Source organism: Lissotriton vulgaris, chromosome 1_1, assembly GCF_964263255.1.
Source record: "Lissotriton vulgaris chromosome 1_1, aLisVul1.2, whole genome shotgun sequence".
Taxonomy (NCBI): domain Eukaryota; kingdom Metazoa; phylum Chordata; class Amphibia; order Caudata; family Salamandridae; genus Lissotriton; species Lissotriton vulgaris.
Genome location: NC_141685.1, coordinates 98,729,363 through 98,873,541, shown reverse-complemented (window position 1 = coordinate 98,873,541; position 144,179 = coordinate 98,729,363). Strand labels below are relative to the sequence as shown.

The 144,179-nt window shown below is 48.1% G+C and overlaps 1 protein-coding gene across 1 annotated transcript; it reads left to right on the top strand.

The window, feature by feature from the left end:
* The first annotated feature begins 42,461 nt into the window (after window positions 1–42,461).
* LOC147737566 (uncharacterized) lies at window positions 42,462–120,345 on the top strand. The gene is made up of 2 exons (XM_086936472.1): window positions 42,462–42,679; window positions 117,449–120,345. The coding sequence occupies exon 2, from the start codon at window positions 118,260–118,262 to the stop codon at window positions 119,775–119,777; it is 1,518 nt and encodes a 505-aa protein (XP_086792598.1). The 5' UTR covers window positions 42,462–42,679; window positions 117,449–118,259; the 3' UTR covers window positions 119,778–120,345.
* The last annotated feature ends 23,834 nt before the right edge of the window (window positions 120,346–144,179 follow it).

Below are 144,179 nucleotides of genomic sequence, written 5' to 3'. Positions count from 1 at the left end.
AATGGCCTCAGGCGAACCCTCAGCCGCGAGATACATACCGTTCACGAGGTTATTTCGTGCGCGGTCTACTTGCTCTGTTTTTACTCGGATCCCCTCGGTAACTAACTCGTTTTCTTGGGCCTTTTCTGATTCTTTAAGTCTGTCTTCTCTACGTAGTGCTTTTTCAGCACGCTTATGCGATTCCTTACGCCAAAACTCTATGGCGTCTTTCTGAGATTGTCTGGCTTTCTTTTTCCATAGTACTTCCTCCACCTTCATGATGCACTCAGCATCCCATGTTCCGGTAACAGGCCATCTGTGTCTTTCGTCTAGGTGCTTAGTATAGTCGGCCCATAACTCTAGATATAATATGGCATCTATGCCATGCTTGTGGTACATGAAGTTTCCTGGAGTGTCCCTAGGGGGGATAGGAATTGCTTCCTCTAGTATCCCTTTCCTAGTTCCTATCTGCTTTAATTTGTCGAAAAACGGCATCTTGTTTACTTAATACTGAATGCTCATCCTTACTACTTAATACTGAATACAGCTAGCTATACAAGAACACAATAAGGCACATTTAAAAACGGTCACATTCATACCACGACATTAATCACACGAAAATACATTTTTGAAACATATATGACTATCCCCTATACTGGATGTACTGCTAAACAGTACAGATACACTGGTAAACAGTGCAGAACTTCAGAATACTAGATATACTGCTAAACAGTACAGATACACTGTCTAAAAACAGTGCAGACCGGACTTGTGTACCCAAACCCGTCTAGATACGTCCCAGCAATGGTACTCACCGGGAAGCACGGAAACAGAAGGCCTCGGAAAACTCGACTGGACTGGACTCGACTCGGCTCGACTTCGGAAAACTTCGGAAAACTTCGGAAAACTGGTGGGCCTCTTGACACCTCGGACCTTGCTTCTTTCGGCTAGGCTCTGGTCGGGATCCTCCGCACTCCTCACCGCCTCGTCTGGGTACTGATCGCAGTCTTCGTCACCTCCGTGGGCCAGAGGGAGATGCAGGAAATCCTGCCGGTACGCGTAGTTTCCGTCTAACTGATGGCAGGGGACAGAGCTTGCAACGCACCAACCGGCGCGTGAGATGGGGGAGGGGTCCCTATTCGGGCGCCAAAATGATGTAAATATATAATTTACCGTCTTAATTTCTATGCAGGTAAGTACTTAATCAATAATAACTCAAATCGGAAAGAAAAAACCAGAGTCCGTGGTGTTAGAGTTCTTAGGGGTTTTATTCCTCAAAAAGGAATGGTCAAGACCAGAATATCATGTTCTTCCCACCACAGGGGTGGAAGAAGGGATAGAGCGCTATATTTTATTGACAATACATAGCTTATATACTTAATTCATGTCATAGAAAACAGTACAGTAGGCGTAACAGCTGAGAGAAGACAAGATAACAGTATCCACGTGTTACTAGTACGTAATCAGAAGGCGTGGACTAGGCGTGAACTGGAGGTGTGTGCTAGAAACGTCACAGGTAGGTGTCACTAGGGGGTGGCACTAAACAGAAATGTTGCAATGTCAGCAGAAATCGGAAGCTTGGATGCGCGCGCAGCTGCATGACGTGTGATTGACGTGAAACTGGAGGGTGCAGGGGACTTGACATTTACACTGACGGAAAGAGACAGAAGTCTGGCATGTCAGATCAACTTGTACTTCTATCATATCTGATATCTGATGTTTGGGAACCATATTATCTGGACGGAAAGGTCTCTGGGGCAGAAGCTATTCTATACTGACTGTGAGTGCGTGTATAAGCGCCTAAGTGTCTGCATGAGAAGCGTGGGGGCATGGGGCCTTCCATGGGAGCACGGTAACAGAGGCTGTGAATTACTTGCACGGAGACAGGTCGGCCCTTTGGCCCTGTAGCTGAGGGGGATGTTTACTGAAGCTAGTAGGCAGGAATGTATTTTCGAGGAGCGGAACAGATAACTCGAAGGTTATAGTCAGTCTTGGCAGGCAGCAGGCTGAGCTGAGCGCGGTGGGCCGCGCTGGAAGTAAGTCAGAGTTCACGGGTACAGAGGCAGCCTGGGCTGAGGCTTTCAGAGTCAGAAGCCAGAAAAGAGGCTCGATGGCAGAAATTCAGGGCCTACCTTGCCAGAGCTGAAAAACATGTAAGGTACACTACAAAAAGACGTTGGCATAGCATACTTAGGAACGGACTATTTAATCCATTCAGGGTGGATCTGAAAGAGGACATGTTAACGTTGGACGCAAATGTATTTGCGTCTTCATAGCTGACACAGGAGGGAAGTTACATGCACTTTAAGCTGGTACATGGAGACGGTGGGGTACGCGCTAGGGAACACAACTTGACCAATAATTTATATTTCCTCATGATGGGTCTGTAAAACGTACCTTTTGTCCAGAAGGTTTGTTCTGAATTTTAACCCTTTGTCCTGAAGTTTTACACTCTCCATCCTGAATTTGCACCCATGCCAGTTGGTCACCCTAGTCCTGACACTCCCATACAGAACTACAGAGTGTTCACCCTGCCTTTTCTATTTGGTTACTTTTGTAACCAGATGCACCACACTGCCAAGCTTTTTTAGCATGTTCAGGTTAGAATTCCTTTTTGCGGATTTTATATCATTTTCATGGTTAATTGAGTAATCCTCAGTCTCCTCATGGCCCAGACTTGAAGGCAGCAACAGATGTGAATAAAACTGTGTTTTTTGTATATAGACATCACTTGCTGGCTGTGAAATAAATTTATGACTAGATTGAACAGATACATTTTTTCAGCATTCTTTACACCCCAGACTGCCTTTTCCTCATTTGTGAATTCTTACTTTTGTTATTACATGTTCTGTTCCCAGAGATTCCAGTCTTACCCTTTCTCCTTGACTTTGTACTAGATTTCTGATTTATGTGATGATTAGCTGGTTGGGAAAGAGTATCTAACGACCTTGTGCAGGGCGTTAAGACTGCATGTAAGTATTCAGTTATCAGACCTGCAGTGCTCCTAGTCTTTACCAATGTTACTTGCTCTGTAAGCTTTAAAAGGCTTAATTTAATAAATATTTCTCTACGAATTAGACCTCAAAGAGTAACCAAATAGTGTTTCATGAAAGGACACGCCCCTTGAATGCGGGCCACGCCCCTTAACTGTAGGCCACGCCCCTTAAATGTATGCCACGCCCCTTGAAGGTGGGCCACTTTTTTCGTCAGTGCCCGGGCCAAATTGTGATCCCAATCCGACCCTGCCGGTGGGTGTGCAGCATGCTGGTAGGGTGCCAATTAAGCGCCAAAAACACAAACACTTGAGGGAAGTGCTCTGTTAAAAAGAAGCCTGGTGACTGTGAGCCGGGTGTCTGACTGAGAGGGAAAAAATCAGCCAGAATATTTAAAAAAAGAACCTCCATGCGCCTCATGGGTAGCGGGCGACGAGGTAAAGGTATGATCTGAACTCCCTTTCTGGCGGTGGGGAGTGTGAAAGGAAGGTACCCGATGCGAGAGAGGAAAGTGAACGCACAGGGACCTATGGTTGGCAAAGGCCTAGATTTCACTGCTCACAGAGCATTGCCGTCCGTATTAATCCTTCCACACAATCGGATCGCATTTTTGTCAACTCACAGCCACTAAATAAATCTTTTACTAGATGCATTTTATAACTTCGGAAACATGAACACGCAGGACAAAGCCGAACCTGAAAAAAGGAGACGGTCGACGCCTGACCAGGAAATTCCACACAACTAACGGTTTAAAGCAAGGCTGTGTTCTGGCCCCAAGCCTCTTTAATATCTACACTGCGGACCTAGAAAGTGTCATAAGCACCATCCCTGGAGATCCACCAAAATTGGCCCACTCGCCTATAACAAGTCTCCAATACGCTGATGACATTGTTCTCCTTTCAAAAACCCCCATCGGTTTATAACGTTTGATCTCAAAACTGTCGCAGTACCTTGTGAACGCACAACTAACTATAAACCTAAAAAAAACCAACATCATATGCTTCTGCGGCCAGAGAAAAAAAAATAATAATAATTTTGTCTGGAGGATTAATTCTACCCCTCTAATCCAGGTAAATCATTATAAATACCTGGGAATCTTACTAGACCACCGATTAAAGTTTAAACTGCACCAAGACCAGGGGGAAACCAAAGCAAAGCAGCTCCAATTTGCCTTCAAAACAGTCCAAAAGCAATTAAAAGGTCATTCTACCGGCCACATTCTCAACATCGTAACTGCCAAATTTTTGCCATCATTGACATACGGTTCCGAACTACTGGCAACCCGGGACGCTACAGCGTTAAATCTCGCCCAATCTAGGCTGTTCAAAACTCTTTTTTCAATTCCGAGACACATCTCGCATGCCCAAATTCGTTTGGAGTACGGTCTCACTAACCAGCTCCCAGCAAGACAAGGAGCACTCGTTAAATATTATTGGCGCATGAGGGAGGCAGAAGAGGAATCCCTGGCCCACCTTTGCTGGTTAGAAGTTGAAAAACAGGCCGGGCAGCCAGACTCAATATACAAGATCTTGAGGCAAGTGCTGGAGGCACTAAAACTAGATGAATCTTGGCGTCTGCCCATGACATATTCTGCCTTCAAACTGCTAACCAAGAAAGCAGTCAAACAATCATCACTATTCATGGACAAAGCAGCAGTGGCTGGCAAAAGCCATGCCTGGATCGTCTTGCCGTCATATACCCACCTAAAACCACAGGATTATTTGAAAGAATGCTTTAGGGACCACTATAAAAGGAAACTAAGCCTTCTAAGGGTGGCTGCTTCTCGTCCAAAGACCTCACTCCCAAATGGCAACGGCAGTGGGCAACTCCCGATTGCCGCCTATGCGGCAACGGTGCAGAGTCTTTACTGCACCTCATATGTATATGCCCGGCACTCCAAAATCTAAGAAAATCGCTCCTTCGATCTCCCTTAAGAGAAGCCCAGGTGAGAACTTGCAGGGCGGCGGTGATAAGATGCCTAAGCGGTTCTTGGATAGAACTATCATGCAAAACCTTAAAATTTTTGAACCTTGCCGCCATAGAGCTGGAAAAAAAGGGCACCATCTGAAGAGGTTCCTGGACAATAGGTCAGGCTTTGGCAGACCACAGACTCTTCCTCCCTTCTTTCCAATGGTTGCTTTTATGCAGCACGAGTTAATGATAACGAGCCTCTTGTTTGAATAACCATTATTCTTTTATACTTTTTTTTCTCTTCTTAGACCTTTTTTTTTTTCTGCTACTTTTTCAGAGCATGTTATTAATTTTCAACTCGACTCAAAATTTATTCTGTGTTGTTTTTATGATGTAAATATCTCTTGCATGGTGGTAAGTCCACCCTTTTATGATTTGTTTTAAATCAAATAAAGAATTATTATTATTCAGTTATCAGACCTGCAGTGCTCCTAGTCTTTACCAATGTTACTTGCTCTGTAAGCTTTAAAAGGCTTAATTTACTAAATATTTCTCTACGAATTAGACCTCAAAGAGTAACCAAATAGTGTTTCATGAAAGAACACGCCCCTTGAATGTGGGCCACGCCCCTTAACTGTAGGCCACGCCCCTTAAATGTATGCCACGCCCCTTGAAGGTGGGCCACTTTTTTCGTCAGTGCCCGGGCCAAATTGTGATCCCAATCCGACCCTGCCGGTGGGTGTGCAGCATGCTGGTAGGGTGCCAATTAAGCGCCAAAAACACAAACACTTGAGGGAAGTGCTCTGTTAAAAAGAAGCCTGGTGACTGTGAGCCGGGTGTCTGACTGAGAGGGAAAAAATCAGCCAGAATATTTAAAACAAGAACCTCCATGCGCCTCATGGGTAGCGGGCGACGAGGTAAAGGTATGATCTGAACTCCCTTTCTGGCGGTGGGGAGTGTGAAAGGAAGGTACCCGATGCGAGAGAGGAAAGTGAACTCACAGGGACCTATGGTTGGCAAAGGCCTAGATTTCACTGCTCACAGAGCGTTGCCGTCCGTATTAATCCTTCCACACAATCGGATCGCATTTTTGTCAACTCACAGCCACTAAATAAATCTTTTACTAGATGCATTTTATAACTTCGGAAACATGAACACGCAGGACAAAGCCGGCCAGATAGTAACAGCGCGGGAAATAGATCAGAAATAAGAAATGGAAACAAAGGAATTACCATGCCAAATAATAATCAAATATTCCAATTTCAGAAGAGTCTTCGAGCCCGCCACCCCTCCCCTGACAAACTTCAATTGCAACAAACAGCCTACACGTCTGTATGTCTTGTTTTCTCCTGTCAGATCCCTTCTGACAGTGATGAGTTTTTGGATACCGAGGTAGTCACCTCATTACTCCACATTCATTTAGAATTTTTTAGTCGCTGTTTCGGTTGTCTTATCGAAGTGTGACTCTTTGTCACAGTTGGGGTTTTATCACATGGTCAGCTCAGTGATGGGCCGCGGGTAGCGGTCAATATAGTTTGCAGAATTGTCAGCATGTTTCCTCAGAGAGTGTCGTCTTTGTCTATCTAGTACCTTCTGATATTGTCGAGATTTGGGTGCCTGCCGCGGCGATTATGCCATCTGGCAGCGGTGAGTTTTGTACCTGCCCGCGTTTGCCTTCAAGCAGTGATGAGTTTTTGGATGCTGCGTTGCTGTTTCAGTTTCGCAAGGTTAGCGCTTCAATGGGACGCGGGTAGCGGTCAAATGGGTTTGTAGAGATGTCTGCGAGTTTCCTGATCAGTGGGTTTTCTTTTTGTTCCAGTCCTTCGTAGAATTTTCTGTTGAGTTTGAGGAGATGGTCGTCCAACATCTCAACGCCTAATTCTCTGTGGAGGTCTGCTGTCCGTGTGAACATAGGTGCACCTGCTGCAATCCGTAAGGCCTTGTTCTGTAGTTTCTGTAGGTCTTCCCGAAGCTGCGGGCGGCAGCCGGTCCAAACTGGTGAAGCGTATGTCATAGTTGGTCGAATTATTGCGGTGATTGCTCGCACCTTGCTCTTCATGGGCATCGACTTGGTCTTCAGGAGTGGGTATAATGCAGCCAGTTTGGATGCTGCTTTCTGGCAGGTCTTCTCTATGTGGTTTCTCCAGCTGAGTTTAGAGTCCAGAGTCACCCCTAGGTAGGAGCTGCTGTTTTCCCATATGATCTCATCCCCATTGAGGAGGTTCTGTGGATGTTTCCTGTTCAGCTTCCTCGTGAATAATGTTGCTGTGGTTTTGCTTGTGTTGAGGGTGATCTGCCAGTCGCTGTACCATTCAGAGAGGCTGTTAAGTGAAGCCTCCAGGTTCTTAGCCACTTCTATTTCGCTGAAGGATTGGGAGATGACTGCAACATCATCAGTGTAAAGAGCCAGATCAGTCTTCTTTAAGTCTGTGGGGATATCATTGGTGAATATGTTAAAGAGAAAAGGTCCGAGGATTGATCCCTGGGGCACTCCAGCGAGGATAGGGCGTGTTGATGAGCATTCCTCCCGTACCGTCATGTGGAAGGTCCGTCCTAACAGGTAGTTGGAGAGCAGTTTAACCAGGTAGCTTGGGAACTTAAGTTTGATGAGTTTGTAAATCAGTCCCTTGTGCCATACTCGGTCGAAGGCTTTGGCTACGTCCAGGAAGACTACTCCTGTAGACTTGTGGATGTTGAATCCATGGCTGATGATGTCCACAACTCTGAGTAGTTGGTGATTTGTTGAGTGGTCTTTCCGGAACCCAAACTGTTCTTTGGAGAGGAGGTTTTCACTTGAGGCAAAGTCCGTGAGGCGAGCGAGGATAACTTTCTCAAAGAGCTTTGATAGGCCCGATAGCAGACTTATGGGTCGATAGTTTGCAGGGTCTCGCAGTGGTTTTCCAGCTTTAGGGAAAACAATGACTCTTGCCTCTTTCCAGGCTCTGGGGAAGTACTGCTGCTGCATACACGCGTTGAATATCTCCGTAAGTTGATCAACTGCGGCATCTGGGAGCATCTTGATGGCTTGGTTTGTTATTCCATCCTTTCCTGGAGCCTTGCCATTTTTTAGTTTCTTTATTAGGGCTAAGACTTCGCCTGTTGAGCATTCCTCGATGGTTGAAGCTTCAGTTTCTGGCGTGTGCTCCAGGTGGTGCTTTGTGACCTCTTGGTCCACTTCTGCTGCCATTTTGCCTGCCTGGTTGGGCCTGAAGGATGCCTCCAGTGTCTCGGCGAGGACCTCGGCCTTGTCCCTGTTGCTGCATGCCAGGTGTGTTTTTCCTTGTATGGGTGGGTTTTGTTCTTTCTTTCCAGTCAAGCGTCGGGTCATTCTCCATAGCGAGTTGTCCGAGTCCTTCAGGTTGGCTGTTGCAGCTTCCCATTTCTCACCTCTGTGCTGGCTTATTTGCATCTTCAGCTGTCTTGTCAGTTCGTTGTATTTTTTCAGCAGGTCGGGGGTGCGGTACTTTTGCCACTCTCTCCGGGCTTTGTTTTTGACAGCTATTGACTTCTTGATGCCGTTCGGTATGTCGTAGATGGAGCAGCGTTTGGGCTCTTACTGGGGAATGCTGTGTTCGATAGCAGTATGGACTGCAGATGTGAAGTTGTGGACCGCTAGATCTATTTCTTCAATGCAGCGTATGGGACCAGGGACCAGTGTCTCCTCCAGGCTTCTCTTGTAGAGGTTCCAGTCCGCCTTCTTGTAGTTGTGCCTGGTGCCCCGTTGCTCCTCTTCAAGCACATCTCCAACTGTGATCAATACTGGGTTGTGATCAGATATCAGCGCTGTCAAAGTCTCAAGCTCCATGGATTGTGATAGGTTCTTCATGACTACTATGTCCAGGACGTCGGGATTGCACCACGCAGCACCCGGGTAGTGTGTTGGGCAAGTCGGGCCTGCCACTACAAAGTCCTTCTTCCTGGAGTGGGCAAGTAGAGCGTGTCCTTTTGTGTTTGCAGTGCGAGAGTTCCCGCACTGGTGCTTGGCATTAAGGTCTCCTCCAATTAGTGTTGGTATGTTGGGATCTAGTAAGTCATCCAGGTCTTTTGGTTGTAGCTTGTCTGGGGGTGAGTAGGCAGCAATCAACCGTAGAGGGCCTGCTGGGGTCTGGATCTGTATGCCAGTTGCTTCAATGCTCCCCACTGATGGTAGTACAATCTCGTGGTGTTTCACTTTTGTGTTGACAATGACGGCTGTTCCTCCGCCCCTGGCTCAATTGGGGCGATCTGTGCGGTACACCCTGTGGTTAGCTAGGTTAAGCTTCTGGCTTCCTTGGAGATGAGTCTCAGAGATAAGCGCAACACTCACATCCTTAGTTTCCATCAGGTGTAGGAGTTCATCTGTTTTCTTCTGAATGCTGTTAGCATTCAACATCACGAAGAGAGAGTTTCTTTTAGTCTTTGCTGCCATGGGAGTTGCTTTCTTCACCTGGGAAAAGTCCGGCGATGATATTCGCCACCATTGTCACCACGGGGTGGATGTCCATGTCTGCGACGACTTTCGCAACCTTCACAATGAGTGCCTGCCAGTCGATGGTTGAGCCTATTCCACAGGATGGTGCCGGTGTGGCTGTTAGAGGTGGGCTGACTTGTTTAGGTACCGTGACGTCCGCTGTAAAAGCCAGGGCCCTTAAAAGGCCGGGAATGTCACAGCACTTCCGGCCAAATGCCAGGCTTCGCCCACCACGTGACTGTTAGTGACTTCCCAGTTAAATGGAAGCGAGGTAACTCAGTAGCTCGGGTCAAAGGTGTCGAGCTTATGTGCAACACGAACAAACCTACACACACCCTAAGATAAACAGAGGCCAATACCTTTATGTCTGCTTAGGACTACATTTCAAAAGACATAAGTTTGAAGGAAAATGCAGACACAGAATACGACCATATATACTAACAGACATTGCAAATAGTAGTGCAAATTGTGCATAGACAGGTTTGCGCAGTGGTATCGTGGTGCCCCTGGCAGATTCAGATCTGCTCCAAAGCCGGCTGTTGTAAACAGCTGGTGTGAAAGAGAGAGACCCATGGGCGTCTCCTCACTGGCTCTAGAGAGAACCTTTTGGGAACTTGACGCAAAGTTCACAAACTCAGAATCATTTCCAGCCATCAACCAGTTTCAGCTCCAAACAGATTTCACAGTTACAAACACAAATTACCATCATGAAATTGTGAAAACAAGAGCAGTTTCAAAATCAAAAGGGAAGCAGAGTAAAATGTATCGCTGCACAGGCCGGAATATTGCAGGGTCCTCAACAGTGCACTCTTTATACTGGGAGGAAATGAATGCCAAAAGACAAACGTGAGATTCTATGAAGGCTCGCGATAGCTGGCCTAGAGGGACCCGGAGATTCAATGAAGGCTCGCGAGAGCTGGCCTAGAGGGACCCGGAGATTCAATGAAGGCTCGCGAGAGCTGGCCTAGAGGGACCCGGAGATTCAACGAAGGCTCGCGATACCTGGCCTAGAGGGACCCGGGCACTGGTTGCAAATGCGCGCGTGCGAGGAAGGACAAGGGAGAAACTGAGGGAAGGAAAGAAACAAGACGTGAATGAAGGACGTGATTAAAGAAGAAAGAAAGGGCGGGAGGCCTAAAGAAGGAGGAGTGGGGGTGGGGTTCGAAAATGTGCGAAGGATGCAAAATAATGAATGGAGGAGGGAGTTAAGGTAGGGGAGCACAAAAACAGGATAGGGGGAGGAAGTGAGAGGTTAAACAAAGGAGGAAGAAGGAAAGAAGAGGAAGGAATGGAGATGGTAAAGAAAACAAGGCACTCTCCAGTGACTGTTTTTCAGACATCACACCTGGAGCGTGAGGAAGAGACAGGAGAGCGTCAGACACAGACCTCAACTAGAAATCTTGAGAGCTCTGTGAAAATTGTTAGATCTGTAATGCCACTGGTTTCTGCACTGGAAGAACAGTGAGCAAGGGTCACTCTGCGCCTCATAGGTAAAAGACATGATGAAAGGAGGAGTGGTCTGCTGGGCTAGCAGGAGAGCCGCGGGCCTGCTGCCCAGGTGTGCCTCACAAGGCCTCATAGGAGAGACCTGCTGACAGAAAGGGCTATTTGGCTGGGGAGGGCCACCAGGAGATTAGCCTTGTGCTTGCTTGCGCCACAGGCCAAGTGTCACTGTACACTGGGGCCTCTCAGAAGAGAGCCCAGGGGCCACCTGCCAGAATGTGTCTAGAACCGCCTATGGCTAAATGGCGCGACGGCTGGTGCCTGATGCTACCAGGAAGAGGCGTTGTGTCCAGAGGGCCTCTTCGCCATGGGGGCTGCTGGCACGCCGTCAAGTCAAGTCAAGTCAAAAATTTGTATAGCGCACTACATACCCAGAGGGTTTCAAGGCGCTTAGGAAGGGGAGGAGGATTATTTATCAAATATCCACGTTTTAAGCTGCTTTCTGAACGCTAGGTGGTTCTGGGTGAGGCGAAGGTAAGCGGGGAGTGAGTTCCATGTTTTAGCAGCCAGGTATGAAAAGGATCTGCCTCCCATGGTGGTCTTGTTGATGCGAGGTACAGTGGCGAGGGCTTGGCTGGAAGAACGTAGTTGGCGGGAGGGGGTGTAGAAGGACAGTCGAGAGTTGAGGCAATCTGGGCCGATGTCGTAGAGTGATTTGTGTGCGTGGGTAAGCAGTCGGAAAGTGATCCTCTTATTGACGGGTAGCCAGTGGAGGTCTTTAAGGTGACCAGAGATGTGTTCGTTGCGTGGGATGTCTAGTATGAGCCTGGCTGAGGCGTTTTGGATTCGTTGGAGTTTCTTCTGGAGTTTAGCGGTGGTACCTGCGTAGAGGGTGTTTCCGTAGTCCAGTCGGCTCGTGACCAGAGCGTGGGTGACTGTTTTCCTTGTTTCGGAGGGGATCCAGCGAAATGTTTTTCTGAGCATGCGAAGAATGTTGAAGCAGGAAGAGGATACGGCGTTGACTTGTCTGTTCATTGAGAGTGAAGAATCCAGGATGACGCCAAGGTTCCGTGCGTGGTCTGTCGGGATGGGTGCTTTTCTGAGGGCTTCCGGCCACCAGGAGTCGTCCCAAGCAGAGGGGGATGTACCTAAGATGAGGACTTCTGTTTTGTCTGAGTTCAGTTTCAGACGGCTTTGTTTCATCCATTCGGCAACTTCTTTCATTCCTTCGTGTAGGTTAGTTTTGGCGGTGTTGGGGTCTTTGGTGAGTGATAGGATCAGTTGGGTGTCATCCGCGTAGGAGATGATGTTGAGGTTGTGTTGGCGTGCGATGGCCGCGAGGGGGCTCATGTATACGTTGAAGAGGGTGGGACTGAGTGAGGATCCTTGTGGTACGCCACAGATGACTTCAGTGGCCTCGGACTTGAATGGTGGGAGGCGGACTCTCTGTGTTCTTCCGGAGAGGAAGGAGGTGATCCATTCAAGTGCTTTTCCTTGTATTCCGATGTTTCTGAGGCGCTGTAGAAGGGTGCTGTGGCAGACTGTATCGAATGCTGCAGAGAGGTCGAGGAGGATGAGGGCGACTGTGTCTCCATTGTCCAGTAGAGTTCGAATGTCGTCTGTTGCTGCGATGAGGGCGGTCTCAGTGCTGTGTTTTGCTCGGAAGCCAGATTGTGAGGGGTCGAGGGATTTGTTGGCTTCGAGGAAAGCGGCGAGCTGGTTGTTGACGGCTTTCTCGATGACTTTGGCCGGGAATGGAAGAAGCGAGATGGGGCGGTAATTTTTTAGTTCGGTGGGGTCCGCTGTTGGTTTTTTCAGAAGGGCGGTGAGTTCAGCGTGTTTCCAGACTTCTGGGAAGGTAGCGGAGTTGAAGGAGCAGTTGATGACGTCTCGGAGGTGCGGTGCTATGACGGAGTCTGCTTTGTTGAAGATGTGGTGAGGGCATGGGTCTGTGGGGGATCCTGAGTGGATGGAATTCATCAGGCGGATGGTGTCCTCAGTGGAGATTGGGTTCCAGGCGTTAAGGGTGTTCACGGGGGGAGGATGGTCAGTAGATGGTAGGGTGGGTTGGTTTCCGGGTTGGTTGTCAAAGCTGTTGTGGATGTCTGCAATCTTGTTGTGGAAAAAAGAGGCTAGGGAGTCGCAGAGGGTTTGAGAGGGGGTGATGTCGTTGGAGTTGGCCGAGGGATTGGAAAATTCCTTGACGATGTTGAAAAGTTCCTTGCTGTTGTGGGCGTTGTTGTCAAGTCGATCCTTGAATGCTGTTTTCTTGGCTTTTCGGATCAGTTGGTGGTGAGTGCGGGTGGCGCTTTTGAAGGCGTCCTTGGTGCTGGTGGTTGGGTCTTTTTTCCAGGCCTTTTCAAGGGAGCGGCAGAGTTTCTTGGACTTCTTGAGATCATCGTTGAACCATGAGGCTTTCTTGCTGCCAGGTTTGCTTTGACGTTTTTTCAGTGGAGCTAAGGTGTCGGCGGTGTTGGATAACCATAGGGTGAGGTTGGCGGCGGCTTCGTTGGCGTTAGAAGAGAGGGCTGGGGAGTTTCGAAGGAGCGATGCGGAGATTTGGTCCGTGGTGATTTTGTTCCAGTTTCTTTGCAGGGTAGGTTGGGAGTGGTTGATGGGTTTCGGCTTGTTGTAGGTGAAGTGAACGCAGCTGTGGTCGGTCCATAGGAGATCCGTAGTGTGGCTGAAGGAGACATGTTTGCTGGAGGTGAAGATAGGGTCGAGTGTGTGACCTGCGATGTGGGTGGGGGAAGTGACTAGTTGTTTAAGTCCGAGGTTGGCGAGGTTGTCCACGAGGGTGGCGGTGTTGTGGTCGTTTATCTTTTCAAGGTGAAAGTTGAGGTCTCCCAGAAGAATATAGTCTTTGGAGGGGAGCGCGTGTGGAGAGATGAAGTCCGTGATGTCTTCTCTGAATTTTGCGCGGGGTCCTGGTGGTCTGTAGAGGAGAGTGCCTCTGAGTGTTGTTTTGGGGTCGATGTGGATCTGGAAGTGAAGGTGTTCGGAGTTGGCGAGGTTGGCGTCAGAGCTGGTTGAGATGCGGATAGATTTCTTATGGACGATAGCGATTCCTCCTCCTGTGTGGCTGGTACGGTCTTTGCGGGTGATCTTATAGTCTTCAGGGATGGCAATGGTGATGTCTGGTGCGGAGGTAGCATTCCTCCAAGTTTCCGTAAGGAAGGCGACGTCTGGAGAGAAGGTGTCTAGTAGGTTCCATAGGTCAATGGCGTGCCTGTGCACCGATCGGGTGTTGAGAAGGATGCATTGTAGGTGGTTGGGGTCGGGGATCTGTGGTGTGGTCGTAGCAGAGATGTTGTCGGTGCCGCTGAATTTGCAGGAGTAGCAGGAGAAAGGTCCATGGGTGTGTCCAGGAGCGGCTTGGACGCAGTTGGGGGCGCGGCCGGGGTTAAGGGCTAGGAGGGAGGCGGCATCGTAGGTAATGCGGGAGGGCTGGGGAGCGCGAGGGGCAGGGGGTCTGGCGCTGGGCGCGGTCCAGGCGCATACGGGCGTAGAAGGGTCCCTGTGTTCAGGGGCCTCACAGGAGAGCGACCAGGAGGGCAGTGCCTATGAGTGTTAACAAGCCCCTCAAGGCCTCACAGACAAGAAGCCTGGGGCCAAATGCTGCCAGGAAGAGGCGTTGTGTCCCATGAACCCACAGGAAATAAGCCTGGGATATGCTAGGACTGGGTGTCAAGGTCCTTTGTGTCTCGCTGCTTTCTGACAGAGATGTCTGAAGCCTGCACCACAGTGTATTCGGGGTCTCACAGGAGAGAAGCCAGGGGCATGCTGGTACCGGAAACGTTCTGTGTCTTGGGCCTCACTGGCGGTAGGCTCGAGGCTTGATTTTAAGCCTGCTCAGATGTAATCTGTAGTAAAAGCAGCTCCAGGCTGAACAGCCAAAGAATTTCCGTGACTTCTTTAAAACGAGTCTTCGTTCTGAAATGTACGCCTTGCAGCGGCTGTTGGACTTACTAACTGGCATCACTGCACCGCTCAGGCGTGGATTCTCTCGAAGAGAAGCGCTTGCAGGGTTGAAACTGACAATGTGCCCAAAAATTAACCTTCCGTGCCAAAACTCATTTTTCATGATGCCATGTTGGTGAGAAGCCATATGGAATTATTCTCTGATCCAAGTTCCAGAGCATGAAATCTGATCACATCATCAGGCCAAAGGTTGTGAGATTTAATTTTCACTCAATCCTGAATGATTTTAAAATGTGGTACATCCTCTCTCTTTCTGCTCACAATGTTAGCAAGCAAGAAATTATATGGAATCTGGTGGCAGATTTTGTGGTGGTATTACTTCGTTATTTTACACTTTTCACACTTGTTAACACTGTCTGGACATGGGCTGCACCGCATTATTACCAATTTGATACCCTAAAATAGCAATAGGAAAAGGAAAGGTGACCAGTTAACCTTTGCGAAGGGCCTTCCACTACACAACAGCAGGTATGGCTGCATTTTTAGTAACTTTTGATCCGTGTGAACTATAAACTTTTTTTGTTAACATCTGCAGATTATGAAGAAGATGATAGATTATGTGGCACAAGCTGCAAATGAATAATTATGCAGAAACCGCTGCTGCCCTATAATCGCATAAATCCTGGTGCCCTGGATACAAGTCCCAAGAAGCCAAAGAGAAAGGTTATTTGTTGAGCTAACTTTTTGTTCTACATTGGATACCTTAACACGCAGGTTAGAGGTGACACAGCTACAATGGGCTCCTCCGAGAGCCAACCCTGTTCGTTTTGTCACCCATGTGATCTGTTGACACTGGGTCACCAAGCTGCACCAACACAGCCCCCACTACAGGTTAAAGAGCAGAACCTGTCCTAATGAGTGAGACTCTGCGGCGCGAGCTGCGACACACCGTCGCCCGTCTCTGTACATGGCTTTACGCTTCTTTGTGGCATAGAAAACGATAACATATACACTCGGAGCAGTCGCAATAGGAGTTTAACAATTAATGACTGAGAGTCACAACAAAAAAGCACTTAGAAATGCAAATAGTTAAATGTAAGTACACTACTGAGGTCTTCAGAGATGGGATGTTTTATAACACATTTCATCAGTCACTTGCTCTTTGACGGACAAGGGGTCGGATGCTTTTACTGATCCCCACTCGATAAGATGTTTAGTTAGGCTTGCACAAAGCACTGCGTTGGGAGAATCTGGCTTACTTACACTGTATAATTTGACTGTGCCAAAGTACAGTTACAGGGTGTCTGCTGACCTCTATGGACGATATGTGGGACGGCACTGAATTTTTCGTACGGTTTAAAAGAACATTACAAATTACTTGTCGGTGATCTTCAATAATGCTAAAAACAAGCAAAAGTGCTTTATGTGGGGAAAGAGAGAGAGAGCCGTAAACTGCACAAACTTGAAGACATATGCTGCCCTGTGCCACGAGCACTGTGAGGGGGCTAGGCAAGCATGCCAGCATTCACGACTCAACCTAAAAAAAGAGGAAGAAAGAATGTGAAGTTAGAGTGGGGCGGGGGGGGAGCTCTTTGAAATCTGAAACTCTCGCGAGGGGGGAGGAGAAGTGAGCGGATCCCTTTGAAGCACGCACAGCCTTGCAGCCGTGAAACAAGTGTGAACAAGCAACAAATGGCTTTCATGTGGTGATGCGAGGCAGGCGGATAGAAGCGCATTCACAAGAGCACATGCACTTCTGGAAATCCGCTTTTTTCGGAGCTTAGTTTAGCTCTTAGTTTAGCCCTAATAGTCTTGTCCTATTCATTCCTTGCGGAATGGAATAGGACGAGACCTAAAAAAACAAGCAGCTGCGTATTTGGCCCAATGACGTCATGTTGTGTTGCTGCTGACGCGATAATAACCCACTACAAGTGGGTTTAAGTATCACCAGACACTGGAAAGGGCATTATTGAACCATCACAATACATGCATTGGGTGCGTTTTATTTTTATAATCGGCCATTTTAGTTCCTTTTGAATAGCTCATTCCCACCATTTGTACTGTCTCAAAGCGCTTTATGACTCTATATGTTTTTACGATGCTGGGTCTTTCGCTGCCCAGAGTGCTTAAAAAAACATTTATGTGTGTTTTCTTTTTCGAAACAGTCTAGTTTGTGCAGAAATTAATAACATAAAATACTGCAATACTATTATAGTTTCTGGGCTTCCAAATGGGGGAGCGTTGTAATGGAAAGTAATTGACAAGTCGGAAATGGATCCACAAAAGTGTTTTTGCTGTTTGTTCCATGGTAACACCAATCAGTCGTCTCGCATTCCGGCATGCACAGAGGGCGGCTTTAAAGCAGCAGATTTCCCTGCTGCTAGGACAGCTGGGGAGGTTAATGCACGTGTTGCCCAGACACGCGTAAAAGCAGCAGGTTGCAGATTTCATTCCTGCTAGAAAGTTCAGTGGGCTGCTGTTTTTGCGGCAGACATAGTGTCCAATTTGTACTCTGAACGCTTACATCTTAGTAATATAGCACAGGGGGTTGAGTGATTAGTACAGAGATCTTTTGCCCACTTGCTGATCACTGATCAGTATTTAACACAAGCCTGGGAACTGTCTTACTGGCTGTATGAAACGGATTGGGAACCAAACGCATCCAAACTCTGTGGAAAACAAGCCACAGAGAGAAAACACGACATGCACAGGATCAAACAAATAGAGGGTGGAGCCGATACTCGAAGAAGCTCGTAGCTCGGAATTTTCTGCTGTCTGCCCCCTGTCTGATCCTGGGAGGCAGCAGAGCTCGGGTGGGCGGGGGAGGAGGAGCGGCAGGCGGTGACCTCACCGCAGCAGCTCGGAGGAAAGCGAGTCTGCGTGTGTTATCTCTCCTGATAAACAGAGGTGCGTGATCTGAGCTTCAGCTTGCTGAACTCCCCCTGATCCTTCCCTGGACAGCCTCATCAGACAAGCTGATAACAAAAGTATTCACAACAGCCAGCCGCAAAGCAGGACACGGTGTCCGGAGGGGCTGTCCGAAAAACAAACAGGGTGGCACCCAAAAACACTCCTTTCCATTGGGAAGCCAGCGCTTATCATAAACGCTGACACTACCCAATGGAAAGGAGGGGTGGGGCTTACAGTCCCTTTTAGAAATCTTGTATCTTGTATCTTCGCTGCCACGCCCAGCCGAGACCTAAAAACCTGTGCCTGGCAAAGCCACTGGATGGCACAAGCCAGGTGCACCGCACTGGCACCCTAGCAGTCACTGACGCAGTCCCATGGCACACACCTCTACAACACTGCGTGTCACGCACGCGACAAGCTGCGCAGCTGGAACATTTAACGTTGGCTCATACTCCCCCCCCCGCCCCCAGTTGGTAACTCAAGCTGCTTTTTAGCAGGGGGTCCGCGAGCCACCTGCAAAATTGCCCTCCCCTCCTGAAGGCGCACTGTCCTCTAGCCAACCGGAAGCAGGCCGGAGATCAAAACCGAGGTGAACAAACACTAACCCCCACCAAGAATGATCTGGGGCCTCCCAGGCTCTAAACTGTGCCCCTCAGCACCGGAGCAGTTCAGTCTCCCTGTCCATGCAGCCAAAATCTCAGTTGCCACAACGGCGACCCCGTGGCGTGCGACTAACTCCGGGCTTCTTGCATCTCATTAACCTTGGGGGCGCACTTGCTGCTGCAAGACCCTAGGAAATTGTAACTGCTCCCCGAGCTAAGCCCCACAATGAATCTCCCCCACACGCACAAACGTAATCGGGCAGCAGGGTCTGCCCCCACTGCCCTAATGTTCCCCTCCCAGACCCGTAAGGAACCAGAAAGCTTAGAATATGGGTCCATGCTCCGCTGTGCCTGTGCAGACAAAGAACCCACTTGGTCCGACAAGGCAGCACATGCCACAAAAAACCCAACACCACAGCACAGGGGGCCTCTGGTCACCCACTATGCCGCACAACTGTCCCCCTGCACACAGAACCATACTAAAGAAAGACTTGAGGGAGGGGACTGACAATATCCCTGCACTCACCGGGACTAAGCTCACAACAGCGGGGGACCGAGGCCAGACCAGGGACATGACATCGGCACACCCAAACGGCATCAGAGTAGTGAGCAAAGAGGATGCCAGTGGGCGGGAGAGGTATTTGTACCTCACTCCAGCCCGGGTCAGACGCAGGTGAGCAGACCCCTAGGGGGTCGACCAACATTAGGCTGCTGCCTCTTGTGCCCTCATGTGACACTAATAGTGTACACAACAAAGTGCCTGGTATCCTTGTCACTTACACTGCTTTTAATTCTGCAAAAACCACGCTATATTCCTCTCGTGATTAGGTATATTTAATTACCCTATTTTTTCAGATTATCGTCATTTTTTTATATAAGGATTCTGACCTTCACATAGTTACACAAACTATTTCAAACCATATATTACAAACATTTATACATAGCACATTGACATTTAGACATACAACTTAGACATGTCAACCAATAAAGAAAACTTTTACAATTTTTGACAATATATGCAGGCAGGCTTAGCGGGTCACACGCCGAGGAATCGAGGCAGGCGAGCAGGATAGAATGGACGGAGTTTACAGATAAATAAAAAAGGTCGAGGAAAACAGGCTGAGGCGGACATTAGTAATTAAAACGCCAAAGAATTAGAATGCCTTTCGCATTGCAAAGAACAAGCAAAAAACGGACAAGTAAAAGTCCAGGTTCACGAACAAAATGGATCGTGTTCCCTGCTCGTGATTGCAAAGAAATTGTCCCAATACAGAGACACGTTTTTAGTTCTCGGTACTATCCGGTTCGTCAGAACCGGAAGTATTGAGATCTTATGTCTCTTAGAGGGGCTCTTCATCCCGCCTCTAATTTTGGCTCTCTCCCATTGGCTGGCTTCCTAAATGGAGGCCACCCATTGGAGGAGAGAGCCTTCACTCCAAATAGGCTCCGTCCTTTTCGGATTTGGAGGTGTGTTCGGTGTTCTTCTTTCCACTTTTTAGCCACGCCCACCGAACACGCCCCCAAATCCGAAAACACGGAGCTTGCCGGCCGCCATTTCGTTTTGTTCGCAAGGAAGGTGAGCCTCGCTGTCCCTGCTCTCCTCCCTTCCCTTCTGCTTTTAGGAGCTGCTCGGCTCTGCTCGACACCCCTCTGCCCTCCTCCGTCGCGCTCTCACCCCTCCCCCCTCCCTCCCTCTGCTGCAGCTCTCCTCCGTCGTGTCCTTTAATTTGTGTATTCGGTCAGCTGATTGCTGGCCTCTGCGCCTGGAGCCCTCGCCGGGCGGCGGTGTTGTGTCTGGGGAAAGGGCCCGAGTACGCTGCCCTGTGGTTTATTCTCAGCGTGGACAGGGAAGCCCCCTCCTGCGCTTGTTTTTGCTGTGGGAAAGCGAGTCTTCATTACCCCCAAGCCCAGGCGCCAATGCTTATTGTGTCCAGCCAGCCTCTTTCCGTGTTTTACTTCTTCACAGAACAGCAGTTTGTGGCCGCTTGATGCCACATTCGGGACCGTGCATCAGAATCCAGAGCTAGGCTTTAGGGCACCCGAGGCAGGCACGGCACTGGAATCCCCAACACTTTACATCCTAAAGCTGCCAAGGTTCTATTCAGTGACGTTCAACTACCAAATGCGGGACACTTTTCTGTGAGTAAAACCGAGTGACCATTAGCATGGAAAGAGATATATAACAGAAAATGTACCCTTTTGAGCAATGAAAAGCTCCACCTTCCAGTTTTAGTAACTAATAGACACTGTTCTGCTTAAACAGGATCAAAGCAGTCTTCCCTCACGGCATGTTACTGACATACCATATGTGAGAAGTTGGCCTGGTATATAATGCTCACTAATTCTAGTGATCACTTTGTACCATGCCAAGCAACCCTTATGATGATTGGTTGTAAGTCAACCTTATAGACCAGTTATCCTTGTGGTAACGTGGACAAAGCAGTCTTAGGCTAAACTCTGAAAGGCATGTGAAGCCAGCTGTATTACCATACACAATCCCCTTGAATACCAAATGAAAGGACACCACACAGATATATATTGAAAATATATATTGATTTATTAACTAAAAGTATCCCCTGGACTCTTTATGAGCACAGAAGCACAAGCGTTAAACACAAGACAGTTTAAAATACACAAAAGTTGCACAATATGGATGAGCCCTAGTGGCCACCTAAACCATATACTAAGAAAGTGGTATAAGAGATACCAATCGGAAAGGAAACAGGCCTAGGGCCTTGGGAATTGCTGGAGCTATTCGAGACTAGCAGTGACTAAGTCGGGAAAGGCCCGCGGGACTCGGGTGCAGTGTTTAAAGTGCATGCACTCACCAATGCAAAGTCTATGGTGCGTAAAAAGTACAAAGTTAGTTAGTTCGGAACCTTCCGAGTGACCTAGAAAGCTGAAACTTGAGACACAGGCCCTAGAGGTGTGTACCAGTGTAGGAACACCGGCGGAGCTGAGTTACCTCACCCACAGGAAGCGGGTGCATAGGGTCGAAGTAGTGTCGGGTTTCGTCACGCTGGTCGATGGTGCTTGGAGCTGAAGATGCTGCAGGCGGCTCGATGTGAAGAGTTCCGGTGGATCCAAGGGTGGATCTGAAGATGTGAAGACCTGAAAGCAGAGGGGACAATGTTCAAAGTCACTAGCCAGTGACTACCCTGGAACCAGATTGGAACCAGGCGATGTCGGGTGCAAACAGGCGTTGAGGTGTAGCTTCTCTCTGCAGCCACGTGGACACCGGGGGTCGAGGACGTCCAGGAGTCGGTCACGAGCTGTCCCACGCAGGCTTCTCGCTGTTGGCGGTGTCGGCAACTTGATTGAAGCAAACAGGCCTTGGCTAATGCAAGCCACGCAGGAATCAAGAAAGGCTTGTTACTCGTACCAGCAAGGGCTGCTTTTTACAGGAGCGAGGGCAAGTCTGGAGCAACCAGACCCGCAGTGTAGTTTGTAGTTGTAGTCGCCAAGATGGCCGCTGACCACGTGGCTAGTGGCCGGGATGGCGCGTCGAGTGGCACAATGCAAAAGGGCTCCACGCAGATCGTGGAGATGCTGGGGGGCTGATCTTCGGTGCAAGGGCTGCTCGGTGGTGGGGGTTCTCAGTCCCCAAAGCACAACGTCGAGGATGCCTTGGGTGCTGCGCTATCAGCTCTTCGGGTGTCTTCCAAGAAGTCCGGTCCCACGTCTCTCGGTACCTCCACGGGTCCCTTCCTTGCAGGGACTGTGGATCGGGCTGTGAGAAGTCTGGGAGTCTGGGTCTTGTCAGGCTCTGGGCTCCGGCTCCGGTGGGAGGCGGCGGCAAAGCAGACGTCGATTCGCTGGTTGGTGCCTGTGTTCACAGGGTGGCCACTCCTAGGCCACAAGGGAGATTCTCTTCAGTCTTCTGTGCAGCAGAATGTCGAAGTCCAGTCTTCTTCTTCGTGTAAAGTTGATTCAGGATGATCTGCTGTGCAATGGCACTGCTCCCACTCTTATTCCCAATCTGAGGAGTGGATCACCTACTAGGTCCCTCCTCTGGATGGGACCAGGAAGGGGGGCGGTTACACCCCCTTTCCTTTGTCCAGCTCCTCGCCAGGCCTGGGTCTGGAAAGTCCCAGGACCGGTTTGGACTGGCTTATGCACGGGGACACCTTGTGTGCCCCGGGCATGTCTCAATCTATTCAGCCTTGTCCTACCCAATACACAAAACCCTGTCTGGGGTGGTGCTCGCACCTCCCAAGGCAGGAAACCCTTTGTCCAAGCCTCCCTCGCTGGAAGGACTCCCAGCAGCAGGAGGTCAGACTTGTGTCTGTGGTGGCAGCATCCATTTTGTGATGCTGAAGCTCTGGTTAACTTTAACCGGGGTTAAGGCTACACACATGTCGTGTCCCTCTAGAAGGGTGGGATGCTATCCCCGTCGACAGAACTGTCGAGGGGATAGTATTCCAATTCGTATGACACCTTACTCGACATGTTTTGATAAAGCCAAACCAAAGATAGCATATAACCGCGAGGATTATAATGCACTTAAGAGTATATGGTATGGCAATATCCCGGAACAGCTTAGGGAGTGGTTCCCGACAGCTGCAGACAGGCTCAGCTCATGCTAGAGCACCATCTCACATATTTCCAAGCACTCTGCCTCCAGGATTGTTGAGGCCTTCCATAGGAGTGGCTGATAGGAACATATGTGTCCAGTTTAAGGTCAGGTATAGGGATACTTTACCTAAGTAAGAGGTGATTAAACCAACTTACCCCAGCTGAGTGATCAGCCAGTTGTGTCAAATATGGAGGCCAGGCCAGGGGTGGCACAATACATGCTGCAGCCCCTGGTAGGCCTTGGATGCACCTATGCCCTGGGTACCTAGGGTACACTGTTACAGGGGCCAACAAGGTGAACCAATTCCAATTGTGTTATGCACCTAAGGTACATGGAGTCCATTTTAAGGAGAGAGCAATCAGCCTGGGGCCCTGAATAGCAGGATCCCAGGCCACCTAAGTCAAAAACCAGCTAAACACCAAGCAAAAAGTTTGGGGGTAACCATAGTCAGATATCTACCTTCCTACACCATACATGCGTCATTTGTGAGCACAGCATACACATACACGCACCGTTCCACTCAAAAATCCCCAAACTCGCCTCCCTTCCCTTCTGCTTTTAAGAGCTGCTCGGCTCCGCTCGACTCCCCTCTTCCCTCTGCCCTCCTCCGTCGCGCTCTCGCCCCTCCCCCCTCCCTCCCTCTGCTGCAGCTCTCCTCCGTCGTGTCCATTAACTTGTGTATTCGGTCAGCTGGTTGCTGGCCTCTGCGCCTGGAGCCCTCGCCGGGCGGCGGTGTTGTGTCTGGGGAAAGGGCCCGAGTACGCTGCCCTGTGGTTTATTCTCAGCGTGGACAGGGAAGCCCCCTCCTGCGCTTGTTTTTGCTGTGGGAAAGCGAGTCTTCATTACCCCCAAGCCCAGGCGCCAATGCTTATTGTGTCCAGCCAGCCTCTTTCCGTGTTTTACTTCTTCACAGAACAGCAGTTTGTGGCCGCTTGATGCCACATCCGGGACCTTGCATCAGAATCCAGAGCTAGGCTTTAGGGCACCCTAGGCAGGCACTGGAATCCCCGACACTTTACATCCTAAAGCTGCCAAGGTTTTATTCAGTGACGTTCAACTACCAAATGCGGGACACTTTTCTGTGAGTAAAAACGAGCGACCATTAGCATGGAAAGAGATATATATCAGAAAATGTACCCTTTTGAGCAATGAAAAGCTCCACCTTCCAGTTTTAGTAACTAATAGACACTGTTCTGCTTAAACAGGAGGGAAACATCATTTACCACGAAGGCATTACCACTACTCACGTTTACCACGTGACACTTACCACGCAGGGTGCCTTCCACGCAGGGTACCTTCCACGACGTCTTTACCACGGGCTAGGGGGGAGACGTGGTATTCCTTGAAGTCGATCAGCGTGGGCATGAGGGGGCAGAGGGAGGGGGGGGCTCGGAGGGGAGCTTGGGGGGGCTGAGGGGGGGTCTCCCCCCCCAAAAAAAACAAGCAGATTAGATTAACAAAAAAAACGGAAAAAAAAGAAAGAGGAAAGAGCCTCCCCCAAAGACGTGCCGTATACGTCAAAAAAAGTCCTTTTTTTATTTCGGTGTACGTGTTTTGACGTTTGTTTCAAAGGAGGATGGAAGTAAGGGCTCGAGAAGAAAGACGTGCAGGTAAGACGTTTCTACTCGTAGAAAAATGCAACGTTGTAAATACCAGCGTGGTAAAGCCACTTGCGAGGTAAAATTCGCGTGGTAAAGCCATGCGTGGTAACTGAAGTCGTGGTATAATCATATAACCAAACAGGATCAAAGCAAGCTTCCCTCACGGCATGTTACTGACATACCATACATGCGTCATTGGTGAGCACAGCATACACATACACGCACCGTTCCACTCAAAAATCCCCAAACTTTTCACCGTGTGATTCCTTCGCAGTACCAGTGCATACTTTACTCACACGCTGCACAGATCGTAGCTGTGAAAGCTTCCCTGGCATGCGTCCTTCCAACACGTCACATGTGGTATGGGAAGAGAGACGGACGTGAAGGGTGGAGGGGGTGGTAAACAAACTGCACCCATGTCCTGCGGCTCATTGTTCTAGTTTTGCGTTGCCATCAGTTTCGCTTTTCATTCATCCTGGCACGCGGGAGAGTGACATTGTGGTTTCACTCTAGCCTGTTTTTGCCAAAAAGGGCACTCTGAGATCTTTTATAAGTTAGATGTCTTAGTCAGCAGATCTTGGGTTATCTAGACGAAAGCATGCATTTCCAAAGGCCCCTCATACCAGTGTCCAGACTTGAAGGTAAATAACTATCTGAATATTAGAAACCATGTTACATGTAAATAATGCATTAATTCTAAACATACTCAGTGTGTGTGTGCCACTTCCCGCATTCTACCCAAGAGGCGCACTGAGTGTGTGTGGACATGTTGTAATGAGGCTGGTGCCGAATGCAGCGCACTGCTCCGAGCTCTGCCACAGGAGCCTTCACCTGTGTCAAAAATAGGAACACAAGTGATTCCTGTGTCTTTTACCCTGTGCATGGTTATGTCTGACTGGGGTAGAAAATACACCACCCCATTTGCTGATCGCTGCAGTTTTTAACTTGTGAAGGGCAGCTGTGTGCTGTGGATGTTTTGCAATAGATGGGAGACTGCATGCATGTGTACTCGCTGCGGGCAATGTTTGTGAAAAAAGTTGTCAAATTAACAGTAAAGCCAGGCTCGCCAGGCCATAAAAAAGGCCCCCAAACAGCCAAACAACCAGCTCACACACTGACTTGTCGGACCAGTTCTTCTGGCACTGCCAGTTTGCCCTGTAGGTCAGCTGGACCCAGGCCCCAAGGATGCAAGCAAGTCTAACAGGAATGATTTGGCGACACCAATTCCTAGAACTTGCGCTACAGTCTACACATTTTTAGAAGCGGAGCAATCTCTCCCTCATCCAGTGGTGGGTGTAATCAAGGTATTCAGCAGAACCCGCCTCTCTGTTCTTCAAGTAGATGTGCTTGGGTGTCATCAGACATTTGCAAGTGCATCTGATGTTGTTCTGATATTTGAGCCTGAGGTGGGTGTAGCCATTGAAGGGCAGAGGTGAGAGGGAAGGCACCTGTTGTACTCCCTGTGAAACTCTGAGAACATATTTCTGTTGATCTAATTCAAGATTTCTGGCTGCAGTTGAGGAGGAAGTGTTGAATCTACTCATAGGCCATACGTAGCTCCCCTCCCCAGACCTAAAGCCTCTTTAGCAGAATGGCGTGGCCTACTGCATAGGTTGCTGAGAATCCTTGAGATGGTGGCCTGGCATTAATGGCGGGTGGTTAGATGATAATGTACTTGCTAAAAAAGATTCAGTGCCTCTGTCTTGTCGGAAGCCCAACTGGAGGATTTGCAAAATTTGATTTCTTTTCACTCATTTTAGCAGCTGTGTGTTTTCTCTTCATGTACCCCTGTTAAGAATTGTGTCTGCCTATGCAGGCTGGAGATTGGTTGGTACTTCAACAGAGCCTATGGGGCTGCTGCTGTATTGCTTCATACATACCTTGTTTTTTCTCCGTCCTTGCTTTCAAACTGCTTTCTTACTGCAGTGGTGTTTAACTCTCTCGTCAGGATATGGTGATGAAGTGTCTTTGGGGCTTAATGCAGTGGCGGGGCTCCGCGTGTTAGTAGTGTTGGCGTGTCCTTCGTCTGTAGAACAAGCCTCGCGTTGTGCAAATTGTGGTCCTTCAAACACAAGAACCGCACACGTGCCAGTTTTTGACGTATGTAATTTATCGTGTACGTTTAAAGAAACATTTTTTTTTAATTGTCAAACTAGTCCTCTGACTAGAATGGGGAGATCCAGTTAAGCGCAGCTGTTTTGAGAGCAAGGGCACCTATCAGCACCCTTGCCTGTGCGTCTGGAGGAGAATTTCAGGCAATTGGGAAGCCTCCTCTAATACATTTTTTTATTTGTTTTTCGTGATTTAAATATGCCCTCTAATTCCACCGTATAAATGTAATCTGTGGTGCAACGTAGTGTTTCATGCAAATGGGAATGTGTTATCGCCCGACACCTGCTTATTACGGAATGTATCCAATGTTTAATGATTTTGTTATTCTTACTGATGAAATGCAATTGACCCTCAATGCACTGTCATATTAAAATGGCGTTTTGGAGTGTTGATGAACCTTAATTAAAGAGTGGGCAGCATCGGCACAAATTAATTCCAATGGTATACGGCGTTGTAATATGCGTGTGTGTGTTCCACAGCGTAGCTTTTACTCGTTATGTTTGATAAATATGAAAACAAAATGTGGCTCGTGGCATGTCGCATTACTGGATTGGTCTCAACATAGGGCCGCCCGCCCCTTATGACGTGTAAATGTGGAGGTTCCTCCACCCTCAACCGCCGGAAGTTGATTTAATTTCCATACACATTTGGCTTTCAAAATCTCATTCATATGACATTCGGCACTTTGGCTAGACAGGGTCTGTTTCTTAATGGACCGGACCACTCCAGCCCATTTGAAGCCCCTCTCGACCCCGACACCTGTTTCTCTTCACAGGAGGGCGCCGTCGCCTCAAAGCGGGTGTTCCTGTTGGCAGTGGTTGGGATGCTGGGTACAACTGGCAGCGTCCGGACAGGCTGTGTCGCGGGGGGCTCTGCCCATCGTCGTATTTAGGATGCAAATCAGAGGCCCCCTCACCTCTAAACCCCTGAATTGTGAGGAGGGGTGAGGGATGCTCGGGTGGAATCCCATCCTCGTTACGTCACGGACGGGCCACTCCACCCGGGCCAGGCGGGGGTCCTCACTGGCACGCGCGGGGGAATTCCCCCATCTGTTGCTTGTCAGCTTCCCAGGGTCGGAGCGCTGCAGGGGAGGAGGGTCGCAGACCCGCGGAGCGGACCACTGTGTGTCCCGCGGCGGGTGAGGAATGCCCTGAGTCTGCCCTTCACCTCGGTGGCACACATCCCTCTGCCACCAGGTCCACCAGCTGCCTCTGTCCGCTTTCCCGGGGCCAATGTGAGTACAGAAAAGTTATGGAGCAGAAGTGATGGGAACTAAGGGTGGTGGGGAGGAGGGGAGGAAGAGGGGAGGGGGAGAGCGAGCTGAGCATACTCTGAATGCTTCCTGTGCAAGAGTGAGGGTTATAGCTTAGCTGGGTCGTGAACACTGCTGCTGCACACTGCATACCCCAGGTGGATATCCATTAGTGCAGCCAGTGCAGTGGCACCAGGGGCTAGAAGCCTGATTATTGGAAGGAGGCTGAGGAGGTTTGGCAATGGAACAAGTGTGTACCGAAGTGGAATACTTTGTATGCAGTGTCAGGTGAACAGTACCGTGCGCATACATGCGTGCACTATGGAAAACGTATGCGCCTCTGAAAGGCAGGTGGGGGTCAGCGCATCACATGTCAAGGACAGACTAACCCTGCCCCAGCTCCGCCGCAGTGTCTCAGAGGCACCGCTCTCTTGTACAATCTCCCCGTTAGCTCGCTTCTCCACCTCTGCTCTCTCTGTTCTTTTTTCGTGTACCCCCCATGACGTCCTGCTCACTTGACTATAGAAATCCCCCTCCCACCTGTAAAGGGCTGCACAACTTTTCTTTCATTCTGAGACGTGCTGAAGCGGGAACTTGTGACCTCACAAAGAATACTAAACAATGCCACCTGAAAGGGGGATCGGACCACTGCCCAGGACGCCAACGCCTCCTACGTGCAGCATTGACATCTGTGGTCCAATTGACCTCACCATTCCACTCTTTAACCACACGTCCCCAGGCCTATTGGAAGCGGCCTTAACAAATGTGTGAGATATGATGAAGACCGAGGCTTGTGTGTGTGGGGCTCTGTGTGTGTGGGGGGGGCTCTGTGTGTGGGGGGGGGGCTCTGTGTGTGGGGGGGGGGCTCTGTGTGTGTGTGTGGGGCTCTGTGTGTGTGTGTGGCTCTATGTGTGTGGGGGGGCTCTGTGTGTGTGGGGGGCTCTGTGTGTGGGGGGGCTCTGTGTGTGTGTGGGGGGCTCTGTGTGGGGAGGCTCTGTGTGTGGGGGGGGCTCTGTGTGTGTGTGTGGGGCTGTGTGTGTGTGTAGGGCTCTGTGTGTGGGGGTGCTCTGTGTGTGTGAGGGGCTCTGTGTGTGTGTGTTGGGGGGTCTGTGTGTGTGGGGGGGCTCTGTGTGTGGGGGGCTCTGTGTGTGTGTGTGGGGGGCTCTGTGTGTGTGGGTGCAAATGCAATAGGTCTCGCATATGCAAGCGATTAAGCTATTGGCAATATAAATGGCAATGGCATTTATTTATGATTTTAAAAAAAAGAAAGGAAAAAAAAAGAAATGTCATGAGCAATGCCAATAGCTCTACCTTTAATAATGCCGAGACCATTGCATTGTAAATGCTTGTTTACCATAGTGGCAGATCAGTCCAATTTTGGAAAATAAAATACCCTGATGAGAGCCCACAGAGACAACAGTGAGGCTCGAAACGCGTCGGTGCAGCGATTAATTTAGCTGGTTCCTTCCAAAATCGAGTGAAAGGAATATGAATTGATATTTTATAAATATTTAATAGTGTTCAAGACTTTTAAAAAAACATCATTGATTGGTGCAGCTATAAAGAAAAGAGTTTTGATTTCTGTACAACATTGGTATTGTTTTACATATATTGTCAAAAATGGTAAAAGTTTTCTTTACTGGTTAACATGTCTAAGTTGTATGTCTAAATGTCAATGTGCTATGTATAAATGTTTGTAATATATGGTTTGAAATAGTTTGTGTAAATATGTGAAGGTCAGAAACCTTATATAAAAAAAATGATGATAATCTGAAAAAATAGGGTAATTAAATATACCTAATCACGAGAGGAATATAGCGGGGTTTTTGCAGAGTTAAAAGCAGTGTAAGTGACGAGGATACCAGGCACTTTGCAGGCCGACCGACACGTCCCCGCAGGGGACACAAGTAAGAGGGCGGCCACCACAGTGCCACAAGATGGCACACGGGGCAGCCCAGCTCTTTAGCTCTTTGAGACCCTGGAGGGTCCTCCCACGCGTCACTCCATCTGGGGGTGGGCGGGGGAGAGTATATATTCCTCCCCGCCCACCGAGCGGCCTCTTTTGTCCGCTGTCCCCTCACCCTGACGCCGTTTGGTGCCCTCTGGACAAGCGGGCCAGTGGCCTGGTCGGGCGTCTGAGTGCCGTTTATCGCCGTTTTCCGCCGTTTCCTTCCATTGCGGTGAGTCGACAGTTGTAGTTTAGTATTGTGGTTTCTTGCCGTTCAGGTGAGGGGACAGCGGGGGTGCAGGGGCGGTGCCGCTGGTCTAGCGTGGGTGTTCGCGCCCTGCACCCCGGTGCACGGCCTCGGTATTGGGGGTCGTTGTGTAGGCTCGCGTTGCATTGGATCGTGCACCGGTGCTAGTTTGCACAGAGAGGCCATGAATTGAACGAGCACGTTATGTTTCCGTGTCGTGTGAAGGTGCAGACAGTATTTCCAGGACTTTGGGTGCAGAGGTTTCCGCCACGCTTTGCCACGGGTTTAGACGAGTCATTGTCCTTTTTTCTTGCTTCGAGACGGGTGTGCTGAGGAAGCATCAGGAGCGGACCTTAGTGTTTTTCATGTTGCGAGCGGCTTCCATCTCACGGAGTGTCTCCTCGTGGGGGGGAGGTGCTGTCCGGTCATGGCTTAGTGCGATGCCTACGAAGGGGGGAGGGGGATTTATATGTTCCCCCCGAGCTTGGGCAGGCTCGCTAGTTTCCGTGTTCCGAGAGAACTTCCTTGAGGCCCGATGGTGTTCGCGCTAGGCTTTCGATTAGCATTTATAGGATCTCTCGCCAGGGAGGTCTTAGAATTTTGAGCTCAAGGACATGGTGGTCTTTGGGCACCCATGCATCATGTGTGTGTCTGCCCGCGTTTGTTTGATTAGCTTGTGTGTCAGATGTTTTCATGGCGGCGAGTCTGCCGGGCTCCAGTGCCGGGGTGCTGGTATCAGGGGGCATGTGCGCTCATGTATGCGGGCCCGAGTTTGTTGTGTGGGCGCTGGTGTGGTACCCCACGGAGAGGCCCCGGAAGGCGAGTATTAGCTTGCCGCCATACTGGAGCGACAGATGTTGTTCATTCTTTGTGTAGGGTTTGGCGCGAGGGTGTTTTCCGGCCACCATGAGGGCAGACTTTCTGGGTTGTGTGCGCGTTGACCCCCCCACACACCTCCCCCTTGAGGTCGGCAGCCCCGGGAGGTTGCTGGCTTGCTAATCTAGTCTCAACACGCTTTCACCGGAATCGCTGTCCTTTCTCTTGGACAGTGAGCATGAAGTCTAACGCAGGGTGTTCTCTGGACTTCGTTTACTTGGGCAGGCAAGCTGGTGGGAGTGAGGTCAGCGGGATTTCACTCTTGCCTGCCTGGTAATTGTGTCATGCTACCGGACATACATTGATCACTGAGCAGCGCATTGGAAGTGTAGGGCGAGGTAGGATTCCTATTTCAGGGATTGTTTCTGGAGCGCCAAGGCTTCATTGGAGTGGGAGTGCAGACTTTGAGGCTTCGGCCACAGTACCAGGCAGACCTTTGGGTGGCCAAATGTTTCACTGCTTGTTCGTGCATGTACAATCTCCGGGTGCGGTAAGGCGTTTTCACCACGGGGTAGCGCTGGCGGCCTGGCGTTAGGAGTGCGGGGGTTTTCAGGGTCCTCCTCAGGTGCGTGTGTTTTCTTGGGAAATCTCCCGCGTTGCTTCACCCTGTTGCAGCTCCTGCCCCTTTGCTGCCCGGGGGAACTAGGGTTCCATTTTCCTGAGCACCCCCCCCCCCCAACTGGAGGAGCAGAGGTGGGTTGAGTTCCTTTACTTCGTTGTGACTTCTAGCGCAGATCTCCTTCTCCTGCGAGTAGGCTATTGGCATGGTTAGTGGCAACATCCGATTTTACACGCAGTCGGGCTGTGTCGGGTTGGCAGGCACAGTTTGTTCTTTTGTTTATGCGTGTTTTCATAGCGTGGACTTGACCCGATGGTGTCAGAGCGTTTCACAGTAGGAACTAAACTGTTAATGTGAACATTACAGGTGAGCAAGTTCTAAGCATACGTCACATTGTGAGGCATCATTGACTTTCGTGAGCTACATTTTCTGAGGTAACTAACGGTGCATTACTTAAGGGGACATCCGTGAGCCAACAGTCTCCCAGTGTTCTACGGGTGTGCTGGACAGGAGTTAGTGGGGGCAAATTTATTGGTACACTCCAGGGGTACGATAGGTTAGTCCAGCGAGGCACCGGATTATGGGAGATGTAGAAGTTTTCTGGGGTTGACGACAGGCGCCTCGAACCTTGCTTTCGGTGCTATGCGCTAGGCTCTGGATTTTGTTTTGGGGTTTTTGTTGGCTGCGTTTACACATTTGCCTATGCTCGGCGTAAGTGGGTAATAGCGTACGTGTGCTGCCATGTTTAGGGCTCTACCGGCGTGATGTCCGGCGCAGGGGGGTAATGGCGCCCAGGGCGGCCATTTTCTAGGGCAGCTTCTTTCCCTATGTCCGACGCACGTGGTCAATGGCGCTGGTAGTCGGCCATTTTAGGGGCACTACTGAGTGATGTCCTGCGCATGCGGGTAAGGGTGCGGCCAATTTTATGGGCAGCTGCCCGCGAGATGTCCGGCGCATGTGGGATATGGGGCCGTTGCATGGCCTGTTTTGATTTGCTTCATTTGTCGGGACCATGCATGTCTGTGCTATTGTTGAAATTCGGGTGCAATTGTTGCTGGCAACCGAATTGTAGAGTTGCCTCTTTAGTCTCCTACTGAGTGGTTAGGTGTGTCTGTTTTACCTTTGTTTACATGCAGGGGCATGGTACAGTATTCTTGGTAGGCGCGGTCTACAGCAGGAGCGGTAGAGAGCTGCGTTTGCTCTCGCGAGTAGTGCCGGCCTTTTATCACTAGGACTGCTATTTCAGTGCCGCTTGCTGCTTATGAGCGTCACTAGTATATATTCCCTTCGGAATCACTCTAGGTTCTGGTAGCGAAGCCAAGCCCTCGCACTCCAGGGTTCGCCTCCCCTGGCCTTCTCGTGGGGCGCGGGGTTTTGTCGTACGGTTTACCTTTTGACCGGGGCAGGCTCACCTTTGGTCCATCAGGATTCAAGCAAACCGGGCCGAAGACGGCTGTAATGCCAGAAACCGGTCCCCGGGAGCTTGTTTCCTTCCCAGTGTAAGAATTGGCTTTTGTAGTTTGGTTTGCCCTGTTCCCATCATGCACTGGGACAGGAACAGACTAATTTGCATACAGCCAGGTTCTGAAACTGGGATGGTGCAGTGAGCTAAAAAACGGTGTTGGATCTAGCCCTGATCTCTTCACTGGGTGAGAGCTTTCTGCTTAATTCAGAGACTCTGTCCCTCACCACCCCTTGTTGTAAATATTTTTGTCCACCCTAAGCGTGGAAGGGTATTCTCAGATGTGAGACCCTTGCTCATTGCACCATCAGGATTCAAGCAAACCGAGCCGAAGACGGCTGTAATCCCAGAAACCGGTCCCCGGGAGCTTGTTTCCTTCCCAGTGTAAGAATTGGCTTTTGTAGTTTGGTTTGCCCTGTTCCCATCATGCACTGGGACAGGAACAGACTAATTTGCATACAGCCAGGTTCTGAAACTGGGATGGTGCAGTGAGCTAAAAAACGGTGTTGGATCTAGCCCTGATCTCTTGACTGGGTGAGAGCTTTCTGCTTAATTCAGAGACTCTGTCCCTCACCACCCCTTGTAAATATTTTTGTCCACCCTAAGCGTGGAAGGGTATTCTCAGATGTGAGACCCTTGCTCATTGCACCATCAGGATTCAAGCAAACCGGGCCGAAGACGGCTGTAATGCCAGAAACCGGTCCCCGGGAGCTTGTTTCCTTCCCAGTGTAAGAATTGGCTTTTGTAGTTTGGTTTGCCCTGTTCCCATCATGCACTGGGACAGGAACAGACTAATTTGCATACAGCCAGGTTCTGAAACTGGGATGGTGCAGTGAGCTAAAAAACGGTGTTGGATCTAGCCCTGATCTCTTGACTGGGTGAGAGCTTTCTGCTTAATTCAGAGACTCTGTCCCTCGCCACCCCTTGTTGTAAACACCTTTGGTAAGCGTCAGATTCTCTGCCGGCCCGCTTTCTCAGGGACTCGTCTTTCCTCTGCGTTATGATCCGACTTGTTTCAGGGTGGGGGAACTAGTCGGATGCAGGGGGTGGGGCGCACTGGCTTGGCTGTAAGAGCCCGTTGGCTCTTACAGCTGTAGTCCCCTCTGGAGCTCAGAGCTCCTAGCGTCTCAGGCTCGTTGGTGTCCGGTATGGGGGCCTTTGATTGTGTGCAGTGGGGCTCGGTTAGTCGGGCATGGGGGGCACTGCAGGCACATGCGGCTTCAAATGTTTGCGTTCTCTAGTGCTGTAGGCACTGCCGTTGCTGGACAGCCAGGTTGTCTTTCCCCTCGTAGGTTGGGGGCTACATTTACTTCACTCCGTGGTGCGTGCTTTAGTGTGCCGCGGTTGCTTGTCCAGGTTGACAGTAATCCTGCCCGATCATGAAGTTAGCAGCTCCCTACCTCCCATGCAAAGTTTTTTCTCAGGAGCTAACAGATGCCTGTTAGTGATGTATGCTGTCTCCCAACAGACCCCGTGTCCTTGGGATGTTTGTCTTTGTTTCATTGGGGATCCCATCTAGCATGCTGCTCGGGTTGTTGGGGGTGCGTCTGTGCACCTATGCAGCAGTGGCTTCGGGTCCCAGGGAAATCGTGGCCCTTTTATGCGCTAGGCATATTGCGGGGTGGCTCAACCAGCACCGGTCATTCCGCTGCCATAATACAAGGGCCCCGGCCCCACGCTACTTGTTTTGTTTTATTTGCCGGAGGTGATGCGGGAGACCGGGGTTCGAGCCTCGGGCGCGCGCCCAGGCAAATCCCTTTGTCTCCCCGTGCCTCATTGTGTTATTTCAATACGGTGCTCGGTAAAGCGCTACAATTCTTTTGGTCGAGCACAAAAAGGCTCTACATATGCTTTGGCCGTAAGGTGTGAGGTCTAGCTCGTACTGGCTTAATTTTCATTTTCCTTTTATTGCAGATATTCACCGCCTTCAGATTGCTTTTAAGATGTTTCGATTAACTTCCCATATTAGAGCGGGTGCACAAAAAATGAAGGGTCTTACATGTCCTTAATTACTCCACCGATTGTTTGCTTCCTGCTGGCAAGACATCTCGGAGGGTGCATCTCCCTCAGGGTATTGTCCTGCGTTACGTGGTGGTCCAATCCCAGCACGGTCGAGCGGGTATTTAAGTAAAAATTGTGTTCCTGTGAGTATTGCTTGTTAAGGGCAGTGCATGCCAATACAGCGCTTACGGACTTCAGGTGCTTAGACCTTATAAGTACAAGACATTAGTATTGTGATCCAACTCATGACCAAGTTGATCTTTCTCTTCAGTGAGCAGACATTCATAGTCTTTCACTAATACACTTGCATAACAGTTCCCACATTGGTCATCGGGTTCCGGGACAAATCCTTATCTCCCATGGTTTTAAGGGTGATGCAAGCTGCCGCACCATTACTGTCCCGTGCTCGTGTCGGCGAGGACAGTGCTGGGGTGACACTTTGGGGAGCAGCTTATATGGAGAATGCAATTTTACAATTACACATATCACATCATTTAAACTGTTCTTGGTCCACACGTAGCGTGCTAACCGCGACCGCGGTTCAAGTAGAGGTAACGTACTGCAACCCAGGGCAGACTCTCAAACTCAAGAACATACGTTATGTAGGCAATGCTGGAGCTTGTGCACATAATGAAAGGAAAAACCATGTGAGAGGTAGCAAACTGTTACAAGAAAAAGGTGACGTGTGCATGTTACAGTGCCAAACACAGAGAAAGGGGTTATACTGCACCATAGAGGGTTCGTGCAGACAGCAGGGCTCTTCTACCTGTAACTTGGGGATGCCAGCAGGGAGCCAGTCTCTAGGTTGCACTAGGGCAGATTAACTCCAGGCCTTATATGTACTGTCTGGTTCATACCTCTAGGCGGTTAAGTTGCCCAGGATAATGAATATAGGGCTTAATGTCCCACTACTGCTTTCCAGCAGACACTTTGGCTCAGTGGGCTGGTTGGTGTTCTGGTGCACCGCTAGGAACAGCATAACCAGCCGGTGTACTTCTTCAGGCGGTCACGATATACCCCCCCCCCCAGCTTGGTTAGCTCCTGGTGTGGCCTTCTTTAGGTATTCGTGAATGTTTACAAATAGGCCAAAGGGTGACGTGTCGATGGCCAACCAATCGGGGTTTTTTCAATTTGCTGAGATTCTTTTCAGCTGTTGTCCGTGCTAAACTTGGGTAGTGAAGTAACAAGGATTTATTTACAGTATATTATGAGCTGCTGCTGTGCTACAAAGTGGAAACACAAGTCTCTATCCTTGCATCCTGTTACTTTAATCAGACTTTTTAGTTACAGCCACCGGATAGCACACATTTTTAGCCCAAGGGCACCAGGGAGCCGCACAACGTTGGTGGTATAGTACCTTTTGACGGGTACTAAGTGTTAATTACATGTATACTAGTGGCAATTTATATCAAGAAGGTTGCTAGCAGGCTGTGTGTTTGTATCCATGTATCCTCGTCCATTGGTCATTTGGGACTTTCGTTGAGTAACTGCCTCCAGAATATCATTATACAGCGGATTATGCGTATGCACTTTTTAAGGAACAAGCGACAGCTCTCCTTACCACTTGTACAGTGGGGGAAGAGTGTCCGGGTGCCTGCCAGAACAGTGATGCATGTTTTACTCGATCTGGAGTCTCTGCAAGGCTGATGGAAATGCTAACTGCTGTGTCTGGCAGGCAAGGGCATCTAGGGGCTCCATTCACCAGGGTCAGGAAGGGGGAACGGCATCTTTACCCACATCGCATAGGGTGCGGTGGCGCCTCAGTGGACGCATTTCTTTTATTTCCCTATCCAAGTCAGGAGTGCAAACGCTACACAACACACACGCTGTTGTATGATCGGTGTCCTGGTGAGAATACAAGTTGGGGGCCCCTGTTTGGATATGGTTTGTATTTGATTCAGTCCAGCGCTGCACGCCCTCTAGGGGAAGAGTTACTGACAGTGCCCGGGCTTACTCATTCTTCTCAGAATGTGTTTCCGTACATTATCCGGGGATGGTTACATGTTTGCTACACATTTCGCAGCAACTCGCTATAGAGTCATGGATATTTTCGGTGACTCTTCCAAACTCTTCCAAGAGACTTAGGCTTGGTCGGCGTCTTTCTGATATTAGACTGGGTGGGCGTGCTCAAGTTGAGGCGTCTCTTCATACCTATACCTGATTTGGGGCTTACTCAGCTCCATTGCTCGATTGCTGGCACGACAGTGTTATTCTGGTCCCTTTTTGTCACTCATAGTGCACTGGATTGATGGTAATGTCACACTTAGCAGTTGACACCTTGGTAGATATGGATGGGGCTATGCAAGATAGCTATTACTGTGGCTTAGTTTTCTCATGCACTTTGAAGCATAGACTATACACATACACATACATGCATCATTGTGACATTTTGCACTTCCTAATTTGCGAAAAATAAGGAATCGCAAATTAAGAAGTGCAAAATGCTATGCATCATTATTTTCGGTATTCATTTGTGATTCGGTAAAAATCGCAATTTTTACCGAATCCCTCATGAATACCGAATTCTTAAGTTAATTATCGCAATTCCCATTGATTCCTATGGGCCAAAAGGCCCATAGGAGTCAATGGGAATTGCGAGTGGCACTTTGAAAATTTCATGGGTGCAGGGGGGGGTCCAAAGGACCCCCCCATGCACCCCTGAAATGTATTTTTCGCATCATGTTTCACACACACATGTCCTAAGGACGTGTGTGTGAAACATGAATGTTGAAAAAAAAAACATTTTAAGCATTTTAAACACTTTTTCCAAATTTACCGAGTGGTTCAACCACTCGGTAAATTTGGCACCCTAATTGCGAATTTACACTTTGAAAAGTAATGATGCATTGCTTTTAAGAAATCGCACATCTGCCACTTCTTAAAAGCACCCGCAATTTTAGAACTCGCAACAATGTTATGAATTCTAAAATTGCTTCATGCATCCCAAAAAGCACTTTTGCATTCGCAAACGGCCGATTTTAAGTAATCGCACCGTTTGCGACTACAAAAATGCTTGATGCATGTGGGCCTGTGTATCTAAGTAAGAATAGGGAGGCTTTGTCTTAGTGGCCTATCACCAAGCACTTCTCAGCACCTTTGGATGTGCAAGCTGGGTAGCCCATGTAGGCGATCGCTTTAGCTGTCTTTTGGTGTAGGGTCCGCAAGGGACAGGAATTTCCTCAGTATACGTCCCTCATCGGGGGTTGACTCGCAGTGGAGGGCCCTTGGCTAGGTGCTTGGGTAAGCTTTTCACCCAGACAGTATCTATTTAGTTGTTTCAAGGAAGAAAGTCTGGTTTCCTGTAGCAGTGTTCACTTACCAGGTAGTAAGATGAGGTTTTAGTTCCATAGTGCCACAGGATGCACAGACAGTTGTATAGGCTGCTTGTTTAAGCTTCCTAGGGTACAACGCAGGCCAGGCACAGGGGAGCGACTTGCACAAGTGTCTAACACGAGGAGATCCCTACACAGTGTTATAAGGGAGGTTGCCTGTGCGAATCTCTCACTGGCCACATACGCTTGATGGAGAAGCTTGCGACCAGGCAGTGGGCTGCCCAACTAATGTATTATGTGATGGGGGCAGGCATGGACAAGGAGTTGATCCTCGAGATCTGCCAAGTCAGTCAGTTTGACTCGTTGGCGTTCCCACTGCCGAAGATGGGTCAAGTTGCATTCTGGTAGTTAACCCTCCTACCGGGCCGGTACTCTGGGACACCTGTGCTCATGTCTCTCTTCCCATGGCACGTCAGTCACTACTAGGTGGGAACGGCCAGTTACAAGCCTCAACAGGACAGGACCAGCCACTCACATTTTCTGGTCACTTTCTAGTAATGCAGGTCACACACACTGACTGGGGGTGCGGGGCCCTAGGCCATTAACCTAAGATGCGAAGGGGCATCAGGCTCTCAGATGTCCTGGTAGGACGGAGCAGCAAGCAGGGCAGACTGCACCAGTCGGCCCTTCATGGTGGTTTTCAGTACCTATCCACAGGCAACACACTCTCTTTCACTCCACCTTGCTGTGACACCATGCTGTGTCGCCGGGAGCTATGGAGAAGTATTGTCAATTTGTCTGGGCTCTGGGGCTAGCACGCACCCTAGAGGTAGAACACAAGGGGATGTGGCCACACGTTGGTAACAGGTGAGCTCTGTGGTCTGATTTCTTATCCCGAGCTCCCGTGGCATGATGCCCTGTCTGGGACAGTGCGGCAGCGGGCTCGCATGCGGTGTGCTGCGCCATGCGTAAATATTTGGAGCAGAGTTTTGGCCTTTTTACATGTGTGCTACAAGCCAAACTTCCTTGGTGTTGCTGGACTCTTGGGTCAGCGGTCCACGTTGGCATGGACCTGTTTTTTCCAAATAAGGAAGAGACCCTAGTTATAACAAGTAAGGAACAGCTAGGAGGAATGCCGGCCTTGGTGGGGGGCCCTGGCTGCGACGGTCGCCACACCCAGGGCTGTGGCGGAGTAACAGGGCGATCCAGAGGCGGAAAGGTACCCGGGAGTACCCTCTTCAGGAGCACAAAGGATGCTGAGGCCTATTATCCCCAGGAAGTCTGTGCGGTGGACCCTGGGGGTACGACGGCGCCCCGCTATCCTACGGGCGGTTGGAAACCTGTACAACCGGGGGTTGCTTGAACGCTCCGCCCCTCGTAGGGGGGGGGGGGGGCGTGAGCAAGAGGGTGGACAAATGGTTCACCGGAATTGGGAGGGGCTATCTCCTCCCATTACCGCTAAGCAACGATTGGCTAAGGCCATGTTGCAAATTGGCCCATCAGGTGGTAGGTCGCGAGGGGCGGCTTGCCTTTTGGATCGCCTGTAAGATAACCCACCATGTTGGCATGTGTATATGCTAATAAACCTGCAGCTACTTTTCTCCAACAAAAAAGTTGTCTTGTCTGGTTATTTCTGCGACATGCATGTTACGGGGAGCGGGCTGGTGAGTGGGCCGATATTGGCACTATGTTGTGTACACTATATACGAAGGCCCTGCCTGGATCCGGTCTGTCGGGCCTATCCCCCTTTATTGGAACTCATGTGACACTAAGGCGGCCGCCCTCTTAGGAGGATCCCCTTTGTGAACCCCGGGCAGCCTGCAGTAAATGGAGGCAGGTAAGGGCTACACCAGCAGATAACAGCGCTGGGTCAGACTCCGGACGGGACTGGGAGGGGACAAGGGAATGGAGGCAGGGAAGGGCTGCACCAGCAGATAACAGCGCTGGGTCAGACCCCGGACAGGATTGGGAGGGGACAAGGGAATGGAGGCTGGGAAGGGCTGGGTCAGACCCCCGACAGGACAGGGTGGGGACAAGGGAATAGAGACAAGAGGGGCTGGGGCAGAACCCGGACAGGACTGGGTGGGGACAAGAGAAGGGAGGCAGGAAAGGACTGCACCAGCAGAACACAGCGCTGGGTCAGACCTCGGACAGGACTGGGTGGGGACAAGAGAAGGGAGGCAGGGAAGGGCTGGGGCAGCAGATAACAGCGCTGGATCAGACCTCGGACAGGACAGGGTGGGGACAAGGGAAGGGAGGCAGGGCTGGGGTCAGGCCCCGGACATGACTGGGTGAGGACAAGAGAAGGGAGGCAGGGAAGGGCTGGAGCAGCAGAACACAGCGCTGGGTCAGACCCCGGACAGGACGGGGAGGGGACAAGAGAAGGGAGGCAGGGAAGGGCTGGGGTCAGGCCCCGGACAGGACTGGGTGAGGACAAGAGAAGGGAGGCAGGGAAGGGCTGGAGCAGCAGATAACCGCGGGGTCAGACCCTTGACGGGACAGGGTGGGGACAAGAGAAGGGAGGCAGGGAAGGGCTGGGGTCAGACCCCGGATAGGACTGGGTAAGGACAAGAGAAGGGAGGCAGGGCTGGGGTCAGGCCCCGGACAGGACGGGGAGGGGACAAGAGAAGGGAGGCAGGGAAGGGTTGGAGCAGCAGAACACAGCGCTGGGTCAGACCCCGGACAGGACTGGGTGGGGACAAGGGAATAGAGCCAGGGAAGGGCTGCAAAGGCAGATAACAGCGCTGGGTCAGACCCCGGAAAGGACAGGGTGGGGGCAAGGGAAGGGGGGCATGGAAGGGCTGCACCAGCAGATAACAGCGCTGGGTCAGACCCCGGACAGGACGGGGATGGGACAAGGGAGGCAGGGAAAGGCTGGGGTCAGACCCCAGACAGGACTGGGTGGGGACAAGGGAATGGAGGCAGGGAAGGGCTGGGTCAGTTCAGTCATAAATTTAATCTCAGGAATTCGGTAGGGAGGTGAGGGGATATGGTATCTGGCACAGGGCCCTCTTTCTACGGGGAATTTTCATAAGAGAAGAGGTGCTGCTGCTCCAGAGTTTGAGGTGAGCGGGGAGCCGTGGGAGGGGCGAGTACCGTCAAACAGAAGGCGGAGTGAGATGCTGCTGCAGCCTGCAGGGGGTTTGTGACTGGGCAGTCACTATTAAGGACACGTAGACAGCAGCCTAGTTTATTTAGGTTTGTGAGATTGCTTATGTTGTGATAGAGGGGAAAGGTAATGTGTTAACAGGAAGGCAGGTAAAACAAAAGACAAAACGTGAAGGCAAGGAACTTCAACCCATAGAGACTGTAGCAAACATAAGAAGTAAGTCGCAGACAGCAGGGCGCACGGAGCTGAGTTTAATGGTCACTTGTAGGGACTCGAAGCATTGACAGCCGCACAAAGACACGAGTGGGCTGGAAGCTTCCCCGGGCGGGCACAGCGGAGCCCGAGACCGTCAGTGCAGGGGATCCGATCTGGGGGTGCGTGTCAGGGGGGAGGGAGGGGATACCGCAGAGGTTCATGGGCGAGGGGGGGGGGTCGGGGCTTTGGCACCAACAGAGGGGGGCAGAGGAGGACAATGCAGGCATAGCAACGGGGGCACCCGTGTGGAGGGGGGGGTGGGGGTCAGGGCATGGCTGGTGAGGGGGTAGGGGCATGGCTCGTTAGGGGGGCTGGCTCTCGGTGCTGAGGCTCAGTGCAGGGCTGCGGGGAGTCCATGGCAGAGACCAGATGGGGGGGGGGGGCGGTGAATGGAGAGCGGCACGGACAGGCGGTGATCCTCGGCAGACAGGACAGTGCCCTCAACACCCCCCCCCCCCCGCTCCTCGGTCGGGGGGGGGGGGGGGGAATTGGGGGTTCTGCTCGGAGCCTCGGGGAGGAGGGGAGCCGAGGCTCGGACCGGTCCACTCTGGCTCAAGGTTTGAATCTCGGCGCCTCGGCCTCCGGTGACCCTCGGCGGGCGGGCGGTGTCTGTGTCTCCCAGGGAGGGGGTCGCTCCAGGCCAGGCTACCCCGGGGGAGGGTTTACAAGGTAAGAAGAATGGAGTGAGGCGGTCAGAGTCCACGTGGACCCCCCACACCTGGAGGAGGCGGGGGAGCAGGCATCTAAAGCATTGTATACAAGGCGGGGGGGGGAGCCTTTCATCCTTCCGAGGCCGAGTGGGAACGTGACGGAGCAGCAGGGGGGGAGGGGGGGAGCGGCGGCCCCCGACGGTGAGGAGAGCGCGCGGGCTGACCCTGGCACGGAGCGCGTGACCCCGCGACCTCACCCTCACAGGTGCGTGGCCTGGATTTCACGTCATGACCCAGGGACCTATGAAAGGGGAAAAAACGCCCACGTCACTGGAAGGGGGAAGAGAAGAACCCGGAAGGAGCGGAGCACGAGGAAACGCCGAAGGTCGGCTGCCCACCGCTGACCCCAGAGACGAGAGGCCACGAGCCCAGCGTGCTGACGACCCCGGAGACGAGGGGCGCGCGAGGCCCACGCCGCCAGCTGACCCCAGAGGCGCGCGAGGCCGACGCAACGCTCCGCCACGTTCCTGCAGGCGCGCGGCCAACGCAGGTACGTGCCACCCTTTCAGAGGGGCCCGGGAGGGGTCACCCTCCATCACCCCCGGGGGTGCACCCCTGAACCCCCTCCTCTGTCGCGGGGCTCCCAGTGACTCTCTGAGGAGGAGTGACCTCCTCCAGGGATCCAGCTCGGGTCTGTCCCTCCCTCCGTCGTGTTTAAGGTCTCTCAAAAGTGCCCAGGTGTGTGCGCCTCTTAGTCGTCCGAGACTGTAACCCCGCCCGGATCCCCTCCACTTTCCCCTTTGTATTCCTTCTCCCTCTAGCCCTCAACTGCCACGCACTTTTTCCCCCGAAAGTGAACATTTAATGGTAAGGTTGGAGGTTTTTAAAATTGGGTTTTATTGCTAAAAGACATAACAATATTGTTGACTATCATATCAATTTGTCTTTTCTGTTCCTATTGCATCCTTCTTATTTTTTTTTCTAGTGTCCGAGTATTTATCTCATATATTTAAAAATTGTTATTGGCATTTGAAACAATACTTCCAATTTCACTGCCACGCTAGGCAGTGCAATATGAACAATCATACAACCATTTGTGACTGAGTTTTACCCCTCCTGCCTGTCACCTCCCCTGGTCCTCTGGGGGTTTCACGTGTCCCTTAGCAACTGGATAATTCTCCCGCTGCGTCACCCTTGTGTGGAGCACTCTCCTCTCATCTCACGCACCATATACATTGTTGTTTATCTCATTATCACTATCACTGAAGTCCAGGTTGAATATCACCAGACAGGACACTCACCAACACGTATGCCAGGTTCTCACCTTAAGGCATGGCGTGAATTCGGTTATGTTATGCATTTAAGGTATAAGTGAGAGTTTAAACAAATGTCCCTTGTGTCGTCTCTCTGTTTCCCTAATTTTGATTACAGGCTTGCACTTTCAAGCATTACATTGGTTGTCCTGATGATGATCCTTCATTCCTACAGGATCGAAACGCCGCCGACAGTAGATGTAGTTTAAACACCAGTTCCCCATTGTGTGATATAATTATGTTTTTACTACATGAGAAAAGCTAAGTTATTAGGTTTCATATGTACTAGCTTCTCACAAAAGAAAGATTGCCTGGTGAACCTTTAACCCTTTTTGTTTGTTTAGCCCTGTTGTATGCTGTGGATACAGGACTGTGTCCCACTTCATAATTCTTGTGTTTGATATTGCCTTGAATTATTTTCATTGATTAAATCCTAGGGTCCGGCTGGACACCTTACTTATTATAGTGCACATTGTGGCCTATAATTATTCATTAGCTGTCACATCCTCCTTTGTCAAGGACCGTTGTTTCAAGATAATACGAGTACCCTTGGTCCTTGCCTACCTAGCGGGTTCCCTTGTCTCTCCAATTAATATATTGGCAGAGACTGGTAGTTTTTTTTGGCGAGTTATATCTAAAGAGTGTGGCAGTGTGTTTCAATTTTCTCTGCAATGAGCACTGTGTAAGTGCTCATTCGAGCTGAGACCCTAGCAGAATCAGTGATGACTGCGTCAAAGTTGAGGACACTATCCAGAGTGCACTTTGCAGTTTTCGTGCTCTAGAGTGGCCTCACTTCATGTGAGGTACCGGGTTTTTAGGGACCCGGCGGTGCCAGGGGAACACCCAGAGACCTCTTGAGTTCTTCCTGTTTTGGCCCACAGAACCACAGAGTCTTCTAGGTGATGTCAAGGATCGAGTTTATTGGCTGCAACCAGTAACAGGTGTCCTAGAAGTACAACAGCGTGAAGCGCATGTAGGTTCTTAGGAGACTGCTCGTTTTTACTGAACCAGTGTTCTCTTTTTATACAAAATATTACCCTTCAGGCAAGAATTCTTCGTTTTTACAGTTTGTCATATAAATACTTCTACTACAAAGAAAAAGCAGAGTCATGATGGCAAGCCCATATTTTTGTTTGTCCAGTTTGTGATAGATTACCCAGCAAGGCCCAGAACTTCCATCAGATATCGATGAACCCTCAATAAAATCGGGCACCTCCTCCTTGTAAAACTAGTCATACAGAAGAAACAGGGACAGGTGTGTGTGAGATTAGCCTAGCTTGCATTCGATGAACGGTTTATGACATGTTGTGCCTCAATGCTAATCTCGCTCGGCCATTGGGATGAGAACTGCCCGAACAGGTTTGGCTTGAGGCAGTGGAGTCAGCTCGCCCAGGTCACAGAGGAGTCAGCAAAGGTGTACGTGTCCTTTCAGATCGACTTCGGCCTTGGTCATTTTGACTATGTAAGGGCAATCACAAGATGGATGCCGCTCACAAAATGGAACCCGGGGGTTCAAGACAGAAACTACGAGTTAAGGGTGATTTCGTCACTCAATCATGACGCAAATACACAGGTATAATGTCTAGCTCATTACCGGTCTGCCGATACCAAACTCGTTATGGTACGATGATATTTTCTGACACGAGTGTAGTGCTTCGGTACCATACAACAGCAGGGTCCAGAATTTTCAGTACCACAGCCCCTCCTTTTGCCCTTATATAGGCAATAACCTATACTCACGCTAATCTGAGTCCAGGTCTGTGTGCATAAAGTCATTGCGATGCTGCTGTGGCATCATCCTGTTACTTAGTTCATCTCTTGATACAGGCTTCCTTACACATGATGTAGCACAGAGGCCACATATTGCAGGAGCGCACTGTACACACAAGCAGAACAGAACAGAATGGCTAAGACCATCCCAATGAATATCAGAATCTTCCATCCCCAGGCAGAGATCAGTTTCCAGAACCACCCCATTAAGGACCAGTCTCCTTCATCCACATGAATGGACTCGGAAATCTTATGCAGTTTGAAGATGGCCTGGTATACTGTCTGAGCGTTATATGGGATGAAGATGCAGCAACTGGATTGGATCACTTTACATACCCCACCACGGTCTGCAAGTATGACATCTAAGGCAACCCTGTTCTGAAGGGTCATAAGGCGGTCCGACTGGAGCTCCGCAGTCAAGTTACTAAGGGCACCAGCCGTTTCGATCACGGCCGATTCAACTACCCTCGTCAATTGGCGAAGGTCCCTTTTGTTCACCATAGGCACCCAAAACTACAGAAAACCTTTCGCGAAATCGCCAAATTCTTGTTCCGCATTGTCGTCTTTACTCACAACACCCCTAACTGTCCTTGTCCGGTGGTAATCTGTCTCGGCCGTGTAGGTGGGTGGCAGCAGGAACGAGATAAAACATGTGCCCGAAAAGTCAGGGGGCAACCATGTGTATGCTCTATCATGGCAGACGAAGTAGGTACCTTTAGCCGCTAAGAACGAAGGGGAGGTCTGAGACGAGAAGACATAGGTCTCAGTACAGACACTCTTCCCTAGCTGAGCTCTGGGGTTTTTGCCATTTCCTTGCAGACATAGGTGACCTAGGTGGGGTACTATCCACATTGGGGAGGATTTCTTTGCTCGCTGGCTCTCACTTAAGGAAAGTCAATATTTTGTTACATTCCATCTACTGTAAGGCTTCAGTTCATCTCTGGGAATCGTTCTATACGTGTTGATATCTCTACTCATATTTCTAATTCTTGCCACTAGTGCCTTGTTGCTCGAGTTTCTTCCTGGGAAATATGGTTCCATGGAAAACAGGAACATTGTTTGAAATGCCCACAGAGAACCATGGCAGGACAAAATATGGGATGCCCTTATCTGTCGTGTGTGGCATAAGTCCACATACCCAACAATTTGTCGTGTTCATTACAGACTGGTGCTGGTGTAGGAGCTGAACGAATGAGTTATTTATGAATTCTAATCTTGCAGACTCGTGTTCAGGTAGGGGGGAAAAGAATGCTGGGAAACAGTAGGAGGAGGTGTGGGCTGTGTGGTGTGGGCAAATGATACTCGAAAGGTGAATAAAGCATAGCCCACCAAAAACATCATTATACTACACAACATGAAAATGCATATTATTAAAAATCGCGTTTTTGCCATCACAGTGCATATTCTCGTTTCAAAGTTCGTTGATCTGGCAGGTCTCTCCATCTGGGGAAACTCCATCCTCTAAGTTGCTGCCCGCGGTGGGAGATTGTTTCTGCTAAAGAGTGCTTCTGTCAGTTTAGGGCAACTCCCTCAGACCAACGAGAACTGTCGACCTAACCGTCTCCAGCTGCACTCCAAAGACTGTGGCAACCGCGGCCCTAGCAGCAGAACCGGATGGCAGTTCAAAAATCAAAAATCAGCAAGTTTCCTGGATGAGAGAGCTGCACAATCAAAAAGAAAAGTATTTATTTGTCCATAGTCATAGGTCTTGGCCTCAAGTTATAACGGTTTCGACCAGGGGCTGTGTGGTCTAAAAACAGGAGTTCAGGCTCAGTAGTGTCCAACTGCATTGACGGTGGCACAGATCCTTGTAGAATGTTATCGCTTTCTTTTTCAGAAGTAGTTCCTTTCAGACGTGCATCACTGAAGGGTAAGAAACGAGGCACAGTCTCAGTCTCAAAGTCAGCAATTCCCTCCTGGACCCATCGGTCATAGGGCAGAGGTAACGGGACCCTCTTGCAATGGGTCCTGTGGATCCAGTTCTTCTTTCCTTCCACTCGAACTGACAATCTTGTGGATAGGAGAACTAGGTGAGGGCCGGTCCATCAGGTCATTCCTCGTTCGCTGGAAATTTTTCACGAGGACATATGTTCCAGGATCGATAGGGTGTCCCGGAGCTTCAGAGGCCTGTGGCAGACTGTCGTAGACCTGTTGATGTAAAACACGCAATGTAGCCGTCAATTCATACAGATAGTCAAGCAGTACAGGATGCTCTATTTCACTAAACCTGGTGGGCCTTGGCACTCCCCATATGTTCGCCGGGCGGCCGAACACAATTTCATGTGGACTAAGTCCCAATCTAGAGTGAATAGTCATTATTGTGGATAGGAGCGCCAAGGGCAGAGCATCAGGCCATTTAAGACCTGTGCTTGCTTGAATCTTAGCCAATTTCAATTTTAACGTGCCGTTGTAGCACTCTACTAGTCCAGCTGATTGGGGGTGATTTGCAGCGTGGAACTTCTGGTGCATGCCTAGCCCTTCACACACTTTCTTCATCACTCGTCCCACAAATTCACTCCCATTATCACTCCAGACCATTCTAGGCATTCCAAACCTGGGGAAGAACTCTTTGACAAGGGCTTTAGCTGTGGATAAGGCAGTATTGTCCTTAAGGGGATATGCTTTGACCCACCTGGAAAAGGCACAAACAACATCGAGTACGTATTTCAGATTGTTGCACCTTTCCATGTGGATGAAATCTAGCTGCAAGACCTCGAACGGATACGTTGGAGGTGCAAAATGACCAGTTGGAGTTGGGGTTCCCTTACCAGAATTGTACTTCAGACACACCATACAGTTCTTGACCACATTCTCTGCACATTTAGGGATTCCGCTATTCTGCCATACTGGAGCCAACAACTTACAGATCCCTTTCACACTGATGTGAGCCATCCCATGAGCCATCGTCACCACAGCAAGCACATACGCATCGGGTAACAGCCATCTCTGATGTTCCGACAATTCAACCCAACAACCATTCGCATCCAGTTTACCCCTGCTTTCTCTCCATTCATTCACCTCTTTTTCTGTGGCTTCGGATTGGATAGACTTCACACTCTCGATCGTATCTGCACACATATCAACATCACCAATCCATCTCGCAGGGCCTGCAACATACATTCGGCTCATGACATTCCTTGCAGTTTCTTTTGCGACTTCATCTGCAAACGCGTTTCCACGACCAACATCATCTGTCACCTTTTTGTGTGCACTGCATTTCACAATCGCAACTTGTAATGGCAAGGTCAGTGACTCGAGAAGCTCATTTACTAACTGACTGTGTTGGATTTTTGTACCATGCGAAGTCAGGAACCCACGTTCACGCCACAATCGTCCAAAACTGTGAGCCACGCCAAAGGCGTATTGGCTGTCCGTGTACACATTCACCCGTTTTCCTTTTGCCAACACACATGCTCTTGTAAGTGCAATCAATTCTGCTGCTTGCGCGGAATTGTGTTGGATACGTGCAGCTTCAACAATCGTGTGCAGTGTTGTCACAGCATATGCCGCAGTCGTTTCACTATTTGGCAACTTGAAACATGAACCATCAACCCATAAGGTATCATTACATTCAGGAAGAGGAGTGTCCTGTAAGTCTATTCTCCCTTTTGTTTCTTCTTCTGTCCTAAAACAGCAGTCATGTTGTTCGACCTCATCTGTCTCTACTGGAATGGGCAAAACGTGGCTGGGTTGAGAGTGTGTCACACCTCTTAATGTGTACGTGACTCGCTAGCAGTGTCAGTTCATAACTTGACAGTCGAGCACTAGTTAAATGCTGTGTCCTTGTTCTGTTTAGCAAAATGTCTACTGCATGTGGGACCATGACAATTAGGGTATTATTCATTACTAGCCCAGCAGACTGTCGAATACAGACAGCTGCTGCCGCAGTGGCCCTCAAGCAACTTGGCAATGCCTTAGCTACCGGGTCTAGAGTTGCTGAAAAGTACGCACATGGACGCTGTTTGCCACCAAAAGGCTGTGTCAGAACTGATAATGCACGACCTTCCTTCTTGTGGACATACAACGTAAAAGGCTTACTGTAGTCGGGGGTACCCAACACAGGAGCCGAACACAATGCATCACGCAACTCGGAAAAACTTGTCTAACACTCTTCAGACCACGGAATGGGTTTCGGTGAATCCTAGCAAGTTAATGCCGCCAAAGGTTTGGCCAACAAGGAGAAATTTGGTATCCATTGTCTGCAATATGATGTAATGCCCAAGAAAGCACGCACTTCTCTCTCTGTTCTTGGGACACTCAATTTTGCAATTGCCTGTATTCTTTCTGGGGTCAGCTTTCTTCCCTCCTTCGATAAGATGTGACCTAAGTAGGTCACTTCTTGTCGACAATATTGTAATTTTGAAAGAGAGACTTTGTGGCGCAGATCACATAAATGACGCAACAACGACAAAGTGGCTTGCTTGCAAATCTCCTCAGCTTCTACAGCGACTAGTAAATTATCTGCGTACTGAATAAGCGTCGCGCCATCAGGTAGAACAATCGCGTCAAGCTGCGATTTCAGAGCCTGACTGAATATCGATGGACTTTCACAGTAGCCCTGAGGAGCGCTTTTGAAGCGGAAACTTCGGCCTCCTAAATTGAAGCCAAAAATATCCCTGCTCTCCTCCGCAATCTGGATGCTGAAGAAAGCATTCTTCAAGTCAATCACCGAGAATCAAGTGGCTGACGCTGGAACCATAGTCAATAAGGCAGTGATATTGGGAACAACTGGAAACTGTGGCACAACAATCTTGTTCACTTCTCTAAGATCAATCACAAACCTATAAACCGGTGGCTGGGAAGGATCAGTGCGCTTCAAAACCGGCAGAACAGGACTATTTCAAATGTTGCCGGTTGTCTCTTCAATGACATCTTTCTCAATCAGACCATAAATTATTGCTAACAACGCCTTTTCTCCTTCACTAGAAATCTTGTATTGGGGAATACGTGGCAGTCTAACATTAGCTTTCAATGTTATAACATATGGCGCTATTTCCAAAAGACCCACATCATTGGATCCAGTAGCCCAAAGTATCTGGAAGAGAAGAAAATTCTGTTGGAAGCTTTTCCCTCGACAAATACATTGGAGAAACCGCTTTCTTGCCCACAGTAAGTTGTACTCCCGAAGGAGAACAGTACAAAGTCGCTTATAATCTCTTTAACAGATCCAATCCAAACAAGTTTTCACCACAACCTGTGGTAAGAATGAGAGGTGCTTCTAATTCACATGGTCCAACCGAAAGAGACAAAGGACTAGAGATCGGGTTCCTAACCGGGGCACCAGAAAAACCTACTGAAACATTCATTTCGCCAGACAAAGGTGTGCCAGGAAGTTTTGAGTGCATAATAGAACTCTTTGTAGCACCAGTATCCAACAGAAAAGGCTCTGACACACCTGATGAAATCACCTCAACATGAGGTCCATTCTGATCTACTGGAACAGAAACAACTCCCTCTCTTTGTCCATGGCTGTCCTAGCAATCATTACCCTCATTCTCGTTCTCTGCATAGTAGTCCTCAGCATAGTACTGAGCTGTCCTAGAAGACGCATTATTCTGTTGGTCAGAACTGTTCATAGAATTCTGAGGCGGAAAGGGACGAGCGTTTTGGGGGAAATTTCCACGGCCCCTACCTCTAGGAGCTTGTTGAACACCTCGACCTCTCACACCAGAAACACCATTCATGCGCTGTAACAAAACCGGGCAATTAACCTTGAAATGACCCTGCTATTTGCAGTACGCACATTGGTTCGGACCATACGGTAAACGCTGTTGAGAAGACTCGTTTCTTTGCGAGTTTCTCGAATACTGTTGGGGTTGCTGAAAATCGTGCTGACTAGTAGTACGATATTTAACAACAAGGGGTGGTGATGGACAGAGTTTCTGAATTAAGCAGAATACTCTCACCCAGTCAAGAGATCAGGGCTAGATCCAACACCGTTTTTTAGCTCACTGCACCATCCCAGCTCAGAACCTGGCTATATGCAAAGTTCCCATGATGCACTGGGCCAGGGACAGACTGATTTGCATATAGCCAGGTTCTGAGCTGGGATGGTGCAGTGAGATAAATAATGGTGATGGATCAAGCCCTGATCTTTGGACTGGGTAAGAGTGGTCTGCTTAATTCAGACACTCTGTTCATCACCACCCCTTTTTCTGAATCGTTTTTGGCCACTATAGGTGTGGCAGGGTATACTCAGACATGAGTCCCTTTCTCACTGCACCATCAGGATTCAAGCAAGCCGGGCCGAAGAAGGCTGAAATGCCAGAAACCGACCCTACTCTGCTCACGGCGCTCAGCTGATCACTAGCTGGCGCGCTCTCTCCTCGTCTCAAAAGCGGCCGCCATCAGAGCCGGCGTGCGCGCTGACCACGCCCCCTAGAGGCCACACCCCCTTACCACGCCCCCTAGAGGCCTGGCCACGCCCCCTTACCCCCGGGATAAATGTGCATCTGGAGGAAGCGCAGCGGACGAGCGCAGCGGGAGCGCCGTTTGCGCGCCGAAGGCGCGCCTAAGGCAAGCCCGTCTGCGCCCGTCATCGCCAAGACATCGCCTCTCGCCAGTCCCCCTGCACAAAATCCCACACCTCGAATCAGCTATGATAGAGACCGGCTCCTTGCTCTAAACGCCAAAACGAGATGCAACAAGCTCGACGGCTTACTCGGACGAACTACGCTTCAGTGTGAAGCCTGTAATTTTGTTACGCCCCTACCCAGCCTGGTAAGTGCTACAGCAGCGATACCTAAGCTGCCCTCCCTCCGGGTTCTGCAATTGAATGTGAGATCCCTTGCAAAGCACCATGCAGAAGTCAACACTCTCATTATGGAAGAAAATCCAGACATTCTATTTATATGTGAAACCTGGCTCCATAACGACCAAACCAACATTTTAAATCTCACGCTGCCCAACGGCTTCTCTATGAAACTGGTCAATAGAGACTCTAGAGGCGGCGGAATAGCCGCTATATACCGAACCGAATACAACTGTTCCTTCACCAAGGAGGAAATCTGGGGCTGCGAATGCGCACGCTTCAAGATTGCCACTTGCCCGCAATTCACTCTCTCTGGCCTCTACATCTACCGGCCTCCTGGTCCCTCCGCCAGATTTATTGAGGAACTCTTGGAACTCGCGCATACTTTGGCAGTCTCCTCCCCCAACTTCACCATCTTGGGTGATCTCAATCTTCACTTTGACTCCACCACCGACCCCACAATCAAAAACCTGCTAGCCGACATCACGGCCTTGCAGCTAACCCCTTTGGTTCACTCCCCCACTCACACTGCGGGGCACATACTGGATCCCGTGTTCTCTAATTTATCAGACATCACGGTTGACCCCCCTAAACCCATGGGCTGGACTGATCACTTTCTTGTTAAAATAAGTGTTCTGACAAAAAAACTGCCCCCAAAAGCCAAGACTAACTCCAGTCACAAACGACCATGGCACAAACTCATCTCCAGTGACCTCATCAACCACCTAGGAGAATTCCACCTCCCCGATGACAATAGGGACATTAATACAGTCTATGCCGCCTTCCACGAATGGATTGTCACAGGGCTTGATGCCTTAATTCCACATAAATGGACAAAAACCCGCAGTACCCCATCTAACCCATGGTACAATGACTCACTTAAAAAGTTACGGAAAGAGTGCAAAAAAGCCGAACGCGTGTGGAGGAAAGAATACTTAGACGCTAACAAAACCCTCTATCTATCTAAACTCCGCACCTACCACAAGGCGATTCGCACTACCCGAGCCTCCTTCTACGCTAAGGAAATCGAACGCAGCTCCAACCCCACCAAAACCATCTTCAGCTTAGTCCAAAATCTCCAAAAAACTCCCAATCCAGGCACCTGCATCACCTCCCTGAAACAATGCGAGGACCTAGCCACCTTTTTTACTGAAAAGGTCAGGAAGATCTACGCGTCCTTTCCACAAGACGATGCTACGCCCATTTACACCCCCCAATCGATGGCGGAGACTTCTAAACTGCTAAGAATACCCGACGTATCCATCGACGACCTCTCTAAACTATGCAGACAGGTCAAGTCTGGCTCCCCTGCAGACCCCATGCGTCCGTCCAAATTCTTGGAATCTCTTGACTTCTTTCTCCCCTCGCTTGCCAAACTACTCAATCTCTCCTTTTCCTCAGCGGTGGTCCCCTCCTGCTGGAAATCTGCGTGGGTCTCGCCCATCATCAAAAAACCCACACTGGACCCCACTAAACCAGAAAACTTCCGGCCCATTTCCCTGCTCCCCTGGACGTCAAAACTGGCTGAAGCTCATGTCAACAAAATACTATCCTACCACATGCAGCAAAACCATGTCCTGGACCCTTCCCAAAACGGCTTCAGGCCAGGTCACAGCACTGAGTCGGCTCTGCTGACCACTACGGAGCACCTTCGAGGCATCCTAGACGCCGGTCAAAGCGCCGCGCTGATCCTGCTGGATCTCAGCGCGGCCTTTGACACGGTCTCACACAACATCCTGCTGAAACGACTCGAAGCCGTTGGGATTGGCGAATCAGCCCATGAATGGTTCCAGTCCTTCTTAGAAGACAGGTCCTTTCAAGTTTCAGCCCCCCCCTACATCTCTCAACCCCAATCCATCCGGCAAGGGGTCCCCCAAGGATCGGCGTCAGCCCATCCCTTTTCAACTTATACGTTCAGCCTCTCGCATTGGTAGCAAAAGAGTGGGATCTCACGCTGGTATCCTACGCTGATGACACTCAGCTGGTCATCACACTCTCAGAAGGTCCCTCACCTTCAGCAACCAAATTCAGAGAGGGCCTCGCGGCAGTCGCACAGTGGATGACACTCAACTGCCTTCAGCTTAACGCCGGAAAAACGGAGGTCCTCCTCCTGGGAAAAAACCCCTCCCTCTGGAACCATCACTGGTGGCCCTCTGTGCTTGGCCCCACCCCCGTGCCAAAAGAAGTCGTCAAAAACCTTGGTGTCTGGCTCGACCCCTCACTTAGCTTTCAGTCCCACACCAAGAAAGTGGCATCCACGTGTGTGGGTCTCATGAGGAGCCTTTACCCCATACTCGGATTTTTTGACGCGAAGACCCGCCAACTCATTATGCAAGCCATGATTCTTGCCCGGCTGGACTACGCTAATGTCCTGCTCTTGGGGGCAAACAAAGCTGAACTAGCAAGACTGCAGCGAATCCAGAACTCGGCCGCCAGAGCAGTGGTAGGGCTCCCACGCAGGTGCTCTGCCAGAGTCACCATTCGAAATTTGCACTGGCTGCCAATCGAATCACGGATCCAATTCAAAACACTGACTATGGCATTTAAAATCCTCAAGTCGGACTGCCCTGAACTCCTGCGCCCACTCCTGGTACCATACACGCCCCAGCGCAACCTGCGCTCTCTGGGACAACACCTCGTGATGGTCCCCCGCACTAAGCTCTGCAGACAGGGTGGACGCTCCTTTAAGGTCCTAGGAGCTAAGCTTTGGAACTCCCTACCTCCGCACATCCGCGCCCTTTCCAATCTGATTGCTTTCCGAAAAGCACTCAAAACCCATCTTTTCACTGTCATCTAATCCTTAACAAATAAATAACATTAACATTAACATTAACATTGTCTCTTTTCTGGTGAAGAATTGGCTTGGTAGTTTAGTCTGCCCTGTTCCCATGATGCACTGGGCCAGGGACAGACTGATTTGCATATAGCCAGGTTCTGAGCTGGGATGGTGCAGTGAGATAAATAACGGTGATGGATCAAGCCCTGATCTTTGGACTGGGTAAGAGTGGTCTGCTTAATTCAGACACTCTGTTCATCACCACCCCTTTTTCTGAATCGTTTTTGGCCACTATAGGTGTGGCAGGGTATACTCAGACATGAGTCCCTTTCTCACTGCACCATCAGGATTCAAGCAAGCCGGGCCGAAGAAGGCTGAAATGCCAGAAACCGGTCCCCGGTAGCTTGTCTCCTTTCTGGTGAAGAATTGGCTTGGTAGTTTAGTCTGCCCTGTTCCCATGATGCACTGGGCCAGGGACAGACTGATTTGCATATAGCCAGGTTCTGAGCTGGGATGGTGCAGTGAGATAAATAACGGTGATGGATCAAGCCCTGATCTTTGGACTGGGTAAGAGTGGTCTGCTTAATTCAGACACTCTGTTCATCACCACCCCTTTTCTGAATCGTTTTTGGCCACTATAGGTGTGGCAGGGTATACTCAGACATGAGTCCCTTTCTCACTGCACCATCAGGATTCAAGCAAGCCGGGCCGAAGAAGGCTGAAATGCCAGAAACCGGTCCCCGGTAGCTTGTCTCCTTTCTGGTGAAGAATTGGCTTGGTAGTTTAGTCTGCCCTGTTCCCATGATGCACTGGGCCAGGGACAGACTGATTTGCATATAGCCAGGTTCTGAGCTGGGATGGTGCAGTGAGATAAATAACGGTGATGTATCAAGCCCTGATCTTTGGACTGGGTAAGAGTGGTCTGCTTAATTCAGACACTCTGTTCATCACCACCCCTTTTTCTGAATCGTTTTTGGCCACTATAGGTGTGGTAGGGTATACTCAGACATGAGTCCCTTTCTCACTGCACCATCAGGATTCAAGCAAGCCAGGCCGAAGAAGGCTGAAATGCCAGAAACCGGTCCCCGGTAGCTTGTCTCCTTTCTGGTGAAGAATTGGCTTGGTAGTTTTGTCTGCCCTGTTCCCATGATGCACTAGGCCAGGGACAGACTGATTTGCATTTAGCCAGGTTCAGAGCTGGGAGGGTGCAGTGAGATAAATAACGGTGATGGATCAAGCCCTGATCTTTGGACTGGGTGAGAGTGGTCTGCTTAATTCAGAAACTCTGTTCATCACCACCCCTTTTTCTGAATCGACTAGTAGTACGAGGCGGATAAGATTGCTGGAGAAGGACTTTATTTTTCAATTCTTTAGTCTTTTTATCTGCCTTCTCTAGCTCATCTTTGCGTCTATTCTCATAGTACTGGGCTGTGGCTAGTATCTGCTGACGTGGAAACAGCCCAAGCACTCTCAGAATCCTTCAACTTGTTGCATAATTCAGGAAGTAGATTATGTACAAATTTGTCGACAAACAATCTCTGGCCACCCTCAGTAGCCATATCCTGACCACTATGATCGACGTAAGTCTCTTCGAACCGCGTGAAAAAGTCAGACACATTCTCATCTTTCTTCTGTTTGCATGCAGACAACTTGTCCCAATTCACACGTAATTCGGGCATCAGAGTCTTCATATACGTTATAATTCTACCAGGAAGTTCCGCTACTAAAGGCTCGGGCTTAGAGCCACCAACTTGTCTCGCATCAGCAGTAGCAATATTAACCCATGTATCACCTAACTCTTGGTCATGATCTGCATGACAAATCTTTCCCCATAAAGGCTGTGGAACAACATTTCCAAATAACATGTCTATGTCGGCTAAATTCATGATACAGGAGCTTGCAGTCTGTGAGAATTCCTTATAATACCCTGCAGTATTTTTACGGGGATCAGGTAATGTCTGTTTGAGCGCTAAAACCTCAGATCTTTTCCAAGGAACATGTACCCATACACGCTGAAAATGCGGCGGAATGGCTGGATTCGCATTTGCATCACCTTCCCTCCAAACTGGGGGAACCTCTCTCATGGGATACTGTCGCGCCTTTTTCCTACCTGGCATGTCATGCTCAGACGGTGATCGAGAATTGCTTCCCTTACTCCTATAAGACAATAACATCTCAATCGCTTGTTCAACGTCGGCACTCACGATCATACCTTTTCCGAACTTGAACCGCATACGGAATAATTTAGACATGTCGTACTTTGGATCATTTCCCTCCAAATCTTCACAGAGGAAGATACACATTTGTTCAAAAACATATCTCTGTGTAGATGCTTCCCACTGACGGAAGACATCCATGACGGACTGAACGTCATACTTTACAGTGTTGGTAACTCAGTTACGCGCTAACTCATTCAGTACTTCTCTCTCTTGATAGTCAGGCAGTCGACTCCGCAACAGTCTACGTTCTGTTATAGGTGTCGTATTAGGCGACCCAAAGAAAGGTGAGAAAAGACCAGTGACAGTGTTTGCTACTCTCTGTCGAACAGAAGGAGAAGTTGACGGAAGGGTAGAAACGTCAGAAAAGACAGGCTGATGTAGAGCAGAAGTGGAGGCAGTAGCAGAGGCAGTATTAGGATAAGCAGTTGGAGCAGTAGGCGAAGTCGTAGAAAAAGTGGATGGAGTATGTAGCAAAGGCGGCGGACCTTGAGAGGGCTGCGCCGGAGGCGTAGAAACCAGCTGAAGAGGAGCTGGTCGTTGTGGAGGAACTGGTGTTTGTGTGGCGGGGCGTTGTATAACAAAGCGTTGCGGGGGTGCAGTAGCATTTTGTGCATAGGGGGGTGGCGAACTTAACAAATGCGACATTAGGGGATCTTTTTCAAGCTCTTTTGCTGCTTCCTGCTGAAGATGCGGCAAAACTGGGTAGCATTTATCTATTACCATTTTACGTTGCCTGTGCAACTGCTCACTCATCTGTTCTTCTTCATTGTCTTTATACTGCATAGCAGCTTGCATTATCGAGATACCCCTTTCTCTCTTATTTTTCTTCGCTAATTTAATTTCTTTTTGTTTGGCCTCCTTACGCCATAGGCGAAAGGAGTTCAACATCGCCGGCCGGGCTTTCTTCTTAAAAAGTTTAACTTCTAGATTATCCAGGATTTCCGTATCAAAGCTACCATATTGGGGCCATTTTAAAACACCATCTTTTCTGGTGTATTTGATCCACACTTCATTGTATGTGATAGGGCCTACTCCATGTTTCACATATAATTCATATGTCGGAGTTCCAATCGGAGGAACCGGACACGAGTCCTCCAATCGGGAGTCCTTACTACAACCAAGACAAAACAAATTTCCAAGTCTGCTAAGACCAGGCATCGTCGCTCTCTAGTCTAGCTTCAAACTTCAAAGGATTATCGATTATGATATTTCTCGTGAATACACGAGTCCTTCGGCTTTGGCGCTTGCAAGTTCCAAATCAAAGCGTATCCGAAGGATACCAAACTAAGAACCAAACTAAGGACTGGGAGACGCTCCACTTATACTTAACTGAAGTATCGATGATCGATGACGTCACTAGAAGACTCGTCTACGGTTTCGCTTTACCAATCGTCAATGGGTCCAAAACAGGGCGATAGTCAGGGCAGCAGTCCTTCGTAGCCATCCGGACGCGGGGAACCTCGCAGCAAAGACCTTCGGAACCACGTCCACATACAGGGGTCGCTAAAGTGGCTGGCCGTCCTCTGGAATTTTCACACGAATCTCCTCACGAACATTTGGCTTGGACCGACACCGCTTGATACCGGCCCGAGTTGGGCGCCAACTGAGGTACCGGGTTTTTAGGGACCCAGCGGTGCCAGGGGAACACCCAAAGACCTCTTGAGTTCTTCCTGTTTTGGCCCACAGAACCACAGAGTCTTCTAGGTGATGTCAAGGATCGAGTTTATTGGCTGCAACCAGTAACAGGTGTCCTAGAAGTACAACAGCGTGAAGCGCATGTAGGTTCTTAGGAGACTGCTCGTTTTTACAGAACCAGTCGTCTCTTTTTATACAAAATATTACCCTTCAGGCAAGAATTCTTAGTTTTTACAGTTTGTCATATAAATACTTCTACTACAAAGAAAAAGCAGAGTCATGATGGCAAGCCCATATTTTCGTTTGTCCAGTTTGTGATAGATTACCCAGCAAGGCCCAGAACTTCCATCAGATATCGATGAACCCTCAATAAAATCGGGCACCTCCTCCGTGTAAAACTAGTCATAAAGAAGAAACAGGGACAGGCGTGTGTGAGATTAGCGTAGCTTGTATGCGATGAACGGTTTATGACATGTTGTGCCTCGATGCTAATCTCGCTCGGCCATTGGGATGAGAACTGCCCGAACAGGTTTGGCTTGAGGCAGTGAAGTCAGCTCGCCCAGGTCACAGAGGAGTCAGCAAAGGTGTACGTGTCCATTCAGATCGACTTCGGCCTGGGTCATTTTGACTATGTAAGGGCAATCACAAGATGGATGCCGCTCACAAAATGGAACCCGAGGGTTCAAGACAGAAACTACGATTTAAGGGTGATTTCGTCACTCAATCATGACGCAAATTCACAGGTATAATGTCTGGATCATTACCGGTCTGCCGATACCAAACTCGTTATGGTACGATTATATTTTCTGACACGAGTATAGTGCTTCGGTACCATACAACAGCAGGGTCCAGAATTTTCAGTACCACACATGTCAAGCATAACTCTTGGATTCATAACTCTGCACATGGGCGGCGTCTCCTCTGAGCCAACGCACGTCTTTTGAAGAAGCTGGACTGTATTTTGCCGGTGAGTGGGGGGGCACTTTTATTTGTGTTTCTTGTGCACTCACGATGCAATTTGATTCATGGCAGTTGAACCGCTGCATTTTAAACATGTCACGAGCCTCTCTACAGGCACACCGTTACCGGTCACAGTCTTACCGGTCTCGTGATGCCTCCATCTTCTCTGACGTCCCGGCATTTCTGGATTCCAGCTGCCTATCAACGGGTTAGTGCACAAACGTGCCTTGAGCCACCCGGCGCCGCGTCAAGTCGTGCCACCATTTTGTGTTTATTGTACAATGCCTCAGATTGCCGGTCATGTTTGTTGTACTTGGTTCTGTTTGGCGATCACGGAAAAGACGTTTTGCCAAACGCTGGGCTGTCTGCCTTCCGAGCCGCACGAGTTTGGCCAGCATGGTCAGTGTTACATTTTCTTCAAGATGCGGACAGTTTTGGCAATGTATCTGTTGGAGAGGGAGCGGAGCACTGGAACTCTCGACTTTTCTTCAGATATCACATCTCCTAGACTGCCTGATACTTCTTATGTGTGGCAAGATTCAGCGTTAACTGCGGACAGCTGGATGCAGACCTCGGGTGAGAGACCGCTCACCGGTGCACAAATCTTTTATTTATTTCTTTTGAAGTGCTTAGCATTGTTTTGACTGCGCGCTGGTTTGGGCATAATCTTTTCTTTGGGTTGCATTATCTTTGTGGAGATTTATGGTGTGTTTGCCCTATTGTGTGTATTTGAGCTTTGTACTGCTTTTACAGCTACAAATGAAAATATGCTTAAATCACATTTTAGACTGCTTCCTATTTCACTTGGGCTGAGCATTCAGACACAGAATGAAATAAACCGCAGCTTAGATTGCCGAACATTTTTGCACAGCCAATTCATGGTTAATGTAACCATCAGAAACTCCTCATACTTTCAATTGATATAAATGAGAAATAATGCAATGTGACCCACATGCTTCTATTTTTTGTGGTTTATAAACATATTAATTTCTATCAGACTTTCACATTAAATAGTGAATCGGTTAAGTGTTGGAAGTGTAAAAAATGGGGATTCAATTAATTCTTCATGTCAATGCTTTTCAAAGAAAATAGCCACCAAACAATATAAAGTGGACTGTAAGTAGCTTCATTTGCTTCTAAAAAAAGGAAAAAAGGTTACATACAATTAAAAAGGTCATTGCATTCAGGCATTATGGTTTCTGATGGGTATGCTTCTTTAAAATCACTATCCTCTGTGTTGCTAGATAGGATACAATTACTGAAGTGTGTTTAATATGCTAAGTGTGTTTTACGGCTGCAGTACCGCCGCCTGTCTACGGGGGCAAACCTGAGCAAAAAAATAAACACACTTGGTGAAACACAGGTCCCCACAAGGCAATTTTTTAAAAAGTTGTAAAAATTGGCACAGATGCTTTTGAAGTCATTTCCAATCATTTAGAAGACATTACCTTGTGGGGACTTGGGTTCAAGTCCCCACAGTGCAATCAAGTCCCCACAGCGTGAGTGTGTTATCATACTCAAGTCCCCACAAGGATAGTAACACAAACCCACACACACACCCGCACACACACACACACCCGCACACACACACACACACCTGCACACACACAACCGCACACACACACACCCGCACACACACACACCCGCACACACACACACCCGCACACACACACACCCGCACACACACACCCGCACACACACACCCGCACACACACACCCGCGCACTCACACAACCGCGCACTCACACAACCGCTCACTCACACAACCGCGCACTCACACAACCGCACACACACACACCCGCACACCCCCCGCACACACACACACAACCGCGCACACACACAACCGCACACACACACAATCACACACACAATCACACAACCACACACACAACCAGACAAACAACCACACACTCAACCACACACTCTTCTATCGGGGGGCCCTGGTGCTGAGCTGGGCTCTTCTATCCGGGGGCCTCTGGGGCTGAGCTGGGCTCTTCTATCCGGGGGCCTCTGGGGCTGAGCTGGGCTCTTCTATCGATGGGCCCTGGTGCTGAGCTGGGCTCTTCTATCCGTGGGCCTCTGGGGCTCAGCTGGGCTCTTCTAACCTGGGGCCCCTGGGGCTGAGCTGGGCTCTTCTATCTGGGGGCTCCTGGGGCTGAGCTGTGCTCTTCTATCCGGGCCCCTGGGACTGAGCTGGTCTATTCTATCCGGTGGCTCCTGGGGAGGGCTGGGCTCTTCTATCCGGAGCTGAGCTGGGCTCTACTATCCAGGCCCCCAGGGGCTAAGCTATACTCTTCTATCCGGGGCCCCTGGGGCTGAGCTGTGCTCTTCTATCGGAGGCCCCTTTGGCTGAGCAAGTCTATTCTATCTGGGGGCCCTGGAGCTGAACTGGGCCCTTCTATCCGGGGGCCTCAGGGGCTGAGCAGGGCTATTCTATCTGGGGCCCCTGGGGCTGAGCGGGGCTCTTTTATCCGCGGGTCCCTGGGGCTCAGCTGGGCTCTTCTATCTGGGGGCCCTGGTGCAGAGCTGGGATCTTCTATCCTGGGGCCTCTGGGGCTGACCTGGGCTCTTCTATCCGGGGGCCCCTCGGGCTGAGCTGGGCTCTTCTATGCGGGGGTCCCTGGGGCTGAGCTGGGCTCTTCTATCGGGGGCCCTCGTGCTGAGATGGGCTCTTCTATCCGGGGGCCTCTGGGGCTGAGCTGGGCTCTTCTATGCGGGGGTCCCTGGGGCTGAGCTGGGCTCTTCTATCTGGGGGCTCCTGGGGCTGAGCTGTGCTCTTCTATCCGGGGCCCCTGGGACTGAGCTGGTCTATTCTATCCGGTGGCTCCTGGGGAGGGCTGGGCTCTTCTATCCGGAGCTGAGCTGGGCTTTCTATCCAGAGCCCCTGGGCTCTTCTATCCAGGGCCCCTGGGGCTAAGCTATACTTTTCTATCCGGGGCCCCTGGGGCTGAGCTGGGCTCTTCTATCTGGGGGCCTCTGGGGGGCTGGGCTCTTCTATCTGGGGGCCCTGGTGCTGAGCTGGACTCTTCTATCTGGGGGGCTCTGGGGCTGAGCTGCGCTCTTCTATCCGGGGGCCCCTGGGACTGAGCTGGTCTATTCTATCCGGGGGCCCCTGGGGAAGGGCTGGGCTCTTCTATCCGGGGGCCTCAGGGGCTGAGCTGGGTTTTTCAATCTTGGGCCCCTGATGCTGAGCGAGGCTCTTTTATCCGGTGCCCCTGCGGCTGAGCTGGGCTTTTCAATCCGGGGCCTCTGGGCTGAGCTGGGATCTTCTATCCGGGGGCCCCTGGGGAGGGATGGGCTCTTCTATCCGGGGGACCCTGGGGCTGAGCTGTGCTCTTCTATCCGGGGCCCCTTGGGCGGAGCTAGTCTATTCTATCTGGGGGCCCTGGAGCTGAGCTGGGCACTTCTATCCGGGGGCCTCAGGCACTGAGCAGGGCTTTTCTTTCTGGGGCCCCTGGGGCTGAGCGGGGCTCTTTTATCCGCGGGCCCCTTGGCCTGAGCTGGGCTCTTCTATCTGGGGCCCCTGGGGCCCCTAAGGCCCTTCTATCTGGGGGCCTTAGGGGCTGAGCAGGGCTTTTCTACCTGGGGCCCCTGGGGCTGAGCGGGGCTCTTTTATCCGCGGGCCCCTGGGGCTGAGCGGGGCTCTTATATCTGGGGGCCCTGGTGCAGAGCTGGGATCTTCTATCCTGGGGCCTCTCGGGCTGAACTGGGCTCTTCTATCTGGGGGGCCCCTGGGACTGAGCTGGGCTCTTCTATCTGGAGGCCCCTGGGGCTGAGCTGGGCTCTTCTATCCGGTGGCCCCTGGGACTGAGCTGGGCTCTTCTATCTGGGGGCCCCTGGGGCTGAGCTGGGCTCTTCTATCTGGGGGGCCTGATTCTGAGCTGGGCCCTTCTATCCGGGGGCCTCAGGGGCTGAGCTGGGTTTTTCAATCTGGGGCCCCTGATGCTGAGCGAGGCTCTTTTATCCGGTGCCCCTGGGGCTGAGCTGGGCTTTTCAATCCGGGGTCCCTGGGCTGAGCTGGGATCTTCTATCCGGGGGCCCTGGGGCTGAGTTGGGCTCTTCTATTCAGGGGGCCCCTGGGCTGAGCTGGGATCTTCTATCCGGGGGCCCTGGGGCTGAGTTGGGCCCCTGGGGCTAAGCTGGGCTCTATCTGGGGGCCCCTGGGGCTGAGCTGGGCTCTTCTATTCGGGGGCCCCTGGGGGCTGAGCTGGGCTTTTCTATCTGGGGCCTCTGGGGCTGAGCTGGCTCTTCTATCGGGGGCCCCTGGGGCCAAACTGGGCACTTCTATCCAGGGCCCCTGGGGCTGAGCTGGGCCTTTCTATCCGGGACCACTGGGGCTGAGCTGGACCCTTCAATCCGGGGCCCCTGGGGCTGAGCTGGACCCTTCAATATGGGGCCCCTGGGGCTGAGCTGGGCTCTTCAATCCGGGGGCCTCTGGCGCTGAGCTGGACTCTTCTATCCGGGGGCCCTGGGGAAGTTTGCTGCCTGCCCTGGGGGTGTTTGTGGGCATAATTTGTGTTGAAGAGGGGATCTGTGCACTGCATCCTACTGCACTATGAATAATCTGTGCACGCTGCACTGCATCTGACGGCACTATGAGTAATCTCTGCACAACATCCCTCTGCACAATGGAAATCACTGCATTGTGCACTGCATTTTACTGCATGAGGAATATGTGCTGCTGCACTGCATCTTTACAACACTGAAGAATCTTTGCACTCTACACTGCATCTCACTGCAATGTGAGAAATCTGTCCACGCAGCACTGCATCATACAACACTGTGAGAAATCTCTGCACGCTGCACTGTATATACTGCACTCTGAGCAGTCTGTACATGCTGCACTGCATCTTACTGCACTATGACAAGTCTATGTCTGTGCACTGAACTGTGAAATCTGTGCACACTGCACTGTATATACTGCACTATGAACAGTCTGTACATGCTGCACTGCATCTTACTGCACTATGACAAGTCTATGTCTGTGCACTACACTGTGTGAAATCTGTGCACGCTGCACTGTATATACTGCACTATGAGCAGTATGTACATGCTGCACTGCATCTTACTGCACTATGAATTATCTATGCACACTGCATTGTTTCTTACTGTACTGTGAGGATTATATGCACACCTCATCTTACTACACTGTGAGAAATATGTGCACACTGCATCTTACTACTATAAGAAATCTGTGCACACGTCACTGCATCTTACAGCACCATGAATAAATTGTGCACACTGTACTGCATCTTACAGCACTATGAGAAGAGTGTGCCACTGCACTGTGAGAAATCTGTGCACACTGCATTGCATTGTACTGCAATGAGTAATCTATGCACACTCCACTGCAGTTTAGTGTTCTATGAGAAATCTGTGCACACTGTGCTGCGTCTTATGTTATGTTATGTTATAAGAGATTTATAACGCGCACAACTATCCTGGCGTGATATTCCACTCTAAGAAATCTGTTCACACTGCACTGTAACGTAGTACACTCTGAGAAACCTGTGAACGCTTCACCGCCTCTTACTGCACTATGAGGAATCTGTGCACACCACAGTTCACCTTACAGCACTATGAGGAATTCGGAGTACTGCAATGCTATTTACTGCACTGTGAGAAATCTGTGCACACTGCACTGCATCTGACTGCATTATGAGGATTCTGTGCAGTGCACTGCATCTTATTGCACTATGACAAGTTTATGTCAGTGCACTGCACTGTATCTAACTGCACTGTGTGAAATCTGTGCACACTGCACTGCACCTTGCTGCACTATAAGGAATCGGTGTCACTGCACTTCGTCTTACCGCCCTATGAGAAATCACTGAAGGAGGTGGACTGAGCTGGGTTCATCTACCTGGGGACCTCTGGGAGGGTGAAGGGGCTTTCCTTCCGGCCCTGGGGACTTTTGTGGTCATTACGTGTGTTTAAGGGTGAATCTGTGCAGACTCCTCTGCCTTTGACTATTTTGTGCAGGGTGTTTAGAGCCCATCTGTGGTCTGCAAACGGAATCCCTTTTTACTACAGTCCGAGTGGTGTTTAAAAAAGAGAAAATCTGGGCACGCTGCACCGCTCTTTACTCTTCACTGAGAAAAAACTGTCCATACTGCATGTCCTTCTGCTACACTTAGGGGCACACAGCGCAGCCCAGCAAGTCACCTAGCTGCACTGCATGATAGGGAAAGGGCAGGAATGTGCTGTATCTATTTGAGTGAGTGGATTTGTGAGTGGCTCTTTGGATGAGTCACTGGTTGTGTGAGTATTGGTATGGGTCTGTGAATGGGTATGTGAGAGGTTATGTGGGGTTGGGATTGGGTCTATGATAGGTTCTATGGGGGTAGGAGTGGGTGTGTGAGGGGTTCTGTGGATGTTGTCATTGGCGATGACACTGACCATGTCATGAGTGATGCAATATGTGAGGTCATAAGCTGTGCATTGCAGAGGCATAAGTTATAGTTAGCTCAGGTAACTATACCAGCTAAATGTCTATGTTTTGACACAGTGAAATCTGAACCTAACTCTAACGTCCCTGTAACCTGTAGTTTTTTCAGTGAATATATATATGTATACTCCACATGTATTCTGCCTTGCCTGTCACTCCTGAGAAAACAGCCACACCAACGCAGTAGTATTTTATCACTGGTATTTATTTGTTAAACGAAACTGGCGCGTTTCGATCTGACAAACTTTTTCACATAACCCGTTTTTCTCTATGTTCATTGCATTTATACAACGTGCAAAAACGTGTTCAAGTTAAAATGTAATGTAATGGTGTTTTATAGAGCGAACTTCTGCCCTGAGGTCTCGTAGCGCTTAGGACGGGTGAGGAGAGGCGACTGTCAGAAAGTACGCGTTTTGCAGCGTGAATCTTTCTGGATTCACTATGCTGTGCATTATTCCGCGATCTGGTTGTTGGGTCCGGATTCGTAGTCTTTTTTCTTTCTTTTTTTTTTGTATCCCAGGTGGGCGTCAACGTCTCACCATTTGGTGCACCTTTGTGACGTCGGCACGCTTCCTGCGGAAGCTCCCACCCTTGGGCGCCATCTTCTGATTCTTTTTTCCGCCGTTGGGTCTGGATCGTCGCACGAGGCTCCAGAGAGTTTTGGAGGAGAAAAGGCGAAAATAGGTCTATTTTCAAGGAAAAGTTCAAGAAGTTGGAGAAGAAGACTTCCAGAGGCTGGACGACGAAGGAGGAGAAGAACCTCGAGAACTTCGACGCCCGAAGGAGAACGCGCACTCAGGGAGCCCCCTGAGCGCTCACATGGACAGCACACCGTTCAAGTTCTGCCGTAATTGCCACCACACGTACGCTCAGAAGGACCAGCATCCATTCTGCATCCTCTGCCTGCCGCTCGACCACGGGAGTGCGGATTGCAACGCCTGCTCAGTCTTCACGCCGAAGACCCTGAGAGTGAGACAGAGACAGAGGGTGGCTCACCACACGATGCAAGGAAAAGGCTCCACACCGACCCTGTACGAGCTGGGAGCGTCCTCCGATGACGAGGAGAACATCGTTTAAGGCCCAGATGACTTCACGGTCGCAGAGACCGATAGGAAAACATCAAAGAAGGTAGGAGAGTCTACGACCCCTATACCCCAAGCAGGGCCTCGAAAACCTGAGGTGGACTCTCGAAAATCAGAGCCCAAGACCTCGAAAGGAACACCGGCGCCGATTTCGACGTCTGAAGCTGCATCCTCCGAAAAGCCCAGCGGATCCTTCGAGAAGGACTCCCAGACGGCGAAGACCGGCGAAAAGCCAAGGTCGTCGAAGCAGATCCTCGAGAAGGGATCCTCGACTGCGAAGCAGGTCCTCGAGAAAGGATCCTCGATTCCGAGCGAGAAGGCTCCGAAATCGCTCTCGACGTCGTAGAGGCCAGCCGAAAAGCTCAACGCCGAGCAGGCGGCAGAAATGGAGAAGAAAAGGGGAAGGCTTGAGGCCGAGATGGAGAACATGCTCCAGAGGAAAAGAGACTTCGATGAAAAGATGAAAAACTACACTATTCCCCCCCGAAGCCCGCGACAGTCGTCGCCGAGGTGGAGACACAGGAGGAGTTCGACGCAGAAGAGCCGCCAAAAACTCCAGAACCCTCGGAGGAGAGAGAGGAAGAAGACTTCTATTTCACGGAGGGTGACGATGGTGACCTCCGCGAGAGTTACTACTCCGAATCCTCGACGACACATGACGAGGATTGGCAGGACCTCGGCACTGAAAGCCCAGAGGAAGCTGTGGAGACATACCCTTCGAGGCCTTCGCCGCCTGATGACATCGGGGCCTACTATGAGGTTGTAAAGAAGGCTGCAGCAGCCTATGGATTCAAATTAGAGGAGGAACAGGCCAAGGCAGACTTCCTGTTGGAGACTTTGCTCCCCTCACAGACAAAGAGTCATTTCCTGCCCATGCTGAAGAGTATCACGGCACAGGGGAATGAGGCCTTCAAGGAACCAGCTACCTGCAGGTCAGTCACGCCAAGGACGGAGAAGAAATACAAATTCTCTTCCCAAGACCCCCCTTACATCCAGGGCACTGTTTCTGCAGACTCCATCATAGCAGCAACGGCCAGAAGAAGGGCCAATGTGCCGACAACATCGGGGCCACCACCTGACAAGGAAAGCAGGAAGATGGACCTCACTGGCAGAAAGGTGGAGAGAAATGCAGCTATGCATTGGAGGATGGCAAACTCAAATGCACTCCTAAACAGACACCAGTACCAACATTGGGAGGAAATGAGTCAGTTGCTCAAGCACCTTCCGGAAGAATACAGGCAAATGGCAGCCCACCTCGTGGAAGGGGGGGAAGAACATCGCAAACTCATGCCTGAAGACGGCCCTAGACGGGGCAGAGACATCAAGCAGGTTTATGGCCATAGGGATTACCGAAAGAAGGCAAGCTTGGCTCAGAATTTCGGCGTTCAAGGCAGAGGTCCAGAATAACATCCTGAACACCCCTTTCAATGGGGAGACGCTGTTTGGGGCCACAGTGGATGATAAACTCACCCAGCTGAAGTAGGACAATGAAACAGCAAAGTCTATGGGGGCCCTACAATTCAGGGGGATGCGAAGGGGCACCCCTACAAGGAGACCGAGTGGAAGAGGTGGAAACCAGCAAGGTCATTCGCACCAGACGTACCACCAGGGTCAGCAAGGTGATAACCAGGGGCACCAGGGCCACCGGAAGCAAAACTGGAACGCCCAGAACAGGGGCCAGTCCTATCGTGGGAGAGGAAACGGACGGGCCAGAGACGAAGGGGCGATGATCAACCACCACAAAAGTGACTTCACAAAGATAAGGGCGCTCACCCACCCAAGCCCTCTGGGGGGAGAGCACGGAAGCCCAGAGAGGAGAGGGTTACACGGACTGGACTCAAGGGAACACGCAACTCCAGTAGGAGGAAGGTTGAGATTCTTTCTCCAGGAGTGGAGAAAAATTACCCCAGACAAGTGGATACTGAACATTATACAGTACGGATACTGCATCGAGTTGGAGAAAAGACCACCGAGCAGAAAACCAAAGAAAAGAAATCACAAGGGCAGGGAGCTGCAGTTGCTCCAAGAGGAAGCTCGAGAACTCCTCCTCAAAGAGGCCATAGAGCCAGTCCCACCCAAGGAACGGAACAAGGGAGTGTACTCAAATTACTTCCTAGTGCCAAAGGTCGACGAAAGCCTAAGACCCATCCTGGACCTACGGTTCCTAAACAAATATGTAAGGACACAAAGGTTCACTTCCCTACTAGAGGTCAGCCCACAAATAAAGGCCGGGGACTTCTTGTCCACCATAGACCTCAAAGATGCGTACCTGCACATCTCCAGGAACAGGAAACACAAGCACATGCCAAGATTCAAGGTGAATGAAGATCACTATCAGTTCTCAACCCTAGCTTTCAGACTAAAGTCAGCACCAAGGGTCTTTACAAAATGCCTCGCAGCAGTGGCTGCACACCTACGAAGAGAGAGGATACACGTGTACCCCTACCTAGACGACTGGCTCGTAAAGGCAAGCTCTTACACTAGGTGCAAAGATCATGCAGAGAAAGTCACAAGAACGCTCACAAACCTGGGTTTCTCCATACACTGCGGAAAGTGCTCCTTGAACCCAGAGCAGGTGAAGATCTTCCAGGGAGCTCAGATTTATTTATTTTATTTATTTTGAAAGTTTTATATAGCGCGAACAAGATCTTTGCAGATATCAGAGCGCTTTACAAGGAGAAGGGGTGATAGCATAATAGTGGGCAATAGTTGAGGTAGTTAGGTACAAGGTGCATAGTTACATAGGTAGGTCAAATACAAAAAGTAGGTAATAGTAAAGGTAGTGTAGGTACAATGTGCATAGTCAAACAGGTACGTCAATAATATGAAAGTACAAAGAGAGGGAGCATATACTTGCTTAAGCGTGCTTAAAATGCTTTTGGAGATAGCATAATATCAACACTATCGAATGCAGAGTGACGCCTAGCGAGAAGAGAACACTCAGCCTACTGAGGGAGAAACGCCACTACCAGAAGGGGCAAGCTCTGACAGTGAGAACAGTGAGCAAGATCTTGGGGATGATGGCGTCATGCATACACCTGGTCCCCAATGTACGCCTGCAGATGAGACCACTACAAGAGTGGCTGCAACAGCAATGGTCACAAGCGGAAGGAAGTTGGGAAGATCTAGTGGTTGTAACACACAAGGTGCAGGAAGAGATGAAGTGGTGGACGAAGGAGAAAATAACAATGGGGAAGCCTCTAGCACCACCGGACCCAACAGTGACCATCACCACAGACGCATCCCAGAAAGTATGGGGCGGACACATGAGCAGGCTCAGAGTGAGGGGTCTGTGGAACCCAGGGAATGCAGTCAAGCACATCAACTACCTGGAACTGAAAACAGTGTTGCTGGCCCTCAAGGCCTTTCAGAAACACCTGTACAACCGAAGGGTGATGATACAGACAGACAACACCACAACGATGTTTTACATCAACAAGTAAGGAGGGACAAAGTAATTTCCTCTGTCAAGGTTGGCCCAAGAAATCTGGAGATGGGCGATCCCACTCAAGATAGACCTGCTAGCCATACACCTGCCGGGGAAGGACAATGTGGAAGCGGATTGGCTAAGCAGGCAGACGTCAGTATCCCACGAATGGGAGCTGAACAGTCAAGAGACAGAGAAACTGTTCAGGAGATGGGGCACGCCAACAATAGACCTGTTTGCAACACGCCAGAACGCGAAAGGCCAACACTTTGCATCGAGGGAACCAGAACCGCTATCCCAGGGGAATGCCTTATGGATAAGTTGGTCAAAAAAATTTGCCTACGCTTTTCCCCCGACGCCACTGATCCCCAGAGTTCTCAACAAGTGCATGTCGAGCAACTTGACACTCATCCTGGTGGCTCCCCAATGGGCCAGACAGACCTGGTACTCGCAGATTATGGAAATGGCGCAGGGTCCAGCACACAAGTTCCCAAAAAGAAGAGACCTTCTCTCCATGGAAAGGGGAGAGGTTCTACACCCAGAACCGGAAAGCCTCAGTCTGTCAGCGTGGCTCCTGAGGACTTAAAGTTCGCACATCTAAAACTACCAGAGAGCACCCTATGGGTGCTGCGAGAGGCAAGGAGGCCCAGCACGCGTAAGTGCTATGGGGAAAAATGGAAGAGGTTCACTCAATGGTGCTCTAAGAAAAAACTGCAGAGAAAACTGACGAGAATCAACGGGGCTTAGATACCTCACGCACCTAATAAAAGCAAAGCTAAGCTCATCCTCACTGAGGGTTCACCTAGCAGCAATTGTGGCATACACAAGCGGGAGACTGGGAGAAGTTTCTTCACATCCCGAGTAGTGAAAGGGTTCTTGGAGGGAGCAAAGAGAATAGCGCCACCCAAAAGGATGCCGCCGCCGGCATGGAACTTAAACGTGGTGCTGACAGAACTCATGAAAGCCCCTTTTGAGCCCATGCATAAAGCATCGCTACAAATGCTGACAATGAAAACAGCCTTTCTAGTAGCAATCGCCTACGCAGAGTGAGCGAGCTGCAAGCACTGACACTACAGGAACCATACATACAGATACACAGTGACAGGGTCGTGATGAGAACAGACCCACACTTCATGCCCAAGGTAGTGTCAAAGTTCCACATGAACCAGAGTATTCAAATACCTAGCTTCTTCCAGAAGCCCACGTCAAACGCCGAGAGGGCGCTCCTCACTCTGGACGCAAGACGGGCAGTAATGCCCTATATAGAAAGGACAAAGGAACACAGGAAGACAAAACAGTTCTTTGTGTTGTTGGACTTGGCCCTTAGGGCTGGTTCCCCCCTAATCTTTTTGCTTTTATTTGTGACCCTGTGTTAGTGATTTTTGGGTCTCTGCACACTTTTCCCTGGGTCCCAGAGTAAAAGTGCGTGCGTGTAGTATGGCTGGCCTGCCCTCCCATAGGAATGCATGGGGAATGTGTGTGTCCCTGGTAGTTCCTGATGCGTGGGGTGTACAGGTTCGAATTTGATATGTGCGAACTCGTGAGAGTGAATGCTTCGCAATGGTGTGTGCGGCATGTATGTGTCTAGTGGGAAAGTGCTACTTCTGGACATTGATATGTGTGCGCAGTGAGGGTGCTGGAGCGTGATTGGCTGGAGCTGGCTGTCATGCCAGGCTCCAGGAAGTCTGGATGGGTCTGCCCGGTGGTGAGTGTGAGATTAGCATGAGTGATGTGTGGGAGGAGTGTACCTGTGTCCTGGATGGGCTGGGTTTTCCCCACACAATGCTGGCTCCGCCCCCCTGTGGTGTCTAACGACCCTAGCCTCCCCAGTGAAAGAAAGGGGTGGTTGGGCCATCAAGGGTACTCCTAAACCAGCTGCGACTGGTTTCTCCCCCACCCAGCACCCTTAGACAAAGGATTTACAGTATAAAAATGGGGCTGTGTCCCCATGAATGTGTTCTCTTCCAGGATCCTGCCTGAGGGGGCTGCTGCTGTTGCTGGGCCAGAGGACCACCACTTGGACTGTCTCCCTGCCTGGAGACCCAGTGAGCTGGCTCTGGGCCCAGCCTTGCCCCCCCTGCCTGCCTAGAAGGACTTTGCCTGGACTTTGCTGGCTTCCAGTGCCTGGAAGTGCTGCTTCTTGACCCCTAGCGCTTGAGAGCGCTTTATTTTGTCCTAGTGCCTGGGAGAGCGGTTCATCGTCTTAGAGCGCTTGGGAGCGCTACTTTAGTGTCCTCAAAGCGCCTGGAAGCGCTGTGCCGTCTTTGGTGCTTGGGAGCGCTCTGTGGGCTTCAGCCGGTGCCCACCTGGCATTTGCCTGTCTATTTTGCCAATTGTTGAAGCCCCTGGCGAGTGCCCACCTAGCCAGGGACCTTGCCGCTATTTTTTTGGTGGCCCCCATAGCGAGAGCCCACCTCGCTGTATAGTTAAAATTACCCTCGGATTGCCACTACAAGACGAGCTTCCCTCCAGGCCGCCGCTCTGCCCAAGGCGACCCGGAAGCACCTTGCGGCCGGCCAATCCTAGCACAACCCCTAGCGGAAGTCCCGCCCCCGCAGCCCCGGGAGAGAAGAAGGTGCGGGCACGAGCACAGAAGCAGTGCAGACACCCGGGGCCTCCGAAAGCTGGGGAGAGCCCCGGGGTCGACTACGAAGGACGTCTTGCCAGCCGGTGTGGGGAGAGAGCGCTTCCCTACCGCCCCGGGAGCAGAGGAGAGTCCCTGCGTCCAGAGTCGGCTGCAGGCAGGACAACGACCGAGAGGTGAGCCCCGCAGCGAGAGAGAGAGTCCTCCGGTGAGTGCGGGGCCGCTTCGGTAGAAAGGGACAGTTGTTAGTTTCTGAGCGCTGAGAGGGCTCCGGGCGCATTTTTCCAGAGCCACGGGAAGCTCTAACGATGGCCGCATTCTTTGACAGAGCCCAGAGAGGCTCGGGGGCCATTGTTGATTTAGAGCCCAGAGAGGCTCCAGAGACTGCCGCATTTTTGTTCGAAAGCCCTAAGAGGGCTCCAGGGGCATTTGTTCATTCTGAGTCCCCGGAGGGGGGACTCCAACGTTGGGGCCGTATCTGAGCCGAGCCCACGAGGCTCACGGAGCCGCATCTGTCCTCGAGTCCAGGAAGGACTCCCGACGACGCCCCAGTTGCTTGCTTGAGCCCAGAGAGGCTCCAGGCGCCCCAAGTGTTCTCGGGCCCCCGTGAGGCACCCCCCCTGCCCAGTGTGGCTGCAAAGGAGGCGTATCTCTTTTGTTTAGAGCCTGCGAGGCTCCAGCGTTGACCCTCCCCATTGTCTGCACCAGTTGCCCAGCACTTTGTGGGCAACTGCCATGTTTAGGCTTGTGTTCTTGGCTGCCTGCGCAGCCTGCCTGACATTGGGACTAAGTGCATTGCAGCCCTTGCGAGGCCAGTTGGCCTATGGACAGTCACAGGTGGTGACTTATGTAAGTTGGCGCAATTGTTCTTTAATACACCGCTGAATGTGTTGTTTAATGCATCATGTGTTTTCCTTCTTTGATACACCTCTGAATTTTTGTAGGCATCATGTGTTTTTCTCCCCTGCACCTTTGAATGTGTTGGTTATACATCATGTGCCTTGTTCCTTGCACCTCTGATTGTATGTTATGCTTCATGTGCTTTACCTTTACACCTCTGAATGGGTAGTTTATTCATCATGTGTGTTGTTGCTTTTACACCTCTGAATGTATTGTGATGCATCATGTGTTTCCTTCCTTAGACCCCTACAGGTATAGCGATGCTTAGGTGGTTTCCTTCTTGCTAGTACAGGTGGTACTAGCGAGGCCCAGGTCCCTTGTGTGATCTCCTAGGATAGTGAGGATTGCATAGGTGGTGCTCAGCTGGTACCAGTAGTGACTGGTTGTATGTTATTTTTGTGCTACAGTGATTTTACATTCTAAAAGTGCTATTTCTAAAAGTAAGTTCTAAAAGTGCTGATTCCAGACAGTGGTCCACGTGGCCCTGTCCCCTGTACATATTATCCCCTGTAAATTCTGCCCGTGCCTGTTGGCACATTGTAAAGTGTGTGTTTATCTAATGTGTTTTGGTGTAATACAAAGGCTATTTTTATATAACCTTGTGTGGAGTTTCCTTTGTGGTGGGCCTTGGGTGTTGTTGCTGGGGTGCGTGCGCAAATACTTAACTCATATCGCCTCCAAGTTTAGCCTTGCTGCTCGCGCCACGTTACCTAGAGGGTGAGCAGGGGTTATCTTGGCGTGTAACTCCCTTGCCCTGACTTAGGAGTGGTGGTCTCTGACTGACTTTGGCTCAAGCCCTGGCCAGCCAGGGATCCCATTTGTAAAATGTGTCCTTCGCAAAAAGTTTCCTGGGTAGACCAGTGACTAAGAACACCATCGCCCGATGGATTGCACATACAATACAACTCTGCCACAAGCAAGCAGGGCAGGAATTGGCGGAGGGGGCGCGAGCCCACTCAACAAGAAACAAGGGGGCAACAATTGCCTTTATGGCAAACACACCCATCCAAGACATTTGCCTGGCGGCAACATGGGCTTCAGTGCACACTTTCACCAAGCACTATTGCGTAGATGTGCAGATGAACAAGGAAGCACAAGTAGGCCAAAGAGTGCTTCAACATATTTTTAACAACCAATGCCCATCTTCCACCCAGCCGCTACATGAGTAACAAAACCGCTCCGAAATCTATGCACAGCATAGTGAATCCAGAAAGATTCACGCTGCAAAACGAATAGTTTCTTACCTGTCGGTGTAGTTTTGCAGCTTGAAGATCTTTCTGGATTCACTAGCGAACCCACCCACCTCCGCCAGAAGGATGAGGCTGGAGAAGGTGGAAAGACATAGAGTAAGAAGAAAGGTTTAAGATGAAAAGATACGTGAAGAGATTTACGTTCAAACAAGGATTAACACACATAGCCATGGATTCACCACAAGGACAGAGAAAAAAGAATCCGAAGATGGCGCCCAAGGGTGGGAGCTTCCGCAGGAAGCGTGCCGACGTCACGAAGGTGCACCAAATGGTGGGACGTCGACGCCCACCTGGGCTACAAAAAAAAAAAGAGAAAAAAGACTACGAATCCGGACCCAACCACCAGAACGCGGAATAATGCACAGCATAGTGAATCCAGAAAGATCTTCAAGCTGCAAAACTACACCGACAGGTAAGAAACTATTCATTAATGAAAAGGAAGGGTCTTCAGCCGTTTCCGAAACTTGAGTAGATCTTGTTCAATACGGAGGGAGAGGGGTAGGGAGTTCCAGCGTGAAACAGCATTCCACGAGAACGAATGTCCTCCCCACCTTGCTCGTTTGATTTTGCGGATTGTTGCCCGGCCTGTACCCTCAGATCGTAAGGCGCTTGGCGGATGGTAAGGGGAGACTAGGGAGCAAACTAATGCTGGGCCAGTGCGCCACATGGCTTTGTTGGCTATACACAACGCCTTGAATTCGATCCGAACCTGCATTGACAGCCAATGGAGGGTTTTCAGGGCGGCAGACCCTGAGTGTCTGCGAGAAAGTCCGAGCTATAGGCGAGCTGCAGAGTTCTGACTAACCTGCAGTTTTTTTATGGTACCAACCGGAGCGCCTAAATACAAGGAATTCCCGTAGTCCAGGCGGGACAAGATGATAGCCTGCACCAAGATCCACTGGACATGGAATGGGAGGAGCGGCAAGATTTTCCTCAGCGTCCTCATCAGCCCGAAACATGTTGTAGAGAGTTTGGTGGCTTGGTGGTTAAACCCTAAGGTGTTATCAAGCCATACTCCAAGGCATTTAATCAGATTTTTTGGTTCAGGCATGGTGCCCATACAAGAAGGCCAGTCAATGCTTGGTCCAGGGGAGGGGACTTCCTCAGGAACATCAGTTCCGTTTTCTCCCCATTCAATTTCAGATGGGAAAGTGTCATCCAACTGGCTACTGCTTCTAAGCAGGTGCCCAAATTGCTAGACGAACCCTCGGGATGGTTTAAACTGACCACCAGTTTAGCTGTCGTCCGCATAGGTTACAATTTCGATGTTGAACGGGTGCACAATGTCTGCCAAGGGTTCCATATAGACATTAAATAAGGTCGGACTTAAGGAGGAACCCTGTGGGACCCCTCAGTTAAGGGGCCATGGCATAGATTCAGTGGTACCCTCCGAGACCTGGAACACCCGGTCTTCTGGGAAGGATTGCTGCCAGGAGAGAGCTGGCCCTGTTACGCCGAGCCGCCGAATACGTGCTAGCAGGATGTTGTGGTCCACTGTGTGGAAGGCGGCACTCAGATCTAGCAAAATAATTGCTGTGGTGCCGCCTTGATCCATATCTCTCCGAGCTGATTCTGTCACTGCCAGAAGGGCAACTTCCGTTCCGAGCTTCGGACGAAAGCCTGCTTGGGAATCTTGGAGAAGATTGTGAGACTCCAGATGGTTAACCAAAGAGGAATTGATGTGCTTCTCTAACAGTTTGCCCAGCCATGGCAGGAGAGAGATCGGGCGGTAGTTAGCCATGGTTGCAAGGTCAAGATTTGGTTTTTAGGTCTCGGCTAGCCGCGCGGAAGCGCGTCTCCGCCGAGAACCTTTTCTCGGCGAGTGTGCTTCCCAGGAGACACTCCTGGCCGCGCGCAGGCGATTCTAAAGTGGCACGCGCACAAGTACGCGCGCTGAGCGAAGCTCCCACACAACACACGCATGCGCATACATAGAAACACACACAGAAGCGCACACGCACGCACATACATACAGAACCCCCCCACTCATACACACACGTGCACGCACGCACACACACACACACACACACACACAAGTGCACCGCCCCCCCCTAACCCCCTTCCCTTTAACTTAATGTGGCAATCTGGGGGACTCCGCTCTCCGCACGGGCAGGGAGAGTTGACGCTGCGGCTCTTGGTAGCTCCTTTCCCGGGACTCCCTCTTGGTCAAGGGAGCCCTGCAACACGTGTGCAACGTCCTGTTGTCGGCCCCGGGGCTCTCCACCGCTCGCAGGAGCCCCGGGCCGCTCGACTCATTTCCTCCGCCTGCCTCCTCTTCCGGTCCGGACGCGGCTCCGCCCCCGTCACAGGCGACCTTGCCTGACTTCCGGGGCGGCCGCGGCGGAATTCCGGGGGCAGTAAGAGCTATTTTATATTTTTCTAGTGTGTTTTCTCGTGATGGTGGGGGCGTGATTGTTAGCAAGTTGTTGTATTTTCAAACTTTATTTCCCCTTGCACAGGATTGAACGGGCAACACGAATGTAGCACGCAGGGTGAGTTTATGGTTATTACAGGCTTGCTCCTTTGCACGAGCCGCTTAGGGTATGTGGACGTGCTTTGCAGAGTTTTGAGTGCAGAGTTTTGAGTGCAGAGTTTTGAGTGCAGAGTTTTGAGTGCAGAGTTTTGAGTGCAGAGTTTTGAGTGCAGAGTTTTGAGTGCAGAGTTTTGAGTGCAGAGTTTTGAGTGCAGAGTTTTGAGTGCAGAGTAGTGAGTGCAGAGTAGTGAGTGCAGAGTAGTGAGTAGTGAGTGCAGAGTAGTGAGTGCAGAGTAGTGAGTGCAGAGTAGTGAGTGCAGAGTAGTGAGTGCAGAGTAGTGAGTAGTGAGTGCAGAGTAGTGAGTGCAGAGTAGTGAGTAGTGGGTGCAGAGTAGTGAGTGCAGAGTAGTGAGTAGTGAGTGCAGAGTAGTGAGTGCAGAGTAGTGAGTAGTGAGTGCAGAGTAGTGAGTAGTGAGTGCAGAGTAGTGAGTAGTGAGTGCAGAGTAGTGAGTGCAGAGTAGTGAGTAGTGAGTGCAGAGTAGTGAGTGCAGAGTAGTGAGTAGTGAGTGCAGAGTAGTGAGTGCAGAGTAGTGAGTGCAGAGTAGTGAGTGCAGAGTGAAGAGTAGTGAGTAGTGAGTGCAGAGTAGTGAGTGCAGAGCAGTGAGTGCAGAGCAGTGAGTAGTGAGTGCAGAGTAGTGAGTAGTGAGTGCAGAGTAGTGAGTAGTGAGTACAGAGTAGTGAGTAGTGAGTGCAGAATAGTGATTAGTGAGTGCAGAGTAGTGAGTGCAGAGTGCAGAGTAGTGAGTGCAGAGTAGTGAGTGCAGAGTAGTGAGTGCAGAGTGCAGAGTAGTGAGTGCAGAGTGCAGAGTAGTGAGTGCAGAGTAAGTGTGCAAAGTGCAGAGTAGTGAGTGCAGAGTGCAGAGTAGTGAGTGCAGAGTGCAGAGTAGTGAGTGCAGAGTGAGTGTGCAGAATGCAGAGTAGTGAGTGCAGAGTGAGTGTGCAGAATGCAGAGTAGTGAGTGCAGAGTAGTAAGTGCAGAGTAGTGAGTGCAGAGTGAGTGTGCAGAGCAGTGAGTGCAGGTGCAGAGTGGTGTGTGCTGTTGAGTGCAGAGTGCTGTGTATTGGCAATGTAAATGACAATGCCATTTATTTATGATTTAAAGAAAAAAAAGAAATGTCATGAGCAATGCCAATAGCTCTACCTTTAATGATGCCGAGACCATTGCATTGCAAATGCTTGTTTCAAAAGGGCTCTGACCTGTTCACATTTCCATGCCAGCGGCACCATTCCTGCGACAATAGAAGCGTTTAGAGTACTAAGAATCGCCGGTCTGATTGTGTCTGCAACTGGTAGCAGGTGGCGGGTAGGAGTTGGGTCAGTGGGGGAGCCAGATAGTACTTTTAGCATTAAAATTTGCAGTGACTCCTCGTCAAGCAAAGGGAATTCCGTGAGGGGTCAGTAAGTGGTTACAGTAGTATCCTCGGGCGAGAGATTAGATGCACTCCTAACGGGGGCTAAAGAGACAGAGATAAGTTCAATTTTTTGATGGAAGTACTCCGTCTGTTTCTCGCAGCGGTCTTGGGCCTCTTTATGGTCAGGGAGATTTTGAGGGATCTTAATAAGTGTTTTCGCGATATGGAAGATTTCCCTAGGGGAATTGGCTGCTGTCCGCATCTTCTGGTCATAAAAGAAGGATTGCGCCAACTTTCTATCTACCTTATACTTCCTGATCGCTTCTCTGTTATTTGTTCGCCTTTCTACCTCTGGGCCTTTCTCAATTCCCTCTCTAGTTTCCTGCACGTTTGTTTCATCTCTCGGAATTTAGGGGTAAACCATGGCGCTTCCTTAGCCTTGGTTTTTTTATGTAGGGCTTTTAGTGGGGTTACCAGGTCCAACGAGGTCTTAATCCAGATTTTAAAGTTCCTATTAGATACCTCCGGGCCAGTGCCCAAAACCAGGGACATGGCCGTCAAGGAGCGGACCCATTGGTCCGTTGGAAGATTAGACCAGTTCCTCCCCATCCGCGGGGCTATTAAAGGAGCCAGGGGAGAAATCACCGTTTCCCAGGTTAGAGGCACCAGCAGATGATCGGTCCAAGGAAGGAGCAAAGGAGAGCCCACATGGAGCTTGTGGCTGTTGCTAAAAACCGAGTCTAACAGGTGGCCCTTCATATAACAAAACAAAATACTTCACATTCTGTCATTCCCCCTCAACTCTTTGTCAACAAAAAATTTATCAATGACGAACAAAAGCTGTTATTTAGTAAACTAAGTTTTACCAATAATATTGACTTTAGCCACCATATATTAGGTATAGTTGGCTTCTATGACAGTTGTTCAGCTATGTTTGGCTTATTTCTGAATTATATTTTTATTTTGATAAACAATTTCTTGTTAGTCTTGTGCACTAATTCCAAACTGACAAACAAATGCTGCTGACAAGTTCTCCTTGGCAATCGACATAGACGGTAACACTGGCTTGTCACTCTAGACTCATTCGCAAGATGCCGAATTATACATGCGGCGAGCGGAGAAGATGAATTACTGAGAAAAACCTAACCAATTGTCCTCAACTGCTTTTTATAATAGGTAAGACCATTAGCCAATATGTAACTAATAGGGAGTAATATGACTTTCCTTTAATTATGCTCCAACAAAGACTAATCTCTGTAGGTCACTTTCCTCAGGCATACCAACTCAGAGTATTCTCATACTGCCGAGCACCAGTATGAAGCACTAGAAAATAAGAAAAAGGAACCTAACTTTGACACAGGAGTTTACACCACGTGGGATAACTCCCATAAAGGTAACCTCTCCCACGTCTAATAACCGATAACTATTGTCAGTTAGGATATTAACTCATCCATGTAAATATACTTTGCTTGCAGGATTTGGCCACTGCTACTTTATACAGGACTCCTTGTTACTAGAAGGTCAAACAGCGGTCTCTATTTGATAGAAAAGGTCCATACATAGTACCATATCTCTTGGTGAGGGGCTCAATGCACTTATCAATTATTTCTATATTTTTTATTCTGACTTTTTACAACACGGGTTGAGGAGACCATATCTCCAATTCGCTCCACTTTTTCCCACTATTTCAGCACTCAAACGCTTGTGTTACTATCTTCATCTGATCTTTATTCTTACTAACATACTTGTGGGAATCTTGGTGCTTCATACTTTGCCACCGATAGTGTCATAAATGTTTCAGCACAGGCATCGTTGTCCGAGCCTGAACAACGCACTATAGCATGGAATTCTAACCTAAAATGTCTAAAATTAACTGTGAATTGGATGCATTATAAGGACTGTAATTAACACTGAGCAAAATATGTTCTTATTTCAGATAAAAGAACCCTGTGCTTTTAATATAGAGTGTTATATATTTGTCTGCTGTCTAGTTCTATGTTGGCCCTGAAGAAGGTGAACTAGTTCATACTAATCACCGAAACATGCGTAGGCCGTACCCATCTGAGATCCCCCCACAGAGAGTTATAACAAAAAGGAAAAAGAAGAAAAGGAATGAACAGTTTGGAAATTATATAATATCAAGTAAAAGAGAATTTGGATATTTAAACTTTGCTAAACTCACAGGGGAGTCTCAGTGATAATTTTGATGTATTTTTATGTATTGTATTGTATTGTATTTGTAAGTATTGTAAGAGTATAGGATTGTGAGTGAGTGGTGAAGAATGAATGATAGAATGAGTGGTATGAGGTTATGGTGACTTTATGGGGTTCTTTGCCAAAAATGTCTTCGAATTGCAAACAGTGTGATACAGAATTATTTATATGAAATGTTGAAAAAATCTTTTTATAAAAAAATGAATGCCTACACAATATTATAAAAATGATAATAAATGAAAAAAGAAAAAAATAACATGACATAGTGCACTTTTCTCTTCTTTATACTGCATCCTCCTTGAAATATTTTGTGATTCAATCGCTATATGAAAAATGTACAGGTCAGATTAGAGGAAATTCTCTGTGGTAGCGATCCTTTTCCCAGTGGAATGGGGCGGAGGAGTTTCGTTCGCACCTCCTGCCCGAAATGGCCCGCTCCCTGCCGGGCAGCGGAAAAGCCCCACCTCCAGACTTCAAAGGAGATGAGTGCCAGATGGCCCGAGGCACCGACCATCAGCCCCAGGCCTGAGGAGCCATCTGGGAGGGCTAGAGCTTGAAAGGAAAAAGGAGAGATATAACGGGGCCACCTCGGGAGTGGAGTTAGTTGAATCTTGGAACAAGAGGGCCCTACTGACATGGTTGCGGCCCATCCTGGAGAAGAAGAAAGTCACTCCCACCAAAGACACTCTGAGCCCTGCTGACTAGATCGCGGCTCCCCTGACCCCGTGAGGACGCTTTGTTGCCCCCGACTTGAGCCCTGCTGACTTCGTCTGGGCTTTAGCCTTGTACCTGGCCTACATCTGTCCGTCCCGTACCTGGAAGCGCTTGAGAACCTGTGCGCTCCAGAGGACGCACTGCAGCTACATCTGTTTGTCCCGTACCTGGAAGCGCGTGAGAACCTGTGCGCTCCAGAGTACGCACCGCATCGACCGCTGTACGTCACGGCCCAGGGAGCGCAAGGAGACCAGTGGCGCTCCAGGGTGTGCCCCACACCGGAGACCGGACACAAGAGCCCTTCGCGCTCCAAAGTACGAGCAGCACTGGCCTGTCACCGCCAGAAGAGGCGACCCAACCTACGGCGCTCAGAAGTGCGAGCCGTACCTGGAACCTAGGGTGTGTGGAACATCAAGTGAACGAATCGTGGTTGATGGTACGAGTTGTCCACAAACCTGCTGCTCTAGACCCCATCGGTATCGCACGACTCGAGGATTGTGAGTCGTACGCCTGATACCTCTACATTGCAGCCCTCCATATCCCGCGGGTCGAGGATTGAGAGGCGTACGCCGGATGCGTGGCCTCCACCATCCGTGCCAGGAGTGCTGAATACCACAGCCCTCCCGAGCCGACCGGACTAGAGACTAACCCGGGGAGACTGTGAGTACCTAGAGAATTCCCACTAAGTCTCCTGCATATCCCCTCCATGAATCCCGGCCATTCAAGAAGCAAAGCTAGCCCCTAGCCCAAGTGTACATAATACCTGATCTGATGAGAAGCCATATATAAAGAACTTGTTTTGCCTATAACCCATTGGCGTGGTATCCCTTTGTAGTGTGGTGGTGTCTTCGTGTACATGAACATAAATGCTTAATCCTCCCCTCTGGAGGGTCTGACTCTAATGCTTGGTAACGTTCCTGGATGAGAGGGGTCCCGGGGTGGTCATGATTACTTACTTCTGTCCCCCAGGGACCTCCCCCCTCTAACACTGGTAGCAGCGGAAGAGATCCGAATCAGCATTTGTGGTCATTGTATAGGGGAGCAGCTGACACACTACCTAGCGCCATTAGTCTTACCGGACCCAGCGGGAACTCTACCTTTCAAGAAGACCAATTACAGAATTACACCCATAGGGAACTGAAACAATTCTGTAAGGACTTTCAAATCTCCATCCACTGGCCTAAACACCAAGGAAGATTTCCAGAAGGCCCTGAAGGCCTGGGTAGAGTCCAGGGCGCCTCCTTCCCATGTAGAAGGGACGGCGCTGGGGACGGACGGCAGGACGAACCCGGGGCCCCTGAGATGGAAAGAGCAGTTTCCCTTGCGTGTAGCGGCATGCTAGAGAGAGGCCTGTCCCCAGAGGGACTGGCAGATCGAGAGAATAGTAGAGCCCACGAGTTAGAGCTAGCTAAGCTAAAAATTGAAGGGGAGTTAAAATTAACAGAAAGGAAGTTAGCTATGGAAGAGTTGAGGTTGCAAGGGGAGTTGGAGGAAAAAAAGTTGCAGCGAGAGCATGCGGGCAGGAAACTCCAGTTAGAGCACGAACGGAGCTTGAAGGAGCTCAAACTCAAGGCTAGGAGTGAGGAAGCCGGGCACCCGGTGAACCGAGGAACCCCTCCCCCATAGAAGCCAAGGATCACATCCCTAAAGACGTAGTCAAGGAATACTATAGGAACGATTTATTTCAAAGGTTTTATATAGCGCTGCTGGACACGAGAGTATCAGAGTGCTTTACAAGGAAGGTGAAAACAAACAATGAGGTAGACAGCATTACATTGTGATAGTGAGTTCAAACATGTCTAGTGCGGCAAAGAAGCATGGAAATATCAATTAAAATGTATATAGATAAAGATGGAAGGAGAGAGATGGAAGTGAGGCGAGGGTGAGAAAGAGAAGGATGAGTATAGAGGAGGAGGGAGGGGAGTGCATAATATGAGAGTAAGGAGTGGCCATGGATGGTGTCGTAATACTAAGTATCACAATACTGTGAACATGTAAAGTGTCAGTGACATTAGATACCCCAGTATTTGTTGAGAAGCAGTATTTTAAGTTCTTTTTTGAAGGGATGATAGGAAGGGTTGCAGCGGATATCCTTTGGGAGGGAGTTCCAGATTGTGGGAGCGTTACAAGAAAACGCACAGGATTGGGTTTTATGACATTTAAGTCTGGGTGGGATCAGGACAAGTGAGTTAGTGCTTCTCAGGGATCTGGAACAACCTGCTTTCTGAAGTTTTGTAGGAAGGGGTGTTTTGGTGGAGAGCTTAATGAGTGATGCAGGCAATTTTGTATGCGGATTTCCCTTCTATTGGTAGAGGATGGGGGAGATGTGATCAAATTTTCTGCAATCGGAGTTGAGTCTAGCCGCAAGGTTGAGGACAGATTTAATTGAGGCAAGATGGATTTTAGGAGTGCCAGCCAAAGTGGCGTTGCCATAATCGATCCTGGAGAGGACCAGTGATTGGACAACAAGTTTGAAATCTTCTGCTGGAATAAAAGGTTTGAGTTTTTTGAGGTGGAGAAGGGTGAAAAGGGCGCTTTTGGATGCATTTTTAATGTGGGGATGAGTTTGCGATTTTGGTCAATACTGATGCCAAGAGACTTAACAGTATTAGAGGTGGAGCGAGTGCAGTTTAGTGCTTTGATGTCATTTACCCAGAGTTGGATGGGAAGAGGATTGTTTTTGGGGGAGAAAATTATGATTTCTGTTTTTTTGGGATTTAGTTGAGATGGTTCAGATGGAACCAGGTTTGAATTTTAGTCAGTGTCTCATTTAGGTGAAGGATGTCTTTGTGAGATTTGATCTTGTAGTATAATTGAGTGTCATCAGCATAGAGATGGTAACTGATATTAGAGTGTTTGAGGATGAGGGTGAGTGGTTCCATGAACAGATTGAATAGGGTATGGGAGAGGATGGAACCTTGAGGTACTCCAAGTGAAACAGGTTGAGGTTTGGAGAGGAAATGGCTAAGTTTGATTTGTTGAGATCTGTTTTGTAGGATTGAGGAGAACCATTTGAGTACCGTGCCTTCAAAGCCGAATCGATCTTTGAGAGTGCTGAGAAGGGTGGGGTGGTGGGCAGTATCAAATGCAGCTGAGAGGTCGAGAAGGATAAGTATTGAGGATTCTCCTTGTCAAGGGAATGATGAATAGCATCCATGATATTAAGAATAGCAGTTTCTGTGCTGCATCCCTTTCTGAAGCTGGACTGGAAGACATCAAGGAGGTTGAATGAGACAATATGTTTCTCTAGTTGCATTAGGACACATTTTTCGAGGGCTTTGGAGAGGAAGGGAAGGTTAGAGATGGGACGAAGGTTGTTTGGATCATTGGGGTCAGCTGTGGAGTTTTTGGGAATGGGCGTAATTTGGCCAAGTTGGAGGGAGGCAGGAACACAGCCTGTGGAGAGAGAGGAGTTGATAATTTTAGTCCATATAGGGGCAATGGTAGATTTGAGTTCTTGAGCTAATGTGGCGGGGAGAGGATCTTTGGAATGTGCAGAAGGTTTAAGTTTGACAAAGATATTGGTGATCAAAGATTCAGATACTGGACTAAAATCGTTCCAAGAGGCGTTATTTTTAGCGGGGGGTTTGTTGTATGAAAGGTATTATGCAAGAGTAAATCAGGTAGGGAATCAGAGGTATCAGGCGTGGTGAAAAAAGTGATCGACGTAGACTTATGAGTGTTTGGAAGAGTGTGTAGGGTAGTGGTAGGTTGGGTGAGAGAGGGAGGGAAGAGAAGGATAGTTCGATCATGTTGATTTTGTTTGTAAAGAAGCTAGCTATTTCTTCGCATTTGTCTGTGGAGGCTAATATTTTAGGAGGGCCAGAGGATGTTTTTTTTTTTACAATATTGAAAAGTTCTCTAGGGCGGTTTCTGGCTTGATCCAGCTGAGATCGTAGAAAGGAATTTTTTTCTCGTTAAATATGTGTTTTTTTGTACTGGGCACGAGCAGTCCTAAGAATAGACCGATTCTCCATGGTAGGGAGAGATCTCCAGACCCGTTCACAATGTCTAAGTGACCGTCTTTCATTATTAAGTTCGGAATTGAACCAGGTCTTAGGGGGTATATTTTTTGTTGTTGTTTGAGTTTGATAGGAGCAATTTTGTCTAGGCTTCAAGAATAGAGTTGTTATAATGGTTGGTTAGGTCTTTAGTGCTGTCAGAGAGAGGTGGTAAGTCTAAGTGAGCCTTAATTGTTATTTCGAGTTCGCCGGGAGGAATAAGGTGAAGGTTGCGTGTGGATTTTTTGGATAGTATGTTGGAGGGGGCTGGTCGAGAGGTATTTTTGGTCAAGGTGAAAAGGATGAGGTAGGTGTCAGACCAGTCAACCGGAAAAATATTTGTGAGGGAGGCTAGATCGTTGTTCGTTATAATGGCATCAAGGGTGGCACCTTTGTTATGAGTGGGAGCGAGGCAGAGTTGGGACATATTGGTGATGTCCATGGTATTATTTAGTAGGATGACAGCAGGATCAGCATTGTTGTTCTAATGGATGTTATAATCCCTGAGGAAGAGGTTATTAGAATGGGAGAGTGACGATTGTATGATAAGACCAGTCAGTTCTTCCGTAAAGGAAATGTTGTTACCTGGGGGGTGGTAGATGACGTGTAACCGGGTAGTGGGGGAGTCAGGTATGGTGAGATCGGCGCAGAGGTATTCAAAGGATGAAGGGTCTTGAAGATTGCCTAGCGAGATGTTAAGTTCGGCTTTGAAAATTAAGGCGAGTCCACTGCCTGTTTGATTGATGCTGTCTTTTCTGTTGATATAATAACCAGGGGGGATAAGCAAGTCGAGGATGGGGGGTGGAGTGGGGTATGAGCCATGTTTCAGTTAGGACAGCAATATCAATGTCTTAACTGAGAATAGTTTTAGCAATCTCCGTAGCGTGACAGGAGGCAGATCTACAATTTATCAACATCCAGCAGAGGGGGGTGGGGACTGGTGGAGGAGAGGGGGGACAGATGGAGGATATGTTTAAGTAGTTGGGGAGGTCTGGGGGAGGAGGGAGGAAGGGGGGATTGCTTGTTCCTAAAAGAACTGGAATAGACGACATATGCGTCGGGTAGGAGGTGGATCAGCAGTTCATCATCAAGCAATGTTGAGTAGTGGGGCTCAGGTGATTGAGAGGGGGGCAAGGGGGGATAGCTCTGAGTTGTTGAGGAGGTCTGTGTGAGGAAGGGGGAGAATTCTGTTTCTTAAGAGAACCGGGATAGAAGAATTATGACTGAGGGGTAAAATGTACGACGGTGGGGATGGAGAGATAATTAAATTCGAGGGAGTGTAAGCTTTGGTGGGTGGAGATGGAGAAATAGTTAGATTAGAGGAAGTTTTAGCTTCCGGGGTTTCTGGTAGAGTACCAGGTTATGGTTGAGTGGAGTTGAGTGGAGACAAGATTTGAGAGGTTTGAGAGGGTAGTGTGTTGGTTAAATGGTTGTAAGAGTGAGGGGTGTTTTTGCAGGTGATAGTTAGGCAGACACTGTGTAGGTGTGTTGAGGAGGTTGTCATTGAGTGAGGAGATGGTTTTAGAGAGGAGTGAGATGTCGCTTCTAAGAGAGGAGAGTTCTAAGATGAGGGACCAAAGGACAGGTTCAATCTTCGGGGAGGCTAGAGTGTGAGTTGATGGGTGCGGGGGGGACAGTGTTTATTTGTCTGTTTGTCGAGTAAGGGTTGGTAAGTGGGGGGATAAAGAGTGGCGGAAAAGGTATAATGCCTTGTGGGGTGGGAAGGCATGTATTGATGGAATCAGGGGAGATCAGGGGGGATGGGGATGTAGGGGGAAGCGTTGTTTGGATGAATGTAGTGTTGCAAGGAGGGGGGATGTTGATAGGGCGGTTGGGAGGTGAGGTGAGTGTAGCGGTGCAGGGTGACTTAGGAAGAGGTGCTGGGGGAGGGGTGAGGGTAGGTGAAGAGGGGGATATGGGGGGAGAGGGGTAGAATTGTGTGGATGTAAGAAGTGTTGCAAGGAGGGGAGGTGTTGGTGGAGAGGTTGAAGGGAGAGGTGAGTATAGCAGAGCAGGGTGGCTTAGGAAGAGGTGTTGGGGGGGGAGAGGTGAGGGTAGAAGGTGGCGGGATGTGGGGGGTACCGTTGTTTGGATGTAAGAAGTGTTGTAAGGAGGGGGGATGATAGGGGGGAGGTTGGAAGAAGAGGATTGTGTAACAGAGCTTATCGAAGTGGGAAGATGCGATGAGGGGAGGGGAGCAGTGAGGGTAGATGGGGATAGTAGGAGTTGAGGAGTGATGTGGAGAGGAGGGAGGAGGGACTTTGTTGGAATGGCGGGTGATGAATCAAGCGGTAGAAGGTGTGCGATGGCCGTGTTCAGGGATTGTGATATGGTTTGTGGTGGAGTGCTAATAGGTTGTTTAATGGGCATAGTGGAGGGAAAGGGAGAATCAGGGGGGAGCGATGGGGGGAGGGAGATGTAGAGGGAGAAGCATGCCATAAAAGTTGGGATTGGACAGAGGAGCGAGGTAAGAGGTAGGGTTGATCATTGGGGGTAGTAGAGGGAGGTGTTGCATCAGTAGGGAGCGATGGAGTGGAGAGAGATTAAGGGAGATGTGGACACTGTAGGTTGTGTAGGGTCAGATAGGGGAGGTGAAAGGGAAATGGGTGGGATGGGGGGGTAATGACTCTAGGGTAGGATGTGGTGAGAGCACAGGGTCAGGGGATTGTGTGGTGGTTAGGGATACAGTGCTAATATGTAGATCATTAGAAGTTGGAGAGGACGGGGGGGGGAATCCAGAGGAGGCGATAGGGGGTAAGGTGAAATGGGGGCAGAAAAGGCGTTGAAGTGTAGTTCAAAAATGTCAAGGTGTTTTTCAGATGTTTGGATGAGTATGGTTCCCGATTTGAAGATGGATATAACTATTTCCCCGGGAAAGGAAGAAGATGGTTTGGTGGAGAGTTTAAACCCGTAGGGGATGTTGCATGAGTTGGAGATCAGGAAGTGACCTAGGAATATGCTTTTCATTTATACGGGTGTTTGGTGAAGAAGATGAGATTGGTGACAAGAGAAGAGTTAAGGCTGTTATGGTGGTCAGTGAATAAGGTTTCAGGGTGGAGACAGATAAGTTTGTGTTTACGTTTTTTTTAAACCATGTTTAGAGTGATGGGGTGGGTAGATGATGGACCAAGAGTTGGGGCCAAATTTGGAGATGTGTGGGGATGAGATTGGTGATGGAAGAGAGAGTGGGGGCATGGTTAAGAGAGAAGAAAAGAGAAGGGGGAGGAGGGGAGAAGCACACTGGAATGAGAACGAACTAGTGCTCCAAGGTAGTATGGTATGGCGTGTAACAATGTCCTGGGCAAAGTTATACAGTTAGGGAACAGAAGCAAAGGTGAATAGGAGGATTAAACAGAGAGCAGTGTGAGCAGTTACATGGGACACGATTAAAATGATCATAGGTGAGGGTGGACTGAGCAAAGGAATATCATAGTATACATAATGACAAAAAATAATAAATAACTCAATGAACTTTACAATTTGCAATGAAAAGAATTATGAAGCGTCACAATAAAATAGCATAACTAACATGATATCAAAATGAGAGCAAAACAAGTATAAAACAATATAGAATATGAAGCGCCACAATAAAATAGCATAACTAACATGATATCAAAATGAGAGCAAAACAAGTATAAAACAATATAGAATATGAAGCGCCACAATAAAATAGCATAACTAACATGATATCAAAATGAGAGCAAAATAAGTATAAAACAATATAGAATATGAAGCGTCACAATAAAATAGCATAACTAACATGATATCAAAATGAGAGCAAAATAAGTATAAAACAATATAGAATATGAAGCGCCACAATAAAATAGCATTACTAACATGATATCAAAATGAGAGCAAAATAAGTATAAAACAATATAGAAAAAATGTGATCGAATATGATAGGTAGAGTAGATTAATAAATAGGATAAAAATAGTTTTTATACATAGCGACAAAAAATAATAAATAACACGATGACCTCCCACCGGCTCCCGGAGAAGGATTGGGGGCCGAGCTGTGGGGGCGATTCCTGAGCGAGGGGAGGGATACCTTGCTAGAACTCCCCTCCACGGTACTGAATTCCTATAGAGAACACGCCCTATGTTTTGAGCATATAACAGTTTTAGGCCAATCACACGAGATGAGACCAATTTTGAAAAATGTTTAGAATATATATAGTCAGTAGAGAAAAAATCTTAGTGGATAATGCTAAATGTTTAAACAAGCTACGCGATAAGAATCACGTGATATTTTTGCGAACAGTGATGAGAAAACTTTCATTTCTGAATGAGGGTTGATGATAGAGTAACTCTGTGACTTTAAGTGTGATCTCAATTGGCAAGTTTTTTGAGTATGTGGTTACCCAAGACAGGATTGTGGCGAAGCTATGAATGGTAAATAATTTACCTTGAACACATAACACATAGATAGACTAAGCAAACGCCCCGTTTTAATACCCTCCCTAAAACTGACACATCCCCCCTTTTTCCACAGGCACAAAAGTTGACCTCATAAGGAAGGAGATATTAATGATCCCTTCTCGCCAACTCACCCGGTCCTGAAGAAAGCCCGACGATCACTTTGACGGACAAGGGCTGAAACATGTCGACCTTTTAACCCACGAAAATAGGTAGCGAAGAGAACCCTAACAATTCTCAAATCGCATACCAAGGATATTTTCACTTTCACTAACTCGTACCCAGAATAATAAAATTCACTCTCTGGCTCTTCGAGTTATTTTAAATTCACCACTCTCACAAATCACTGGACACTACTGCACACAACCTTGGATGACTACCTCCGGGCGGAGGCTGCATACCAAAGAACCCCGTGATTATGCAGACACTCGATAATTCCAGCGGAGAATCAAGATATACCGCTACCCACGATTCCATCTTGAGTGTATGAGGGTTTTTTACAGAAGGACGTACAGAATACCCGAGTAATCCAGGATGGCAGGACAAGTGATCCAACCCCACACTGATTTAAAGATTTGAACCTAAGGAAACTGGTTGGATCGTCGATTTCCTTCTCCCCCGCTTTGATTGAAGAAGAGGAGAAGAACTGAATTCCTATAGCCACATGAAGGACGCCCTAGTAGCTAGGTATGGGCTCACCCCAGAGATGTACAGGGAGCGATTCAGGGATTGCAAAAAGCTCCCTGGTACCACCTGGGTAAAATATGTCAACTTTTACAGTAGATACATTTACATTTGGGCAGCAAGGTCACCACATTCGAAGAGTTCTTTGATCTGATAGCCTGGGAACACCTATCATTAAACTGCTTTGTGGAACTGCACCAGAACCTCCTGGACAGCAAGCTTACTAACCCCAGACGGCTCGCCGTGGAGCCAGACCGCTGGGTGAACACCCGGGTCCCCAGGGGCCCAGTGGGTGACTATGCTAGAAATGAGAAGGGCCCCTGACAGTGAGGGGGGGGAGGCCATGGTAGGTTGCAGGAGTTCCCGCCAGGGCCCCAACGTAGCCCCCAAGGAAACCAGCAGCCAGGATCACTGTCTCCCCCCGTAACGACCCCTGGGGTCCCTCCAGGCAGACCGGGGCCAAGGAACGCCACCTCTTGTTACAAATTCCAACAACCAGGCCGCTATGCCAGTGACGTCCAGTGTCCCCTCTACAAAAAGCCCACCATCTTTGGCAACCCCCCCGTCACCTGACCTCAGTCGCCCTCGAGAAGTTAGAAGCTCCCGAGGAGTGGGAACCTGTAGCAATTTCGCTAGTTTCCCTAGGGAATGGAGAAATAGTCCCCGGAACCCCGCTACCACCCAACACTATGAAGTACGTGCAGTGGGTGACCATCAACGGACACCGGGTAGAGGCCCTCAGCGACACCGGTGCCAGTGTCACAGCTGTCCGCTGTCACTTGGTATCAAAGGAGCAGATTGTCCCTCACTTCCTCTGTCCCGTCATTGTGGCCGACAATTCTGAGAGCCTCTGCAAAATGGCAGAAAATAAAATGGTATTTAAAATACCATTTTATTTTCTGCTTTTTCGCGCAGCGAGAAAGGAGTGGGGCGGTGCTCAAACGCCCTAATGGAGCGGCCGCCACTGCCAGTGTGTCATATGCCTGTTTTAAATCTAGTGTAATGCAGCCTGCGTTGTGATTTGTTTCAGAGATGGTCCCCCTAACGTTGTACAGTATGCAAATATTCAGTGAGGTACTGCGTGTCTGCACGAAGCCACATTGGTCAATATGTATTAAATTCTGTAGATATGGGAGGAGGTGAAGTGCTTAATATCTTGTATTCTGTGGCTAGTAATGAGAGGGGGCGATATCCTGAAATGTCTTTGGCAGCTCGGCCTGGTTTAGGAATGGATACCACCAGAGCCTGCGTTGTAGTGGACGGACCCTGTTTCCATCGCAGAGTTATACAGCTGTTCTAATTGGGGCACCATAATATCCGCAAAGGTGTCAAAGAATTCTATTGGGACGCCGTCTAGGCCAAGGGCCTTATTTCGTGGCAATGTCCGAATAGCGACCCTAACTTCTGCCCTATTGATACGGCCTGATAAAGCATCTGGAGCGGTACGACCTCGTTGAGGAAAAGGTAGGTCCTCGTAGAAGGCATCTACGATGTCTTCTGTCTGTTAAGGCGGGGCTTGGTATAGAATTTCATAATAAGTACCGAGTGCTTCATTTATATCTCGCTGAGTGGTGACAGTGGACCCCACCCCGATGTGGTTATCTCGTGAGTGACTACGGCTTGTGGCACATCATGTAAAATGCGCTCCAGCAGCGCCCCTGATATTTCCGCCTCTGAATGTTTTAACTGAGTGTATGACTTATAGTCTTTTATTTGGAGGCTTTCCAGCAGTTCAGCGGGTTTTACATGTGCCTCTTGTAATTCTGCTGTCTGTGTGGGGTACCATGCCGCTTCTTGTTCTAAGGCGGTTTTTAACTCATCCCATTCTACGTATCTAGTGGAGGCAGTGTTGGCATTTTCTGTAAAATAATTTTGTATACCGTCCGTTATTGCATTCTTAAAGACAGGGTCTTCTAACATCTGAGGCCATCATTTCCAGGTTGGGGCCGTAGTGGCAGTGCTCCCCCGGCAACGGTTAGTTCTAATGGGCTGTGGTCTGAGAAGGTTTTTTCCAGATAGGTAGTGCGTGTGACTTGTGCTGTGAGGGGAGTAGAGCAGAATACTCTGTCTATCTGCGTGTGCAGGCGGTGGGTTGAGGAGTAAAAGGAATACTCTCTGCTGTGCAAATTTTTGAGACACCAGACATCTCCCAACGCCTAGCCCTCCGACCACCTGGCCAGGGCCTCCGCCTGCTTGATGATCCCGCTCCTAGAATCGGGGGATGTGAACGGTTAATGTTAATATTCATGACTGCGTTGTAGTCTCCACCCAGTATCCTTGGGTACCCTGCCCAGTCCACCAGCACATCATTAATGTTCATCAGGAATTTATCTTGATCAAAATTAGGGAAGTATATACTTCACAGTATCACTTGCGCGCCATCCAGCGTTCCCTTTACTAGGGTATATCGGCCCTGTGGGTCTTTGCATTGTTCGAAGGCTACAAAGGGAACCCCGCCATGCACCCAGGTGGGAACCTGTGGTGATCTGTAATCTGTATTTATTTCTGCTTGATGTCATGCCATCTTGGAATACTGTGATGTTACCTGTGGGTCTTTGCTGGGGGTTTCACTCGAGTGTTCCTTGTGTGGCAGTTGCAGCTGCTGTGTCTTATCTACTGGCTGGACGTCTCTCTTCTCTTCAATAAATCTACAACATCCTTTTCCTGCGTCCGCCTCATCTTTACATTGCCGACAAGGATGGTCAGCTGTTCTTAACATTTAAAGGGGCATCTTCTTTTGAACGATCTCAAGGTTCAGAACTTTTCATTTCTACGTTTGCCCCAGTTCGACTCGACACTCATGTGAGTAAATTTCGAATTTTATATGCCTGCTGCGCACCTAGAAAGCCGTCACAGCCGTCGGACTTGTTCTCACTTTACCGCTGCTGTTTTCAAGACTTTTAATGTGCATCTGCAGCGTTTAAATTTGCCTATTTGATTTAATCGTCAGCGAGGCATTGACTGAATCTGTAGAAGTTCAACGAGGTTTTGTCTGTGCCAGCCGAGTTCTGCGAGGCAGTTTCTGTTTCTGTGAAGTTTTCCTTTCCTCTCGCTCTGCTCTCCCAGCGCCTCATACTTTTCCTTCCATCTCGGCTTGCTCGCTGTTGTGATGACGCATTAGAACCTTGAGCGTACACCAGTGAAGCTTAACGACATAACGTCACTACGCACGCTGGCAGCCCTAGCAACTCTGATTCGTCACGACGCAGACGCTAGCAGCCTTGGCAACTCTTTGTTTATTGCCTACGCCTTCGTCACAGAGGATTATTCTACGCTGACGCACACAGCTTAAGATTACGTGTTCGTCACAAAGCGTTCACTCTTGCTGACGCGCACAGCTGATTTGTCTCACAGTTTTCCCTCGCTGATGCGCACAGCTGATTTTCCTCACAGAGTTTTCCCTCGCTGATGCGCACAGCTGATTTTCCTCACAGAGTTTTCCCTCGCTGATGCGCACAGCTCTAATTTTCTTTTGTCAATTAACGCGGACAACTTCTTCAGATGGTCTCATTTTGTTTTTATTTTCTTCGCTGGTGCGCACAGCTCTGATTCTTATTAACTGCATACTGCCTTATATACTTGCATTTAAATTCTATTGTAACAAATACTTTTCTGATGTTTACACAGAGTGCTGATACTCCTCAAAGGTTTTCACAGAGCGCTGATGTGCACAGCTTTGTGTCAATACTCTTCTAAGGTTGTTTATAGGCTGATGTGCACAGCATTAATTGCTTTGCATTGCATTTCTAATTTTAATGTGCACAATTTTTACTATTTACTGATTTTACAAAAATTTTCTATCCTGATGTACGCAGCTTTTATTTTCAAAGTTTCTCTACATTGATGCGCAGAATTTGAATTTTTGTTGTACATTTACAGAGATACTTTCCTTTCACAGCTTTACTCGTTCTAACTAAGTAAAGGAAAACAAGGGGTTGACTTTTTGTTAATCTTCATCTTAATATAATGCAAAGTGTCACTCCTCCGGCTTCTTTTCTTCAGACACCTGGTGACCCACCTCTTGAATGGAAACTCTGGATAATATCTTTTATGGCTTACTTGGGTGCAATTGATGGTTTGATATTTCGAGCAGAAAGGAAAAAAAGCCTTATGTACTATCATCTTGGGGTTGAGGGCCAAAATGTGTTTGACCATTTACCTCCTTTTGTTCCTCCTGCTGGTGAAGATCCTGACGAGTTTGACATTGCTATAGCCAAATTGGACAAGTATTTAATTAAAACCAAAAACATTGTTGTCCATCGTTACAAATTCTTCACCAGAGCTCAAAAACCTGAGGAAAGCATTGATACTTTTGTCACAGCTTTAAAAAATATTAGCTTCAAAGTGTGAATTTGAAAACTTCACTTCCCAACTTATCAGGGATCAACTGGTGGCACGTTGTTCGTGTAAGCAAATTCAAGGAAAATTGTTGACTTGCAAAGATCCTACTTTAGATAAGGCAATTGACATAGCAATGAGTATTGAGACATCTTTGGAGGATTCTAAACAATTGGAAGTTGCTCTCTCCAATACTTCTATTTCGAGTGCAGTTTCTAATAAAACATCCAATTTTACCCCTCGTGACACACATGGCTATTTTAGAAGGATGGGAACTACTGGTACTAGAAGACCTTTCATGCCCAACAGACAATTCAGTCAAAGAACTTTTTGTTTTAGATGTGGTTCCTCTTACCATGTGTCTAATTTCAAAAATTGTCCTGCTGCCAACCAACAGTGCAGCCAGTGTGGCAAAAGTGGTCATTTTTCTAGAGTTTGTATGAGAGGTAAAAGAGGCAGTGTAAGGTGTGTCATGAATGAGAGTGATTCTTCTCCTGATTTAAACTCTACAGAAAACACAACTGAGAATTTAGAATGTGATGTAACTAGTCAAGAGTATGTAGTTGTTGTTAAGGATAGAGACGATGTATAGCAAACATCACATGTTCCTGATCCAGAAGTTGATACTACTATTGAAAAACAGTGTGTTCAATTACTTGTAGACACTGGAGCGCGTATCACTATTGTTTCTCATGAAAAATACATTCGTTTTTGGCAAGATAAGTGTTTACTTCCTCCGGATGTTCTCACTGTAGCTTTTGAAGGGAGCAGAATTGATCTTTTAGGTTATTTGTGGGCTGAAATTGGTATTTTTGGGAAATTTATCACGGGGAAGGTTTATGTTGCAAAGCGAGGCATTAATGTTCTTGGCCTCCTTCATCAAGCTAAGTTTGGTGTTACTATCAAACCTGGTTTACCCAATCCTGTATTTATTGAAGGATGCAATGCTCCTTATTCTGCTTCTTCGATTCCTGTTCCTTTGTGTAACATTCTAAATAGTAAGACGTGGGAATGCAAGTTTGAGAACATTTTTGAAGACCGTCTTGGCAAAATCACCAATTATCAGCATTTTATCAAGGTCAAAGATAACATTATTCCTGTCAAACATAAACTGAGAAATGTCCCGCTTAGTATTAGAGAGGATTTGTCCAAACACTTAAGATCACTATGTGAACAAGGAATTATTGAAAAGGTTGAGTCCACTCCATGGCTTTCTCCCATTGCGCTTGCAAGAAAAAGGTCTGGTGACCTTAGGATGTGTGTGGACTTGCGCAGCCTCAACAATGCCATCTGGGTTGATGGTTTTCCTCTTCCCCGCATCGAAGATCTAATAGCAAAAGTAGGTTCTTCTACTTGGTTTTCAAAACTTGACCTCAAGGCAGCTTATCACCAGATCGAGCTGCATCCCCAATCTCGACATCTAACAGCTTTTGTTACACCTGATGGTGTATTCCAATTTTGTCGTCTTCCTTTCGGCCTGGCCTCTGCTGCCGCCGTCTTTCAGAGGATCATGTCTGAAATGTTTGAGGAACTTTCTAATGTAGTCGTTTTTCAAGACGACATTCTTGTTTTCACTCAATCTGAGGTTGAACATGAGAAAGTAATTGAACAGGTTTTCACCATTTTAGAACAAAGAGGAGTAACTTTACAGAAGAGTAAGTGTGTTTTCAAAACTAGAGAGGTTGAATATCTTGGTCATATCATTTCGGAGAATGGTATCAAACCTAGACCAGGTTTAGTAAAAAGTATTATTGAGGCTCCTGCACCCTCCAACAAAGAACAGCTTTTATCCTTCTTAGGTCTTTGTGAGTTTTACTCGAAATTCATGAAAGACTATGCTAAGACTACTGAATGTTTCAGACTTTTATTAAAAAAGGGTGCCACTTTTAGCTGGTCTGATGAGTGTGAGAAGGGTTTTCAGCTTATAAAAGAGCATATCTCTCTCTCTTCGCTTTTGGGCTGAGTGGTCGCTCCCCAGTGTCTCTGACGACATCTGGTATCGTTGTGCTGCGCTTTCAATCAAAACTGCCTCATTATTATTGCCTGCAGTCTGCCTTGCTTGCCGCTTTGCTTTGTATGCATTTTTGAATTGCCATTGTAACTTTTACTGTGATTGCGCGTTATCCCCAAGCGCTCGGCTGTGCTCACCCCTCCACTGCCATTTTGTTTGTTGTTGTCGTCCTATTAAGCCCGCCCCGCCTCCCAGCTGAGCCGCCCTCCCACAGACTACATACAGCGCTCCATTACCTCGAAGCGCTGTGACTCTCTCTTCGCTTTTGGGCTGAGTGGTCGCTCCCCAGTGTCTCTGACGACATCTGGTATCGTTGTGCTGCGCTTTCAATCAAAACTGCCTCATTATTATTGCCTGCAGTCTGCCTTGCTTGCCGCTTTGCTTTGTATGCATTTTTGAATTGCCATTGTAACTTTTACTGTGATTGCGCGTTATCCCCAAGCGCTCGGCTGTGCTCACCCCTCCGCTGCCATTTTGTTTGTTGTTGTCGTCCTATTAAGCCCGCCCCGCCTCCCAGCTGAGCCGCCCTCCCACAGACTACATACAGCGCTCCATTACCTCGAAGCGCTGTGACTCTCTCTTCGCTTTTGGGCTGAGTGGTCGCTCCCCAGTGTCTCTGACGACATCTGGTATCGTTGTGCTGCGCTTTCAATCAAAACTGCCTCATTATTATTGCCTGCAGTCTGCCTTGCTTGCCGCTTTGCTTTGTATGCATTTTTGAATTGCCATTGTAACTTTTACTGTGATTGCCGCTCGGCTGTGCTCACCCCTCCGCTGCCATTTTGTTTGTTGTTGTCGTCCTATTAAGCCCGCCCCGCCTCCCAGCTGATCCGCCCTCGCCCCTCCCCCTCCACTATCCATATATGACAGTTGCTCCCGCGCGCAGCGTTTACGCGCAGCGATCGCGCCCCATTCGCGCCGAAGGTGCGCCAAAGGTAAGCCCGTCTACGCCCGTCCGCGCCTGGACCGCGCCCAGCGCCAGACCCCCTGGCCCTTGTCCTGCCCACCCCTCCCACATTACCTACGATGCCACCACCCTCCTAGCCCTTAACCCCGGCCGCTCCCCCAACTGCGTCCAAGCCGCTCCTGGACAAACCCACGGACCTTTCTCATGCAACTCCTGCAAATTCAACGGCACCGACAACAACTCCGCTACGATCACACCACAGATATCCGACCCCAACCACCTACAATGCATCTTGCTCAACACCCGATCGGTCCACAGGCACGCCATTGACCTATGGAATCTACTAGACACCATCTCTCCGGACGTCGCCTTCCTAACAGAAACATGGATGAACGCCTCTTCTGCCCCAGACATCACCATTGCCATCCCAGAAGATTATAAGATCATACGCAAGGACCGTACCGGCCACACAGGAGGAGGAATCGCTATCGTCCATAAGAAATCCATCCACATCTCAACCAGCTCAGACGTCAATCTCGCCAACTCTGAACACCTTCACTTCCAGATCCACATCGACCCCAAGACCACACTCAGAGGCACCCTCCTTTACAGACCTCCAGGACCCCGAGCACAATTTAGTGAGGACATCACGGACTTCATCACTCCACACGCACTCCCCTCCAAAGATTACATCCTTCTAGGAGACCTCAACTTTCACCTTGAAAAGAACAACGACCGCAACTCCACCACCCTTTTGGACAACCTCGCCAACCTCGGACTTAAACAACTTGTCACTTCCCCCCACCCACATCGCAGGTCACACACTCGACCCTATCTTCACCTCCAGCAATCATGTCTCCTTCAGCCACACCACGGCTCTCCTTTGGACTGACCACAGCTGCGTTCACTTTACCTACAACAAGCCCAAACCCAACAACCACCCCCAACCAACTCTGCAAAGAAACTGGAACAAAATCACCATCGACCAGATCTCCTCCTCGCTTCTTCTAAACCCCCCAGCCCACTCCTCAAACCCCGACCAAGCCGCCACCAACCTCACCCTATGGTTATCCAACAGCGCCGACATCCTAGCACCACTGAAAAAACGACAAATCAAACTTGGCAGCAAGAAGGCCTCCTGGTTCAACGATGATCTTAAGAAATCCAAGAAACTCTGCCGCTCCCTTGAGAAGGCCTGGAAAAAAGACCCAACCACCAGCACCAAGGACGCCTTCAAAAACGCCACCCGCATACACCACCAACTGATCCGAAATGCCAAGAAAGCCGCTTTCAAGAACCGACTAGATAACAACGCCCACAACAGCAAGGAACTATTCAACATCGTCAAGGAATTTACCAACCCCTCAGCCAACTCAAACGACATCACCCCCTCTCAAGCCCTCTGCGACTCCCTAGCCTCATTCTTCCACAACAAAATTGCAGACATCCACAACAGCTTCGACAACCAACCCGAAGACCAACCCACCCATCCCCCTGCAGGACCCCCACCCCCCTTGAACACCTTCAATGACTGGAAGCCAATCTCCACTGAGGACACCATCCGTCTGATGAACTCTATCCACTCAGGATCCCCCACAGACCCATGCCCTCACCACATCTTCAACAAAGCAGACTCCATTATAGCACCGCACCTCCGAGACGTCATCAACTGCTCCCTCGACTCCGCAACCTTCCCGGAAAGCTGGAAACATGCCAAACTCAGCGCCCTCCTGAAGAAACCCACAGCTGACCCCACCGAACTCAAAAACTACCGCCCCATCTCACTCCTTCCATTCCCGGCCAAAGTCATCGAGAAAGCGGTCAACAACCAGCTCGCCGCCTTCCTCGAAACAAACAAATCCCTCGACTCCTCACAATCCGGCTTCCGTGCCAAGCACAGCACTGAAACAGCCCTCATCGCAGCAACAGACGACATTCGAACTCTCCTGGACAATGGAGACACAGTCGCCCTCATCCTCCTTGACCTCTCCGCAGCCTTCGACACAGTCTGCCATAGCACCCTTCTACAGCGCCTCAGAAACATCGGAATACAAGGAAAAGCACTGGAATGGATCACCTCGTTCCTCACCGGAAGAACCCAGAGAGTCCGCCTCCCACCATTCATCTCAGAGGCCACTGAAGTCATCTGCGGCGTACCCCAAGGGTCCTCACTCAGTCCCACCCTTTTCAACGTATACATGAGCCCCCTCGCGGCCATCGCACGCCAACACAACCTCAACATCATCTCCTACGCGGATGACACCCAACTGATCCTATCACTCACCAATGACCCTAGCACCGCCAAAACTAACCTACACGAAGGAATGAAAGAAGTAGCCGAATGGATGAAACACAGCTGTCTGAAACTGAACTCAGATAAAACAGAAGTCCTTATCTTAGGTTCCTCCCCCTCTGCCTGGGACGACTCTTGGTGGCCAGAAGCCCTTGGAAAAGCACCCATCCCGACGGACCACGCACGGAACCTGGGCGTCATCCTGGATTCCTCACTTTCGATGAACAGACAAGTCAACGCCGTCTCTTCATCCTGCTTCAACATTCTTCGCATGCTCAAAAAAACATTTCGCTGGATCCCCACCGAAACTAGGAAAACGGTCACCCACGCTCTGGTCACGAGCCGACTGGACTACGGAAACACCCTCTACGCCGGTACTACCGCTAAACTCCAGAAAAAACTCCAACGAATCCAGAACGCTTCAGCCAGGCTCATATTAGACATCCCGCGTAAAGAACATATCTCTGATCACCTGAAAAACCTCCACTGGCTCCCCGTCAATAAGAGGATCACTTTCAGGCTCCTAACCCACGCACACAAAGCACTCTACGAAATCGGACCCGAATGCCTCAACACACGACTGTCCTTCTACACCCCCTCCCACCAGCTACGATCATCCAACCAAGCCCTTGCCACTGTACCTCGCATCAACAAAACCACCATGGGAGGTAGATCCTTCTCCTACCTGGCAGCTAAAACCTGGAACTCACTTCCTACTTACCTTCGCCTTACTCAGAACCACCTAGCATTCAGAAAGCAACTTAAAACGTGGATATTTGACAAGTAACCCCCCTCCCCTCTTCAGCGCCTTGAGACCCTCTGGGTATGTAGCGCGCTATATAAATTTTTTGACTTGACTTGACTTGACTATCACTAAAGCACCTGCTCTACAACCTTTTATCGGTAGTAGAGAAACGGTGATCACTGTTGATGCATGCGAATATGGTTTAGGGACGGTTCTTTCACAATTGTCCAATGGCAGGGAATTTACAGTAGGATTTGCTTCCAGGACTCTCCGTCCTGTCGAAAGAAAATATTCTGTTATAGAAAAAGTGCTTCTAGCTTGTGCTTGGAGTGTTGAAAAATTCAAATCTTACTTATGGGGTAGACCTTTCAGGCCAGATGTAGGTAAAATAGATTTACCGATTCTTAATTACCGAAAATTACCGAATTTTACCGATTCGGTAATTAAGAATCAGTAAATCTGAGGGGTGGATATGTAGGTATTCCAGATGTGCTGGAATAACGATTCGGAAAAATTCAGTATTTACCGATTCGGTTAATACCGAATCGGTAATGCTCATTCATTCCTATGGGCTTTGAAGCCCATAGGAATGAATGGGCATTACCGATTCGGTATTTACCGAATCGGTAAATACCGAATTTCACAAGGGTGCAGGGGGTGTCACTTTGACACCCTCTGGCACCCCCAAAACAGGCTTGGGTGCCATGTGGCAGGCATACATGCCCTAAGGGCAGGTCTGCCTGTCACATGGCATAGGTGTGCATGCACACATGTGCATGCACACCGGAATCGGTATTTTAACATCAAATTGGATTGGAGTCCCACCTACATCTGGGTACCTCAGATGCGGTAAATTTACCAAATCTGTATTTTACGGATTCGGTAAAATGACCGAATCGGTAATTTGACCGAATCGGTAAAAAAATGCCCCCTACATACCAGTCACCCATTTACCGATCGGTAACGGCCAAAATCGGCCGTTACCGGTCGGTAAATGGCCTGAAACGGCCACCTACATCTGGCCCTTGATCCTTCAAACTGACCATCGACCGATAGTCGATATTTTGTCAGGCAAAAATATTAAACGTACGACCGCCCGTTTGGCTAGGCTTTCTACTAAATTACTGGAATATAACTTCAAGGTCATTTACATCCCTGGAGGTAAAAATAAACGGGCATATTGTTTGTCCAGACTTCCCATACAAGATTCTGATGAACAAGAGTGGGAAACTGAAATTGAAGAGTGTTTTGTGGCCAATATTAGTCATGACTTTATTTCATTCGCCGAAAACGATTGGATTAAAGCAGTTGAAAATGATGACACCCTTAAAGAAGTAATTTCTTTTATACAAAAAGGGTGGCCAAAGGAAAAATCTCTTTCTTCTGAACTTCAGATCTATTGGAAAATTAATTCTGAACTTTCTTTGGAAAATGGCAAAATTGTTAGGAGTGACAAATTCATTCCTCCCTCTGTTTATAGAGAAAGATTAGTTTTGGATGCTCATTCTGGACATCTTGGAGCTACTATTACCAAGAGGAATGTTAGAGCGAATTTTTGGTGGCCTAAAATGGATAATCAAATTGTAGAGGCAGTTAAGCATTGTACACGTTGTAACACTAGTGACAAGGTTCTTGTCTTAGAAGGTGTTTCTGATTCCATTGTTCCTCCTCCAGCCAGGGCTTGGCAGAAAATTGGTTTGGATTTTCTTGGTCCATTTCATGTTCTTCCTAATACTTCTAAATACTTTCTTGTTCTTGTTGATCATCTCTCAAGATGGGTGGAGGTCGAACCCATCAATGTTCCCAACTCTAAAAGTGTCATTGATTGCTTAAGTAAAATTTTCATGAGGGAAAGTTGTCCGAAAGAAATTCTCACTGACAATGGGGTACAGTTTGTTTCTAAGGACATGAGTGTTTTTTTGAATAACTGTTGTATTAAACATACTAGAACCCCTTTATATCATCCCCAGAGCAATGGTAAAACCGAGAGGTTCAATAGGGTTGTTGTTGAATGTGTGCAAGCAGCTTTTAGGTCTAAAAGTTGTATTTTTCAAGCGGTTAAAGACCTAGTATGGTCTTATCGTATTTCTCCTCATGTTGCTACAGGTTTGACTCCCTTCGAACTTATGAGAGGAAGAAAAGCTTGTTCTCAAGCTTATCCTTTTTGGATGGCCAAAAGTTTCCACCGAGGGTGTGATTTGGAGGAGGTATGGGAATGTGCAAATAAGAAATCTTCTGAATTACTGTCTAGTAATGTTGAACTAGGAAAGAGGGCTCCACTTAGTATTTGTGTGGGTGATTGGGTTAGAGTTAAAAATCCTGTCACAGTTAAGAAGGGTTTTTCTAAATTTCTTGAATCTCAGCAAGTTGTGGATGTTCGCAAAAATGCTGTTAAATTGTCAAATGGAAACTGGTGGAACACATCTCGTGTTGCAAAAGATCCTTCTTTTCGTTCAACTGTACTTTCTCCTAAAAATGTTCAAACTGAGAATGGTTTCAGGAAAAGCACCAGAGTGATTGTTAAGCCTAACAGATTTCGTGATTATATCTAATTTGTTAATTCAAGTTGTTAAACTCTATGTTTTTCGTGTTTTTTTTAATGTTCTTTTTTTTTTCTTTTCATTGATTTTTTTGTTTATTAAAAAGGGGGGAGGTGTGTGGTGATCTGTAATCTGTATTTATTGCTGCTTGATGTCATGCCATCTTGGAATACTGTGATGTCACCTGTGGGTCTTTGCTGGGGGTTCCACTCGAGTGTTCCTTGTGTGGCAGTTGCAGCTGCTGTGTCTTATCTACTGGCTGGACAGCTCTCTTCTCTTCAATAAATCTACAACATCCGGGGAGGAGCCTAGCCGGCGACTAAGATGGCCGCCTGAACCCTCAGCTCCGCTGATCCGTCTCCCTCGTGTCCGAGCCGCCCCAGATCCTGAAACTCACGGTGCACTCTCTCTGCGGACACGGGAGGGGGCGCTGCGCCTGACGGTGTGATTCCCGTCACTCTACACCCAGCAGAAGTGCGAAAACGCCCCAGCTTGTACCCGGCGTGACTGGCTGGCGTCCAGTCCTTTGTCTCCGAGGACGGCTGCCCCCGACGGAGTAAAGCGTTGGCCGCAAGCGGCGGATCGGAGCAGCTTGGCGGGAATTGTGGCATCAACGAGCATTCCGCTACATTGTTGCATCTGCTCCCACAACGCGCGGAACTGGAGTCGCGGCGATCTGGGATACATTGTATCCGCTCCTGGCTTCTGTGTTTGCCTTCATCTTCCGACGACTTCCCCGGGGGCCATTTTGAGCCGGGTGCTCTTCAACTGGCTGTTGTGGACGCGGCAGGGACCCGCTGTTATTGCAGTCCTCTGCCTAACGCTACAGCTGGGAAGGTGCTGCTATGGAGAGTGCAGCTTTCGCCCTTGAGTTACGGCTGTGTGAGTCGAGACGCCGTGGGCATTCCGGGCAGCTGGGAAACGGCACTGGCAGGGGGGCCCAAGTGCTGGTACACGATCGGGAGCTTCGTGGTCCTGGCACTGAGCCGTCCCTTTCTCCTGATCTGCCCCTGAGTCTGAGGGACCTTCACGACGCCCTAACTGCTTTGCGAGCAGATGTCCGCTCCACAGCTCGGGACCTGTGCGGTCGACTGGACACCGGTGGTCTCGCCCTGCCCCCCAATGATCGAGCCTGCGTCCGCCTGCGGGGCGCTTCGCCATATCCTGTGCCCGGTCGTGCTGAACCGACTGGACGACTATACACGGGGAAGCCGGCAGACCTAGACATGGTGGCCGCCCCGACTTTGCCGGAGTCGCGTGAGGCCAGCGTGGAAGCTCCTACGTTATCGCGTCGATTTGATAAATGCAACTGGGGACCATGTCCTGGACTTTCCGTGGGAACCGCTGGCGGCACTGCCTACTGTGGTGAACCCATGTCGCCACCGTCTAGTTGGATTGTTGTGGGTGACTCGCTGCACTGCGCTGCTTCACGCAATACAATTTGGGACCCCATGGCACTGGTCGGGTCAGATGTTGGGGACAGGCCCTTTCGATCGCTGCCGGATGGACTAGCTGCCTTTGGTAGACGGCTGCCTTGCTATGGATCGCCTGCCACAACGGTGGACCGCTCTGCGACGACCGAAACGGACTTTGGAGATCGATCCTCTACCTCGCAGTGGTCCCCTTGTTTGTTTCCACCTTCCATGAGATTTGTTGTGCAGCCGGACTGTGCCGTTCCACCGCACCGCAGGGGCCAGGGGTGAGGCTGCACCCTCTTGGGTTAGGACTGTTTTTCTCCTGTTGCTGAGACGCTGAAGGACTGCCGGGGAATTAAACGTTGGTATTGTATTGGCTTTGGAGTCGGGGTAAGGGTGGCCGGGGGCTCATATGTTCATCGGACTGAAAATGCTTCATAGGCCCTCCTCCGAACCTCTCTTTTCCTTTCCTGGGAGTAATAGGGTATTACACTCTTCCTTTCTCCCTGGGTTCAACCGTGATTTTCTAGACCTTTCCTTTTCTCTCTCTTATCTCTATATTTCGGGTTCTTCCGGGGCGACAGACACGTAGCTTGGGGGGGGGGGTAGGCCATAGCCTCGGCATGCGTGTAGGGTGGGGGGTCCTCATTGATATGTTTTTATTTCTATGGTGCCTTCTTTTTCTTTTATTGTTCTTCCTTTTTGTGTTTTAGGGTCAGTGGTGGGTATTGGGGTAGGATGGGCAGTGGTTGGGTGACACGTCTTGCGGCGTAATTCTATCCTGATGTTGCAGTACCGTGCCGCCATTTTAGATGTGCTTAGTGCTAGTAGTCTCTCTTGCTCGCGTTACCCTTTCATCATGCGATTAAATGTGATTTTCTGACCTTACCTTTTCTCTCTCTTATCTCTATATTTCGGGTTCTTCCGGGGCGACAGACACGTAGCTTGGGGGGGGGGTAGGCCATAGCCTCGGCATGCGTGTAGGGTGGGGGGTCCTCATTGATATGTTTTTATTTCTATGGTGCCTTCTTTTTCTTTTATCGCTCTTTCTTTGTTTTCTTGGGGTCAGTGGTGGGTGCTGGTGTTGGATGGGCAGTGGTTGGGTGACACGTCTTGCGGCGTAGTCCTATCCTGATGTTGCAGTATCGTGCCGCCATTTTAGATGTGCTTAGTGTTCGTAGTCTCTCCTGCTCGCCACCACCCATTCATCATGCGATTGTCTGTACTGTGCACTGATCCGTACTGACTTCTGTCTCTCCTTACATATAAATCATAAAATTAACCTCACTGTCTCCTGCCACTCGGAGCACATAGATTTGTGGTAACAAGGATCGTATGCTTTTCTGTGCTGCCGTGCTACCGAGTGGAAATATCCTTTGCCAATAAGCTCAGAATTGTGGTGGCCGGCCGGATGGTTGTAGGCCCGTATTTGTACTGTGCAAAGAGCTTAATAAAGGTTTTCAAAAAAAAAAAAAAAAAAAAATCTACAACATCCTTTTCCTGCGTCCGCCTCATCTTTACAGAACCCCCCTGGCAAAGGCAGAGTATATTGTGGAGAAGAATTGGCCTCTCCATTTCTTACACATCTTGAGGACTTCAGAAATAGTGAGGTTGGATTTTTGAATAAAGCCTGTGTGACCTGCGTCTGTTGAGCTGTGCATATATTCTATGGCGTTTGTGTATTGACCCCAATCCCCGTACATTCCAGGTTATTATTGTGTAGGCGTCTGTCATTTGACTGTGTATCTTAGTGTATTATGTTTAAAACCCAACCAACACATGCACTAAGAATGAGAGCGCCAATCCAAACCCCGCAAACAAGGGAGCCGGGATCCGCGCTACCGGCAGGACCCCAGTCAAAATCTTAACGTATGCTACATAGGGTCTACAATCACGTTTACTTCACTGCAGTCTCACAGCTACAGGCCTCAATTGCCAGCCATCGGTGGGTCCGTTCCTCGGGCATCTAGCCACTGCCATGCTGCACCATTCTGTAGTGCTCAAATGTTATATATTGTGTGGAAAGCATGCACTTACCACCCAGGAGTCAGACAGTTCTCAACCAGCGTAGCATACTCAGGTTAATCATGTCAAGGACAGTTATCATGCACCCCCCCCCCCCCCGGAGCGCCAACAATCTCAGTAGAGGGGTTTCCGTCGCTCGGTTCATCAATCGGTATCCTGCTGTTGATCGTCATGTTTCTGTTCCTTGCGTTTGCCAGTAATTTTTTTGAGGAAGTCCTGGGCCACCTTAGGCGTGGGAAGTATGGTGGTTTTACCTTCCCAGGTTACCTTCAGATGCGCAGGGTATAACATAGCGTATTCCACCGGCATGTTTCTCAGCTTCATCTTAACAGTGGCAAACCCCTCCTTCGGGCCTTTTGCACAGCTATAGTGTAATCCAGGTAGAAGTCTAGTTGGTTACCTTGATAGTTCACTTGCCTTTTCTCCCGCGCCCTCCGTAGTATGTTGTTGCGGTCCCGATAATTTAAAATTTGAGCCACTATAGGTCTAGGGGGAGCGCCTGGTTGAGGATGGGACGCCAGCGATCTGTGTGCTCGCTCAACAATGAAGAGCCGAGATAGCTGTTCCACTCCGAAAATCGCTCGACACAGCTCCTCAACCTATGTCTCCATGCGGCCCGTATTGGTTGTTTCAGGGACCCCCGCTATACGGATGTTATTGCGGCGCGATCTGGCCTCCAAATCTTCCGCCTTGGCCTTGATCACCTCCAACACCTTTTCCATTCCTCCACATTTGCTAGCAGTGGTATGTGCCTCATCCTCGACCGCCAATATACGGGTTTCAGCCACATCTAGGCGCTCCCCCTGTATGTCTAATTTGGCCGCCATGTTATCCACCCAGCTGGTAAGATGGTCGAGCTTCCCGTTAATGTCCTGCAAGTTGGATTGTATTGCCTATTGCTTTCCGTGGCCTTGTCCACATCTGTTTCTGTATCAGAGTGCGCTGCAGGTCCACGCACCACCCTGCGTGATTCAAAGTTAAGCTTTGATTGCTGCTTGTCTGGTTTCCCCATCCTGATGGATGAGCCGGGACCTTAGAACACTTGTCTGCGAGCAGCACACTGTAGGAAAAAAGGTGCCCTGCGGCGCAGTTCTATGTCTGCGCTGTTGATCGCAGAAGGGCAACTTATGATCGTTCCTGTGTTGTCCAAGACCAAGCACCCACTGTAGCGTCACCTGCTAGATCCAAGGGCGAACACAGGGTGGAGACGCTGAGATATTCAGGTGAAAAAGGCAGCTATGGAGGTAGGAAACAAACCGTGGCAGCATGAAACTGCTCGTGTCAGAAGGTGAGGCCAAGGCAGTGCTATCAGGTAAGGCTGTGTAATGTGAGCTCCCACCATCGTCTACCAGATAACTACAGCCCGCGAAGGTCGTCGCAAGAAATCCACATGTATAATGCAATTAGTGGCTGCTAAGGCCCCGGCCTTCAGCTATCTGTGTGGCGCAGTAAGGGTCAAGAAAGGTTTTTGTCCTAGGACTGGGGTGCACTGCCCTACGCTAACGCTAAGACTTGAGAAGAGTGGAAAATCAGTGGAGTATGAGGTGCAAGAGGGCGAGGGTAAAAAACCTGTAACCCCCCCCAGTGGAGTGTCAACCTAGACTGACACTGTATCAAGACAAAACAGAAACCCATGCACACTCTAGAGTAAGTACGTTGAAAAGTTAAAATAGAATCAGATACAGTTATGGAGACAAAGGCATGGAAAACACAATGGCAATAGTAATATTCAAAACAAGAGCAAAATGTTTCGTCGCGTGTGGCACAATATGCCTGCGACTATTCAGGGCTGTACAAAAATGAATAGAAGCCGACGGTTGCTCAATCAGTGATAATTCCAACCTGACCGGGCTCAGGACCAGATAAAAGCATATGTTTCAAGTAGTGTTTCCCGCACAAATAATCCTTATTGGGTGAAGGAAAAGAATAGGATTGCGTAAATCTGACCATGGCGTTAGACAATGTTCAAGAGCATGTATTGAAGTGCTGTTCATAGAAAACCCATCGGTATTGGGTGAAGTAAGGATATAGGGCGAGATACGTGCTAATGGACAGGTGCGCCCAGCAGGCGTGTCATCTCGTGTGTCGGCTAGCGGGTATTATCATGATCCACAAAATGGCCGGCTCCCGGAATCTTCCAAACCATTCTTGCCAATCAAAATGGAAAGCGGCCCGCGCTCCAGTCACTCAGCTCACCGGGCAAGCTTATGGTCATAGTTCTGCATGTGGCACCCCCGCTTCGCCATGTCAGGTGGATAGCAGTCACGCTGTTGGCAATGCAGGTCCAATGTGGCTACGGCGAGAGTGAAACACTGCACAGTGTATAGGGCGCGGGGTAGGCAGTGGCAAAAATCGGCAGTGTAATGTGAGCAATATCGGCCACTGCTCCAGATGATGCAGGCTTACTCGCCATCCGAGAGCCGTCACTTTCTCACGGTCCCCACTCTACTGCCGCTTGCAGCACACATTCGAGCGGCTCCGGCAGGTCCCCGCACCTGATGTCATCCATGGTGTGAGCGGAGTATGAGGAGAAGGGGCGGCAAAAGGTGGCAAGGGGGAGCTCTCCTACCTGACAAGGAGGCTTTCCCCACGTTGCTCCCTAGAGGCTGCCATTTTAGGTCGATGGTGGTGTTGCAGACAGAAGCGCCCAGATCAGTTCACAACAGGAGCAGTGAGCTTTAAACTACCGCATCTCAGGGTACAAACTCGGGCCGCCGCGGCCGTGATCACTGGGCTCCAGGCGCCCCGCTCCCCGTCGTAGCAGCGCTCAGTTCACCGCTCAGCTCTCCAGTCGGCCAACGGGCGGCATCTTGTAGGGTGGCAGCCGCCATGCACGGGAGATGGAAAGGCTCTCTATATCCTCATTCCGGGCACCGAGTGCCGTCAAAATCGCTCTGCAGCTTCTAGACGCGTTCCGCTGCTGACCGCTTCCAGTGGCATATCGTCTGTTTTAAGGGCGAAAACACGCAGGGCCGAGGTCTGTCCGGCGGAGCTGTCACTTCAGGCAGCCATCCCGCAGTGCGCCCTCTAGCCCCCCCTTTGTGGGATTATTATGGCGTGATTTCAGAGAAGCCGTCATTTTCCGATTTCGGAGTTTACTTTGCGTGGAGGACCCTGATGCTGTCGAGGGGGACATAATGTCCAACCATTCATCTGCATCTTCCGGGGTGTCGAAGAAGTTTGCTTTTTGGTCATATATGACTTTCAGGCAAGCAGGGAAGAGTAGGGCATACTTCAGATTAAGAGTTCAAAGCTTCTTTTTTGTCGCCTGATATGAGGACCTTTCCACTGTACTTGCCTCGTGTAATCAGGGTTTTTATAAGATCCTTTGATTTTCATATTGTATTCGGGATCCCTCTCTGTCCTTTTAAAGCAGCGTGTCTCGATCCCTGAAGTTCAGGATCCAAGCAATTATGGGACGGGGCATGGCCCCTTCTGTTGGTCTGCCTGACGGAATTCTGTGTGCCCTTTCCACACAGAAAAAGTCTCAGAGGCCCTCCGAGGCCACATGCTCCCTGAGCCGTTGCTCCATAAACTTGGTAGCGTTGGGCCCTTCACATCCTTCCGACAGACCTTTAATGTGAACATTATTCCTCTGAGCTCTTCCCTACGCATCATCAATCCGTTCCTGTTGTCCCAACACTGGAGCTGTAGCTGTGTCCGTTGCATTGCTTGCTCTTTGTGCTGTGGCACCAGTGAGTATATTATCTTTAACGCTGGTGGCAAGTTTAGCATGGTCTGCTTTCAGAAGTGTGAATCCTGTTGATAGGGAGCCGATTTGTTGCTCTATGCCTTTTCTGGAGTCCCGAACTTCCTGTAGGATTAAGTCTAGTTTGTCGGGTTCTGAAGTCATGTTTGTTGGTGGGACACAGCTCAAGGAAGGCTGATGAGAGGCGGTGGTCCGTATTCTCCATTTGTTGTTTGCCTGTAGGTGTGGTCGTCTCCGGGACTTTACTTTTGGGGCCTCCCATTTTTATTTGTTTCCCTGCACAGCACCCGGAGGCCACACAGCGTGCCTATGGATAGAAGTGTCTATTTGGGTGCAATGTCTCTGTTATTGCACGGGGTGATGCACTGACTTCAGCAGGCAGGTCAGTGTGGTCTGTCGTATGTATGGTTCTAGCCTGAACCAGTGGGCCCCAGTAGGCGATTCTGTGTAGTGTCTTCGGTAGTTTCCTCCAACTCACAGCCCCCCACCCCACTGTGTTGTTGCACAGGTAGCTGATAAATTATGTTACCCAAGTGAACACTTTGCTTTTAAGTTGGTGAATTCTCTTTCAAGCAGTTAGCTCGGTTCCATTCTCGAGTTGCCCTTTGTTGTATGCGGTGTCCACTCTGTCCCAAGCCTGAACTACCTCCAGGAGCTCCTTCGTTCACCCTCCAGTGTCTGCGTGCTGCAATGGGGGAGGAGCACGGTGACTTATGTTGGTAGGTGCAGCAGAGTGTCTTGCTTCCCTCAGTAGGCCATATGATGCGTAACACTTCACACAGTGGGGATTCCTCCGCCCAGCATCAGGGAAGGCCCATGTTTATGGGCAGTATCCTGGGGCCTACTCAACCTCTTTGTGTATATAAAGTAGAAGAAGGGTGGATGGGGGAGCACCGAGAGGCTCTACTCACCATTTTTCTTTCGTGGTCGAGCACAGCCACTGCATGTGTGTTCGTCCCAGGCCAGTCACAATGTCGGACAGTGCCCAGGTGTTGCCTGGAAGTGCTGCCGGGCCACCGTTAGTCCTGTGCAGAAGGGGTGTTTGGGCATTTCACATACCCAGGGGGAGCTTGCAGGTCTTCGCTCACCCACTGGAGATCGCAGCCAAGTCTGGTGTTGCGCAGGGGCGAGGTTGTGAGCTGTACCGTGTTGACTGCGCCAGTTTGCTGGCCTCTGTTGCCGGCCATCCAACCCCCGGGGCCCCACTTAGGCCTGCCTCCACTCTCCAGCCCCCTGCTCGTGGTCTGTCCAGTGGTCCCAGTAGTTCAGTACAATGCAGGTTTGGGGGGAGGGTGGACACAGCCTTCCGCCACCAAAGCTGGAGAGGCGCAGGTTCGCTCAGTGTGTCATGCCGGGGACGGGTCCAGAGGCCTCAGTGATGCAGCTCTCAGGGTCCTTGCCCGCATCCAGGGTTCTCTCTATAGCCCCGGAATGCAGGAGTCCCCAACTGGTTGGATTATCGTACCTCTCTGTGCCGTCCTCGTCCCCGTGATCTCTCAAACCGGTGTTGTTTAACCCGTATCGGGATCAGGCGAATTGGTTTGGCCTCAAATGGATTCAGCACAGTCGCTGTGTTTGGCTGCCCAGAGGTCCCATCAACTGTTTTAGAGTGGGTATATCATCCGCCTTCCGCTGTGCAGTCACACTTCTCTCGTCTGGGTGCAGGATGCATCCTAGCAAAACAGGATTTGGCAGCATTAGTTGGTCTGGGCGTGGAGCTGTCTCAGAGTGTGTCCACTATGCACAGAGGTTGGTCACGCTCTGTGGTTGTGAGTGACTGTATTGGAGAGGGAATGTCTGTGTGAGTGGCTGTAAGGATGTGTGAATGGTTATGTCAGTGGTTATGTGGGTGTGTGAGTGGTTGTATGGGGAGTGAGAGGCTGTCAGTGACTGTATGGGTCAGTGAGAGACTGTGTCAGTGGCTGTATGGGTAAGTGAGTGGGTGTTTGGGTGGCTGAATGGGTAAATACGTGGGTGTATGAGTAAGTGGCAGTGTGAGTAGCTTTATAGGGGAGTATGTGGGTGTATGAGTACTTGTATGGGTGAGCGAAAAAAAGCAAAGGTTACAGGGACGTTATAGGTAGGAAATAGCATCAAAAACTTCAGAAATTCACAGAAAAAAGGGTACAGGGACATTTACTTAGGATCAGATTTTACACACACAAAACCATATCAACTCAGCAGTTATCGTTACATGGGCTAACTATAACTTACGCCACCCACAATGCACTGCTTATGAAGCGGGCAGAGAAACACATGAAGAAATTGCTTCTGCCTGTAGAGCGTAGGATTTTAAGCTGCTTCCTACGGGTAGGAACAATGCTGGCTCCCTCTGGCATCACGGAGGCTTAGGGACCCCCGCTGGCCCCCAACAATAATGATGTGGGTGCCCTGGGTGGGCTCAAGGGCACCCACCCTTTACGGGCAGGGCCTTTTTTGTAAATCTTTCTTTATGCGTGGTAAAGACTTGTGTGGTAAAGCTGTTACTTGGTCAAGGCATATGCATGGTAAAGACTTGTGTGGTAAAGGTGGTATGTGGTCAAGGCATATGCATGGTAAGGACGTATGTGGTGAAGGTGGTACGTGGTAAAGACTTGCGTGGGAAAGGTGTTACGTGGTCAAGGCATATGCATGGTAAAGACTTGCGTGGTAAAGGTGGTACGTGGTAAAGGTATTGCGTGGTAAAGGCATTTGTTGGAATGTATGACATTATAATTAGTCTAATCCTGCACAATCTCTTGACTTGAAACTAAACCATCCATTTCTCTTCCTACCCTGGAAGGGGAGTTACTCCTTCATTTTGTGGAAGTGAAACTCTGTTTCCAGTGTCAGAGTCAGATTGGGGTCTGTGAATTCTCACTTACTAACTCACAAGTTAGCGTTCATTCACAAACTGACAAGGCGAAGCTTGCGTGCGCTGCATTTACTAGTGTGTGATTCTACACATGCAAAACATGTACACCTGTCAGCGATCATCTGACTAGTTTAGTTTTCAAACATTGTTGAAAGAGCTGCTTAGTCCTAAAAACTCCAACTCTTTGAGCATAAATAGGATAAGCTGTAAACAACTATTCTGGGGACACAGACAAGCCCACTGACACTTAGGGCCAGATGTATCAAAGGGCTTTACCCATCTGTGTCTATGGGGAAATGTGTTGATACATATGGCCCTAAGAGAGAAACAGTAATAACACTTAATCACATGCCCTGGAAAGCCCCCTAGTCCTGCTCATCATACAGACCCATCTCCCTCCTAAACATTCTTGCTAAACTATTCACAGGCATTCTGGCACACAACCTAGTCCGTTCATAATGGCCTTATGACTGCAAGTCACAGCAGTAGTGAGATAATACTGTGCCGTTAATGAAATGGATGCTTTCCAACACTGAGAGGACACTGGACACAATGTCTGCCAAGGGCCCGATTTACATTTAGGCGGATGGTTTATTCCGTCATAAATGTGGCAGGTGTCCCGTCCACCCTATTAAAAGTGCATTATATCCTGTGTCAGTTGTAATAAAGCGGACGGGATCTGTCATGTTTGAAGCAATAACCTGTCCGATAAACTCTAAATCAGGCCCTATGTCTGCAGCAAGTGTTGTTGAAGGAGCAAGAGCCAGCATTATAGGAAGAGGGCCTAGAAACAGATATAGTCCCAGAGTCACTGAAGTACCTACCTCTTCACTTCCTCTGTTTTAACCTCATTTGCACCTACCTGTGCGCCTGCTCTGTTTGTACCTCATAGGTACCTATATGTGCACCTCATCTGTTTATACCTCACAAGCACCCACCTGTGCACTCTCTCTGTTTATAGCTAATAGGCCCCTTCCTGTGCACCTCCTCCTTTAGTACCTCCCAGGTGAGCTTCTGAAATGAAGCTTGTGAGCTCCGTACTGCCAACCACGGCCTCAGGCCATTATCTGCATCTGCTGTGTGCATGCTTCAAGTGTGTCTCCCTGCCTCACCCAACAATGAACCCTGTGGAGTGAGTACACAAATAGAGGGGAGTAGGGAGCTGAAGGACATGGAATGAGGTAAACCTGGATAAAAGAAATATGGGATGGGAGAAATGGCACTTCACCTGTGGACAACAGACACCTCCTCCCGCTCTACCAAAGCCCTGTTGAGTCACAAAGTAGCATCGTGGCCTTCAAACAGACAACAATAAGTCAAATATCTTGTAAATGTTGAAAAACAAAAACAATTATTTATATGCACACATCTGTTGGATTGGGAGATATTTCAGTTAAATTATTGGTTGTGATGGATTCTCTATAAGGAATAAATGACTGATATCGTTGAATAATAAATGTCATGAATTAATGTTTGTTTGCCATATCTGTGTGCGCAATATAAAGACGGGCCTTTGCAATCAGCCCCTCATTCTGTTTCACAGAAAACCCTGGAAGGAGCTGCTGATTGAAATACAACAGGATCTTAACTTTACCTACTTTAGGAAGAACCAAAGACTCACTTTTTAAGTTGTCTTTCAGGGCAGAATCAGTCAATAGTTCAGGGGAGATGGATATATATTACGCTGATAGAAAATCCACCTCAACTCAGGATAATGCTCCAGTCTTCCAGGTTAGAAGGATCCAGAAATGCTTGAGCCAGGAGGGCTGTAAAATGTGTTGAAGGTGACTTAGGGGCTTATTACGAGTGTGGCGGTCTTCCAATGGGACTACCACAGCGGAGGTACCAGGCAGACTGCCAAGCCCATTGAGAGCCCGCCGCCGGATTATGACCTAAATCCAGGGTGGGTGGGTGGGCGGTGCAGCAGCGGTCTCGCGGCGGCTGTATTAGGCTCATTGGAGAGCCTAAATAGCAACCACCACCTTAAGAGTGCCTGCAGCACGTTCCTGCACCATGTCATGCATGCCACACTGTGCAGGAACAAGGGCGCAATTCCATGAGGTACACAACATGTGCCCCCCGCATGCAACCCCAGGAGAAGAATCGGCCGGGGCCCTGTGAGGGCCCCCTTACCTGCATGTCCTTTATCCTTTTCATGGTGGGTCCCCGCCATGAAAAGGGCGGTGGATATGCAGACGTAATATGCTCTGCGACATCGGCACTGCCAACATATTCAGGGTGTTTGCAGACCGCCTCCACAGCGGGATCCTTGATCCTGGCGGGGTGGCGGTCTTGTGGCGGTCCTCCCACCACACTCATAATACGGTGGTCAGACCGCTAGGATGGTGGCAGTTGGACCACCACCGTGCGTACGGCGTGGAGAAGTGAGGCTCACCGGTTAGAGGAGGCAGACCCTGAAGCAGGGGTCAGACCCGGGACCAGGGTTCGATCCCCGACGCCGCAGGGTCTTGAGCTCAAATGTCCACGGACTCGATAATTCTCGCTTCGGTGCCTACTCAAATCAGGGGTTCACACTCTGCAACTCTGGGCAATAGCTTGCTCAATCTCCACTACGGCCCCCCGCGGCGGGATGCCTGGCTTTCACCTTGGGGGTAACCAGTAGGGGACATCTCACAGGGAAAAACCAGGACGGGTTCCCAAAGCAAGCGCCTTGAGACCCTCTAGTGGTGATAAGTGTGCTATATAAGAAGCCATATTACATTATTTATTACATTATTATCATGAGGGCCGTCGCACTCATAGTAAGGCCCTTAATGAGCTGCAAGGTAAAGGCGGGAGTTGACATTTGAGTTGATCCAGTGTGAACATGAAAGCATTGTGAAAAAGGTGTCTGGAGTTACCTTTGATATATATACTTCCTAAAGAGTTACCTTTGTCATATATACTTCCTAAAGAGTTACCTTTGTCATATATACTTCCTAAAGAGTTACCTTTGTCATGTATACTTCTTGAAGAGTTACCTTTGTTATACTCTTCCTAAAGAGTTACCTTTGTTATACACTTCCTGAAGAGTTACCTTGGTTAAATACTTCCTGAAGCTTCCTGAAGAGCTACCTTTGGTAGATACTTTCTGAAACTGAATTAACAGCAGCGCTTCCTGAATCCTCTCTTTTTCAACAATTTGTTCTGTTTAAATGAAATCTTGTCCATGTATATCTACCTAAAACTGTCTATGTAGCATGAGTGCTCTGTGACTGCCCTTTCTTTAGTAAGTTACTCAGTGAATAATGGTAAATCACTGCTTTTTCAGAAGTAAATAAGATGTGACATGTTCAACCACAGTTTTAATGAAATATCTATGTATGGTAAAATGTTCCTTACTAAATTTCAAATATGGTAGCGAAGAGATGTCTTCTACAGCTGATTAAATATTGTGTATTCACATTATATTACATTTGCATTTAGTAATATTGCATTTCTTTACATCCAACAGAAAATAAGCCTTAAATGCACGGATTGATTATGAATAATGAAGAAAACACATCAAACCTGCAACAATTATCAAAAATAAGGAGCTCCAAAAACTTCAGTGCAATCAGAGGCAGAGGACAGATCCAGGAAGAAGCAGTCAAAGGCAATTCAGTGAGTGAACGAGTCTGAGCTCTGCACCTCGACACCCCAAGACGAAGAAATGACCTCAACAAAATTAAGACAACCAAGACAACAAAACTGACACACCACCTGCATAAACAAGTGTCCAACACCAGCTTTGATCATGAGGCTGGCATGAGAGTTGGAGGAAGGTCTTGTGTCTATTTGGGATCCATAGCTTGGAACAAACTCCCTCTTCAGCTTTGAGCTGTTAGCAACATGATAATGTTTAAAAAAGGTTGAAAACTTGGCTTTTTGTCAATGTTTGAAACAACCGGATTTACTTTCTTTTCTGACCTCTGCTTGGCCCCGGGACACTCTTTGGAGTAGCTGTACACATTACAAGTCGCTTCATCATCATGTTATGGCTAGATCACTGCTTCGCTATCTAAACTGGCAACAGAGCACCATTCAGTGCTCTAGGTGTATTGCAAACTCTTTCTAGCCAAACCAAAGGCACCAGGGAAAAGCACATCAAAGTGGAGCCTAACAACTGAAGGGAAAAGGAACGAGTGGTTCTGCTGCCTAAAGCACAGAGTATTGTCCCAATTTGCACCTACCGGAAGGAAGATTAAGCTTTACCCGAAGCATGCGTAGCCATTATCCATTCTAAAAATGCAATCACCCACAAGGAAGCCTTACTTATGTTATGAATGTGGCAGGTATTTAGTGAGTCTTGTATTTTATTGTTAAATCTAAATCAAGTGTCCAAAATATCACACACATACAGGGAATGTGAAAATAACGCAAGTGGTTTATTAACTATGCTGACCCTTCAGGAAACACGGTCAGGAGACAAAACGTGCAATTGCATTGAATATGTCAAGAACTTTAGCCAATTAGAAACCCTAAAAGAGCATCAGCGAATACAAACAGGGGGAAAACCATACCATTGCACTGAATGTCTAGAGAGCTTCAGTCAAATTGCAAACCTCCACAGACATCAGAGAAAACACACAGGGGAAAAACCATACCATTGCAAGGAATGTGTAGAGAGCTTCAGTCAAATTGCAAACCTCCACAGACATCAGCGAATACACACAGGGGAAAAACCATACCTTTGCAAGGAATGTTTGCAGAGCTTCAGTCGGTTATCACACTTCCAAACACATCTGCGAATACACACAGGGGAAAAACCATACCATTGCAATGAATGTGTAAAGAGCTTCAGTCGGTTATCACACCTCCAAACACATCTGCGAATACACACAGGGGAAAAACCATACCATTGCAATGAATGTGCAAAGAGCTTCAGTCAAATTTCAAACCTTTACACACATCAGAGAATACACACAGGGGAAACACCATACCATTGCAAGGAATGTGTAAAGAGCTTCAATCAGATTTCGCAGCTATACACACATCAGAGAATACACACAGGGGAAAAACCATACCATTGCAGTGAATGTGTGAAGAGCTTCAGTCAGTTACAAGAACTTCAAGCACATCAGCGAACACACACAGTGGAAAAACCATACAATTGCAAGGAATGTGTGCAGAGCTTCAGTCGGTTATCACACCTCCAAACACATCTGCGAATACACACAGGGGAAAAACCATACCATTGCAATGAATGTGCAAAGAGCTTCAGTCAAATTTCAAACCTTTACACACATCAGCGAATACACACAGGGGAAACACCATACCATTGCAAGGAATGTGTAAAGAGCTTCAATCAGATTTCACAGCTACACACACATCAGAGAATACACACAGGGGAAAAACCATACCATTGCAGTGAATGTGTGAAGAGCTTCAGTCGGTTACAAGAACTTCAAGCTCATCAGCGAACACACACAGGGGAAAAACCATACCATTGCAAGGAATGTGTAAAGAGCTTTAGTCAATTATCAACCCTCCTTAGACATCAGAAAATACACACAGGGGAAAAACCATACCATTGCAGTGAATGTGTGCAGAGCTTCAGTCGGTTAGCACATCTCCAAACACATCAGCGAACACACACAGGGGAAAAACCATACCAGTGCAGTGAATGTGTGAAGAGCTTCAGTCGGATAACAGCCCTCCGGAGACATCAGCGAATACACACTGAGGAAAAACCATACAATTGCGGTGAATGTGGAAGTAGCTTTACTTACTCTTCAGCACTAAGAAATCATCAGCGAGCTCACAAAGGGGAAACAAATCTTTTAAATGCCATGAATGCTTGAAAAGCTGTAGTCCATTATCACTCCTAAACAGGCATCAGCGAACACACGCAGAAGAAAAGCCTTCAAGTGCAATAAATGTGTGAAGCAATGTAGTCAATTATCAAGCCTATGTAGACATCTGCTTGCACACACTCTGTAAATACTGTACAACTGTAGTGAGTGTAGAAGTACCTGTAGGAAATCTTTTGCATTAAGGATTCATCCGTTAATGCTCACAGAGAAAAATCCTTTCAGGTGCAGTGAATGTGTGAATATCTTCTGTCAGTTATTAAACCTTCGGATACATCAACTAACATACACAGAGTAAAAATGAGCATTGCAATGAATGTCAGAAGTGATTTTGTCAATTGCAGACACACCTGGGCTAAACCTTACAATTGCACTAAAAGTGTGACAAGCTTTTGTCAATTTCTTATCCTTTTTTTTTTTTTAAAATAAACAATCTTTATTGCAGATTTTTGTTAACTATACATTTGAGACCATGTGGTGATTATACAATCAAACATAAGTAGATACAAATTACAGCTCAATATTTTGTTGAAGATATATGTAAAGATGTAGAAACAAAAAGGAAAAAAAAAAGAAAAGAAAGGAGTACATAAACAGGAAAGGAGAGAAGACTATTTTATATAATATCAACATATTCCGGTTTCTAATGTCTCCGATTATTCCCCCTAATCATTCTCTTCTATCCAGTCAAGTAGGAGACCCCAAATCTTCATTCCTCTTCTACGAGTATTATACCCTTTGTTTCTATAGATAGCAACTTCAATGCTACATGTTGCCAGCAGTCTGGCCCTCCACTGTATATATGACGGTGGTATTGGATCAAGCCAGGCTGACGCAATACACAGACGAAGCACCCCCATCGCGACAAAAATTAGCCCCTTAATCTGTTTTGGCCTTTCATTGTTTGACACCCCCAGCATGATTTCTGATGTTGTGATGTTTACCTCATAATGCGCTATCTCTGTGAGAAAGCTTGATATTTCAGCTATTAGATTAGTTAGCGAGTCACAGGAGGCAAACATGTGAATGGCATCTGCCGCTGGGAATGAGCAGTGTGGACAAGTTGTGCCTTTCCCAGTTCCCCACTTAGCTATTTTAGATGGAGTATAATACAATGAAAAATAGGTCTTATAAAATTGTGCTGGAAGCCTTATGGACATAAGGCATGAAAGTGACAATTCATATGAATATGCCAAACTTTGGTTAGATAATCCAAGTTTGGTCTGCCATGCTATTATATGTTTGTTCATGTCATCTGGTAACAATATATTCATAGCCCCATAGATTTCACCAATTTTTGAGGGCGTTTCCCTATATAAGTTACCTATGAAAGAACATGGTTGAAATTTAATCCGGCCACCCCCTTTCTTCAGTAAAAAATCTCTCACTTGAAGAAATTTAAAAAAATCCCTATTAGGAATATTGAATTCTAACTTTAATTCGGCAAATTATTTAAATCCATTAGTCGAGAAAAAACTACCAAGATGGGTAATCTCCAGATCGTTCCATTTCTTTATATAATTGTCGTGGAAGATCTCAGGGAGATCTGAATTCTGATTTACGGGAGTGTAATAGGAATAGCGACCTATTCCTAATAGTTTTAACATTCCCCCAGACTTTGCTTAGATTATTGATAGTCTTAAATTTGACTTTTTTGAAATACCCGTCATTAACATGTCGCCATAGGCATCCAGCGGCCCCTTCTCCCAAAATAAGTTCTTGTGGTGTTAATATATTGCCGCTGCCTCGGTTACCAGTTATAAGACTCAAGCTATACCTTAATACTGTGGCCCAGTAGTATAACCTAAAGTTGGGGAGAGCCCAACCTCCACGTTCTCTTGAATTAGTGAGCCACCTCAATGCCCTGCGCGGTCGATTATATCCCCAGACAAATCTAGAGAACAATGTATCTATATTTTTAAATACCTGTGGGGAAAATTCTAAACAGATAGCCTGAAAAAAATACAGAAACTTAGGTAAAAACAACATCTTAATTACGTTAGTTCGACCACCAATAGTTAGATGGAGATTATTCAGTCTGGTCAGTTCTTTCTTGGTGCGTTGTATAAGTGGATCTATATTGATGCTGACAATGCACTCTATAGCAGCACAGATGCTGACCCCCAAATATGTCGCCTTTTCAGTTACTCTAAAGTCATTCATCATAATCTTGTTATTCAACACAATCTGTGTCTTACTAGCATTCAGTTTATACCCAGAGGCTTCACCAAAGAGTAGTGCTTCTGTTTCTATCACACTTATAGTATTTATAGGGTCTCCTGTAACAATCGCGATGTCATCAGCATATCCTAAGCATTTTGTATCCATATCTCATACTAGGATAGGAGGGATTAGTGCATTATTTTCCAACCTCCGGATAAATGTATCTATATATATAGCGAATAGAAGGGGCGAGCAAGGGCACCCTTGTCTAGTCCCCCTAGTAATAGTGAAATTTTCTGACAGGATCCCGTTGATCAAGACACTGGCTCTAGGGTTTACATACAACTGTTTAATAGCAGTTATAAATTTTTCACCAATACCACGGTTTGCCATTGCCGCCCACAGGAACTTCCAGGAGACCCTATCAAATGCCTTTTCTGCATCTAGCAGGATGAGTGCCATAGGGTCTCCTGTAGTTCCCGTGTAGTCAAAAAGAGAAATAACTCTTTGTACATGGTCGATAGTAGACCTTCCTGGTATAAACCCGTGTTGCCTCTCAGAGACTATTTTATGAATCAAAGGTGCCAGTCGTGATGCTAATAATTTAGAATAAATTTTGGAGTCCCCGTTTATCAGGGTAATTGGTCGATAAGATCCCATTTCCTGTTGGTTTTTATTTTTTTTAGGAAAAACTACTATTTTCGCTGATGACCATGACCTCGGTGGGTTCCCCCCTTGCCCAATGGATTGAAAAAGTTCTAAAGCAATCCCCCTGATTTGTGGCGCAAATTGTACATAAAATTCTGTGGGTATTCCATCCAAACCTGTTGCCTTACCATTAGCCATGGAATTCACTGATAATAGAATTTCTTCCCACTGTATGGGACCATCTAGTATATCTCGATCTTCTGTATCCAGCTGATCTTTGGTAGTTAGACCCAAATCTAAATCGGGTTTACGTCCCACATTATCGGTTTCCTGATATAAGTTCTGATAGAACTTCTGGAAAGCAGTTCTAATATCAGAAGGTTCTACAATCAGGCCTGCTACCAGATCGATGATTTCTTTTATTAAAGTACTTGACGATTCTTCCCGGGTTCGGACAGCTAATTGGTGGCCTACCCTTTCGCTTAACTCATATGTTTTCTCTTTCTTAGAGTTTGCACTTGCAATCGCCTTTTCGATTAAAATTTCCGAGATGTAGTTCTTTGCGATTGCTACCCTACTTACAGCAGAGTCTACTTCCCTGCCTTCATGTACTGCTTTGATCAAATCCTCCTCAGCATTACATAGATTCTGATCAAGAGCTGTCATTTTTCTCCTCCTTTCTTTATTAAGCCGAAGAGAAAAACGCATGGTTTCGCCCCTAATACAAGCCTTCAGGGTATCCCACACTACATCCACTGTTGCAGACCCTATGTTTTCAGACAGGAAAACCGGGATCCATGTTCTCATATATTGACAATATTCTTCATTATATAAAAGTGCCTTTTCAAACGTCCATGTATTTAGTGAAGGTTTATCTATACCACACGTAAGGCTGAGTACTAGTGGATTATGATCCGAGAGGATTCTTGGCAGTTTTTCTATTTGGCACCCTGATTTCAAAACGTTAGACATAAACATATAATCTAACCTTGCGTGTTTTGAATGTGGGTGAGAAAAATAGGTATACCTAGGATCCCCTGGATGTTTCGCTATCCATCCATCTACTAAACCATGTAACCCACACATATCTTTTAATGCTTGAAAAACGTTATGCTTCCTCCCACGAAATTTAAACTCTGGACCCATAGACCAATCGGTAGGTAGGTGAATATTTAGATCCCCGCACACTATCAACAGGAGGGGCACAAGTTCATCTGAAACATTGATCAGCACGTCTGGATCGTCAGTAACGTTTCCATAAACGGTGCAAAGTGTTAATTTATTCTTCCCGTTATTATATCCACACTCTACTATAACATATCGTCCCGATTTATCCGCAGCTGATCTTGAAAACTGCAGCCCTGGCCCTTTTGCTAAAATCGCCACCCCCTTAGTACGTGAACCTTGTGTAGTGGCGGAGATGAGTCGGTATCCAAGTGTTTGTAGTAGATGTTTTTGTGCCCCTTCGATATGTGTTTCTTGTAGACAAATAATATTGGCAGATGAAAGCTTGAGTCCCTCTGCCACTTTCTGTCTTTTCTTTACATCGTTGAGGCCACATATATTCATTGAAAGTATTTTTAATTTAGCCATACCAGTTGTTTATTATTACCAAATAATTGTTTTCTAAGTTGTGTTCTACAAAGGAGCTTCCCCCCAGTAATTTCTTTCCTTATGTTTCTCTGCGTGTATCTCACACCTCCGGTAAATCCCTTTGAACCTGGTCTCCCCCCCCCCACCCCCTTAACCTCCCCTTGAGGCATCCTGGGTCCAGTAGGATCCAGGTGTGGGCGTCCGGTTGGTCAGGGCGCCTTCGTGCACTCCCACCCCCTGCCCCGCATGGGAGTTATAGTTACTTAGAAAAGAAAAAGTCTATAAAGGCGAGAGCTTTACACCAATTGTTGATAGTCATATATTAAATCCTATTTAGTTAGTGATTACTATTTTTCTCCTCATATTGATCACAACAACATACTTTTTGTAGTACTTATGGTCTGTTCTGCATCATAAGAGAAGAAGAAAGGAAAAAAAAAAAAAAAATTATGCGTATGTGGATACATCTTTTTTTTTGTTTCTCTGTTTCCTTCCCTTTCTTTCTCTCCTTTCTTCTCTCTTCTACCCATTTTTCTTCCCTTTTCTCCCTTCCTTCCCCCCTTGAACATTTCTGATATCACTTTTTTGTGGTCTTGGAGATTTCTTTAAGATAATTTTCAGCCTGTATTTCGCTGGTGAAGCTGTGGGTTGATCCCCTGAAAACTATTTTCAGTCGGGCAGGGTTCTGTAAGAATACTTTTGCACCTATCTGCTCGAAGGGAGTAAATAGCTGCCTCAACCTCCACCTCCTCTCAACAGTTGCATGGGCAAAGTCAGGTCTTACAAAAAATGCGGTGCCATTAAATTCTCTCTTGCTTGTAGGACGAGCTATGTCATAAATAGTATCTCGAAGTAAAAAATTTCCAAAAAACACCAGCATTGCCCTTGGGTATTTAGATTGGTTCTGCGATTGCTTAGGTTGGGTAAGGGGGAAGCGATGGGCTCGTTGAACCTCTCTCTCTAGATCCCAGTTTTGTAGTTCAGGGAGGGCTGTTTTGAGAAGTTTAATTACATACCCCCTAGGGACATTGCCTTTGACGCCTTCCGGGAGCCCCAGGAAGCGGAGGTTGTTTCTCCTTGATCTATTCTCCTGGTCCTCGATCTTTGTCAGCAGGTCCTGTATAATTCCTTCTTGTGTTTTTTCCTGTTTTTGAAGATAAGTAACATCCTTCTCAAGATGATCAGTTCGTGTTTCAACTGAAACCATCCTTTCTGAGATTGCTAAACAGGTGCTTCCCACCTTGTTAACTGCCCCTTGCAGCTTTTGAATGGCTAATTGATGCTTTTGAGTGTCTGTTTTAACATCTTTATGAAGTTTCTTTATGGAGCTTAATATATCTTTCAAAGATGGCTCGGTTGCTTCACCTATTCCCTCGTGTTGAGAGATATCCCCAGTTGAATCCTCTCCACTTTCTTGAGCCAGTGTTATTTCCTTTGATTTTTTAGGTTTAAGGTTTTTTCGTATATTAATTGGCTCTGGGTTGCTTCCCTGATCAGTGGTATCTTCATAAGCCGATTTGTTTAATTTTTTATTCCTTATTTTTCTGGTCTCGAGTATTTTCCGTGGTGTAGTTCCTTGCCCTGGATCGCTATTTTTTCTAGTATCCGAATAGCCGGATATTTCCGGGGTTGATACATCTTTGTCTTGGCCTTGATTACCATCGCTTTCCCCCCTGGAAGTCGAGATGCCGGTTTCGTAGATGTCTGCATCAGATTCATCAGGCTCATCTGAGTATGAGTTCTTTTCCCGGGAGTGTAATTTGTCCAAGGAAGGGTTCTGAGTTAGATGAGTGTTGATCCCTTGAGCACAATTTAGGTTTACCCTACTTGCCCCACTTTGTATCGTTGAGTCTTGATCTATTGGTTCATAACTCACCCCTTTATTCGCCCCCACTTTAGATAATGGGCTAAAGATGTTTAAAATACTAGGCTGCGATGTAGTTGAATGCCCTGTCATTTTTGCATTTGCTTTCAGATCCTTGATGGTTTGTAGCCGCTTTGCTTTTTTGACCATTAAATCCATCTCTTCGGTGTCTTCAAAGTCTTTCTCTTTCTCTTTCTCCTTATATCTCCCCTTGATCTTTTCTTTCTTTTTCTCTAGTTCTATACCATTAGCTTTAGCAACAGTTTTAGCCACATTTTTATCACTTTTCTTGTCTTTCTTAGATTTTTCATAGTCCCCTTGTTGCTCACAGATAGTCATGTTTTTGGATTTGCCTTTATCCTTCTCTTTATCTTTTTCTTTTTCTAGGCCTTTTTTGTTGCCTTTCTCTTTCTCCTTTTCCTTCTCTTTGTCCTTTTCCCCACCTTTCGCTTTGTCCCTGTCTTTATCTTTTTCTTGTTCATTTGCATATTCATTTGCGTGTTCCTGATCTTTATTTTTTAATTCCTTGGCTTTGGCCCCTCTTGTCTCTGGTCGCCTCTGGGTTAGCTGGGTTGGCTTTGATAGCTTTGTCGTATGCACATTATCCACCTCCAATACATCTCGTGCCATTTCATTAAACTCAGCTTCTTCAATGTATTGACACCCTGTGTCTTCCACGCTGTCAGACTGAGGCATATGTTGGTCGGATACCAAGCTTAGATCGGATAGCTCCTTGAGGTCATATTGTCCAATCTCCCCCTCTCCAGTACCCATGTCATTCATTTTTTCTGTTGCCTTTTGTTTTGCTTTGTGTTCAATTGGTTCTGTCTCACCCAGCTTTGCCTTACACTCAATCGATACTGTCTGCGCCTCATGTGATGATAATGAATTCTGCCACGCATTCGTAAGCCAAAATTTTTTTTTTCAATGTGATCAGGATGCTCAGTATATCAAATGAGTCACATGTGTGCGGGCTGGGATTTAGCTGACATAGTTGATAGCATTCAATAGTGCCACACTCAGGTCTGCGTTTTCTTTTTTGTGCCTGCTGCCTATCAAGTTGTATATATTTAACGGGCCCATTGAACCTGCATACTGAGCCCTCAATACACAAAATGCAAATCTCCCTTTCGCCCCCTCCCAGCTGCTTTGGTGAGGGAAAGTTCAGGCAGCGAAAATTACTCTTCTGAAATCTCCACGAGGCCCTCTTCGCATCGTAGGCTGTTACCCTTTAAGAGGAAGGTCCCTTTTTTTTCCCCTCTTTTAGTCTTTAACACAGCTGCTGTGGCTAGGAGCAAGTGATTAGCAGCAGAGCAGAACAGATTAGATCAGCAAAGAGGTCAGAGCCACCGCGGCTGCAGAGGGGCTGATGCAAAGCCTAATGCAGAGCCAAGATGAAAGACGATGATGAAGACGGTGAAAGCTCCGGCAATCAGCACTTCACACGAGGTATATTTTCAATACCCCCCGGTAACTCTCAAAGCAATCCTGGGAGCTCTAACTGAATCTGAGTGCCGCACAAAACTGCAACTCTCTTCATAGATCATCCCCAGTAAGAATTCTCCCGCCGTCACGCATCATGCTGCATCTTACCTTCCACCAGGCGCAGGAATTGTTCGGTAGTTGCTCGGTGGCTAACATGGGAGATGGAGGAGAGAGTAGGGGGCTGCAGGCAGCAGCAGCAGGCGGGCAATTTCTTATCCTGCATAGCCTCAGCAAACACACACCTTCATTTAACTCACTTAGAAATAATCCTAGAGATGCAGTGAATTCAGAAAGAACTTACGAACATTAACAATAATATTGACTCATCTGAGGACATAGACAGGAGCAGAACAGTGCTGTTATTGTGAGATGAAGGAATTACAGGAAAACTATATAATTATGTGGGATATTTAAATACCAGATGAATGAAGACTCGACTAGAAGAAAAGAAGAACACCAAAGATTTGTAGAATAATAAAAGTGTCTGTTCCCAGTGATTGTTCACTTTGGTACACATAGTAAAAACAACGTGATATAACAGGAAATCCACTGGGAGACTAGCACAATGTGGAATAAAAGAAAAGAAAACTGGTGGTTTTTATTTGGCGACGAAGAATTACAAAGAAAAACATCCAAGAGTTCCTGTTCATGCTACCTGTAAAAGTGTAGTGAGGATAAGGTTCTGCCTGCACACATTGCTATATTAGCATAAGTGAGTTAGTTGCTCAAACGCCATTTTGCTGCTTTTGCACATGACACTACATGTTTCTGTTTTTATAAAGACAAACTGCTTGCTTTTTCTTCACATGAGAACGGTCTGGTTTTCACATCTCTAGACTCACAGTGCTACCTCAAGTCTGCACAAAGTGTTCAAGGTTAAAATAACAATGTATGCTGTTGATGCAGGTTGATCGACCCACGCTCTAGACACAACACGAACACAGGTGCTCATTTCTGAAACTCAGGTGCTTTTAATATTGGACTGCATGCATGAGACTAGCACTTGGAAAAAACCTTTCCATCGACAAAGAGCTGTGCTGATCTGGGATGTGATTCACTGTACCTGACTTTGGAGGTAGGCGGTCCCCGTTTTAACCTAGAGATCCTCTATTATTATTATAATACCTAGCAAGGGGAGGGTGGTACAAAAGGCGCTATAGACCTGGTTCCACTATCATTATAATATGATTTCTCCCTTTCTATTTTATGGAATTGTAACAATGCTGATTGTATTGATTTTATGCGTCTTTTTACTGATGTTACCAACGATATTGCATCTTAGAGCACGTAGTTGAAATAAACATTTTAAACTATACCTTGTCTCTGATTACTCACATTGTGGACATTTATGAGAATAAAAATGAAATAGTGTTCTTGATTCCCACTATTCCTGAGAGGTCCCAAAGTCACTTGTTCTGTGTTGTCTAATCATTGGTAGCTTTGCTTTAGTACGGAGAACGAATGAGACACCGATGGTAAATTTTAATTACCTATACGGAATTTATGCGGTAAAGTTCAATAAGAATAACTCAGTCAAAAATAAGAGGCAGAATCTGTGGTATTTGAGGTTTTGAAAGGGGTTTTATTCCTTAAAAAGGAATTGGTTCGAACCAGGCAGATCACATTCCGTCACCACGAAGGTTCGGGAAGGGATAGACAATACTTTATTGACAGGACATCATATATATAGTCAATGCATTACAATAAAGACATATGCAGAAGGCGTAACAGCTGAGAGGAGAGATAAGAATACACATACGTAGTGAAAAAGGCGTTACAATAGGCGTGCATGAGGGCATGTACCAGAAACGTCATTATGAGGTGTCACAGGTGGGTGGATCCATAGGAGAATCCTGCAGTGTCAGCAGAAATACATGGCAGAGATGCGCGCGCAGCAGCATGACGTGTGATTGACGTGTAACTGGAGGGTGAAGGGGACTTGACATTTAACCCTACATGAGGAGACAGAAGTCTGGGGTGTCAGAACAACCTAATCCCAAATCATATCTGATATCTCGTGTTTTAGGAACTGTACTATCTAGAAGGAAAGGTCTCTCGGGCAGAGGCTATTCTATACTGGCTGCTAGTGCGTGCATAGGCGACTACGTGTCTACATGAGAAGTGAGGGGCCATGGGCCTACCATGGTAACGGAAGCTATGAATTACTTGCATGGAGACAGTGAGGCCGGGCCCTTTGCTCTACAGCTGGGAAGGATGTTGTCGTATACTGCTAGACAGGAATGTATTTTCGAGGAGCGGGGCAGATAACATGAAGGTTGAATACAGTCTTGGCAGGCAAGGCAGGCCGAACCAGGCACAGCTCGCCGCGCAGGGAGTAAGTCAAGGGTCAGGAAGCAGCAGATTGCAGCCTCCAGAGACGGAAGGCAGAAAAGGCTTGATGGCAGAAATCAGGGCCTAACTCGCCAGAGCTAGAAATACATGAAAGTGCACCATGTAAAGACGTTGGCAAGGCACACTTATGAACGGAATATCTGACCCATTCATGGTGGATCTGGAAGAGGACATGTTAACGTTGGACGCAAATGTATTTGCGTCTTCATAGCTGGAAGTGGAGGGAACATACATGTACTTGAAGCACGTACATGGAGCCGGTGGGGTCTACGATAGGGGACACAACTGACTATAAAAATTCATATTACCTCATTCCCTCCTTGTCCCCTACGGACCCTTCATGATATATCAATCCTCATTAATCTATCAATCTGTTCATGTAACATCATTTGCTCTTCTTTCTTCTTATGGCGTTTTGAATGAGAACTTGAATGGGGAATACATGATGTGGCGCACAATCCGCAAATCGCTGGCCCACATTGCAGACATAGGCAGCAACTGAATACTATGAGAAGGCCAATACCTAGGAAGGATAGGATTTTCCATCCCCAGGCTGACAACGTGGTCCAGAACCAACCGGACCAAGTCCAGGTACCAGGATTTTGGTGTATCAGACTTGCAATCTTGTGAAGACGAGTAATGGCTCTATATACTGATGGCGCGTTTTCTGGAATGAAAACACAGCAGCTCGACCCGATGACCTTACAGGCTCCGCCCCTATCGGCCAGGATGACGTCAAGGACGAGACGATTTTGAAGAACAACAATCCGCATAGCAGACTGCTCCTCTGTTAAGTTACCTAGGGCAGAAGTAGTTTCATTCACTACTGCTTCGAGGGTTCTGGTTAATTTTCGTATCAGTTTGCTATTAAAGACAGCACCTAAGTAGGGAAAGAAACCTTTATTGAAGTCTGTATATTGCTCCCATGCCGTTTCAGTGTAGTCGACAATCGGGAGATCTCTCTGTGGTCTATTGTGTACTAGATGGGTGTTCCTATGATAATCAGGAGGGGCTAGGAAAACAGGTGGCAGAAGGAATGCAATGTAACAGGTGCCATCCCAATCTAGAGGTAGACGTATATATGCGGTATGACCACAAACGAAGTAGGAATGACGTGAAGCTTTAAACGCAGACTTGCCCTTATCACTGAATTCGATCACAGTATTACATTTACTATGACCCAGATGTACTGAACCATTCTTTCTGACACATAATTCACCTTTGACTGGTAATACGGACATGGCTGGCAAGACTGGTTCGGATTCGGATTCAATATTCAGAATCATGAGGTTAAGTGTGAAGTTACCTAATCCATATAACTCATTTTCTAGATCAGTTCCTGTTCTTTTTGGTAAACCCTCCTTGTCAGGATAACATACTTTATGTAGAACTGTGTTCAGGTTTCCCCATACCCAGTTGCCCTGGTAAACTACGGAATTGGAATCTAGTGAGTTCATTAATCTAAACCATGCACCACACGAACCATTGTGTGTAAACGGGTACGGGAAGAGGGGCAGAACTCCCTTGTATTTCTGATAAGGAGGGAGTCGGCCACATATCCAACAATTTGTAGCGTTGCTGGTCTGATGGGAATGATGTAACATACTAATGAATGTGTTGTTGCGCAGCGCAAGTCTGTAAGACAATTCATGCGGGGGTAATTCACTAAAAGAGTGCTCGGCAGTAACGTTGAAGGAAGAATTTGCACGTATGAATATAGGATAGTATATGTGTAAAAGCACACTTGCAGCAATAATCATAAGGCTCAGAAAAAACATAATCAATAATGTCACTATACAGTGACTACGAAGTGATTTACAATATGCACGTTTCTTGAGCTGTTTCTGTCTATCTCTCTATCGGGGTCTAGGGGATACATGTCAGAAAACACGTTCAACCGATTCACCTAGGGGAGGACTTAAACAATTAAACTGTCTGACTTGCTAGACCTCAATTTATCTTTATACTCCTGCTGTGGAGTTTTCTCTATCAGGGGAAGTTTAGAGTCACTAGAATCTGGACAGTCCTTAGAGGGGGAGGGTGAGTCAGTCTCTGGCAAGGCATGAAATTTCTTCACATGACTCGAGTGGAGCCACCCTTTGCGGCCCTCGACCTTGATTGCAGTCCTCGTGGTGAGAAGTACCAACTTCGGCGCCTGCCAACGGGGCTCCAGCGGACTTTTCCTGTCGAAGTTCCTTACAAGTACGATATCTCCTGGAACAACGTCATGCGGTTTCACCTCGGTGTTGTCGGGAAAGGCTGCAGCTACCTGTGAACGACATGATTGTAGTGCAGACATCAAGGAAGCAAGGTAATCGGTCAACATATTACAATCAACATCAGTGATTTTACGAGGTATAGGCGTCCCCCACATATTCGGTGGCCTACCAAAGACCACCTCATACGGGGATAGCCCTGTTCTGGGCGATCATTCTCATGTAAAAAAGGGCGACTGGCAAAGCTACGATCCAGTCGACACCCTTCTCCCTACAGATTTTAGCAAGACGAATTTTCAGGGTCTGATTGTGTCGTTCCACGAGACCTGCTGCCTCAGGATGTCGGACACAATGGAACTTCCATTGGTAGCCGAGCAGGAGAGATACCTGTTTCATTAACTCGGACGAGAATGGCTGACCGTTATCGGAGTATACAACACGGGGCAGACCGTATCTGGGGAAAAATTCACGAACCAACTGCTTGGCAGTGGTCGGAGCAGTGTAATCCGAGACTGGATATGCTTCTGTCCAACGGGAGAGTGCACATACAACTACGAGGACATATTTGAATCCTCAACAACGTTCCATCTGAATATAATCCATCTGGAGGACTTCAAAAGGGTGATTGGGAGGATGAAAACCACCTTGCTCTACGGGAACGCCTTTACCAGGGTTGAACTGACAACAGATCATACAAGTACGCACTTTCTGTTTGGCTGCTGCTCCTAAGTGTTTATTATACCATATGTTTTGAATACTGTCTAGCATAGCTTTTTCTCCTAGGTGCGCTGGACTATGTACTGTGTTAATGATTACTTGGACCATAGAGTCAGGGAGAAACCATGTAGATTTTCCCTTCGTCATCCATCCTTGATCTGTCTGGATCCCTCCTAGTTCAGTCCATTTCTTGATTTCGTCTGGTGTAGCATGTGTCTGTATATCAATTACGTCTAAGGCGGGATCCCTAATTGTCATGCAATGTGTCGGTGTCGGAACTATTGTCTTTGTCAAGTCAGTTGCATGAATCTGATTCTGAGCTGTTTGCTTAGCTGTTCGGTCTGCCAGGTCGTTACCCTGGGAAATGATATCGGTGACTTTTGTATGTGCCTTGCACTTCATGATCGATATAGCAGTAGGTAGATGTATTGCATCTAACAGAGTTTGAATGAGGGGACCGTGTTGAATTTTGGCCCCGTGAGAAGTCAAATAACCTCTCTCTCGCCATAATACACCGAAGTCGTGTACAACTCCGAATGCATACCGTGAATCTGTGTATATGTTAACTCTCTTATGTTTGGCTTGAATACAGGCTTGTGTCAGAGCGATGAGCTCTGCTGCTTGAGCTGACAGGGTATCGATACAATTTGTTTCTATAACTTCGGTGTCTGTTGTGACTGCGTAGGCGGCCACTAACTCTCCTGTACTTGTTCTCATGCATGAACCATCCACATAAAGTGTCAGGTCTGGATCTGGTAATGGAGTGTCGGTCAAGTCTTGTCTGGGTTTCGTCGTAATAGTAATGACTTCAATACAATCATGTGCCAATGGGTCTGTTCCACTTAATGGCAAAAGTGTAGCAGGGTTTAATGTACTACAGCGTCTGATCTCTATGTGCGGTTGAAACAGTGTCAATTCATAACCTGTCAGTCGTGCTATGGTCAAGTGCTGGGTCTGTGTACGGTTTAAAAGGACTTCCACGGAGTGTGGAACTTGCACTGTCAATTGATGTCCTAACACTATAGAATCACTTTGTCTGATTGCTAGAGCTGTCGCTGCAACTGATTTCAAGCACGAAGGCAGAGCCTGGGCTACTGGATCTAATGTGCTAGAAAAGTAAGCACACGGTTTGTGTGAACCTGCTTGTTCCTGAGTGAGTACTGACAAGGCAGTACCTTCGCGTTCTGTGACAAAAAGTGTAAAAGGCTTACTGTAACATGGTGTTGCTAAAACTGGTGCTTGGCATAAGGCTTTCTTTAAGTCTTCAAAAGCTTGTGTATGTTCCTGAGTCCAAGGGAGGACAGTCGATGTCGCTGCCTCCTGGGTTGTCAACTGAATGAGTGGTTTTGCTAAAAATGCGTATTGGGGAATCCATTGTCTGCAGTACGAAGTGAGGCCTATGAAGGCCCGCACCTCCTTCTGTGTCTTGGGTGGTGACATGTTTACAATTAACTGGATGCGGTCAGGTGTGAGCTGTCTCCCCCCTTTGGACAGCAAGTGCCCAAGGTACACAACTTGCTGAACACAGAATTGCAACTTCGAAGGGGACACCTTGTGTCCCTTGTTAGCCAGGAAATGCAAAACCGTCAGTGACGCTTGCTCACATTCAGGTTCGCTTCGGGCGGTGATCAATAGATCATCGACGTACTGTAACAGGGCAGTGTTTTCAGGCATGTGTATACTGTCTAGTTGTCTTTTCAATGCTTGACTATAGATGCTGGGGCTTTCTGTGAATCCTTGAGGTGCGCGTGCAAATTTGAAGCTTCGTCCATTTAAACAGAATCCGAAAAGGTATTGGCTTTCCGGATCGATTGGGACGCTAAAGAAGGCGTTCTTCAGGTCAATTACAGTAAAGAATGTTGCCTCAGAATCAATAGCTGTCAATAATGAAGAGATATCTGGAACCACGGGGTATTGTTGTACAATGCATTTATTCAATTCGCGCAAATCAATAACTAATCGGTAAACTGGTGGTGCATTGGGATCTGTACGTTTAAGAATTGGAATGATAGGAGAATTACATACATTGGAGTCGGTTTCCACAACCACTCCTTGTGCAATAAGCTCGTCAATGATTTTCAGTAAAGCCGCTACAGCATCTGGAGGTAACTTGTATTGTCGGATTCGTGGCAAGACTACTCCTGGTCTGAGTGTGACTCGATATGGTGTAATGTGCATACAACCTACATCAGTGGGACCTTGTGCCCATAAATGTGCAGGGACATTCTGTAAGCGGTGATCCATATCTCTCAATACATAGTGACCTTTAAAGTCACGTAAAAACAACCGTACTCCTTCCGGAGAACAGCATATTACAGCTCCTAGAGCTTTCAGTGTCTTTATACCTAACAAGTTTTCTGGACATGATTTTGTTAACAATAAATCTGTAGTCCGTGTCAATGGGCCAACTGCAAGAGGAAGGGGTTGTGATACTTCGTTAATAATAGGCTTTCCTGAAAATCCAAGGGAAACATTCTGTGAGCCTGAGAGGGGTGCCCCTGGAACTTCATCATGACTTATCGTTGTCCTGCTTGCCCCTGTATCTATCAAAAACTTTCTGTCTTTCCCTAATACTTGGCTATGTACATAAGGACCTTCTTGATCTACAGGAACCTCAATAAGAGGCAAGCCAACTTCCCTCTCTAGGCTGTTTCATGTGTATCGCTGATAATCGGGATAATCATTTTGTGCATACTGGTACATCTGTTGTGTCGTGTTTTGTGTTGCGGCAATAGGTTGTGGCTGGGGTACCGCTACGGTCTGTACTGTCTGTTGTGAAGCTTGCATAGGCTGGATATTCTGGGGTACTTGTTGTTGGACCTGATCTTGCCTAGGAGGACGCGGTCTCTCTTTAGTTTTACCTGTAGCTATATTGTTTCAAAACTGCGCAATCGTTTATATAGTGACCTGGCTGTTTACAATAGTTGCATATCCCTTTAACAGGAGCTGCTGAATTATTAGACTGCGTCGTACCCTTTTTCTGACCGTCAGCTGGGACTGACTGAGCAACCAACATTTTCATTTTTGCGTCTTTCATACGTCTTTGTTCGTGATCATGTTCTTCTCTAATTCTGTTCTGGTGGTACTGTAACATTTATAACATTTGTGAAGGGGTATTAGCTTGCCATGTGCTCTCGACTTTCAGAACACGATTCTTAACTTGGGGCAGGGAATTCTCGACTAATTTTGTTACAAAAAGATGTGGATACGACTCGCTACTTGCTTTCAGGCCACTATTAATACCAAAACATTTTTCAAATCGGGAATAAAAGTCACTAGTGTCTTCATCGGGTTTCTGTTTACAGGCTGAAATTGCACCCCAATCTTCCTTTTTAGTTGACAATAATCGTGGCAATACTTGTACTAACAATCCTGGTAATGCTTTAGTTTTGTCCCCAAGCCCTAGGCCTGGAGTTCTAGTATTTTCTTTGTTTTCTAATGCAGCCCAATCAATCTTTTGCTCTCCCACCTCCCATTCTTTTTCTTTGAGTTTCTCGTAAATACCGGCAGGCAATAATACTTTTAATATTTTCATAATATCAGGATAGGTATAATCACCCATAAGTAACATGTCTTTTATTTCACGGTGAAAACCTGCTGGATCTTTGTCATGGCTGGGCACTAATTTTTTCATTTCCAATAGTTCTATTTTAGTTATGGGCGTGTACACAAACACGCGTCTAAAGGTGTTATCATCATTTTTAACTGGGTGTACTTCTCGCAAGGGGTTCTGTCTGTCTATGTAATACATTTTTCTTTCCATGGAGGGAGCTGGATCAAGCTGTGGACACAGGAAGGCACTGTATCGGTGCCGATGTTCTAAAATTATTTTAATTAGATCGGTACCTAGCCCCCTCCATTTATTCATGATTAGTTCTATTAATATATCAGGCAGGGGGCCTGGATCAGAGTGTTGGCTTTTATACAATATGAGGAGGTGTTGTATCATATACATACCAGCTAAACGCTGTTCGTCTGGTGAAAGATTCAAAAACGTGTGTGCTAGCGCGTCATCACTATATTTATCCGAACTGTCAGCCCATTGTACTGCTGACCTGGCTAATTCTTGTTCATCCATAGAATCGAGTACATGGTACCCCATTCGTTCTCGAAGTATTTTATCAGTAGCCTGAAACAAGTGTTCAGGCGTCTTTGCATTCGACATGGCAGCTTGAAAGAGTCTCTTACTTTCTGGACGTACCGGACGCATTGAATTATTAAAGGGTCTTCCCTTACCTACATAAGCTATCGTTTCTCTAGCTGGTAATTGTAATTGTCCTGTTGTCGTTTCTTGTTGTTCATCCTCCTCCGAGGATTCAGTCTTATCTGCATCTCTTTCCCTTTCAGGTTGTTCTCTTTCATGTATCTCTTCTACTACTTTTCGGATCCTTCGGTACATGTTTTCTATACTACTTTGTTTATCATGTTTTCCGTCTGCTATATTCTGACCCCATTTGTTAAGTGCTTTCATTTCTTCCTGGTCTGCACCAGGCCTATCTCTATTTCTTATCAAGCAGTTTATAAAGAAACGTAACAATAGTTTTTGAGTATCAACTTTCTGGTATGCCATGGCCTCGCCAATGCTTTCAGGACCTTGCCCTGTTTGGACAAAGTGATATATTTTGTCCAGATGATCAGTCATTCTTGGTAGTATCATTAAATAGTTCGCAACTCGTCGTAGACGTACTGATGATAGCATCATTCTGTCGTCCTTACCGGGTACTGGATCATATCTACAGTCTGTAAGAGGCTCCTTAAGTATGTCGTAATTCGCTGTTTGAGGTGTACGTTGGTGCGCTAAATCCCTATAAGTCAATCGGTGTGCTGGTGGTGGTGTTTGAAAACCTCCTGTTGCACCTCCTAAGGTGCCAGGTCCAAAAGGGTTTGTTGGGTGTAGAGTAGGAAGAATAGGTGCAGGAAGGAGTGGGGGAACAGGTGGAAGGGTTGGAACGGGAGGAGGAGTAGAATGTTGCTGCAGAGGTGGGGACGAATTATCTCGGGGTCGAGCGCCGCCAGCAGGTGGAGTGCGTGGCGGTGGAACATTAACATATTCGGGAGCTACATCGTCCAAATAGGAAGAAAGAAAAATGTCCTTTGCGGTCTTGTGATGTAATTTTGTCGGGAGTAATGGAGGTGGCAGATCTTTTGGTACTTCCGGGGTGGCCTTAGGTAAACCCTCGGCCAGTAGAGGATACATACCATTCATAAGAGTGTTTCGTTGTCTGTCTACTTGTTCTGTCTTTACTCGTATACCTTCCTCAACTAATACGTTTTCTCGGGCTTTGTCTGAATCCTCTCTACTTTTCTCTTCTCTTCTGAGCGCTTTCTCCGTGCGTCTATGCGATTCTTTACGCCATAATTCAATGGCATCTTTCTGTGACTGTCTGGCTTTCTTTTTCCATAGTGCTTCTTCTACTCTCATGATGCAATCAGCATCCCATGTCCCAGCAGCGGGCCATCTTTGATTCTCTGCTAAATCTTTAGTATAGTCTACCCACAAATCGAGATATAATACAGCATCTAGGCCGTGTTTATGGTACATAAAGTACCCTGGAGTGTCCCTAGGTGGAATGGGAACAGCTTCCTCTAATATCCCTTTTCTAGTTTTTATCTGTTTTAGTTTAGAGAACAGCGGCATGTTTCAGCCGTTCTATTTAATACTTGATATTTACTCGGGCTTGAACACAGAATACAATTAATACAGTAACCACAATAATGTAAATCGAACAATCACTCATACCACGACATTAAAACACATTAAAACATTTCAAAACGGACAATAATAATCAGAATACAACTAGCTAACTGCATGATACTGGATGTACTGCTAAACAGTACAGATACACCGCTAAAACAGTGCAGACCGGGTCTGTGTACCCAAACCCGTCTTGACCGGCACAAATTAATGTGCACGTCTAGATGCGTCCCCAGCAACGGTACTCACCGGGAAGCACGGCAACGGAAGGCCTCGTAAACTCTGGACTGGACTGGACCGGACTGGACTCGACTCGTGACGTAGATACTTCGGAACTTCGGAACCTGGTGGGCCTCCGTATACCTCGGATCTTGCTCTCTCAGCTAGGCTCTGGTCGGGATCCTCCGCACTCCTCACCGCCTCGTCTGGGTGTTGATCGCAGCCTCAGTCACCTCCATTGGCCTGAGGGAGATACAGGAAATCCTGCGGGTACGCGTAGTTGTCCGTCCGGCTGTGGCAGGGGACCGGGCCTGCAACGCACCTCCGGCTCGTGGGGTGGGGGAGGGGTACCTGTTCGGGCGCCAATTATGTGGTAAATTTTAATTACCTATACGGAATTTATGCGGTAAAGTTCAATAAGAATAACTCAGTCAAAAATAAGAGGCAGAATCCGTGGTATTTGAGGTTTTGAAAGGGGTTTTATTCCTTAAAAAGGAATTGGTTCGAACCAGGCAGATCACATTCCGTCACCACGAAGGTTCGGGAAGGGATAGACAATACTTTATTGACAGGACATCATATATATAGTCAATGCATTACAATAAAGACATATGCAGAAGGCGTAACAGCTGAGAGGAGAGATAAGAATACACATACGTAGTGAAAAAGGCGTTACAATAGGCGTGCATGAGGGCATGTACCAGAAACGTCATTATGAGGTGTCACAGGTGGGTGGATCCATAGGAGAATCCTGCAGTGTCAGCAGAAATACATGGCAGAGATGCGCGCGCAGCAGCATGACGTGTGATTGACGTGTAACTGGAGGGTGAAGGGGACTTGACATTTAACCCTACATGAGGAGACAGAAGTCTGGGGTGTCAGAACAACCTAATCCCAAATCATATCTGATATCTCGTGTTTTTGGAACTGTATTATCTAGAAGGAAAGGTCTCTCGGGCAGAGGCTATTCTATACTGGCTGCTAGTGCGTGCATAGGCGACTACGTGTCTACATGAGAAGTGAGGGGCCATGGGCCTACCATGGTAACGGAAGCTATGAATTACTTGCATGGAGACAGTGAGGCCGGGCCCTTTGCTCTACAGCTGGGAAGGATGTTGTCGTATACTGCTAGACAGGAATGTATTTTCGAGGAGCGGGGCAGATAACTTGAAGGTTGAATACAGTCTTGGCAGGCAAGGCAGGCCGAACCAGGCACAGCTCGCCGCGCAGGGAGTAAGTCAAGGGTCAGGAAGCAGCAGATTGCAGCCTCCAGAGACGGAAGGCAGAAAAGGCTCGATGGCAGAAATCAGGGCCTAACTCGCCAGAGCTAGAAATACATGAAAGTGCACCATGTAAAGACGTTGGCAAGGCACACTTATGAACGGAATATCTGACCCATTCATGGTGGATCTGGAAGAGGACATGTTAACGTTGGACGCAAATGTATTTGCGTCTTCATAGCTGGAAGTGGAGGGAACATACATGTACTTGAAGCACGTACATGGAGCCGGTGGGGTCTACGATAGGGGACACAACTGACTATAAAAATTCATATTACCTCAGTTGGATAGGGGTTCTGGGCACTGAGGTGGGTTTTAGGTACACCACAATACACTGAGGTCCTGGTATCCTGAGCATAGTTCTGTGCATAATCAGAATCCCTCCAACATGGCGCTCAACGTCTTGATTAGAGCTTTATATGTCCACAATACCCTTACCACTGTTTCCGGTTAACAGGCGTGACGGATTAACCTACCTATACGAATGTGTTATAGGTTAATTCAAACTTGAGATTTATAAAAAGGTTCACGTTTTGAATTACTACCCTTTTTGTGTTGCAATTTATAAATTGTTTTTCTTCTCTATGTCCTTATGGGTGATATTGACATAGCTCAGCCCTTTGAGCTTTTCTACTCTTGGGTTATATTTCTTGCAATAAATGCGGATGAGGATACATTCCATACATACATTCACACTGCGATTCCTGTGAACTACACTCCATATAGGACACAAGAGATTCCAATTTCGGCATGGCAGCATCGTGTTTGGTTTAATGGCACCCTCCCCCACACGTAACTCCGTTTCAGTTAAGTCCCTTGTCAATTCCTGGGGCCACTTGGCCAGTCTTAGCCGGGTTCACACCATATCCACGTTATCTCAATGCCCCGATTAACGACTTGTGTCAACTGTATACCTCTTTTGTTGGGGTACATAGGGCTTTAGGTCATTGTTTCTTGCAGCGCAATAAGTTGGACCGGCCGGGATGTCGATTAGTTCCGTCATGGTTAATTCAGTTAATTCGGTAATGGGCAAGCACCCCCAAACTAAGTACGATATGCCTTATTGGAAGCAGTGTTTCCTAATACCACTCCTGTGGAAAAACACAGGATTCTCACAATTAGTTTGCAGAAAGACTTATTGCTAGAGGTAACAGATTGTGAGAATTGGGGTAAAGTATTTGCAGCAGTATTTGCGAAGTGTTACGGCACGCCGTCTATGACTGTCTTGCTTTCTGTGATCAAGCGTGTTCAGGATGAGCACAGTCCGGAGGCGGCTGTCGAGTTGGGAATCGTAGTGTAGTTCTTGTATTCCCAATAGGCTCTGCGCATTGGAATAACATATATAGATACGATGTATTACTGAGGTCGACTAGGTCTCTATCGAATATATTAGACTTAATTGTGAGGGCCAGCTAACTCAGAGGTCACTAGAAACTTTCTTGAATAAACAAGAAGGGATTAGTTTCTGACAACCGCATAAACATGACAACTTTGTTTCCCAAGAATAAGAAATGTATCTCTAGAGTCGCGGAAACAATAGATAGTTATTTCACTCAGTCAATCGTGCATGCTTCGTTTCACAAGAGGTGCAGAGAAATAGAGAGACAGGCATTTTCAATAAAAAGTATTTATTGACCAGTTTTCTGTCTCATGCTGGAGAAATTAACTGCTACAATCGTAATACTGGTTGCAAAATACAATGCGTACAGTACGAAGATTATTATAAAATAATACTGTAAAAGCATGACATGATGCTTCTAAAATACGCCTACCCCGGTGTACCTAACCTAGGTCTAGTACAAGGGAAGAAGTAAGTGAGGTGAAGCTTAGTTTCAGTATTCTTTTGCCAAGAATCTCTCTAAGGGTCTAATCAGCTCCGTCTCCGTTGGTTTTAGAATAAAGGAGGTCTAGTATCTCTCAGGACTCGATTTCCCAACAACCCTCAAGGGTAGCTTGGAAACACTGGAGCTGGATTTCTCAGCCAGAGAAAAGGCAGCATCACTCTCAGTGCGTCTGCTGGAGGGTCGGCTTCTTTCGGCACTTGCTTCGGCAAGCTGTGTCATGTAGGTAGATAGTCGAACTGCTCCAAACCACTGTGTGTTTGCCTGGGCATATTTATACCATCAAGGTGCCTAGTTTGATGTAATGTTGGTCATAATAACGTCATCAAAGACTCAGTTCTTTGAAAACTCCATGAGTTCTCGGATAAATCAATATTCAAGCAAGGGGAGAAGTCCCTGACTGCTGAAGGCGGGTTTTTCCAAGAAATCTTTATGGATTTTTGGAACTCGTGGAAGTAGCCATGCTGTATTTGTACTGCATAGGCTAAGTCTAAATATGGTTATGATTTCTATGCCTATATAAGGAGAAGGTGATTTATACCTATATATGGGCATGAATCGGGAAAATTACACTAGGGTCCTATATTCATATACAACAGAATCAGGCTCGTTGGAGTGTTTGACGTAGTTACTGATCTCATCTTTTGTAATGTAAAGGGAGATGCGGGTAACTTTCAGGTGTCGAATGCTTTGCACCTTGTCCCAGACGTCGATAAACCCTGAGCGTACCGAGAAATATTGCGGAGGCTTATAAGACCATTGGCCGCAATATTTGGGTGTTAAGCCTTTTGCTAAAACGGCAACTCAACCGCAGACTCAGATGGCAAAGTCTACTAAAGACGACCGTCCAAATTTTCCAAAACAGAATTGGAAGAATCAAAAACGGTAAGCAGCAATAGAAACAGGGGTCGCGTCCGGCGTCGCCGATACCAGTGTCTACTGAGCGCACTTATGATTTGTGCGACCACGCAACAATTAGGTCTCCTGATAGATTTCAGGTTCCTGAGCAACGTTCTCCTAGTTCTTCACAGGAAATATTGGGCACGCAAGCTGGTGGCGGAGAACACGGCAGGGGTCGGGGTGCCCCACGAGGACATGAGCAGCCCGCCCGTCTGATGGTAAAGGCAAGCAGGACGACTTGCCACGTTAACGCCCTCATTTTCAGAAAAAGAAAGTTGCTGCATTAACCGTAAGTATGCCATGGATAGTGAGAACACAGCTTCGGAACCTGACATGGGCATTAACGCTGCTCGACAGCGCAGCGGAGGTTACAATAGTGCGGCAAGCGCTGCGTCCATATCTGAAGGCGACAGCAACTGACACTTTTATCACAGTGGAAACTACTGACAATATGGTGGCTCCCCCTGACAGTCTATATGATATAGTTCTTTTAATTGAAGGTGACATCCAACGTGTAATAAAAGGGATTTTTTGGGAACATCTTACCTCTACATATGACATTCTGTTAGCTGAGGAAGACTGGCCCACGCTTTTCGTTTTGGCCGCTCCGAGAAGGGAGGAGCTGACCCTCCCTACTTTTCTGCACACTGCCCAAGGAGCTGTCCGCAGAACTTTGCAGAAGAGTGGGCTCTGGTGCTTGCACCTGCGTTGTACCGTACTTAAGTCGAGTGGGATAAACTTTCTCCCAGACACGAGATTCCATTGCGGTCTATTCCACAGCCACAACCCCAATATCCCATGCGGCAAGAGGCTAAATCTCCGTTGCGGAAATCCTTGAACAATTAGAATATCAAGCTGTGATTGAGACATGTGTTTCCCCCATGAATAATCCTTGTTTCACTGTTACCAAACCTGATGAGTCGTACTGCCTGGTTTCGGATTATCGACATTTAAATTCACATTGTCGTACATGTGCGGTACAGAACACCCACAGTTCAGCTCTCGTTGACAGACTGGTGCAAAAAAGATTTAAGACCACACTAGACATTTCCAATGGCTTTTTTTGTCATAACCTGTCCTCTGTTAGTAGTCAATGGACAGCGTTCACTTGTGGCGGCAAACAAAAACAATTTAAAAGATTGGCTATGGGCTATAAAAACAGCCCAGGCGTCTTTGCCGCAGATGTTGTCTCTTTGCTAGATGGCATTGATCCTGATGCGTACTCGTACATTGATGATATTTATCTCATGGATGACTTATGGCCGCATCTGTGTTGCATTGACCGCATCATAGTTATGTTTGCGGACTTCGGTTATAAATTTAACTTTGCAAAGTCACACATTGCGGAGTACACAGTGTTGTTCCTGGGCTATGAGCAAAAGAATGAAGGTAGAGGTCTTGCACCTCACTTCCTGGAGAA

Excerpts from the sequence above, each read along its gene's own strand:
- LOC147737566 (XM_086936472.1), top strand. The coding sequence starts at position 118,260 with ATGTGGCAGGTATTTAGTGAGTCTTGTATTTTATTGTTAAATCTAAAT.